The sequence below is a fragment of the Pinus tabuliformis genome, chromosome 3_2, assembly GCF_031772625.1.
Source record: "Pinus tabuliformis cultivar Carrire ecotype Pingquan chromosome 3_2, CPIR1, whole genome shotgun sequence".
NCBI classification, from domain to species: Eukaryota; Viridiplantae; Streptophyta; class Pinopsida; order Pinales; family Pinaceae; genus Pinus; species Pinus tabuliformis.
In genome coordinates, this window is record NC_142302.1 from 607412691 (window position 1) to 607556869 (window position 144179).

Sequence of the window (144179 nt, forward strand, 5' to 3'; positions counted from 1 at the left end):
ATGACATGTGGACGACACCCGTGTTTTCTCGCATTTGCGGCTTAGACCTCTCCTACCTTTGCACTCGGGCATGGCTCCTGGCCATATGGCACAACAGAGAGCCACTCCTTTAACCTCGAGAAATAAATTTGATCCCCATGATCAACGCTTGGGCATGGCGCTTGGTCATACAATGCTTAAGCCTGAGACTCTTTTTACTTCTCCAGCCCCTAACTTCTGGCCCTACGACACTTGTTCCATTGTGCATTTGAGGCCTTCTATGCCCTCAGCACTTTGGCAATTGTTAATGCACATAACAGGAGCCTTTGCCCAAGCATTCCACAAACAATCTATAATCATATCAGAGTATGTGCAAGCCCTTCTGGGTCATCCTTCCCAAGCTTGCCAAGGCCTCGGCCCAGGCTGTGAATACGTAGAAAGTTAAACACACACACACACACACATATATGTTTAAACGTTGTCCTTTTGGAGCTTTAACATTACGCATATCTCTCTTGATCTTTCAACAGAGCTCAATCCAGCCCATTCGGAATTTATATATATATAGATACATAACAAGTTATTCCTCCTAGGCTTCATGGGTAATCACCAGCCTGATATCCAGATCATTTCAATGCAACCTCCATTCAATCAACATAGATTTGTCTATCTCTTTTACACACATCCATTTGGACCAATTCAAAGACTCATAATGAATACAAGAATGTCCCACTCCTAAATATTGACTTAAGAAGTCATCAATTTTATTATCAATTAATATTAATAATACAAAGAACATGAACCGGCATTAACATATATCACTCTTTAGGGATCAACCAACTCTCATTGTTTGGATAGCATTTGGCTTGATTTATTCACAAAGGAATTTAACACTCCTCAACAATAACATAGGCATTTAACCATCAGAATACTCTATGCAAAATTTCTAGCCTTCTTGGGCTAATAGATGAGAAACAAAACTTACTAGCCATTCTTTTAATAGAGAATAATCATTGCAGAAATCCGCCCATCTATTTGATATACAAGCACACAAACCATAATTTTGAATCAAGCATTTACCAGATTCAGACAATCCTTACATACCATTTATTTAAACTAGGATTATTCTCAACTTAACACAACAATCTAAGCCATTCCATATTCATGTCTTTAAGCCAACAATTTTCATTCACACAGGATTATCTCCTTCCTCAACATACAAGTCATTATAAAACAGTGCATTAAACAAGCTTAGAACATGCAGGACATGAGAGTCACAAGCAGACACTTAACTTTGATAGATTGAACCAACCAACTAAGATTAGAACTTAAACTCTCCACCCAAGCTTAGACACATTGCAACCAAACCTTTCTTGCAATAGTCATCCCCGAGCCAAATTACAAAGCTTGAGGATGAGTGCTTAAGGGACTAAACCAATTTTTCCAGCTGAAAACAGGGCCTTCGAAGGACCATCCACCTCCACCCACCAACTATTTCTTGCAGTCAATATCTCATAGGGGAATCCAAAGGTCCACCTCCACCCTTCAACTACTTCAATAAGAAAATGTGGCTCTACCATTACAGGCCAAAGCAAGGAATCTAAAGGCTCATCTCCACCCAAAACCAAATGACAGAATCCAGAGGCTTATCACCTCCACCCTCAACAAATTCTTTCACACAATGGTTCCACCCAATCTTGGGAATCCCTAACCCATTGTATAAACCAGGAAACAAGCAGAGGGAGCTAAAGAAATATCCTTATAAGGAATCCAAGGAACAATTCTCCAACCAAGTTATCAAGGGAATCCAGAGAAAGCCATCTCCACCCTCCAGTCTTACAAGGAATCCAGAGAGTGTTGTCCTCACCTGAGGGACATTCTTACCACCTCCCAATGCTCAATCAAATATTTGCTCTGCTCCTTGCCTTATGGTGGCGACACAAAGTATGTACTCTTTTCATCTTGTATTATGCTTTCTTTCCTCCTTTGCAACATGACATACACTTTTGCAAACCTCTCCCTGGGGCTTTCTTTCCTTGTCTTTTTCCTCTAGCTTCATTCTCTATTGTCTTGTGTTCTCTATTGTTCTCTGTGAGTGTGGAATGATCCCCCTTCTGCTTTGTGTGTCTCTTTCTTAGGAGAATTCTCCCCCCTTCGTAAGTCCTCTATTACACTATTACCACTGTTTTGGTTTGCATGGGCAAACATCCCTGTTACCACCCCACCCTCCAACTCTGCCATGCGGTTCTTGTTTCTGAGCGAGGGTGGGGATGTTATTGTGTCAGCTCCCTGCCCCACTCTCCTATTGGTCGACTCCAATTGTCCCTATTCCCAACGCAGCCCGTCTTTCTCAAAAAAAAATCCTCTCTACCTCATGGAATTATCCAAGGCAAGAATGGCATATGTTGTCCTTCTTTTCAGTTCCATTTAATTTGTAAAACTAGTCCAATTAAGGCACACCTGCCAACCTTCAATGAGTATCATGAGATAAATCAAGCTCCTTCAAGTCCCAAGCATCCTCCTTCCTGAAACTCTAGAAACCATGTCCCAATTCTCAAGACTTTTTAATTTATAATCAAAATACATGAAATGTTTACAATGAATGTAAGAGGGGAATTTTCCCAAAGGGGTTGTCACAAACCCCTCCCCCTTGGAGGAACATCGTCCTTGGTGTTCTAATCCTGAACACAATGCAAAACATGCTTAGTCCCAGCATAATCATTGTGAACTTTATAATGCAACTCACTTACAATCACATTTTATGTATATACAATTTCCCTGCTCGGCAACTAAATAGACATGAAATTTTTTCTTTGAATCAACCACTTTTTATGGCTTCTTGTAGTCTACCTGGTACTTTTGTTGCACACTCCAATATCTTCAAGTTGTTGCTTGTTTTTCCTGCATGCAACTCCATTCACCCAAACTGGGCAATTCCCATGTTTTCCTATAACATGGCATACAATCCCTCATGAGATCCATCATTAAGAAATTGTAATGATTTAAATTATACTTGTTGTCTTGTCCATCAATCTATCAAGGGAGTCCAAAAGTGTCCCACCTCCGCCCTTTTCCAAAACAAGGGAATCCAGAGACTTTCACCTCCACCCCCAATCAACAATAAGAGAATCCAGAGGCTTATGCCTCCACCCTCAAATCAACAAGAAGGAAATCCATAGGCTAATACATCCACCCTCAAGGGAATCCAGAATCTTATGCCTCCACCCTCAAATCAGCAACATGTTAAATTATGCAACTATGGTCAAATTCCAATTTGGACAGCTTATTTGATGGAGATGATGATTGCATTGAATTCCTCTTTTCAAGAGGACCAAAATCGACCTAAAGATCACTCAAATCGAATAAGGGGAAGTGTACTTATGAAGGAAAGCCCACATATGCACATTTGGACAAGGTTGACCCTAAAGCAACTTGGACACCCATCGAAGCCTATAAATATAACTGACCTCAAGCTCATTTGAACATCACCAAGCATCTTCTTCTCTTCTTCATTCGATTGGCTCGCACAGGTCTGAGGCATAGACGACAACAGAGGTTCTCAAAGGTCTGGAATCACTGTGTTTGTGGCTCGCATCTGTTTTAGGGTTTTGGACTATAGTCGTTGGCTTACCACAAGGAAAATTCAACCACAGTCACAGGCATCACAGGCTCAAGGGAGCGACTGGAAACCTTCAGTTACATGCACAGCTCCTCATCCATGCAACCAGGAAGTTTGACTCAGGTTTGAACGAGGACTGAAGTTGACCGCAGACGGGAAAAGTTGTCTCTGATATATTTTGATGTTGGAAACATATTTCTGAATATCATTCGGTTGTTTTGTTGGATGATATTGTATTGGGCTCATTTTACTCTGTTGAACATTTTATGACAATCTAATAGAAGAAGATTTTTCGAAGGGTTTTCCACCAAGTGGAGTTTTTCCCTGGTCTTTGACCAAACCTAGTGTCTCTTGTTCATGTGTTGATTGTCTCATTTGTCATTGCATTTATTGTTTTATCTTCAATTATTTTTGATGAAATGAAAGACTAATTTTAATTGGAAAGATTGCTATTTGAAGTATTGAATTTGGCTAAAGTAATTGATACAACATAGAACAATCTGAAAATTAGCATGGTATCAGAGTTAAGGTGAAGGACAAGCCCAAAAGGAGACAAGCATTGGAGCAATCATCTTTGGAATGTTGAAAGAGTCGATCTAGCCAAGTCAAGATGACTTTCTTCTTCGACAAAAATGAGAAGTTGGGTGACTCATCCAATTTTGCTGCATGGAAAGTCAGGTTGGAGATCATAGCTGATAACAATGATGTTTTGGACTACATTCAAGGAAAGGTACCTGAGCCTCCAGAGAATGCTTCCACTGCTGCCAAGAACAAGCACAAGAAAGGTGAGTTAAAAGCAAAGAAAATTATAGTTGATGGTTTACAAGATAATTTACTTGCATATGTTGGAAACTTGAGAAGGTCTAAGGACATGTATGATAAGATAGTTGGCATGTATGAAGTCAACAATTTGAATGAAATCATCTCCTTGAAATATCAACTCAAAGACACAAAGATGAACAAAGGAGAATCTGTGCAAAACTACATAATGAGGATATCTCGTCTTAGAGATCAATTGCAAAGAGTTGGAGAATCTGTGCCTGACAGGGAATTGGTGATCGTGACTCTAAGAGGTCTCCCTCCTATTTGGGAAACCTTCATTACTACTATAAGCAAAAACAATGTCCTCCCATCATTCGATGAAATTGTTGGAAAACTCACTCAAGAAGAATCAAGGATGATATCAAGAGGAAGGATTCAAAAGCATGAAGAAGGAGAGCCTGCTGCATTCATCACTCGCAACAAAAAGAGGAAAGGGAAAGGAGGTCCATCAAATTCAAGAAAGCATCCTCCTTGAAATCCAAATAGAACAAAGGAATACATGCACATCGAATGCTACAATTGTCATAAGAAAGGCCACTATGGTTGAGATTTCCCTGAGAAGAACAATAGACCACGCTACAATACTAGGAGCAACAACAACAGGTTCAATGATCAAAGAAGAAGAGATGACCGAAGGAATGACCGCAAGGGAAGAGTTGAAAGAAGAAGAAGAAATGCTCCAAGTGATCATGAAGAAGATTTTCATCCACAAAAGAAGTCAAAATTCTCCAGGTATGAAAGTAATGTTGCAAATCAATCTGAATATATTATTATTTCTACCCTTACTAGTTCATCTCCTCTGGATTCATGGGATAGTTGGTTGGTTGATTGTGGGGCCACTCATCACTTCTTTGGTTATAAGGAAGTTCTTTGTAATTTGGTGGAGAGGGAGTCAAATTTGAAAATCATTCTTGGAGACAACTCCACTCATCCCGTTAAAGGTTTTGGGTCGGTCATATTTTATTTGAATTCAGGAGAATCTATTTTGCTCCATGATGTAATGTATGTGCCAAGGTCAAATAAGAATTTGGTGTCAATATTTGCATTGGAAGACAAAGGGATGAGGGTTTCCTTCATCAAAGGAAAGGTTCTTACTTGGCCTGTTGGATCACCTATGTGAGATGCATTCACATTGGGATCAAGATATGAAGGACTCTACAGGTTCACTTGAAGACCGCTTCTAGCATTGGCCCATGATACTAATCATTTGAGCAAGCTCTAGCACTGAAGATTGGCCCATCTACATTGTGATGCTCTTCTGAAATTAGAGAAATTGGTCGCAGGGATTCCCAAGGTTCAAGCCCAACATGATGGAGTACGTCCAAGATGTGCCAGTGGGAAGAATACGAGAGGACCATTCCCCTCCAGACAACAACAACAACAACAAAAAATTGACATCCTCCATCTCATTCATTCCGACTTGGGTGGTCCAATGCCTATACAGGGAACAACGTCAAGATATTCAGGTCTGACAATGGTGGAGAGTATACTTCAAATGAATTCATTGATTTTTGCAAAAAGGAAGGTATCAAGAAGGAAACAATTGTGTCCTATACTCCTGAATAAAATGGAGTCGCTGAAAGGAAGAATGGGTCTATTGTAGAAGTCAATCGTGCCATGCTCCATGATCAAAAGTTGTCAAAGTTCCTTTGGGGAGAAGCAACAAATGTTGTCGTATATGTTCAAATTAGGGTGCCTCATCAAGCATTAAACGTCTTTGTATCTTTGGTTGCCCCGTATACGACCCCCGAAGAAGTATTCACAGGTGTTAAGCCCGATGTTGGTCATCTTTGTATATTTGGTTGCCCCGTATACTTTCATGTGCCGAAGGACAAAAGAAACAAGTTGGAAGCTTCAAGAAGAAAAGGTACGTTTGTTGGATATTGTGAAATTATAAAGCATTTAGAATATATATTCCTAGTCAAAGGAAGGTTGAAATTAACAGGGATGTTACATTCGATGAAGATGTCGCCCTTGGAAAATCAAGGGGCCTCCCTCCGCCTCCTCCTGAGAAGGATGATGATATGGATATTTTGGATGGTCCTTTTGTGCCCGAATCTGAGACAGATATTGTTGATGATCTTATGGAGCCCATGAATCCCTTAGATCCTCCTCCATGTGATCCCCCCACCAAGAAGAGGCCACTTTGGCTTCAAGACACATTAGAGGACGACAAGAGACATGTTCTCGTTCGAAGATCATTTAGAGAAATGAAGAAGCCATGCAAGTATGAGGGATATGTTGCAGCCATGAGCACTATGATTCAAGTTGAACCTCCCACATTCAAAGAAGTCATAAAGGAACAAGTTTGGAAAGATGTTATGGCCAAAGAATATGAATCAACTATGAAGAGTGGCATATGGGATGTTGTGCCAAGACCAAAAGGGAAATTTTTGGTGACTTCTAAGTGGCTATTCAAGATCAAGCATGGAGTTGATGGTAGCATTGAGAAATACAAAGCAAGGCTCGTGACTCGAGGATTCTCCCAGAAAGAGGGAGAAGGTTATGATGATATATTTGCACTTGTGGCTCAATATACAACCATTCGTTCAATAGTTGCCCTTGCTGCAAGTCAAGGATGGACCCTTCATCAAATGGATGTCAAGATTGCATTCCTCCATGGCATGTTACAAGAAGAAGTGTATGTTTAGTAGCCACAGGGATTTGAAGTAGAGGATCAAAAGACACATGTTTACATGTTGAAGAAATCACTGTATGGTTTAAAGCAAGCCCTCGGAGCACAGTACACTCGCATAGGCAGTTACTTGATGAAGCTGAGATTCACAAGAAGTAATGTCGATCCCAACCTCTACTTCAAGGTAGTCCAAGGTATGTTGTTGATTTTGGTTTTATATGTTGACGATCTATTCTTAACAAGTAGTGAGCCCCTGATGATTGAGTGTAAGAGGGAGCTAGCCTTTGAATTCGAGATGAAGGACCTTGGACTCATGCACTACTTTTTAGGTCTTGAGGTGTGGCAAAGGCCCAGACAGATTTTCCTTTCACAAGGAAAATATGTTGTGAAGTTGTTGGAAAGATTTGGAATGGCAGGATGCAAGTCCCTACCCACACCTATGGAAATGAACTTCAAGAAGTTATGTGGAGAAGCTACAAGACCCAATTTGGCAAATCCATCCGAGTATAGACAGTTGATTGGGGCTCTGATGTTCCTAGTGAACACTTGTCCAAACATATGCTATGCAGTGAATACATTGAGTCAATTCATGACCAAGCCTCTCCATGCACATTGGATCGTTGCCAAACACATTTTGAGATTTTTGCAACAGACAATCACACTTGGTCTGAGATATTCTACCAGAGATGTTCGACTTCATGGATACACCGATGTTGACTAGGCAGGAAACGTTGTCGACATGAAGAGTATGTTTGGATGTTGTTTTAGCCTTGGATCTACCATGATATCATGGATGAGCAGGAAGCAGAAGTTCGTAGCATTGAGTACCGTCGAGGCAGAGTATATTGTCACTAGCATGGCTAGTTGTGAAGCAGTTTGGTTGAGGAAGCTCTTTAGAGAGCTATTTAAGCAAGTCCTAGATACCACAGTGATATATTGTGACAACAAGAGTGGGATCCGTCTTGCAAAGAATCCCCTATTTCATGACAAGTCCAAGCACATAGGGATTCAATAACACTACATTAGAGACATGGTGCAGAGAGGAGTTGTTTGAATCCATCACATATTGACAGATGAGCAGATTGCAGCAGATATTCTCACCAATTCTTTGTCGAAATGGAAGTTCTTGTTCTTGGGAGAGCAACTTGGACTAATGGATGTGACCCCTCCTGATAAGGGGCATCCATGATCGAGAACACTAGGCCAGCTCTGCCCCCCTGTTTGAGCTCCCAGGGTGTGGAATTGAGATAGAGGGCTCATGGGGTTGAGGGATCTCTAGACAATAGGGTAGCACCCCTATCTGTTACCCATAGGGTTGGAGTAGTAGCTCCCTATCTTGGTCTTTGTATAGTATACCGCAGTTGGCATCATACCCACAAGTTGGGCTTGTTGGGATTGTCCCTCCCCATCTCGCCCAAGCTCGGATTATGATGCAGGTGTTCTACCACATGACTCTTGAGGGTCATTGTTGGGAAGATCGGTAGGTGATAGGATGGGTTGAGTAGTAGCTCCTCTATATCAACTATTGCTCGATATGGGGTCCGAGATATTTAGCTCCCCCATGAGATTTCGGGTTGAGATGTACTCTGTGATGTAGTTTCGGATTGAGATATGCTCTCCGACGATGTTGAGGGGGGTAGCTTTAGCTCCCCATTGATTATTTTTCTTAAATTCTAGAATGTTTCATCAGATAGAGTTGAGTAGGGATGAGACATGATATGATGACAGGATATACATGAAAGGATGTTTGATGATCAGATATTGACAAGTGGAATTCTTCATAGTTGAGAGGGAGTGTTAAACTATGCATCTATGGTAAAATTCCACTTTGGACAACTTATTTGATGGAGATGATGATTCCACTGAATTCCTCTTTTCTAGAGGACCAAAATCAACCTAAAGATCACTCAAATCAGATAAGGGGAAGTGTACTTATGAAGAGAAGCCCACATATGCACATTTGCACAAAGTCGGCCCTAAAGCAAATTGGATACCCATGGAAGCCTATAAATACAAGTGACCTCAAGCTCATTTGGACATCACCAAGCAACTTCTTCTCTTCTTCATTTGATTAGCTCGCATAGGTCTGAGGCAAGGACGACAACAGAGGTTCGCAAAGGTCTGAAATTACAGGTTTTGAGGCTCGCATCTGTTGGGCTACAGTAATTGGCCTGCCATAGGGCAAATTCGACCTCAGTCGCAGGAATCACAAGCTCAAGGGAGCGACTGGAAACCTTCAATCACATGCACAACTCCTCATCCATGCAACCGAGAAGTTTGACACAAATTTGACCAAGCACTGAAGTTGACCGTAGATGGGAAAAGTTGTCACTAATATATTTTGATGCTAGAAACATATTTTTGAATATTGTTGGGTTGTTTTGCTGGATGATATTGTATTGGGCTCATTGTACTCTCTACTAAACATTTTATGACAATCTAATAGAAGAAGAAGGGTTTTCCCTCTAGTGGGGTTTTCCCCTGGTCTTTGGCCAAACCTGATGTCTCTTGTTGATGTGTTGATGTGTTGATTGTCTCCTTTGTCATTGTGTTTATTGTTCTATCTTCAATTATTGTTGATGAAAGGAAAGATTAATTGTAATTGGAAGATTACTAATTGAAGTATTGAATTGGGCTAAAGTAATTGATACAACATAGAACAATCTAAAAATTAGCACAAGAGAATCCAGAGGCTTATACCTACACCCTCAAATCAGCAACAAGGGAATCCATAGGCTTATACCTCCACCCTCAAGTCAATTATTTTACACAGCACATGGGCCTAGACAGTCCCATACCTGTCTGCCCCAACACATATACACATACACGGGGTACAATACAATGTACACATGGCACAATGCAACATAAAGACATGTACACAAGGCATAACACAACATGTTGCTAATCCCACTATTTCCATTCTACTGATATATTCTTCAGCGTTCCCTGTTCATGATGCAACATGGGCACAATATAAGAATCATATTCACATGATATTAAAATCATAGATCAACCAGGACCACTTCTGCCCAATTAATTCCTCACACAACCAAAAATCATACATGCCATCCACAGTTGCATTAAATAAATATAACCTGTCATTCTTCCATAAGAATGACTCCAATCAAAACCTGTCAGTCACAATGGTATATATATATATATATATATATATATATACACACATTGGCATGATCATGAACATATCATAGATTTACATATGTAAATTGGGTTCAGGCAAGAGAACCTCATTCATGCCATTTTCATGGTTTCCATTTCATTGTCCATTATTTCCCATGGACTCAACCAGCCTTCTTGGTTGTCATACAACTACCCACTTAGTCATGGACATATCATACATTTACATATGTCAAATAAAACCTAAGTTTTAGAGAACTCCTTGTAGTGTTGTTGTCATTCACACAAACAATTTTTTAGTATGTACAAATTTTCATCTCTGCTCATCATCATAATTAGGAGCAGTGTTCCCACATACACCAATGATGGTGTTTTCCCGACCATCATCGTCAAAGCCCAGTGCTTCTCATCATTTTTTTTGTGTGTTCATACTCTTCATCTCTGTGTTGGGGCTCCTCAGCTCTCTTACCAGAGCTCTGTGGCTCCTGTACCACACCCAACAAATTTATCTTAAGATACCAAGCGTGAAAGTTACAAGCCAAATTCGAAAAAAGAACGAAAGGTAGCAATACCAAAATGGAATTTGCAATAGCAACCATAAAAATTCCAAACAAAACAGCATGGCCATGCGCAAGTCAAAAATCAAGGCAATAAACAATCCATGAGGCCAATCAGATCATAAAACAACACGTAAGCATTAAAAATAGAGAAGTCCCAAAAGTTTGACTCGATTCCCATGAGTCTCAAGGTTCAATGCATCCATATATATATATATATATATTCACCCGAGACTTTTCCCAAGGTTCTCAACTTGAACCTTGAAGTCTAAATTCTCTTCAATTAACTCCCAGGGGAATCCCTTTCAATATAAGTATCCATGTATTATAGAGCTTGAGGGGATGCCCCTCCTCTTTTTCGGCATTTTGCATCACAGATTCATGTCCCTGAGGCTTGCAAGGGTTGTCCTCCTTCTTTTCCTTCTTGTGGGGACAGTCCCTTCTCAAGTGTTCCTCCCCGCAAGACCGACATGATATGGGCTTATTTCTCCTTTCAGACTTGTGGGGCCTCTTCGGGGCCTTGCTAGTAGGACTTTTTTCCACATCTCGAACACTAGGAATGTACTGCAGCAACGCTTGAAGGCAGGACAAGTTCTGCCTCAATATGGAATTCAACTCTACTTGATCCTTTTAGCTCCTGACAAAAGCCTTTGATTCTTTGCCCTGCATCTTTGAAGCTCATCCTTCACATCCATGAGCTCAGCTCTCAAGTCCTTTAGCTCAACCTCCAAATTCCTGAAGGTTCTTTTCTTTTGGAGGGATTTCCCTCTTTCTCGTTCTTGGTGGACTTGGTCCATATCCTACTGCACCATGCCACGATACATGCTTCCTTTCACTACCACTGAGTGTTGTTATGTGATGTGAAACATACTCCACTTATTAATTCATTAAGGAAATAATATAAATAAGTATACCAACTGCCATTTCGCCATGCTAAGCCCAACACAAACCCTGCAGTTGTTCACACATCCTTTAGCTCAACCTCTAAATTCCTGAAGGTTCTTTTCCTTTGGAGGGATTTCCCTCTTTCTCGTTCTTGGTGGACTTGGTCCATATCCTGTTGCGCCATGCCACGATACATGCTTCCTTTCACTACCACTGAGTCTTGTTATGTGATGTGAAACACACTCCACTTATTAATTCATTAAGGAAATAATATAAATAAGTATACCAACTGCCATTTCGCCATGCTAAGCCCAACACAAACCCTGCAGTTGTTCACACATCGCCAAAAGTCTTATTAGCCACATGTCTCAAGATCCAAAGCATTTATTAGGCATTTTTCAAAAATCAGAATTCCACATGCTCATGCGTATACCCATTAAATTACAGTTGTGCTTTCCAGATTTAAAAGATCAACCTTTTACTAGACTCTCAACATTAACTCAAAATCAACTGCCTAATTGAGACTATTAATATCAGTTTAAAAATCAACCTTTAAATTTTAAAATATTAGTCTTCTTGTCAATGCCAGTAATAGCCATTAAGTTCAACCTATTCACCAAGGGCAATGATCAATGGCATCTATAATCTCAAAAGGGCATTTAATAGCCTTTTAGCACATAAACATTTGTCATTTTATAAGTTATAATTTTTTCACATTTACGAAATGCATCATCTATATGCAAGCAATCTCGCAACCAATGTATATATAGTCATTCAATCGCAATGCTACACCCAACACCTACTTGCACAAGCAAGCAATCAGCATACCATCAACAATCGTAGTGCTACAACTAGCACAAGCAAGTAGTCAATACATAATCCATGATTATAGTGCTATAACCAACACCTACAACAAGCACTTAAACAACCTGACTCTCTAATAAAGTCACAAACATTATGCCTCTAATTCATCAAGGCTCTTTGTCATATAACATATTGACCATGGGATTCTCCCATCCCATTCCCATATATATATATATATTTTTAAACAATTGAAACAACTATGTTATGCAACACAAGCAACAAAGGGATTTTCCCAATCCCTCATATCATATGAGTATTCACATGTGCAACTATCCCAAGTGTAAAAGAATACACCACTTAAACAATCACGCACAAAAACATGTAGGTGGTTCTGCAAAAATCAAAGGAATAACAAGCATCCATGGTCGCAGCAATAAAATGTCCGGATCTTCGGGATGCTTAATAGAAAACACTTGCCATACCATTGCATTTTTCAATAAAATCAATCATACCAGAATACCTTTTCCACAAGCATACAACCACAATCAAATGCTATAATTTGCATGCAATCATATCCATATTCCACTATAGCACTCAGAGCTAAAGCTCCACCCTAGCTCCAAGGATCCAAGCTAGGTCCAATGCTTGGACTTACTACCTTGTTAATTCAATAACAGGGCACTAGATTATTCCAAAAGGTCTATAGTTGAAACCTTCGTCCACATTTCTTCAGCAATAAAGTCTATCCAGTCAAAGTGTTGACCTAGAAGCTCTGATACCACTCTGTAACATACCCCTACTATCCCTAGCCCCAACTAAGGGTAGAAGGAGGTAGTTACTAGACCGACCCAACCTCGAAGGTCTAGTTATGGAAATGGAGTCTAATTTTTCGACCTTTTTCGACTTCCTCAAAACCCAAAACGGATAACATCATTGCATTCGTCTCATCGAGACCTTTCGAATGATGTAAAAATTTGTCTCAACTCGACTCCCAGATCAAAAGATATGGCCAGTGAAAGTTTGGCCAATCAATAGTGCCATGTCATCTTGACCAGCCATGTGGCACCAGATACACCCTATATAGTTATCAGAGTCGTCCACCACACTTCCACTTGGTCGCATTACTTTAGTTGTCGACCCATTCATATTGGAGTCATATTCACATGGGCTACCCCATAACACATATATATCTAATATATAATCAAATGGAGGCAAGTACGGGCCCTTTATGGCCATGTCACGCAAGGGAAAAAAATCCCGGCACGATTCCTTGCGCTCCCCCCTTTGAAACTTCCAAGGACAACCCTTCCAAGGTTACGTCGATACCCCCTTGGACCTCCTCCACGCATAATTTTCTTATTAGTCACATCCTCTCGCATAGGCTGCACCACGCCACGTCATCCAAACCCACGTTATTTCTGCCTTGATTCGTATCTACTAAGATTACATGAGATCTTGCCATATCCTGTTGCCACCTCAACATGATTCAACCAATCGTGTCTGCCACATGCGTTCACCGTACATGAGGGCTTTTCCTTGCCACATCACCCCAGGAATTAATTCTTAGCGGGATTGCACCTATCTCCATTGTAAATTGTCGGGGAACAAAGTGCCAAGGTGACGTTACCAACGTTTTCTATCAAGGTGACGTCACCCTCCACGTGTTTCCAATCCAATCATGCCACGTGGCCCTATGACCACATCACCCGCCACACTGGTTGTGGGTCCCGCTTGGACCTTTATTGCACGGTAAGTTTGGATTTCCACTTTATAAGTGTTTTGGGGTTTTTGCTACAATGATGCACCAACGCATACCTCTTCCCACCTACCAAGTCACCCCAAGAATAAAATCTTTGGGGATAAAGTTCCCAGACACATGGACGACCGTGTTTTCTCGCACTTGCGGCTTGGACCTCTCCTACCTTCGCACTTGGGCATGGCTCTTGGCCATATGGCATGCCAGAGAGCCACTCATTTAACCCCCGACAACAAATTTGATCACCACAATCAACGCCTGGACATGGCGCTTGGTCACACCTCTACCCAACCTACAAATACGTAGAAAGTTTATATATATATATATTAAACATTGTCCTTCTGGAGCTTTAACATTGCGCATATCTCTCCTGAGCCTTCAACAGGACTCAATCCAACCATTCAGAATTTATATATATAGATACATAACAAGTTATTCCTGATAATCTTCATGGGTAATCACCAGCCTGATAGCCATATCATTTCAATGCAGCATCCATTCAATCAACAGAAATTTGTCTATCACATTTACACACAGCGATTTGGACCAATTGAAAGACTCGCAATGAATACAGGAATGTCCCACTCCTAAATATTGTCTTATCAGTCATCGGCGCTGTTATTAGTTAATATTAATAATACAGAGAACATGAACTGACATTAACATATATCAGTCTTTAGGGATCAACCACCTCACATCGTTTATGCAATGTTTGGCCTGATTTATTCACAAAGGAATTTAACATTTCTCAGCAGTAACATAGGCATTTAACCATCACATTACCCTATGCCAGATTTCTAGCCTTCATGAGCTTACAGATGAGAAACAAAACATAAACAGAGAATAATCATTGTAGACATTCACACATCTATTTGATATACAAGAACAAGGACCATAGTTCTAAATCAAGCACTTACCAAATTCACATAGTCCTTACATACAAATTATTTAAACTAGGATTATGCTCAGCTTAACATAGGAATCTAAGCCATTCCATATTCATGTCTTTAAGACAACAATTTTCAGGGGATTATCTCCTTCCTCAGCATAAAAGTCATGATAAAACAGTGCATTAAATAGGCTTAAAACATTCAAGACATGAGAATCACAAGCAGACACTTATCTTTGATAGATTGAACCAGACAATTGAGATTGGGACTTCAACTCGCCACCTAACCTTAGACACACTGCAGCCAAACCTTTCATGTAGTAGTCACCCCTAATCCAGAATCCAAAGCTTGAGGATGAGTGCTTAAGGGATTAAACCATTTTTTCCTGCTGAAAGCAAGGACTTCAGAGGACCATCCACCTCCACCCACCACTTCTTGCAGTCAATATCTCACAGGGGAATCCAGAGGTCCACCACCTCCACCCTTCAACTATTACAATAAGAAAATGTGACTCTACCATTACAGGCCAAAGCAGGGAATCCAGAGGCTCACCTCCACCCAAAACCAAATGAGGGAATTTGTGGGAATTCGAGAATCCCACCCGAATCACCTATTGCAGCAACTATCAAACTTCTCCTATCTATTAAATACTGAAACAAATTATTTACTATTTCCTATAGCAAATATCAAAGCTAACACACTGTAGCCTTCACTTAATTAATTAATTTGCCCAAAACAAGAACAGAACAAATAGAGAAAGATGCACAAGTGACAGTGTTTTTTGGACAAATGTCCTCGGAAAAACCCAATGCAGGAAAATCGGTGCAACAGCTCTAAAGGTTGTATATTATTAAGCAGTAGTTTCTGAATACAACTTTGGATGCCCTTTTGGCAATCCAGTTACAGAGAAAATAAACTGGCAGAAAAACTTAGTGAGATTACCTCACTCTACCTGGCAATTCTGGCTATTCCAGCAACTGAACCAACTGTCCCCGACTATCTCTGCGTTGGCCCTCTGTAGGCCCTGCGCCAACCTCAACAGGATTTGCGTCAGCCCAACTAGGAAACGTCTACCCTCTGGAGCAGTTTCCAGCCCTCCCAACTCAGAAATCTCAGCTCCCCAGCAGATTTCGGATTTCTGCACTAGAAGACTGTGTTGCTTCTGCGTGAGCCCTTCTAGCTCTACGTGGGCCCTTTTGGCCCAGCGTCAACCCCTCCTGGGTCTGCGTTGCCTCCTCCTAGTGTCTCTCTGCCTCTCTGTTGTTGATCTTGGGTCCTAGAGAAGATACTCCAACCCAACTATCCCTGCCCCTCACTGCAAAAGCTCACTATCGAAAATCTCCCAGTAGCTGCTCTGCTTCAGAAAATCCATTCTCTGAACTCTCTCTATGTGTGTTCCAAGTGCCCATCAAGTCGTCCCTTATAATCCTCTCGATGATCAATCAACGACCCAAATTAGATCCTAATCAATGGCTAGGATCACATTGACTTGATCTTCGCCTTCTTCCTTCAGTTACACCCACAGTTTATATTAATACCCTTTAATTTTTTTATTTTCTTAAGTTTATACTTAGGGTCCCACTAAAAGTAATTAATTATTTTAATAAAACTATTTATGGGTGGAATTTCCCAAAACGCTTTCTAGGTTCTTTTGAATACATGTGCCTAAGACTCCCTGCAAAATTTAAGACTTAGAGCACATCCAATGCTACCAGAAATCAACAAAATCCAAAGGCTTATCGCCTCCACCCTCCGCATTATTTCACACAGTGGTTCCGCCCAATCTTGGGAATTCAAAACCCATTGTATAAACTAGGGAATAAGCGAAGGGGGCTAAAGAACTCTCCTTATAAGGAAACCAAGGAACAGGTCTCCACCCAAGATGTTAAGGAAATCTAAAGAAAGCCATCTCCACCCTCCAATCTTACAGGGAATCCAGAGACTATTGCCCTCACATGACGGACATTCTTACCATCTCCCAATGCTTAATTGAATATTTGCTCTGATCCTTGCCTTCTGGTGGAGACACATAACTATGTACTATTTTCCTCCTGCGTTATCCTTTCTTTCCTCCTCTGTAGCGCGGAAATCGCTTCTACAAACCTCTCCCTTATGCTTTCTTTCCTTATGTCTTCCCTCGAGCTTCTTTCTCTATTGTCTTGCACTTTGTTGTTCTTCGTGAGTGTGGAATGATCCCCCTTCTCCTCAGTGTGTGTTGTTCTTGAGAGAATGCTCCCCCCTCCGTAAGTCCTCCAATACACTGCTACCACTATTTTGGGTTGCGTGGGCAAACAACCCTGCTTGTTTTCGAGTGGTGGTGGGGATGTTGTTGTGTCAGCTCCCAGCCCCACTCTCTTGTTGGTTGACTTTAACTGTCCCTATTGCCAGCAAAACCCATATTTCTTAAATTTTTGTCCTCTCTACCTTAGGTAATTATCCAAGGCAGGCATGGCATTTGTTGTCCTTCTTTCCAGCGCCATTTAATTTGTAAAACCAATTGAGCCATCTTGCTTATATTTCAACTTGAAAACCTGCTTGCAACCAATTTCTCTCCTCTAGGGAGACAACTCCATAAGTCTCTAAGTCTAATTCTTCTAACAATGATTCCAATCCTCAATCCATGATTCTTAAGTGTTGCTTTGACAATAACATGATCCAAAAATCACTTGACATTATAGAAAAATCATAGAAAACTCTAGTTGACTTCTTGTGTATTGGTGATTCAAGATTAACACACCCTACTAACCTGGGTTACACGGGTCTAGAATGTAACACCTTTACAATATAAGTATCCCCTTCTCAACAAGTTCTTCCACCTACATATCATATGAGGGTTGAATCTACATATCAATTTTGATGCTTCCAAAAGAACCAACACCAACACAATCACCCCTAAATTCAAACATTGGAACTAGTTTCTCGGCAACACTCTCCATGTTCACATCTCCCACTCCTTTAACCAACAATGCATTTTCATCAAATATAGCATTCATCCTAACAAGATTCTTGTTTACTAGATCACAGAGTTTGTAGATACACCAGCGTAGATCCATCTTAACTCCGGATCTATCAAGCACCGAGAGGGATTAAATCTCTCAAGGTGCAATCATTTCCTCAACTTTTGCACTAAAAAAAAGGTTTAAAGATTGAACTTGAAGAAAGGTTTGCACCTTGAGAAATTTGATTTGGAGTTAAGATGGATCTATGTTGGTTTACATAATAGATAATTATACAAAAATAAAGCATAAATTCTCAAACACAAGGACTATAAAAAATTAAATCAAAATCATTAAAATGGGATTTCATAATTTTTTTTTTGAAATTTTGACTATAAGACACTCGGACAAAAATAAAGCCTAATTTTTCAGACATAATGAACATTCACAAAAGCTTTAAAGGAAAAAATTATACACTTTCATAACATTCTCATGCATAAGGACAATAATAAATAGAGTTATTTTTGGTCTGAGAATTTCCTTTTATTTACACAAACCATTCGCAAAAGATTTAAAATATAATTTAAAAAGAAAATAAAAAATAAAGAGAAAATAACTCTTGTTTATTCAAATTAAGCAATTATAACTAAAAAAGTTATCAATTTTTATTTTTTAAATTTGCCTATAAGACACTTTGAAACAAAAATAAAGCCTAATTTGGCGTTTGCAAGAGAATTTTACCTTTACCAATAATAGCCACATGTGAGATTGACAACTCAAGATCCTAATCCTTGAATCACTTTGTGAATCTTTTATATCTATATATAGCTCTCACACAAAAGGATTCAAATTTGGCACAACAAATTGACACTTGGTTGCCTATAAAAACACTCTCATGCTGGAGGAAAACAAAAATAAAGCCTAATTTTTCAGACAAAAAGACTATAGATACATGAATCAAAATCATTGATACTGGATAAAAAGAAAATAAATCTTCTTTTTATTTTATTTTTAATTAAGAAATTATAATGGAAAGAGTTTTATCTTTCCCTGATTTTTTTTCAGAGCTTTGCCTATAAGACACTCTCATGCTAGCGAACAAAAATAATTATACAAAAGTAAGTCTAAGTTTCAAAAATAAATACTATAAATACATAAACAAAGTCATTGAAACAAGATTCCTTTCTTTCTTTTTTAAACTTTGCCTATAAGACACTCTGATACAAAAATAGAGGTATTTTTGGTCTTAGAATTTTATTTTATTTGCACAAACCATTCACAAAAGATTTAAAATATAATTAGAGAGAGAGAGAGAGAAAGAGAGAAGATAACTCTTGTTTTTATTTTTTTTAATTAAGAAATTATAATGAAATTTTTTTATCAAAATTTCCCCTATTTTTTTAAACTATGTATGGTTTTCTTCAGGGGGAGGCTTACCTTTACCAATAATAGCCACCTGTGAGATTGACATCTAAAGGTCCTAATCCCTGAATAGCTCTGTGAATTTTCTATGTTTATATATATAGCTCTCACACAAATATATCCAAATTTGAGACAACAAATTGACAATTGGATATTTTTAGGTGTGAGAAATTAATTAGAATTTTATGCCTTTAAATACGTTATATTACAAAAGAATACCATGGGGAAAAACCATGGGTTGTGAGAACTGAGAGTCAAAATGCTTACATAATGGTAAATTGGTTAATTTATTTTAATTAAATAATTTTATTTTTTATTCTATAGGCTACATTGAAGAAGAATACCATGGGAAAAAGTCATTGGTTGTGAAAACGATGACTCAAAATGTTTCATAAGGGTAAATTGACTATTTTATTTTAATTGAATAATTTTATTTTTTTATTATATTTTATTTTTATATTATTATTTCTTGTCTATTTCTTGCTCTATTATTTTATTTTTATGGAATTATAGAGTCAAAATATTTTATTAATAATTATAATCATTAGTTTTTTAATTTAATTTTGTTTATTAATGTTAAACACATGGACAGCACAAAAGATATGAAAGATAAAACATTCAGTACATTTTTTATTACCATGAGATATACATTTATAGTACAACATATGACTCTTGGGTTTCAGATCCCAATGTCTCTTGGACTCCTTTTGTCCATTCGACTTCCACACTAACCCACTTAGGATTAGGTGTCCAACATTCCCCCCCTTAATCCGAAGGGTTATGTATGAGTCCAAAAAAAGAGCTGTAATACAAAATGTGCAAAAATGCATGGCAGCACTAGGCTGAATGTGCTCTATGAAATGTTGGTATAAAGGGCGGTGGTTTAAGGATGACCACCAACACTGGAACGCTTAGTGCAGTTCCCGGAACTCTTCCAAAACTGGCAAGAAACTGGTGTCTTCTGCTAGAGGAAGTGTTCTCAATCTGTGATGGTTTAAGGATGACCAACAACTCTGGAATGCTTAATGCAATTCCTAGAACTCTTCCAAAACTGGCAAGAAGTTGGTGTCTTCTGCTAGAGGAAGTGTTCTCAATCTGTGATGGTTTAAGGATGACCAACAACTCTGGAATGCTTAATGCAATTCTTGGAACTCTTCCAAAACTGGCAAGAAGCTGGTGTCTTCTGCTAGAGGAAGTGTTCTCAATCTGTTCACGGGCATCTTTGTCTCTGGCTGCAACTCTGAAACTGGTGTGGCAGGTTGTGGCTCAGGCTTGCTTGATGTGACTTTGAAGCTTGTAGATGACCATCATTTCCCCCCCTGTCAGATACAAGGTGAGAAGATGGAGAAAACTCAACTGCAAGACTGTTCAATACTCTGGAACAAGTTCTGACATGTGTTTGGAATATCTTCTTGGCTGTTGATGCCCATTGCCAAGAAGCGATCCATCCAAGATGAATCTTTGTTCTTGCAGGACGTTTGTTTTTGAAGCACCTTTGTGAAGAATGGTTGGTTTTATGACAGTGCTCACATGGATGAAGATCAAAACAGTGATCTTTCAGATGGCCAACTCGGTCACAGTGTTGGCATTTCACGATCTGTTGTTTTTGTTGTTGTTGTTGTTGTGGAAGAGGGGCAGAATCTGGAACAGCTGAAGCTGAACTGTCATGAGGAGCAGGTGAACTGTCATAAATGAATCCAGCACTCTGAAACTGAATGGGCTTGGCATAGTCTGGAATATGAAAGGGCAAGTCCTTGTCATATCCAAGACCAGTTCTGTGCTTGTTGTGGACAAGCTGGTCCCAAGGTCTGATGATGGGCTTGGGAAGTGCAGACTGAGTTTCTGCATCTGCATATACAACTGCTGCTTTATAGGATTCTGGATCTGATTGAACTGTAATATTATTGTCTTGCTGTTTATGGGAGTCTGTTTCAATCTTCTGAACAGAAACAGGTTTAGAATGATGACTTCACTGCTGTAATTCTTCTTGCTGTAGCTTTGTTTCAAGCTGCAAAAACTCAATATTTTCCTGTGCATTATATAAGCATGTCTGAATTTCTGAGAGAGATCCTTTGCTGATTTGTAATGTGTCATCAACAGTAGATTGTATAAGAGTTTTCATGAATTCTAATACTTCACTGATTCTAGCCATCTGTATTAATGCAGAAAAATAATATCTACTCATAGTACACAGCAATATCCTTTATAAATGTCAGCAAATGATCAGTGTGCAGTATAAAATATTACAATCAAGCTCTCTGAAACCCTAGAATGTGAAATCATACTTCACTTCATCAATACATGTCTATAGATCAACAATGTCAGCAGTACCAACTCAATAGATGCTTTATCATAGGCATTTACAAAGAATAATGTGTCAATACTGTCATATCAAATCTCTAAATCTAATCTCGGTTTAATGCAAACAGTCAACAACACTCCTTGCATCAAACAATACAATTGGCATACTCCTCCAAGGATATTATAGATCCACGCATCCAAAAAACTCTGTGGGTCCTCAAAAACCAGTCTGTGTGCCGCACTGCATATTATTCATTTATAAGTAAAGTAGTCTCTCCAGAATCCTTGTGGAAGGCATGGGTAAATATCACTTTTCCTCCTCTACCAACGCTGACAATGATATGTAGTTTATACACACCCAAGTGCTTGGCAAATGTGCAAAAGTCGAGAAGCAAAAACTAATGGCAGGATCATATGATAGTTTCAAATATCATTGGACAGCGCGCATTTCAATATTTAAAAAACAACGCACATTCAGTGTTTAAAACGTTTCACATATCATTGTATAACCATGCTACCTCAAAAGCGTTGTTCAGGTTCTTTAGTTCTGCGCTCCTTTCAGAAATAAGTTACTCCAATATTATGGTAATGGCGGAAGTAAGAATGAGAACGATAATCTACTAAAACGCCTGGCAGATTTGTTCTATCTCATGCACTCCAAAAATATGCCTCAACTCTGTTCCCTACAGTTCGGAGAGCTGGTAATGAAAGGGAACGATATATCACCGTATATATATATATATATATATCACTTCAAAACAGCGCAAATGCAGTTAACCATAAATAAACCATTATTTACATCAAAGAATATTTTCTTCTACGGTTCCCAAAGAAAGACGCCATCATCATAATCCCAACTTCCAATACAGTGGGTCTATGGATCCATCTATCACAAATATTTGCGTTACAACAAAAGTTTTCACTGACCTTCCCTCCCACACTTTGCAGAATCTACACAACTGGCTCGCTCATTTACAATCCTCAAGAATTTACACAGAATCGTATCAAGTCCTCTACCTCACAAGTTACATTTTCTTACATAAAAACAATATGTCATACAGAAACACAGATGCCAACAGTATATACTCATTCTCCTGCCTGAAGATCTGGTTTATTGGTAGCTTGACAAAAGCTATTTCTTAATAAATTTGCGCAGAAATTTCATACTTCAATACCAATGTGAAGAAAAAGAACAACGGACCACAGTCAGGTTGTTGTGATGAGGGCGAGAATGTTTAAATGCCCAAAAATCAAATGCCAATGATAATTTTGTAATAAACTTCCAACTTCAATGAATCACCGATACCTTAGACTCAAACTGTTCGAGTGAACCATCACCGTGTAGAAAATCTACATCGCATTATGCCGCCTTCCAACTCCCAAACATGCATTCAGAATCATGGTTATATCCATACTATTCCAGTGAAGCCATAAAAGAAGAAAACCAGGAGACATAATCTTAATCATGGTTAGCTACCAAAAGATTTCATTCAATTCATGAGTTTGAAACAAGTTTCTGGGTATTGGGTCCAGAATCAATGGGCGTTGGTGGTGCAAGCCCTTAAACGAGCCAACGAGAGCCAACTTCAACAATTATATGGCAACCATGGGAAGAGGACTATTTCTATTCAAATCTCGAGGAATGATTGTAACAGCCTTTTGATTTTCAACACAGTTCTTTTTAGTTCTTTTCATTACTTTATTACTTACCACATGAATCTCTTGCTCCTACAAGAGGGAAGCAGGTGAAATTTACCGATCAATATGAGCAGAGGCTTCGGAAAGACATCCTTGTGGTCTTGGACGAATTCGAGAGAAAAGTGATGCCGGATTCTGCAAAACCAGCATTGAGAGCAACGAATTTAAGGTAAATTGTCCTTGTAGCCCTTTGATCCCTAATGACAATCCCCCGACCTTGGATCCTTATGTCAATTCCAAGGCTATAAACACTGCCAATGTCCTTGTGGAGAATGTATGCGATGGAATGCACTCAACCATCAAAATCAACACTAACTTCAATGCACCATAGCCTTTCAAGCCCGAAATGAAGCTCTTCTTGTATGATTTTGACCTTAGACTGATGTATGATATCTGCAAGGCAGCTTCTGCTGGACGAATGAATCTGGAACTAGATGCTTTCTGGAGTTCTAAAAGGCCATTCCCAGCATAGGTGCGTTCTGTATTCAAAGGGATTTCTCGGGCTTTCACTCCAACAGCTGTTGCAGCAGAAGTTAGGAATAAACTGAAGGAAAACACAGACTCTACAGCAGGCGCTAACGGATATGGCAACTACAGCCAATACAAACGAATCGACACACACCAACAGCACAATGCTTTGTCATGGGTATACACGATCAGAGATTATGTAAAGAATGGCTTCTGCGATAAAGCGCTGAGGCTGTATTATCAAATGCAACGCGCAGGCATACAGCGAGGCAAGTTGGTATTTATTTCTGTTATTAATGCATGTGGTAGCCTCTCAGGCAGGAAGATTCACAAAGATATTATCGCAGGGGTACCGCGCTTCTGTCAATGTATGTCAAATCTGGGAGTTTAGACACTGTTTCAAAGGCGTGAACTGTTATCTGACAGGACAGAGCAGTGCATGCATAGGGATAGCATACTAAAAATACCATATGGCAGAGAGGAGCGTTTCGAATCAGGTCAGCAGCGTGAGAGAGGGCAGCGTTTAATACCATTCACTGTCACCATGTCAGGCACCAGTATTCATGCGTAGAGAGGCAGTAAAAAACGCACCAGTAACAACGCTTCTATGCATTCATCAACGCTCAGGTGTATTGCACATTCAGCAGGGCAGAGGGCGCAGTGTCAGGGCAGAGAATGAAACGCATGACAGAGGCAACGCTCAGGTATGAGCAGCTCAGACACAAAATTATGGGCAGAGGTGCAGGACTGACATGCACATAACAGGCCACAGAAAAACAAGCGGCTCTGATACCATGTTAAACACACATGGACAGCACAAAAGATATGAAAGATAAAACATTCAGTACATTTTTTATTACCATGAGATATACATTTATAGTACAACATATGACTCTTGGGTTTCAGATCCCAAGGTCTCTTGGACTCCTTTTGTCCATTCGACTTCCACACTAACCCACTTAGGATTAGGTGTCCAACAATTAAATTTTAATTTTATTTTGTTTTTATGTAATTCGATTGAGTCAAAATGTTGAGGATTACAACATCTCTCGCATACTAGGCTGCAGAGTTTTTAAATTTCATTTTATTTTTATTTTTTTCATGTAATTTGACCGAGTCAAAATGCTTAATAGGACAAAACATTACACCATCTCTTCCATACTAGGTTGGAGAGCACCTCTCAGTGCAATGAACCGGCATCACATCTTACCATGACACCCTTCATATCTAAAACATGTGCATAAGCAATGCACTCAAACACCTTCAAATGCAAAATGCTCAACTTCCTCCCACTCCATGGCTCGTAGAGAGCAATTGATGATAGTGTTGTTATAGGAAATTTGTCTTGAACATATGTTGTTGTGAACTTGTGATTCCTCAACCAATAATATATTTGGTAAACCAACATTCTTCAACATATACCCAACACTCTCCATGATTGTCCTATTCCTCACCTCCACAACATATATGGTTGTAATGTATAGGGTGTGGAATGTTCAATCTGGATGCTATTCTATTTACAAAATACCTTGAATACTTTGTACACATATTCACCACCATTGTCACACCACATTCTCTTCAAAATGGAGCATCTATGTCCTTTCTCAGTGAGGTTCAAAACATCTTGAAAACATCTATTATTTCAAGAGATAAATAAAGCACTTTCATGAAAATTTGTCAATAAAAGACTAAAGCTAGAAATGTTTCAATGTGATATGTGACAACATTTGCATTGGTCCACAAATATCAATGTCAATAAGTTCCAAATGTTCTTGTGCTCTTTAGACACCTCCCTTTGTGAAGGGAAACCAATGTTGCTTCTCAAAAATGCAACCTTCACAACTACAAAATGGCACAAGAGGTTCAAATTTTCAACCAACATCCCCTTCATTAAGGTCTATAGTGTTCATGAACAAACATGTCATGTCAGTGAATCCAATTCACTACATCATCAACTATTACGATAACCTCCAAAGACACCTCCTACGTTGCTCTTACAATCACCTTCTCATTGCAGTGCTTGAGCTTGCCTCCAGCTACATTGAATTCCACAATCAATCCAACATCTATATTCAACTCACAACCAACAAGTTCTTAATCATTGTAGAAACATGCAAGCCATTGTAAATCTCTTTGTCATTGATATAGTGTCCCCACCAACAACTTCATGATCCTCTCTATCTCCAAAACCCACCTTCTCCCTATAAGAACCAATTGGTATTACACAAATTAAATCTAATTGTAACTCACATGTTGAGAAGCACTCGACTCCAAATAAAAATGAAGAAATGCTTAGTAGCTTTAACACTGCCATAAATAATTGATCCAAAGAAAAATTGGCCAAATCACTCTTTCCCTTCTTATCTACAATGAAATTAGGACAATCCTTTCTAATGTGCCTTTCTTCAATATAGTGAAAACATCTTACCTTCTTCTTCTTGCCTTCGGAACCTTCATTCAAGGAGTCTACTTTTTGTTGTGGCCCTTTTCCCTTCTTCTTTGCTTTCCACATTCACCAAGAACAAGGTTGGAATTGTTTACTTAAATTATTCCAACATCCTTCCTTCAAGATTAATTTATCCCTTGACCTTAAAACACACACAATCCCTTCATATGAAGCAAAGATGCTTTCAAGGAGGATAATCATAGCATTCTCATCAGAGATTAGGGAACCATCATCCAACAAGAAACAAAATATGGACAATCTCCTAAGCTCTCTGATTCCTTAGTTTTCATCCCAAGGAATTTCTTCCTAGAGTGAAGTCTCTTGCTCCCATCCTTTGTCTCATACATTTTAATCGGTGAATCACACGTGGCCTTTGTTGTATCTATGATTTCAACATTACGAACAATATTGTTAGAGACATAGGAGATAAAACAATCTTAGGTTTCCATATCATGATCTCCCATTCTCTATTCCACCTACACCCTGTATTAGGTTGACGTCTCTCCAATCCACCAATCTGCACAAGTCCTTCCCCACCATCAACATTTACATACTCAATTTCCAAAGATCAAACTCTTTTCCATTAAATTGTTTCACAAGGCTCAAAGAGTTTGCAACAATGTCAAGCACCATTTCTATTCAATTTATGACTTCAAGACTTCAAGAAAATTCATTACTAAGAGGGATTATCAACTAAAAATAAATTTGAGAGATGAAAACTCATGCTACAAACTTAATGCTCCAATCCATGTTACTAGGAATGAAAAAACAAATGATAAGTAGAAACAACGAACAAATGGAGCCCAAAACTAGCACAAAAGAAAAGCATGCTATCCCAATACACCTTAGTACTTGGGGACTTCAATAGTGACGTCCTAATACAAATGGAACTTGCAGGCATAGTAGTTGAATGATGTCATATCAACAATTGTTGCACAAAAATTCGACACTTGTAATAATTTGTCATAGTTTCCATGCAATATATATCTGATATGATTCTCAAATGCAAGATTTCTCTCCTAGGTATGTTGTCTATCATGTTAAGAATACAAATACTTTTTCAATCTCACTGTACCTCCGCAATGTATGAAACATTTTGTTGGGTTTTGATTCCACACCATGGTCTAGGTGTCCACTTGCATACCAACATCGTGAGTATTAACTTTAGTGCATATCGAGTCTCGACATATTCTAGGTCAAGGGCCCCTATCGCTAGCCACCATGGCTCTCAAAATCGTGAACTATAGTGAAGTGACAAGAACTTTCGTGTATGTTAGGGTGTTAAAAGGCATCAACATCAAAGCTTCAATTGTCATCTCAAAGCATCATGGAAATCAACTTCATGGCTATTAGAGTCATTTTTCCTCATGCCTCATAATACGTTTGTATTTGTAAGATGTATACTCTTGTATTGGGGTCTTATTGGATCTTTTTTAATACTTATTTTTCTATACTAAATTGTGCTCGTATCATAGTTTGCATTCAAATATTGCTACTATGCTTGAGAGTATTATAGGATGCCCTTTATAGCAATGTTGTCATAAAATCACATAAACATAATGTGTGCACGCGTGTGTGCATGCATGCATGTGTGTGTGAGAGAGAGATGGTTTTTTTTTTGTTTTTGTTTTTTTTTTTTCCTTAGAGCTAAAGAAAGGTGCACCCTCCCCTTGCTTTTTAAGATTCAATCTCTATATAATCCTCCCAATCACCAACTTTTGTCCTTTCTCACATACAACAGACTTGTTTGAGCACATTAAGGAGATTAAGGTTCAGGTTTTGTGAACAAGAAGGTTTCGAAGGCAAAGAAGTGTAGAAGAAAGGAATTTTCTACCATATTCCAAGTGCAAGTCCAAGTCCAACAAGCATTCTTTCAGGAAAAACTTGAAGAAGCATCAATATCTTTCATTTATTTTGTTGTGAAGGTTAGAACAAGGCTTCACATTCCCATAGATGATGTTCATGATTTCTCACAACATATAGATGCAATGGACCAACTTACCAAGTAGAGATTGATTTAGCATGAGTAGTGGCTTGAGCCTTATTTTGTGGGGCTTTTTATAATGACAACCTCAACTATTTACTATTTAAATAATAATGAATGTAAATATATGGTGTATCACATTGTATTAAATTTTAAATTAAACAATGCCCACGGGGGGCAGCTTACTTGGTGATCATCAGGTTATGAAGTATTATCTAAATTGTGAGAATCAAGGTTCAAAGGCCCCCATGGGTGTTTACCGACATAGAAACAATAAAAATAAAAAATAAAAATAAAAATGTGTCTATGCATATAAACATGTTGGCAGTTTTGTTATCACTGGAGTGTTTGGCATAGTAATTGAATGGTAAATTTCTATGCATTATAAAAGAAAATATTCCATGAAAGAACAAAACATATCTTAGTCAACCCTGTTGAAAATAGCATTGCGCACATTCAAATGGCATGGTTGTTGACAAGTTGAATTAGGGTCAGTAAGAGATGGGAATGCTGAGATAATGCAAAAGAACTCCGGATGGATTTTATATGGTTGGCTTCATTATTTCTGAATTTGGCGAATTGACAGAATGGAGAAAAGTTATGCAAATAGAAATAGAACCCAGTGTGAAGAACATATGGAAGTAGAATAAATAACATTACAGAAAGCAATCACATGCAAGTAGGTGTATGATTAAGTAAAAATTAATATAAATGGTTGACAAACACAAATTGAGATTGGTGGCAAAAAGGATTTGCACGAAAGTGTTCAAATTTCAGCACATGGACATACCGCAACTAATAACCCTAGCAAGCTGAAAACCTTAAAGAACTGGCAAAACTGCTTCTAATGCTAGATCTGAAAATACATCTGACACCTGAAAAGCACTGACAAACTAATAAGAATTTGCAGCACTCAGAAGATCATCTGTTCTTCTTTATTAACCAGGAGTGGAAAACAATGCACATACTGAAAATTTGAATATCAAACAGAAAGAAGTGCTGTCTTATCTTTATAACAGAACCAAAGGGGCTAAAAATAAATCTGAGCTACATGCACCAAGTCTAGTAGTATCAAACCCTAATTCAAGATGCCTAGGATAGAATGCCTCATGAATAGAACGCTTTCATTCATAAATTACATTGAATGAAAGAAAGCTATCAGACGCAAGTAGATGTAAAGGATTAAGTACAAATTAATATAAACGGTTGACACACACAAAGTGAGATTGGTTGCAAAAGGATTTGCACAAGAAGTCTCAAAACTTCAGTACATGATAAACATACCTGCAAATATTAACCCTAGACAGGTGAAAACTTTGAACTCTCAAAAGTGCTTCTAATGCTACATCTGAAAATACATCTGCTAACTTAAAAACACCAACAGTAAACTAATAAGAATTTACAGCTATCTGACAGAAAAATGCAGCACTCAGAAGATCATCTGTTCTTCTTTATTAACCAGGAGCGGAAAACCGTGCACATACTGAAAATTTGAAAATCAAAAAGAAAGAAGTGCTCTCTTATCTTTATAACAGAACCAAAGGGGCTAAAAATAAATCTGAGCTACATGCACCAAGTCTGGTAGTATCAAACCCTAATTTCAAGATGCCTAGGATAGAATGCCTCGTGAATAGAACACTTTCATTCATAAATTACATTGAATGAAAGAAAGCTATCAGACGCAAGTAGATGTAAAGGATTAAGTACAAATTAATATAAACAGTTGACACACACAGTGAGATTGGTTGCAAAAGGATTTGCACAAGAAGCCTCAAAACTTCAGTACATGGTAAACATACCTGCAAATATTAACCCTAGACAGGTGAAAACTTTTAACTCTCAAAAGTGCTTCTAATGCTAGTTCTGAAAATACACCTGCTAACTTAAAAACACCAACAGCAAACTAATAAGAATTTACAGCTATCTGACAAAAAAATGCAACACTCAGAAAATCATATGTTTTTCTTTATTAACTCAGAAGAGGAAAGCAGTGCACATACTAAAAATTTCAATATTAAACAGAGAGGGTTCTCTCATCTTTATAACACAACCAAAGGAGCTAATAATAATTATAGACTACATGCATCAAGTCTGATAGTGTCTAACTAAGATCCATAGAGATGACGAGATTGGATTTAGTCACCAATTATCTTATGGAGGTCACACAGATTCATGATCAACTTGCAGCAGTTGAGAAGAAAATCGCAGATGAAGAGTTAGTGAACATTGCACTAAATAGATTCCCAACTTCATGGGACCATTTGTCAAAGGTATCTGTGCTCATGAGAATCAATTTATCTAGCCATGTGTTTGTTTGATGTTGATGATGCTTTAGGAGTTCAAAAATTGAAAAAAAAATATATATGTGATTATTATTTTTGTATTATTTTAAGTTCCAGATAATTTCCGACCCCCGCTGATAAATTGCCAATAACAATAAATGTAATATTGATGAAAATTTAAACTGGTTCAGATTTGCAGATGAGTGCAGATCAACATCTTCTAGGTGATTATGACTAGATTTTCTGGAATTGAACTGTGTTTTAGATTTGAAATGTCCCAACAGTTTGAGTGTACACTCAACCAATCATCAGGGGAACCAAATAAAAGATGATGGGTGGAGTGTCCACTAAAAACGTTAGGACGTTTCACAACTAAAACACAGTTCAAATCCAGAAAATCTAATCATAATTATGGCTAATAGTGGAAATCTTCATAGTCAAATCTTGTATATATTTTACATGGGATCAAAGACGAGCTCATGGATTAGGAAAATGCAGTAAACAGTGACACTTTCCTCAACAGAAGCAGAGTACAAAGGAGAAATGTTGGAATTTTGTGAAGCAGTGTGACTGAGAGAAGAATATTGCAGATGTTGGTGTTTTGTAGGAAAACCTAACAGTGTTATACTGTGGCAATCAAGGTGCAATACAATTGACAATAAACATTGTATTTCATGCAAAAACAAAAAACATCAAAGAACATTTTCATTACAAGGCAATTACAGCAGGATGAACAAATCAAGTTAAAATTCTTTAAGACATCAATTTGCATATATTCTCAAGAAAGAAATTTACTAGGAAAAATTTTAAGTTTATGTATGTTCTATGCTTAGAGCAATTTATTTCAATTTTCATAGTTAGCTCAATATCTTTTCCAAATTAGCAATCACATCAAGCATTAAAGTAAACTGCAGATAGAACATAAACATAAATCACAGAAAACAAGCCAAAACAAAAGGACACAAGATGTGGCGCTAGCCAGGGAAAAACCCCAATGTGGGGAAAACCTTCATCAATTCTTCTTATATGTTCTTCAATAATTCAGCAAGGAGAGAGAGAGAGAGAGATAGTACATTTACAGCATAGATCATCTCTAAGAAGATGATACATGAGATCAGTTGAAGACAAACTGCTTCAACTGATTCTCCATTGTGCTGCATCTCATCATCATGCTGCACCCATTCACTGAACTGCTCTTGTCACGGAAATGCAACCAGTCAGGGTTGTACCCATCACAGTGCACTATGCTGCACCACTCACAGTTGTACCCATACATGCTGCTGTACATATTGCCTCCACTATGCTGCAATCATTACAGTTGTACCTATACATGCTGCTGTACATACTGCCTCCACTATGCAACAGTTGTACCTATACATGCTGCTGTACATACTGCTTCCACTGCAACAGTTGTACCTATACATGCTGCTGTACATACTGCTTCTGTCCCATAATATGTCCAGCATATCATACCCAAACATGGCCCCGCTGTCACCTACAGCAACAGCAGCTAGGTGACCTTTCAGGACAGCAACCAACTGTAGTATTGATCCTAAACTAGGATCCAACACCCCTGCAAAACACTGTTGAACTGATGTTTGCTTCTGCGTTTGTGACAGCCCTGGTTAGGGCACGTGCTGCAGCCCTAAACCCTTATGAAAGTCCACAAACCAACCCTCAAAGGTTTGCAACATTCCCAGTGAAGCCTCCTCTTTGTCCACGCTGCCTTCTGAGGGGCTAGTCCACCTTAACAGCCCTCTACGCAGCTCTTTCTGTGTGCTAAGGCCTGCGGCCTAGCACTGTCATGAGACAGTCCCTACGCATGCCCAAACACACCTTCTTCTTCAGCGTTTTGTCCCTCTAGCTCTTCGGCCTTCACAACCCAACAACTCGGCCCTTGAACAGCAACTCGGACTTGTCTTGATCAATGTTTTAAAAACCGGAACCAGTGACCAGACCGGTCCACCTAATGAACCGGGTTACCAACCGGAACCGGTTGAACCAGGACTGGTTAGGTCTAAATGAACCGGTTTTAGAAAAATACATTAAATAATTAATTTTTAATGAAAAAACTATTTTTAAGATTTAAAACCATAATTCCAAGCCAATAGAGACAAATTATGCAAAGATTGCTCATTTATATACCATGTAAAGGTGAATATATCAAAATGGCACCGAGTGCAATACATATCATCAACAAAATACATAAGCAATGAGGCTGTAAATGGCCTCTAGAGGGCAAAAACAAAGCCTACAAACTATGGGGCCAGTGGCCTACTACAAGACTCAAGTCTACATATATGATAATAGTGATCAACATTATCACTTGAAACTTCTCATGAGTCATCATGATCAAACTCAGTTGGTTGAGTCTCGACTCCCAAACTTTGCAGTCACAAACTTCTCTATTGGTTCAGTGACTTGAGTCTCAAACTTCTGAAAATATTCTGCCTAACATGGCCTATTATTTCATTTGGTGCTCCACATGGCTTTACATGGCCTCTGAAGCAGAAAACTTCCGGTTAAACAGAAATATATATAAAAAATACTTTTATTTATAAATGAATTACAGATGATGATGATTTACAATGGGTTGCCTGGCTTATATACCGCCATGGGCACCCTTTGGGAAAGGGCATGATCTTATGATCGTGCCCTTTCATCTAACTAAACCTAAAATTAAACAATAACCTAAAATAAACTAATTTTTTACATAACATTGCCTTCCTCTCGAAAGAATGCTTTGTCCTCAAAGCATAAGTAACGACGGATGTTGTTGAAGAATGATTCATTCTCCCAGAAAGCGTCTTCTTCGGGTAAGTCCTTCCACTTGATCAGATATTCTAAGATGATCAAGGTCGCACATTTTAAAAGGTCTTGGATTAATCTCTCAAGTTTCGTTTTTTGGTGAGGTGGATATCGGTATGGCTTGATGTTAACAGGGTCTGGTCTTGCCTTGACTTCTATTGTATGCTCAATTTCCCTATTAGGCGGCATCTTCATAGGTAGGTCTTGAAATACTTTTTCATGCTTCCGAATCAGATCTTGTATCTCTGGTGATTCTTCTCTGGTCATATTTGCAGATAACATTTCTAATTGATGACATTGTACTGCATAAGTAGGTGCTCTTTTTCGAATTCATCATCTGAGATGATGATACATCATGATTTTCTGGTGCTTGGAATCCATGTAGTTTGTACTTCTGACCTCCCCATTTGAATTTTATAAATTGTAATTGATGGTTGGCGGCATAAGTACCTAAAGTTTGTAGCCATTGGATGCCTAAGACTACATCTACTCCTCCTAATGGTACCGTGAAGAATGGAGACTCTAATTTAAAGTCTTGAATCTGCAAATTGACTTTATGGCATTTCCCTACCTTTTCAATCTTCTTACCATTAGCTATCATCACTTTCATGTTTGGTAAGGGAAATGAAAAGATATTGAGTTTCTTGGCCACAGTCGTATCTAGAAAATTGTGTGTGCTTCCAGAGTCTATGAGAACCACTACGTTGTTCTTCTTTATGTGTCCTTTTAACTTCAAGGTCTGAGGTTGTGATATACCTGTCATGGCTGACAATGACACTTGCGGAGTACTTCCGTCATCTAATTCTGGTGAGAATTCTAGGGCGTCTTCTGTTTCTTCTATGTCATAATCTTCACTGTTTGAATCATTGGTTGCTTCACAATTATATAGGTTCTTTAGTTCTTTTCCTTTAGCACATCTATGTTTGGGGTCCCACTTCTCACCATAGCGTTTACATTTACCCTCTTTTATCCTTTGCATTTCCACATTAGATTTTTCATCTTCACGACGATGTGGTGGAACATATCTTGTATTATTTGAGTCCACATACTGGGGTATCCTTCGTCTTGCATAAGCTTTTTCCGCTGTTGACCAAAATATTGGTTCGGATTTCTTTTCGGATGTTTTTGCTTTTCGTCTTGCTTCTTCTATAGATGTAATATCATGCATCTCAAGTTCTGCTTGTAAATGGGTTTTGAGTCCCGAGATGTATGACTAAATTAGACGAGATTCTGATAACCCAGGTACTCGTGTTACTAAGGTCTCCCATTCTTGAGTGTATTCATCGACACTTCCTTTTTGTCGTAGTTTGATGAGTTTTGAAAAGAACTCTTCTTCCTTTACACCTTGGAATCTTTTGAAGAATGCATCTTTAAATCTCCTCCAGCTAATGACGTGTGTTGTCTTTTTCCACCACATATACCAGTTATATGCTTCTCCCTCCATTTTCATGGATGCGTGTCTGAGCTTTTCGTCATCGTCAGTGATGTCATATATCTCAAAGTATTCTTCTGCTTTATTTATCCATGCGACATTGTTTTTTTCGTTCCCATCGAATTTAGGCATCTCAACCTTTACCCTCTTCTGGTATGTGGCTAATGGTTGAGCAAAAAGAGGGTGTTGATTAGTAAGGGTATCCCAAAGTTGCTTGTTTGTAAAGGCAGTGTTACTTGCTTCTTGGTGGTGTGTCGCTGATTTTTTTGGGGATTCAACTTTGTCATGAGAGTCTGTGGACTTAGTTGAATCTGACGAGATGTGTTCTTGATCCTCTTCACCTTCTTTTAATAGCTCTTCGGGTGTACAATTCGACTTTTTACACAGACTTTTCAGCATTGTTAAGACTTCTCTGAAGTTTACTCCTGTTTGGACATGTTGACTTTCCATTTTTATCTCTATTCGATTTGTCGTATCTTCAAGATTTTTGATTTTGTCCGCTTACTCCCCAAGCTTGCTCTCGACTTCATTTAATCTTTTACTGACCTCGTCGTGGTTGTTATTTGAGATCCCAGCCAAGTGTTGCTTGATCCTGTTAATACCCCCTCCTTCAATGGATTTTTGGCAATATTTGCAGATCATTTTGCCATCAATCATATCACAATGAGCCCATGCAGTATCTCTGGCTTTTGGAGGCATGATGACTACTACTTAGCTTAAACTCTATTGTTCCACTACTCCAGCAAAAACTCAACACTCTCCAAGCTCCCAAGCAAACTCACAAACACTCCAAATGAGATGTGTGAGACAAATGAGAGGGAGAAGGGCCTCTTAAAGGCTTGGAGAGGGTGTTTTTGGAGGGAAAGGACCCTTACTTTCCCTCCAAAAACCCTAAACCACCTTGGATAAGCTGTTGTGTGGGTCCTCCGCGAGCATGGCAGGTAACCGGCCAGTTAGGACCGCTTAGGGCCCATTTCTCGCCATCCAGCCTCCTAAACCAGATTTTTGCACCGGTTCCAACCAGTGAGCCTGTTATTCGGCTGATTAGACCGGTAACCGGTTAGCTAGGCCAGTTTTTAAAACTATGGTCTTGATAGCCCTCAAACAATCCTAGGGCAGTCCGCAAATCAACCAAGCAAACTGTCCTCTTTTGGATCCTCTCTTGTTGCGGCTAGGGCATCTTCATACCTCCCATAGGTAGGGCAACGTAGGGCTTCCTCCAGCTGCAGATTAAGGCTCCCTTTAGCTGCGGATTAGGGCCTCTTAGATCTGTGGCCACATCTCCTACAAGTCTGCGGCTAGGGCTCTCCTAAATGACCCTTCTTTGGGCTGCGTAGAAGGCATCTCCTCTTGACCTCCTCTTCCACCAAAAACCCAAAACAAGTGGAGAGTGAGATCACAAGAGATGATTATTAAATGACTTGAAGTCCTCCTTTATTTATACTAAAACGTTGAACACAAGTGGGGTTTATTTGGTTGTTGGCCGACCATGACGAATTGTCCCATAACACTAATAAATTCATATCTCCATGAATACTTATCGAAATTGGATGATCTTTAGATCAATCCTACACCTCTCGATGAAAGGGATCCAAGAAAAATATCAACTGCCATTATTAAGATGACCCACATGGAGTTTGGCCCTAGTTGCCAATTTTAACACTCCCTCTCAACTAGGGAGAACTCCATCCGCTAATCCATATGTTCGACTATACTATCTCTGCCATCAATGCCCTACATTGCTCTGCTTTGCTCTACTCCGCTCTCCTCTGCTCTGTTGAGCTCTACTCAATTCTGCTCTGTTGAACCATGAAGAAGAAGAATTGATTAAGAATGTCTCATACCATTCTCTACCGACCCAAAGTCAGTTTCATTAATCCCAAATCAATATCACAAGAGAGTGTCTCAAACCACTCATATTGATCCCAAATCAGTTTCATTGATCCCAGATCAATGGAGGTCATCCTAGCATAGGGAGTACGGTAGATACAACGATTCGTCCATCAACAGTACTACTATGGTCCCTAACCCCATTTCCCTGCTCATTGATCAAATGAGAGGTACTTCCCATGTGATCAAATGAGAGGTACTTCCCATGAGTCCCAGATTGCATGGGTAGGATGCCTCGACAGGAGAACTAATCATTCTGTCCACAGGAGAACGAATCATCCTATCCCACAGTCGCCAACGGAGAACTAATCATCCTATTCCTTAGTTGCCACGGGAGAACTAATCATCCCAGCCCACAGGAGAACTAATCATCCTGTTCCATAATCGCCATGAGGTATCACAGGGAAAGGTTGAATCTATCACCCTGTACATAGCGCACCACCAGGAGAGGGTGAGTCGCCCTGTGGTTGTATGTCGCTCAAGTAAGTACCCCAAGCCCCCCCAAGCTCCCAAAGCTCAATGCATGCAACATGCAGGACCCTTATACGAAGGTCTCTCAACGACTCCAAGTTGTTCGGGAAAATCAAAGATTTGACCTTTCCCCGGGGCTTTGATAAAGTGTCTACGACCTGTACATCAGTCTCAATGCGATGGAGCCTCCTCGCTCATTGACTTACCATATCCCAAATAAGGTAGTATCTGATGTCTATCTACTGGAGCAATCATCGGACATGGGATTCCTCAATAATCGAATCCCCTCCTAGTTGTCACAAAGAATCACAGTGGTATTCATCATGTGTACAAACAGCTCACTAAAGAGCTTCCACAACTAGGCAACTTCACACGAGATCATACTCATAGCTATGTATTCGGTCTCAGCGGTGCTTATAGCAACCGACTTTTGCTTCCCGCTCATCCATGATATCGAGGCAGAATCTAGAGAGGACCAACACTGGGAAAGTGCTCTAGCGATCCTCCACACTACCTGCCCAGTCAGCATTCGAATAATCATGCAGCTTCATATTTCCGGCAATGTATCTCAATCCATGAGAGACTGTGCCCTGAAGATATCTCAGAAGATTCTTGGCACCAATCTAGTGAGGCTCAACCAAATATGAGCTCATGCTAACTACAAAGCATATATAGGGACGGAAGTTCATCAAGAACGTCAATGCAGATGAGTTTATGAAACTCAAAGGCATTTCCCAAATCTGGTCCGCCATCACCACCATATAACTTCTGAAAGTTAAGATCCTCGAGGTAGTCACGGGCTTGCAGTTTACCATTCCATATCTAGAATCCAACTCCCTCTTACTTCTGCAAGTGAGAGGATCTGCACTTGTCAGAAATAGGTCGTTTCTCAGAAGGTGTTGGTATGAGAGGTCTATCATCCACAACCTTCAAACAATGGTTTGGATCGGCTTCACTTTTAGTGAATCTCAGCTTCATCAGACAGCGATCAATCCTCTCATATTAGGCTCGGGGTGTTTTACTTCAAGCCATAGAGGGCTTTCTTCCACTTGTATACATGAGATTCCCAATCATGAATCTCAAACCCCTCGCGTTGTTCCAAACCTGTGGACTTGCTACATGAGGGGAATGGTCCCCTTGTAAGTTTTTCCTTCGGTACATCTCAGACATGTACCTTCATGCTCTTCTTGAATTCAGGTATCTGATTCAACATCTGACTCACATTGGTTAGGGCCCTCATAGAGTAGATCTCAGGTGTTATAGATGAGATATGTCATGATCCCCAATGGACAATCCTACAACTTGACAGAAATTGCCAACCCCGAACCCATGAGTAAAAGCATCTTTGAAAATTTCATTTTCAAACACGTACCTTTCCATCGATAAATGCCACCCTGTAACCTTTGACTTCCATTGCCGAAATGGACACCAGGTTCTTCTTGTGATCAAGTACATAAAAGAGATTCTGTAAATGAATCGAGTTACCCTCATTCAATTGAGGGGTAACATTCCCTACACCCTTTCCGGGATAGGTGGCATTGGCTCCAAGTATAATCCCACGATTGTTTCCATCTCTACCAAATTAGAGAGAGCACCCTTCTATCTAATGAAGTGCCTTGAAGCACTATAATCGATAAGCCAGATTCCCAAAGAATCTGAAGGAGAGGACCAATGCAAGATAGCGCTTCTTTATCTTATTAGAAGCAACATTTGATTCTTCATACCTGGGGTTCCTTGCTTTCTCTGAAGAGTTGGTCATTTCCTTGATGACCTGCATTACCTGTCATTCCTCTGACCATTAAAGATGTCCCTGGAATGATTGTTATCATCATCAAGTGATGTGTCCCTACCATTCGGACACTCCTTCGTATAATGGTCGAACTAGTTATCTGCCTTCCACCCTGAGATCCGGTCTTCCCAATGAAGTGATCTTTAGATAGGCCATTTTCCGCTACGCCATTCCGATAATATTCTCTGCTTCGATTTCACCCTTGGTGAATTTGAAGAGGGATGAGGAACCCATTGATCCTTTTGTCCTTTCCTAACTGTCTTTGGTGATTGCTCTTTCACTCTTGCTTGGGCATTGTCTTCACCTCAGCTCTGATACCATGATAAGTTTAGGTATGTTCTATGCTTAGAGCAATTTATTTCAATTTTCATAGTTAGCTCAATATCTTTTCCAGATTAGCAATCACATCAGCATTAAAGTAAATTGCAGATAGAACATAAACATAAATCGCAGAAGACAAGCCAAGACAAGAGGACACAAGATGTGGCGCTAGCCAGGGACAAACCCCAATGTGGAGAAACCCTTGACCAATTTTTCTTATATGTTCTTCAATAGTTCAGCAGAGAGAGGGAGAGAGTACATTTACAACAAAAGTCAACACTTTGACTTATCTAGATAAGAGCATAGATCATCTCTAAGAAGATGATACATGAGATCAGTTGAAGGCAAGCTGCTTCAACTAATTCTCCATCGTGCTGCATCTCGTCATCATGTTGCACCCATTCACTAAGCTGCTCTTGTCACGGAAATGCAACCAGTCATGGTTGTACCCATCACAATGCACTATGCTGCACCACTCACAGTTGTACCCATACATGTTGTTGTACATACTGCCTCCACTACGCTGCAATCATTACAGTTGTACCTATACATGTTGTTGTACATATTGCCTCCACTATGCAACAGTTGTACCTATACATGTTGAAGTACATATTGGTTCCACTATGCAATAGTTGTACCTATACATGTTGTACATACTGCTTTTGTCCCATAATATGTCCAGCATATCATACCCAAACATGGCCCTGCTGTCACCTACAGCAACAGCAACTAGGTGACCTTTCAGGACAACAACCAACTGTAGTATTGATCCTAAACTAGGATCCAACACCCCTACAAAACACTGTTGAATTGATGTTTGCTTCTGCGTTTGTGACAGCCCTGGTTAGGGCACGTGCTACAGCCCTAAACCCTTACGACAGTCCACAAACCAACCCTCAAAGGTTTGCAACATTCTTAGTGAAGCCTCCTCTTTGTCCACGCTGCCTTCTGAGGGGCTAGTCCACCTTAATAGCCCTCTACGCAACTATTTCTGTGTGCTAAGGCCTGCGGCCTAGCACTGTCATGAGACAGTCCCTACGGATGCCCAAACACACCTTCTTTAGCGTTTTGTCCCTCTAGCTCTTCAGCCTTCACTACCCAGCAACTCGGCCCTTGAACAACGACTCGAACTTGTCTTGATAGTCCTCAAACAGTCCGCAAATCAACCCAACAAACTGTCCTCTTCTTGATCCTCTCTTGTTGCGGCTAGGGCATCTTCATACCTCCCTTAGGTAGGGCAGCGTAGGGCTTCCTCTAGCTGCGGATTAGGGCCTTCCTTTTGTTGCGGATTAGGGCTCCCTTTATCTACGGATTAGGGCTCTTCTAGCTGTGGATTGGGGCGTCTTAGATCTACGGCCAGATCTCCTACAAGTCTGCGGCCAGAGCTCTCCTAGATGACCCTGCCGCAGATCTCCTACAAGTCTGCGGCTAGGGCTCTCCTAGATGACCCTTCTTTGGGTTACGTAGAAGGCATCTCCTCTTGACCTCCTCTACCACCAAAAACCCAAAACAAGTGGAGAGTAAGATCACAAGAGATGATTATTAAATGACTTGAAGTCCTCCTTTATTTATACTAAAACGTTGAGCACAATTGGGGTTTATTTGGTTGTTGGCCGACCTTGATGAATTGTCCCATAACACTAATAAATTCATATCTCCATGAATACTTATTGGAATCGGATGATCTTTAGATCAATCCTACACCTCTTGATGAGAGGGATCCAAGAAAAAGATCAGCTGCCATTAATAAGATGACCCACGTGGAGTTTGGCCCTAGTTTCCAATTTTAACAAAAAAGTTTCACAAATTCCAAATAATTTTATAGGTCAAGGTAAGGAGTTTTACAATAAGGTGGGGGGATATTGAAAGTTTCAAAAACTTTCAAGTCTTTAATCTGGTAATGTGGTAGCATGATTGGGATGGAATTCCAAAGAGCTTAATGCTTGGTGAGACCTGCCAAAAGAAAGTTTCAAAGTAGAGGAACATTGAAGAAGCCACAAAGGCAATTCATGGATGCAAAAGTTATAAAGTCTTGCAAAGCAAAGATGCAATTGCAAAAGTTAGAGGACCACATACACAATAGATGGCAGACTTAAGTTCACTGGAAACGTCAAAGAAGATGATCACATTAACTGAGAATGTCAGGCAACATAGCAGGAGACCTCAATGACTACAATGAGGAGCCTGTATCATGGTCCCCTCACTCGTTCTTGTTCAGAATGTAGTGATGGAAGGTCTTCTAGCTTGTCCCTTAGCAAGTGAAGACCTCGACTTAGTCTTTCTCTAGCATAAGCATGAATTCATGAAATAGACTTCGGATACTTTGGGAAATTGGTTGATTGATAGTGGTGCCTCAAGGCACCTCCCTAGGTACAAGGAGGCTCTTTCAAATCTGATAGAAAAGGATATAAATTTGGAAATTATCCTTGGAGACAATGCCACATATCCCGTGAAGGGAGTTGGGAATGTTACTCTTCAATTGAATCAAGGTAACACCATTCATCTACAAGAAGTACTATATGTACCCGATCTAAAGAAGAACCTCGTATCTATCTCAATGATGGAGGACAAAGGATTCAAGGTGCCATTCATCGATGGGAAGGTACGTGTTTGGAATAGAAATTTCAAAGAAGCATTTACCCTTGGATTCGGGGTTGATAGCCTATATCAAGTTGGAGGAAGCCCATTGGGAGCTATGTCTTGCTACACATCACTTCAATCCAAATTATGGCACTAGAGATTTGCTCAACTACATTATAAGGCTTTACCCAATGTGAGGAAGATGGTGACAAGTACGCCCGAATTTAAAGTAGAACATGCAGGTGTTTGTCAGGGGTGTGCCAAAGGAAAGCATACAAGGAGATCATTCCCCTCAAGTGATAGCAAGACTACTGACATCTTACAATGGGTTCATTCTGATCTATCTAGTATGATGCCCGTGACATCTTTAGGAGGATATTTATATTATGCTATCTTTTTGGATGATTCCTATCGCAAAACTTGGATATATTTCTTGAAGAAGAAGGACAAGGTATTCTCATGATTTCGTTCTTTCAAGGCTTTGGCCGAACATCAAACAGGGAAGAAGATCAAAATGTTGAGGACCGATAATGGAACCGAATATGAGTCAAATGAGTTCAATGACTATTGTAGAAATGTTGGCATTATGAGGGAGACTACTACCGCATATACTCCCGAGCAAAATGGTGTTGCTGAAAGGAAGAACTGCTCCATTATAGAAGCCATCAGTGCCATGCTTCATGATCAAAGCCTTCTAAAGTTCTTATGGTCGGAAGCTGCAAACACTACCATGTATGTTCAAAATAGATTCCCTCATCAAGCATTGGACTCCAAAACTCTCGAAGAAGTTTTTACCGATAAGAAACCTGATGTTTCTCACTTTAGAATTTTTGGTAGTCCCATATATTTTCATGTGCCAAAAGAAAAGAGAAGCAAATTGGATGCTTCTGGGAAGAAAGAAACATTTGTGGGCTACAGTGAAACTTCTAAGGCATATAGAATCTATGTGTCTGGTCAAAGAGAAGTGGAGATAAGTCATGATGTCATCTTGGATGAGGATGCTGCCCTTGGAAGATTAGTAACCTTCCTCTTCTAAGGAAGGACAAAGAAACAGATTCAGGAAAGTGGGGAGAACCGCAGGATGAGCCAATGTCGAATGCTGAAGGACCAATGGATCCCATTGATCCATGCCCTCATGAGCCCTCATCCTCAAAAAGGAGACCCTCATGGCTTAGGGAAACTCTCAGAGATGCCAAGAGACGTGTTGCACCTAGGGGGACATTTCGTGAAAGTAAGAAGCTGAATAGGTACCAAGAGTACTTAACTGCAATGAGCACCATTGTTCAATTTGAGCCTTGCACATTCGAAAAAGTTGTGAAGCACCAAGTTTGGAAGGATGCAATTAACGAAGAGTATGAGTCGATTATGAAGAATATGTCTGGGATGTGGTCCCTAGACCCAAGGACAGATCTATTGTCACCTCTAAATGGCTCTACAAGATCAAGCATGGCACTGATGGAAGTGTTAAAAAGTTCAAGGCTACATTTGTTGCTCAAGGCTTCTCTCAAAAGGAAGGTGTGGACTACGATGAGATATTTGCACCTGTTGCCCGATATACCACCATTCGTTTGATTATAGCCCTTGTTGCCTCGCAAGGATGGAATCTACACCAGATGGATATCAAGACCGCCTTCTTACATGGTTCAATTAAGGAGGAAGTCTATGTAGAACAACCCTAGGGATTTGAAGTTCAAGATCATCAGACACATGTATGCAGGTTGAAGAAAGCCCTCTATGGGTTGAAGCAAGCTCCCCGAGCTTGGTATGAGAGGATCGACAGTTATCTGATGAAGTTGGGATTTACAAGAAGTGAAGTTGACCCAAACCTTTATTTTAAGGTTGAGAATGATAGACCTCTCATCTTAGTACTTTATGTAGACGATCCCTTTCTAACAGGTGCAGACCCTCTTATTCATCAATGTAAGAGGGAGTTTGGCTTCAGAATTCGACATGAAGGACCTAGGATTGATGCATTACTTCCTAGGGTTGGAGGTCTGGCAAATGTCAGGTGAGATTTTCCTTTCTCAAGGAAAATACATCCTGAATCTACTTGAAAGATTTGGGATGGTGGACTACACGTCCGTGACTACTCCGATGGGACTTAACTTCAGGAAGTTATGCGGAAGTGTTGTTGGGCCCGATTTGGGAAATCCTTCTCAGTATCATCAACTCGTGGGGGGCCTGATGTTCTTGGTGAACTCTCGTCTCGACATATGTTTTGCAATGAATACATTGAGTCAATTTATGGTCAAGCCTCATCACATACATTGGATTGTTGCCAAGAATCTCTTAAGATATCTCCGGGGCACAATCACTTATGGATTGAGATACACTGCCAGGAATGTGAGGCTCCATGGTTACTCTGATGCAGACTGGGTTCGCAGTGTGGTGGATCATAAAAGCACATATGGATGTTGCTTCTCTCTAGGTTCTGCTTCGATATCCTCGATGAGCAGGAAGCAGAAGTCGATTGCCTTGAGCACCACTAAGGCTGAATACATTGCTGCTAGTATGGCCTCCTGTGAAGCTATTTGGTTGAGGAAGCTATTTAGTGAGCTATTTGGACATGTGTTGGATACCAACGTGATCTTTGCGACAACCAGAGTGGGATTCGTCTTTCTGAGAATCCCATGTTTCATGACCGCTCCAAGCATATTGATATCAAGTACCACTTTATTTAGGATATGGTACAACGGGGAGCAATAAGGCTCCAACACATTGGGATTGATGATCAAGTCGTCGATATTCTTACAAAGCCCCTAGGGAAGGTCAAATTCTTAACCTTCCGTGAACGACTTATAGTCGTGGAAAGGCCCTCTTATGAGGGTCCCGTATGAGATGGATATTGAGCTTTGGGAGCTCCGAGGGGCTTCGGGTACTTCTTGGAGCGATGAGCGACCATAGGGTGAGTGGTTCACCTTCCCCTAATGGTGCGCGATGTACAATGTGAGTGGTTCACCTTTCCCTATGATACCCCATGTTGAGATATGCATAAGATGAGTGGTTCACCTTCTCCTATGGCATATGAGCAAGATGAGTGGTTCACCTTCTCCTTCCAACACATCCTACCCATGCAATCTGGGACTCATGGGAAGTACCTCTCATCTGGCCAATGAGTAGGGAAATGAGGATAGGGACCATAGTACTACCTATGGACACATCGTGTACTACCGTACTCCCTATGCTAGGATGTTTGATATTCATCTCGGATCAATGGAAATTGACTATGGGTTAGTTAAAAGTGGTATGATACACTCTTGATTATTGTAGACTGACTTCGGGCCAGTGGAGAATGGTATGATACATTCTCGATCATTTCTTCTTTCTTCATGGTTCAGCAGAGCAGAGCAGAGACAAGGATGGTACATATTGTGAGACAGTTTGACAGGTGAAGTTCTCCCTAGTTGAGAGGGAGTGTTAAATTTGGCAACTAGGGCTAGACTTCACCTTGGACAACTCATATGAGGCGGATGATATTTTTATTGGATTTCTCTTTCCGAAAGGTGTAGGATTGATTTAAAGATCATCTCATTCCGATATGTACAAATGGAATTATGAATTTATTTTGTTTATGGACAAAATGTCAAGGTTAGCCAGCGAACTAATGTAAGCTCTGAAGCCCAACAGTCACGTCTATTCATCCTCAACGTTTGCATATAAATACAAGGTGCCTCATGGTTTTGTCACCTCACTCACTCACATTCTTCTCTCTCCTTCGTTGATTGGGTATGGATTTCTGAGGCAGCCCTCCACACGTGCGAAGAAGGAAGGGTTTTTGTCCCTGAGTTGACCAAAGTTGCAAGAAGGTTGTTTTGACTAGCATTGACATGTTTTGACTGCATTTTTGTAAGGGAGATCTCTGTTTGGGTAGGCCGCATTTTTAGGGACAGAAATCGAGGTTGTTTGACCACTGTTGACTGCATTAGAGTTTGCTACAATGTTGACTTTTGTTGACTAGATTTGACTAGATATTTTCAGACTGTTTTTGGGCTTATTTGACTAGCTGTTAAAGGTCGTGTTGATCGAGTTTGACCAAACTGTTTTGGAGGTCAAAATTTTCCCTTTTGACTAGAGTTGACTTTCCAGTACTAATGTAAGCTCTGAAGCCCAACAGTCACGTCTATTCATCCTCAACGTTTGCATATAAATACAAGGTGCCTCATGGTTTTGTCACCTCACTCACTCACATTCTTCTCTCTCCTTCGTTGATTGGGTACGGATTTCTAAAGCAGCCCTCCACACGTGCGAAGAAGGGTGGGTTTTTGTCCCTGAGTTGACCAAAGTTGCAAGAAGGCTGTTTTGACTAGCATTGACCTATTTTGACTGCATTTTTGTAAGGGAGATCTCTGTTTGGGTAGGCCGCATTTTTAGGGACAGAAATCGAGGTTGTTTGACCAGTGTTGACTGCATTAGAGTTTGCTACAATGTTGACTTTTGTTGACTAGATTTGACTAGATATTTTCAGACTATTTTTGGGCTGATTTGACTAGCTGTTGGAGGTTGTGTTGACCGAGTTTGACCAAACTGTTTTGGAGGTCAAAATTTTCCCTTTTGACTAGAGTTGACTTTCTAGTTAGGGCTTTCTGTTACTGTTGTTTAACTTGTCAGATTTCACTTTGATTGGGCAAGTGAATATTGTATATTGTACTCTCTCTCTCTACTAAACTTTTGAAGAATAATAAGAAGAATTGATCCAAGGGTTTCCCCACATTGGGGTTTGTCTTTGGCTGGCAGCATATCTTGTGTCATCTTGTCTTAGCTTGCCTTCTACTTTTATTGTTTATGTTCTATCTGCAGTTTACTATCATGTTGATGTGATTGCTAATCTGGATATTGATATTGGGCTAATAAAAAAATTGAAGTAAAATTGCTCTTACGCATAGAACATACCATTATTATCTAAAATTAACACATACAGGGTGTATATACCATCTCTCAAGAAGACATTTATCAGGCAGGGCGTGAGATTTAAGGAGGACAAAGCTTTGAGGGAGTCCTTGGAGCGAGAGTAGTTTGGAGTACCTGAGGAGGAGTTACTCACTCCCAAGCATAAGCCTCAGCTAGTATCACAGATTGAGTCTTAGCCAGGTGGCAAGCAGGCCGCACAACAGGATGACCAGGAGCCATTGCAGGATGAGGAGGAGAGACTAGGACAAGGTTGATTTAGGAGGCCCGGGAGGGAGTTGAGAGTCCTAGCTCTATGTTCAAGCAAAGCAAGCAGCCACAAAGCCACACTGGATATATGACGCTGACGACTGAGTTGTTAGACACGTCTGGAAAGAGCCTTCTTGTTATGAGGAGGCAGCCTTTCAGTACGCTTAGCAGGATTGCCATGGTGGAGGATTATTCCTCCATCATGAAGAACGATGTTTGGAGAGGGTGCCATGACCAAAAGGAAAATCAATAATAGGCTCACGCTAGGTGTACAAGGTGAAGCATGGAGCAGATGGGAGTGTGGAGAAGTACAAGGCGAGGTTTATGACCAAGGTCTTCTTGCAGGTTGAAAGCATCGACTATGATGAGACATTCGCTCCAGTGGCACGTTATTCATCCATCAAGGCGATTCTAGCACTAGCAACACAGATGGGGAGAAAGATCGACCAGATGGACATGAAGACAACATTCCTCAATGGAGTGGTTAGAGGAGATATATATGTTGCAGCCAGAGGGGTTTGAGACTTTCAACAGAGACACTCATCTTTGTTTATTTAGGAGAGTTACACTCATATTGATAGCTACCTTCGAGGAGCGGATGCCAACCTGTACTACATTACGATTGGAGGGTTTTGCTCATTCTAGTGCTCTATGCTGACAATCTTACATTTACTAGAGCAGACAACTAGATTCAAAGATTGCAAGGTAGACCTTACAAGGGTGTTTGTGACGAAGGATATAGGGCTTATGCACTATTTTCTTAGGTTGGAGGTATGGTTGGGTGATGGGAAAATCTTCTTGGGGCGGGGGAAGTACACAACAGAGATCCTTAAAAGGTTTCATATCCAAGATTGTAGGCCCATGACCACGCCTCTAGTTAGAAACTAGAGGAAGGTGGATGCTAACAGAGCAGAGCAAGTAGATGCTACATTGTATAGGCAACTCATTGGGTCGTTGATGTACTTAGTCAACACACGACCTAACACATGTTTTGCAATGAAGCAGTTGAGCCAATTCCTGATGGATCCTACCAGAGTTCACTGGGTTGCTGTGAAGCGTGTTTTGAGATATCTCAAAGGCACGGCAGATTATGGATTATGGTACAGACAAGTTGATGGAGTGAGGCTTGAGAGTTTCACAGATGCATATTGGGCAAGGAGCTCCAGTGATCAGAAAAGTACTTCAAGTTTTGTCTTTAGCATTGGGTCAACAATTGTTTCCTGGTTTGGCAGGAAGCAAAGATCTGCACTCAGTTAAGCAGGGGTCGAGTACATGGTTGCTAATTTTGTAGCATGTGAAGCTATCTAGATGAGGAAGTTGTTTGTGGGACTTTTCAGGCAAAGGATGGAGCCCACTGTGATACATTGTGACAATCAAAGATGCATTAAGCTCTCTGAGAATCCAGTGTTTCATGATCGCTCCAAGCATATCAAGATCAGGTATCATCATCTCAGGGACTATGTGCAGAAAGAGATAGTGAAGCTACCATACATTCCAACATAGGAGCAAACAACAAATATCTTGACCAAAGAATTGGCAAGAAACAATTTTGTCTATTTCAAAGATAAGTTAGGAGTTGTATAGAATCTCTTCCTCAATAAGAGTTAGTGTTGAGAATATAGAGATGGAAGGTCTCCCAACTTGTCCCTTAGCTAGTGAAGACCTTGACTTAGTCTTTCTCTAGCATGAGTGTGAGTTCATGAGATAGACTTTAGTTACAATGAGTTGATTTTACTAGTTTACTGGAATGGTCATCAAGGTTGCATGTGTAGTGTTGGAGCTTCAGTTCATTGTAGTCTTCTTCAGTTAGACCACAGGATAAGGTGGTAGTTACAAGTTTAGTTAGACAAGTCTTCATTGTTGATTAGAAAGGGAACAAGTTAAGACTTGTTAATTTTAGGAAACAATGGTATGTTTTATGCTTTAGAGCAATTTTACTTCAATTTCTTTATTAGCCCAGTATCAATTTTCAAATTAGCAATCACATCAACATGATAGTAAAATGCAAATAGAACATAAACATAAACAGTAGAAGACAAGCCAAGATAAGAGGACACAAGATGTGGCACCAGCCAAGGACAAACCCCAATGTGGGGAAACCCTTGATCAATTCTTCTTATAGTCTTCAATATTTCAGCAAAGAGAAATAGTACAATTTACAAATCTGATAATTTATAACAGCAGCAAAAGAGCCCTAACTAGAAAAGTCAACATTGGTCAACAAGGCAGATTTGACCCTTAGCAAATCGGTCAACTTCAACCTCCAAACAGCAAGATAAAACAGTTAAATTCAACCCAATCAAGGTCTAGTCAAACAACCCACCTGCAGTCATCACTAGCTGCAGTCAACGTTGGTCAACAGTCAACGTTTAGCCTTGATTTCTATGCCCAAAATTGTGGCCCACCTAAACAGAGATAGCCATCACAAAAACGCAATCAAAGGAGGTCAACACATGCTGGTCAACGCTTGGTCAAACTATCCAGAAATTCGGTCTCTTGAAATTTTGGCTTCCTGAAATTTCGCTCTCGTGAAATTTCGACCTCCTGAAATTTAAGCCTCTTGAAATTTCGCTCTCCTGAAATTTCGAACGTGTGGAGAGAGAGAGAGAGGCCCAGAAATCCGTACCCAATCAATGAGGGGAGAGAGAGAGAAGTGTGAAGGAGGTCAACACATGCTGGTCAACGCTTGGTCAAACTATCCATAAATTCGGTCTCCTGAAATTTTGGCTTCCTAAAATTTCGCTCTCGTGAAATTTCGACCTCCTGAAATTTAAGCCTCCTGAAATTTCGAACGTGTGGAGAGAGAGAGGCCCAGAAATCCATACCCAATCAATGAGGGAAGAGAGAGAGAGAAGTGTGAAGATGAGTGTGTCCAAATGAGGCTAAGGCATCAATGATCATGTATTTATAGCAAACGTTGAGGATGAATAGACGTGATTGTTTGGCCTTTAAGCCTACATAAGTTTGTTGACCGACCTTGACAATTTGTCCATAATCAAAATAAATTCATAACTTCATTTGTACATGTCGGGATCGGATGATCTTTAGATCAATCCATCCTACACCTCTCAGAGAGAGGAATCCAAGAAAAATATCAATAGTCATAAATAAGATGACTCGTGTGGATTTTGGCCCTATTTTCCAATTTTAACACTCCCTCTCAACTAGGGAGAACTCCATGTAGGAATTTACAGGGTAAGTTCCTCAGACAGAACACCATAGGACACCGCTCACAAACAGATCGCAGATCAATACACCAGTACTTTTGACGTGGTTAAAACCCTCAAAGAGGGAAACAGTCCACGGCCTGAGCCAACGCGGCCACTTCAGGCAATTTATTAATAAAAGAATGAAAATTTACATAAGCTTCTCTCATGAACGGTTAACCTACAAATGACCAATCGGGTGTTAAGCCACGGATCAAGTGTCGGTAATACCGAGGAGAGAATGAACCGTCGGATTGTAAGTTACAAAATGTACATAGTAAAGAAACACACTTTACCTAACTCTATACTAGACCAAGTTGTACTTAACTATTTCCTATGTGTCGGAATATCCTAACATCCCCCCTTAAGAACAACTTGGGATAGGATTGAAGGATTTACAAATATGACACAATAGGAGAAGGAAGGAGGCACTAGAGCCTATACCCCCTTAGTGACAACTTCCTGAACTCCAACCATAAATCGAAGTTTAGTGAACTTCGCCTCTGTGAGAGCCTTTGTAAAGATGTCTGCAACTTGATCATCTGTTGAACAATATTGCACTTCAAGAACATGGTCATGAATGAGCTTTCTGATGAAGTGCATGTGCAGTTCAATGTGTTTGTTGCGTTGATGTTGGATTGGATCTTTGCATAGTTGAATGGCACTTTGATTATCACACCAAAGTGTAGTCGGATGCTGCTGCTGAAAGCCAAACTCTGACAAGATCTGACGAAGCCACAAGGCTTCCTTACTAGCTTCTACAGCACCACGATACTCTGCTTCTGCTGAAGAAAGAGAAATGGCACCCTGTTTCTTGCAAGCCCATGTAATAGGTCCTGAACCAAGAGTGAACACATAACCTGCAGTAGACTTTCGATGATCAGGGTCACCAGCCCAATCGGAATCAGTGAAACCAACCAATAGAGGAGATGCTTCGGAACTATAATGAATCCCAAACTGAACTGTACCTCGAACATAACGAAGTATTCTTTTAGCTGCTTTCCAATGACTTTCACGTGGGTTTTGCATAAACCGAGCAACAAGGCCAACAGCAAAGGAAAGGTTAGGACGAGTATGGGTTAGATACAAACGTTTTCCTACAAGTTGACGGTATAAGGTAGCATCAACTTCAAGAGAAGTACAAGTGACTGAAAGTTTGACTCCAGACTGAAAGGGAGAAGGGGCTGGCTTACAGTCTTCCATGTGAAAATGGCGTAGAATATCACAGGCATACTTGGATTGGGAAAGGGAAATACCTTCCTTGGATTGCAAGACTTGAAGACCAACAAAATAATGTAAGTGTCCTAAGTCTGTCATTTCAAACTTCCTTTTAAGGCTAGACTTCACATGGTTTATAAGGTTGGGATCACTACCAGTTAGGATAAGATCATCAACATAAAGAACAAGAATGATAAGAGACATGCCCACTTTCTTGGTGTAGACATTATTGTCAGAATGACACCTAGAAAAGCCATTTTCTAAAAGAAAGTTATCCATTTTGGCATACCAAGCTCGAGGAGCTTGCTTGAGACCATAAAGGGATTTCTTAAGCCGACATACAAGGCTGGAGTCTGTTTGTATAAAGCCAATAGGTTGTTCCATATAGATTTCTTCATGCAAGTCCCCATGCAAGAAGGCGGATTTAACATCCATCTGATGGACTTCCCATTTGAAAGAGGCAGCAAGGGAAAGAACAAGGCGGATAGAGTTCATTTTGGCAACAGGGGAGAAGGTTTCAGTATAGTCAATGCCTTCAACTTGTGAAAAACCCTTAGCAACAAGACGAGCTTTATGTTTATCAACTTTCCCATCTGGTCCATACTTGGTTTTGTAAACCCATTTGCATCTAACAAGTTTTCGTCCCTTTGGTAGAGGAACAAGATCCCATGTATCATTTGCCAATAATGAATGATATTCTTCATTCATAGCTGCTTCCCAATCTGGATGGCCTGAAGCTTCTGCAAAGGTGTTAGGATCATAATTCACTGAAGCTTGAGCCAGTAAAGAAGAGGCTCTCTCAAATTGAGAACGTGTACGTCGCTGATCTGTAGGATCACCAACAAGATCACCTGCTCCATCCCGAGTAGCACGGACCCATTTTGGAAGCTGAGGAGCTGAAGGAGGATCCTGAGAAGGTGGGGGAGGATTTTCATCCTCGCTTTCATCATCTGAAGAAGAAATATTTTCAAAAGTAGAAGAGATAGGGAGAGGTGGCACATCCGCCGAACTAGGCTCGCAGGCCGATATATTTTCAGCAAACTTTACATCTCTTCTAATGATAACATTTTTGGACTTAAGTCTATATCCTTTGACATCTTCAGAATATCCAACAAAAATACATTTTTCACTCTTAGGTTCTAAAGCTTTATGTTTCTCATCTGAAATATGGGCCCATGCCTCACTTCCAAAACACGAAAGTGACTTACATCTGGTTTGATTGAGCTCCATGCTTCTTCTGGAGTGATATTCTTTAAAACCTTAGTAGGAGTGCGATTTATTATGTAATTTGCACAGTTAATTGCTTCTGCCCAATAATTAAGACTAAGTCCTTTAGACTGAAGCATACAATTAGCCATTTCCTTTAAGGTGCGATTCTTCCTTTCAGCTACACCATTTTGTTGTGGAGTATATGGAATAGTATGTTGCATTTGAATTCCATTATCAGTGCAAAAGTTGATGAATGTGTTTTTAACATATTCTCCGCCATTATCAGATCTTAGCTTAAGAATTTGATGTCCAGATTGTTTTTCAACAAAGGCCTTAAAGGCCAAGAACATGTTAAATACTTCACTCTTGAATTTTAAGAAGTATACCAAAGTGCGTCTGGAGAAATCATCAATGAAAGTTAAGAAATACTTGTAGCCGGAGAATGAAGCAACTGGAAGTGGACCACATAAATCACTATGCACGAGCTGTAAAGGGGTTGAGGCGTGCCAAGAGGCACGTTTTTCAAAACTGTCCCGATGATGTTTTCCGAGTACACATCCGGAACAAACACCATCTTTGCAAGATACCATTGGAAGACCTGTCACCATATTTTCTTTACATAGATTTTGAAGAGAGCGATAGTTTAAGTGACCAAATCGCTCATGCCAAAGTTTGCTCATTTCATCATTATGAGCAGCAAATACTGAGGGAAGATTTGATGACCCAAAGTTGTGAAACTTATACAACCTTGTAGAATCATCAGCAATTCCAGTAGCTAAAATCTGTCTAGGATCTCTTAGGTCCTTAATTACAACATCGTGAGGTGAAAATTCAACGATTTTACCTTCACCTGAATGGGTTATCTGATATACAGATAGAAGGTTGCAGGATAAGGTTGGAACACATAATACATCATTAAACTAACCATTGTCTAGATGAACAGTTCCAGTCCCTACAACACTAAGAGATCTATCATCACCAACATATATATTTTTGGTGTTACAATCATTTAAAGAAGAAAACATGGCTTTGTTTTTGGGCATGTGATAAGAAGCTCCAGAATCAATGAGCCACTCATGAGAATGAGAAGAAGAAGATACATTTAGTGCATAGCCAAACAGAGATGCTTGACAACCACATGCAGAAAGTGCCATTCCTGAAGATGAAGTTGAAGTTGAAGATTGCTCCAAATGGATGTTATGCTTCTTCATTGCTGCTTCGAAGGCTTCCATCTTCTTAAAGCATTTGGATTCTAAGTGGCCATCTCGATTACAAAAGTTGCAATGTCTATCAATCTTCTTCCATTTGTTTTTATTTGTCTTATCATTTTGTTGAAATGATTTTTCATTTTGAGGCGGAAATTGCTTAGGACCCTTGTTTGGTTTAGGCCCATTCCTTTTAGGATACGACTTCTTAGGATTCTTTGAATTTGGTTGTTGCTGGGCAGCTAACGCTTTCTTAGATGAGTTTCCAAGATGAAGAAGACCAAGGTGTAAGAGTTTTTCTTGTTCTCTTATTAAAGAATCACAAAAGGAATCAAAGGAAGGGGACTTGTAGGCTTGTCCTTGAGAAATGAAGGCTTCTCTTGTAGAATGGAAGGTGAAAACAAACACAGAATAGGCTGGTCCCAACTTAGTAAGAATGGAATAGATAAGGCTAATATCTTCTTTCTTAACCTTAACACCTTCCAAGAGAAGTCTAAGGGTCTTGAACTTGGACAAAAAATCTTCAATGCAAGAAAAATTATTGGGGTCCAATGTAAGCAATTCATTTTCAAGTTGATGGGCTTTAAGTTCATTTTTAATTCCAAAGACTTTAGTAATATGTTTCATTGCTTCATCAGGAGTATCAAGTTTTTTAATATGGAATCTAAGATCTGGAGAAATAGACATCCCTATCAACCCACGTGCTTGGTCTTGCCTATTTTCCCATTTAGATGCCTTGTCTTCATCTTTCGGTTTGGTCTCTTGGCCTGTGGCTATTCTGTAAAGACCCTTACTTCTAAGTAAATCCACAATGTAGGACCACCATTGAAAGTAGTTGGTGCTATCAAGAATAACTTGGCATGGACTTTCCATTTAAAAAAAAAAACTAAAGCTATAGATGCTGAAACTAAGTGTTTCAATGGAAAGATCACGAAAAATTAGGCTGTTTCAAAAAAAACGGTTCTGAAAACGGCTTCCGGATGAAGAAGTTATGGCTTTTTGAAGAAAATTTGATGAAGTCGCCGACGAAATGCGGGAATGTGTGTAAATGAAAAAATCTGCCCCCACAAAATGGAGACTTGAACCCAAGACCTCTATTCTCATAAATTAGCTTTGCACCAAGTGAGCTATACAAAAAGTTTGAGAGAGAGGGGGGGGTTGATGCTTTGGGTTGAGTGCTTGCTTTGAGAAAGCTCTTTTTCCCTACAAAACAAAAAACACAAAACCCAACACGGACATACAAAAAAAAAACGAACCTTGCGGCTCAAAGTTAGCTTTAGCCGAAAACTAAATATTTTCAAAAACGAACCTTGCAGCTCAAAGTTAGCTTTAGCCGGAAACTAAATATTTTCCTCAATGTTTCTGATTTTCCGAGATCACACTAAGGCGCAGCGGAAAAGAGCATACGCATGAGAAAAATCCTTCCTTTCTGTTTCTAATTTGCCCAGATCGCACAGAGTCGCAGGGCAAAGAGCATACGCAGAAATGAAAGGTATAGATCCGGTAATAAAAAAAAGCTAAATAAACCGAAAACCAAAATAAACAGAGAGAAAATAACTATAAACTGCAAATAAACACTGTATACCTCTAGATCTTAAAAATGATACAGCTAGGGCTACCGAAAACCTTTTCGCGTGAAACAAAAGGGGTTCCTCACTGGAACAGATGCTCCCAACACAACAAAGCAGTCCTCTCGGCCCGAAAGCAGTCAGAAACACTGGATCTAGGAAACGGTAGTCAGATGCAGTTCTACCGGCTTCAGATTTGGATCACCAACGGATGCAGCCCTCAAATAGCTATGATACCATGTAGGAATTTACACGGTAAGTTCCTCAGACAGAACACCAAAGGACACCGCTCACAAACAGATCGCAGATCAATACACCAATACTTTTGACGTGGTTAAAACCCTCATAGAGGGAAACAATCCACAGCCTGAGCCAATGCAGCCACTTCAGGCAATTTATTAATAAAAGAATGAAAATTTACATAAGCTTCTCTCATGAACGGTTAACCTACAAATGACCCTCCATGCTCTTTAAATAGAGATCATGGACCAATCGGGTGTTAAGCCACGGATCAAGTGTCGGTAATACCAAGGAGAGAATGAACCGTCGGATCACTACATATCGTGACCGTCGGATTGTAAGTTACAAAATGTACATAGTAAAGAAACACACTTTACCTAACTCTATATTAGACCAAGTTGTACTTAACTATTTCCTATGTGTCGGAATATCCTAACACTCCATCTGCTAATCCATCTGCCAATCTATACTATCTCTGCCATCAATGCACTACTTTGTTGAACTATGAAGAAGAAGAAGTCATCGAGAATGTATCATACCATTCTCTACTAACCCGAAGTCAATCCCAGATAAAAGAATGTGTCTCATACCACTCTTATTGACCCGAAGTCTGTTCCAATCAAAAAAGAGAGTGTCTCATACCACTCTTACTGACCCGAAGTCAGTTCCCATTGATCCTAGATCAATATCGGTCATCATAGCATAGGAATTACGGTAGTACACGATGCGTCCATCGGTAGTACTATGGTCCCTATCCTCATTTCCCTACTCATTGGCCAAATAAGAGGTACTTCCCATGAGTCCCAGAGTCCCAGACTACATGGGTAGGATGTCTCAGCATGAGAAGGATGAACAACTCATCCTGCCTACATGTTGTCAATGGGGTATCACAGAGGAAGGTTGAACCACTCGCCCTATACACAACAAACCACTAAGCGAAGGCTGAACCACTCACCCTATGGTTGCTTATTGCTCCAAGAAGTACCCCAAGCCCCCCTGAAGCTCCCAGAGTTCAATGTCCATCTCATATAGGACCCTCATAAGAGGGTCTCTCCACAACTCCAAGTCGTTCTCAGAAGGCCAAGAACTTGACCTTCCACGGGGGATTTGTCAGAATATCGACGACCTGCTCATCAATCCCAATGTGATGGAGCCTCTTTCTCCTCGTTGTACCGTATCCCGGATAAAGTGATACCCGATATCTATATGCTTGGAGCGATCATGAAACACGAGATTCGCTAATAATCAGATCCCACTTTGGTTGTCGCAGAGGATCACGGTGGTATCCAACACATGTCCAAACAACTCACTAAAGAGCATCCTCAACCAGACAGCTTCATAGGAGGTCATACTAGCAGCTATGTATTCGACCTCGACAGTGCTCAAGGCAACCGATTTATGCTTCCTCCTCATCCAGGATATCGAAAAAGAACCCAAAGAAAAACAACATCCAAAAGTGCTCTTGCGATCCACCACAATGCCAGCCCAATCAGCGTCAGATTAACCATGTAGCCTCACATCTCCAACAGTGTATCTCAGTCCATGAGTGATTGTACCCTGAAGATATCTCAAAAGATTCTTGGTACCAATCCAATGTATATGATGAGGCTCAACCATATATTAGCTCAATGTGTTAACTGCAAAACATATGTCCGGACGAGAGTTCACCAAGAACATCAGTGCTCCTAGGAGTTGATGATACTCAGAAGAAATTCCCAAAAGTGCTCTTGCGATCCACCACAATGCCAGCCCAATCAGCATCAGATTAACCATGTAGCCTCACATCTCCAGCAGTGTATCTCAGTCCATGAGTGATTGTACCCTGAAGATATCTCAGAAGATTCTTGGCACCAATCCAATGTATATGATGAGGCTCAACCATATATTAGCTCAATGTGTTAACTGCAAAACATATGTCCGGACGAGAGTTCACCAAGAACATCAATGCTCCTAGGAGTTGATGATACTCAGAAGAAATTCCCAATTCAGGTCCAACATACCACATAACTTCTTAAAGCTAAGCTTGCAGTCCACCATCCCAAATCTTTCCAATATCTTCACAACATATTTTCCTTGAGAGGAAAATTTCACCTAGCTTTTGCTAAACCTCCAACTCTAGGAAATAATGCATCGGTCCTAGGTCCTTCATCTCAAATTCAGAAGCCAACTCCCTCTTACATTTGTGAATGAGAGGGTCTGCACTTCCATCCGCTCCATACTTGATTTTGTAGAGCCACTTAAAGGTGACAACCGATTTGTCTTGGAATCTAGGGACCACATCCCAGACATCATTCTTCATAATTGACTCGTATTCTTCATTCATAGCATCCTTCCATACTTGATGCTTCACAGCTTCTTCGAATGATAAGCTCATTTTGAATGATAGTGCTCATGACGGTTAACTATCCTTGATACCTGTTCGACTTCATGCTTTCACGGAAAGTCCCCCTTGGTGCAACATGTCTCTCAGCATCTTCAAGAGTCTCCCTAAGCCATGAAGGTCTCCTCTTGGAGAAGCAAGGCTCATGAGGAGGAAGATCTATAGTATCCATAGGTTCATCAACATCGGGCATCATTTCGTCCTCTTTTTCACCCTGATTTCCGATGTCAACTTCTTTGTCCTTCCTTAGGATAGGAAGGTTATTGATCTTCCTGAGGGCCATATCTTCGTTGAAGGTGACATCATGACTTATCTCAACTTCCTTTTGATCAGCCACATAAATTCTATATCCCTTGGAATTTTCACTATAGCCCACAAAGATTCCTTTCTTCCCAGATGCACCCAAATTGCTTCTGTTCTCTTTCGATACATGAAAATATACGGGACTTCCAAACATTCTAAAATGAGAGACATCAGGTTTCTTACCAATGAAGAGTCCAATGCTTGATGAGGGCATCGGTTTTGAACATACACGGCAGTATTTACAGCTTCAACCCATAGGAACTTCGGAAGGCCTTGATCATGAAGCATGGCGTGAACTGCTTCTACAATGGAGCGATTATTCCTTTCAGCCATACCATTATGCTCAAGAGAGTATGGCGTTGTAGTCTCCCTCTTAATGCCAGCTTCTCTACAATAACTTTGGAATTCATTGGATTCGTACTCAATCCCATTATCAATCCTCAATATCTTGATTTTCTTCTCAGATTGGTTTTCGAATCAAGGCTTTGAAGTGTCAGAACCAGGGGAACACTTCATCCTTCTTCTTCAAGAAGTAGATCTAGGTCTTTCGAGAACAATCATCCGTAAAGGTGAGATAATATAAGTATCTTCCCAAAGAGTTTACGGGCATCATACCAAATATGTCGGAGTGGATCAATTGCAATATATTTGTGGTCTTGCTATTACTTGAGGGGAATGGTCCGCTTGTAAGTTTTCCTTCGGCACATCCCCGACATACACCTTCATGCTCTACTTTCAACTCAGGCATACCTGTCACCATATGTCTCACATCGGGTAGGGCCTTATAATGAAGATGGGCAAACCTCCGGTGCCAAAGTTCATATTGTAGAGATGTGCCGCAAGACATGGCTCCCAACGGACTTCCTCCAACTTGATACTAAGTGTCAACCCTAAACCCAAGAGTAAAAGCATCTTTAAAATTTCTTTTCCAAACACGTATCTTTTCATCGATGAATGCCACCTTGAATCCTTTGTCCTCCATGGCTGAAATGGACACCAGGTTCTTCTTGAGATCAAGGACATATAGTACTTTTTGCAAATGAATAGTATTGCCTTGATTCAATTAAAGGGTAACATTCCCTACTCCCTTCACGGGATAGGTGGCATCGTCCTCACGGATGATCTCCAAGTTTGTCTCCTTTTCTATCAGATTAGAGAGGGCTTCCTTGTATCCGATGAAGTGCCTTGAGGCACCACTATCAATCAGCCAATTTCCTAAAGTGTCCGGAGGAGAGGCAGTGGAGAGGGCCAATATAAGATAGTATTCTTTTTGCTTATTGTTAACAACATTTGATTCTTCATACCTGGAGTTCCTTGATTTCTTGGAGGGTCGACCATTTCCTTGATGTTTGGCATTCATTTTTCCTTTGCCATTGGACCTGCCATTCCTTTGATCATTGTTGTTGAAGTTGCTCCTGGAATGATTGTGATCATCATCATACGATGTGTCCCTTCTATTTGGACACTCCCTTGCATAGTGGCCAAACTTATTGCAAACAAAGCACCTGCCCTTCCTTCCTCCCTTAGATCCAGGCTTACAATGGAAATTACCTTTAGACCCTGCATTATTTCTCCTTTTGGCATGAGCAGAGAATGTAGTGGGGTTGCTTCTATTAGAAAGTATTTCTTGCTCCACCATTCTTGTTTCTTCTTGAATGCATCTCGACATCAATTCTTCAAACCTTGGAATTCGATCATTGTTGAGTATAGTGGTTCTAAATACATACCACTCAGGTGGGAGCCATCCAAGGGTGGTGAGAGTAAGTTCCCTGTCACGAATGACTTCTCCAATCGAGAGTAGATCATTCTTGATCTCAGTAATCCTCAAGAAATAGGATTGAATATCCTCGTCCTTGCCCTTCTTTATATCCTTCAACTTATTCTTGAGAAATAGAATTTGATTAGCATTACTAACCTTGAACATGTCGACCAACCTGTCATAGATCTCCTTGGAGGTCTTCAATTCGGAGATGTAGGCCACCAAATGCTTTTCAATGGAATTCCTGATAATCTTCTTTGCTTTGACTTCAAACCTATTGTACTTAGTCTTCGCAGCAGTTGGTGCATTTGAAGGAGGTTAAGGGATTTTACCTGCACATAGTCCATCACATCTTTTTCTTCCAAGGTCAAATCAAAAGACATCTTCCATCCATGATAGTCAGATTTATCATGGCGCTTGTCTTCAGCTAGGAAGTAGGATGAGGAACCCATTGAGCCTTTTGTCCTTGTCCAACTGTCTTTGGTGATTGCTCTTTCACTCTTTCTTGGGCTTTGTCTTCACCTCAGCTTTAATACAATGTTAATTTTAGGCAACAATGGTATGTTCTATGCTTTAGAGCAATTTTACTTCAATTTCTTTATTAGCCCAGTATCAATATTCAGATTAGCAATCACATCAACATGATAGTAAAATGCAAATAGAACATAAACATAAACAATAAAAGACAAGCCAAGACAAGAGGACACAAGATGTGGCACCAGCCAGGGACAAAACCCAATGTGGGGAAACCCTTGATCAATTCTTCTTATAGTCTTCAATAGTTCAGCAGAGAGAGATAGTACTATTTACAAATCTAATCATTTATAATAGCAACAAAAGAGCCCTAACCAAAAAAGTCAACGCTGGTCAACAGGGCAGATTTGACCCTCAGCAAATCGGTTAACTTCGGCTTCCAAACAGCAAGATAAAACAGCCCTCAAAACAGTCAAATTCAGCCCAGTCAAAGTTTGGTCAAACAGCGCACCTGCGATCAGCCCTAGCTGCAATCAACATTGGTCAACAATCAACGTTTAGTCTTGATTCTTGTGCCCATAAATGCAGCCTGCCCAAACAAAGATAGCCCTCAGAAAAACGTAGTCAAAGGAGGTCAACGCATGCTGGTCAATGCTTGGTGAAACTGTCCAAAAATTCGTTCTCTTGAAATTTTGGCCCCCTGAAATTTCACTCTCTTGAAATTTTGACCTCCTGAAATTTTGCTCTCTTGAAATTTCAACCTGCTAAAATTTCAAATTTCGGACATGGGGAAAGACTAAGAGAAAGGCCCATAAATCCATACCCAATCAATGAGGAGAGAGGGAGAAAAGTGTGAAGATGAATTTGTCCAAATGAGGCTAAGGCATCATGTATTTATAGCAAACGTTGAGGATGAATAGACGTGACCGTTGGGCTTCTGAGCCTACATAAGTTTGCTGGCCAGCCTTGACAATTTGTCCATAATCAAAATAAATTCATAACTTCATTTGTACATGTCTGAATCAGATGATCTTTAGATCAATCATACACCTCTCGAAAAGAGGAATCCAAAAAAAATATCACCTGTCATAAATAAGATGACCCGTGTGGAGTTAGGCCCTAGTTGCCAATTTTAACAAGACTTCAGTGTTGATTGGAGAGAGAACAAGTTGAACTACCAGTTAACTCACAATCACAACTAAAGACTAGGCCTCCTTGCATGCTCGAATTTTATCTATAAAGAGAAGGATGAACGCACAATTGGGATTCATTTTTTGTGAAATTCTCTTTGATTGTGGACTGTGCATTCTTGAGGAGCAAGTGCGCACAAATTTAGGAGCCACCAGTGCACTAGGAAATAAGAGGCTTGTGTGCTAAGGAATAGGAGGCCACAAGTGCACAAAGATTGTGGAGCAGGGATCAGAGTTTCTCAAGGCAGGTCAAGACTATTTCTTAGTGACAGATTGCCGCAGCGTGAATTGTAATAGATCCAATTGCTCAAGAACAACCAATAAAGTACCACAACAAAGAAAGCAGGTTTTCCCTTTTGGGTTTCCTGGGTAACACAAGTGTGACGATTTGTGTGCATGTGTTTTATCTCTGGTGTTTTTTCGCTGCTTATAGATTGGTAAAAAACTCTGTATCTTGGTGAAAGTAAATTTTGTTTCAGATTTTAGTTGCCTTGTTTTCAGTAATTCATCTAAGTAGTGCGCAGAGTTTCAAGAAAATTTAACGGTTCTTGGCAGCCAGCTCCACTTCCACCAGGCCTTGACAAGTCCTATCCCCCCTTTGTTTAGAGCTGTGACTTATTTATACATGTGCCTTCTTTTATATCTTCTGCTGGCTAGATATTTATCTTTTAGCTAGACACTTAGTTTCTGCTTTCAGTATCGATATAGGAGTTGCTTCCACACTCCCACATTGTATTTATAGTTGATGTACTCTTTTGGTTCTGTTGACCTACTATTGCTGTCATATGTCGGACCATATTAAAATTAATATATCTGTTCATGGAATCTTCGGTTATTACCAAGCCAAGCAAAGTAAAAGAGGTTTCATCCTACTCAGAATATTATCTAAGCAGCCTGATATTTCAACATAATCCTTGACGTTAGATTGAATGCTATAAATTTATAATTTATGCATTTAGGGTATTACATAAAGACCTATACAGACTCCAGAGTATACGTGAACAGGAAGAGAGATTCCAAATAAGGTAAATCCAAGACAATTGCGAACTCAACAGTTTAACAATTAGCATGTTCTGAACAGTTTCATATATATTATACTTCTCTTTTAGAAAAGTGAAACATCAAATATAATGATCACTGTATTTGATATATTGTTTCTCCCAAGTTCCAACTTATCCTGAAAGGAAAAATGTTCCAAAACAGTCTATGCCAGATATAATTATTGTTTTGAGGCAGATAACTTCTAGTTTCATGGGCACAGTAAGATTAGTTCCAAAGCCAAAAATTGGTTATAAGTAAATCTTGTTGTGCCCTTACAGTAAGTACAAGAACTAGATATGACTTTGCAAGTACTCTTGACTTCAGAAAGTCACGCAATTTGTCCTTTAGTAATACAAAGGTCTTCAGAAGTTAAAACCGCAATTAACACAAAGATTATCAGCACCATTCCTTTAAACAACTTGGCAATGGGAACATCCTATAACTGGAAGACAAATAACCACAATTTAGTTCTGTTTCAAGGAAATATAAAGCCTTACTGTGTTTCATTGAAAGGAACTATGAAACTTTAGCATTATTCAAATTTCAGGTCTTAAGTATCACACTTAGGGCTATGGGGGCTAAAGTCTGGGTGAAACATGCAAATTACAAAATAAAAATAGAACAACCATTGAAGACTTCTATTATTAACTTCAGCAGGCAATTAACTAGACCATTATAAACAATTAAAAAGTTTGAACACGTTAAAAGCATCAAGTACAATTGAAAAGTTTGTACACATTAAAAGAACATCCAAAAAAATAAAGTTATTTAAACACACAAAGTCATCAGAAACAATTTAAAAATGTGGATACAATAAGATCATCAGAAACAATTTTACAACACTTACAAAAAAGGAAACTTTCTGTTCTATATGACGTTATCTAAGTGGAACTTTACCTAGACTAGAGTCCTGCATTAGACTTCTTGCCAGCAAGGATACGAGATATCTGCAGTCCCCTGCTGAAAGCTTTGTTAAACAATATACGAGTCTGCATGGACTGAAAACCAGGCAACCATGACAGTACAGCCATAGGAATCATAACAATGATGCCAAATGTGATTTCATATAACCGAGCCACTGCAATCACTGTCTGCCAGACTATATTGTAGTGCAGGAAAGGCTTCAGCACTTGAGCAATCAATATCAAACCCCAGCCAGTCGGTACGAATGCCAGTAGACTAGTCACCAAATCTACCAATTTTAATTCAGTGAGCTGCAGCAGAAGTAGAATTGCTAATATGGTGCAACTGATGACCAAGGCTTGAATTGCACGGTAGTATATATGTTGTTTTGCCGCATACTTATCATGAGCATATAATATGATCATATATATTGCAAGGACTACTACTACATATATCCAAGAGAGTAGGTATACAGCAATGCTTTTGCTTCCACCGGAAATGCCAAGCTGGTAAACAATACCGTACTGGAAAAAGAAAAAGCGAAGATCAAGTAGTATTTCTAAAACTATTCCCCATAGACCTGTGTTCCGCAAATGGTCATGTTCTTCACTCCACCAGACTTCCCAACATTGTTCTGACTTAGTTAAGATCCCACCCCTGTACCATATCCAGTTCATAAAATCATCAAAGTCATCAACAGTTTTCAACCAATCAAATCCTGATGGATTGAACAAAAACGGTGCCATGATCCATGATAGGACAAGAAACCAACTTGAGATGGTTAAAAGAATATAAACAAATGTATTGGTCGTGAGAGCACTGTACGATGCATAAATTATCAATAGTATCCCAAGTTCAATAGCCTTCACAAAATGACTGCGAGCATAAAGTCTGTAATTTTCAGCAAATCTCTTATGCTGCACAACAAAGCCACGCCCTGTAGCCCGATATTTTGCACCCCCGTGAAGTATTGTTCTACCAAAATAGTGTGTACGAGTACCCATTGAGAAAGTGTAAAAAACAGATGCTAACTGCAACTGCATGGTTAAAAATTCCCAGATTGCATTCAGGAATCCATGCTCCAGAGAATTTTCAATGATCATTGGGAGAGCTGTGAAGAGACCAAGCTGAACGATGAACTGCTGATTGAGGACTGTTGCAAGTGCCTTGTTGTCCGTGTTAACCGATTCATCTATAATGGCCTGCTCAACTCCACTAAGAGCCAAATACACCCTTCCCCACAGGAATGCATAAACTGTTAGGACCACCAGCATAGTATTAAAATAGAATCCAATTGTTGAGGTGTAGAAGGAGAGCATACGGAAAAAATCAAGGCGGTGTCCAAGGCGATACACATCCCTGCTGAGAACCTGCTCACCATTGCCACTAGCAACCTTGGCTTCAAACATTGATATTTGGTTTAAACCAACATCGCGTCCTTTGCCAACCTGGATATATTCATGATGTGTCACATTTCCCCCACGCAGTGTGCAATTAAAGCCAGCAAATATGTCCTCACTGATGTTTATTACCCGGGACGCTTTACTGATACCTCCACGGGTTATGAACCACAACCGATCAAATACATCAGGGTGACCATAGTGCATCCTTACCTTCAGTGGGTTTGCAAGCACACGTTGCCCAAGGGTTACAAAACTTGTCTCCTGAGCAGACATAAACCAAGCAAGGGAAGACACCGAACCTGTGAATACATGTTCACGGACTCCTAGAATTGTTGGCTTTCGGATACCATAATATTTTGTGAATTCTTGCAACAGATTGCGCATTTTTAGAGCCTCTTCAAAATAACTATCTTGGTTCATATCAATTGTCTGCACTGCTTCCCCCCTTGTGAAAATCAGAGCATGATTTTGATTTTCTGGTTTCCCTTCACCAAGTTTCAGCGGCCCAGGTAGCCTAACCCTGTATATTTCCACCTCCCTCTGCAGATCCTGGTCATACTTAACAAGAACAGAGAAATATTGCACATCATCCCTTCCTGCGCGAACCTCATCAACATAAGCAACCCGAAGTGCCTCGTTATTCTTCATCAAATACAATATATCTTCGGCACGGGGATCCTTCCTTGCCTTTTGAGAACCATAAATCTGACAAGCAACAACATAAGTAAATTTCATGAGTGCTGTGGCATGTTCATGATCTTTGAAAAGCATTCCTACTCCACTATTTTCACTGCTAATGCTCCGCCCTGATGGAAAACTCCTTGAATTCAATCCACTGGCGTCTTCCCTGCATCCTGAAGCTGTGGCCACAAGTTCTTTGAAGCCATCCCTGATATCCATCTCTGATGCTGAATCAAGAAAAGCCAACATTTTTAAAGCCTTGCTGTAGTACATCATACCCCTTACAGTGCGGGCCAGTGTCTGGCCTCTATATGAGGCCCACAACCGAAGTTCTCTCACATGATTGGTCCACAGTTCAGGTTCCTTTATTCCTTTCTGATGCATCCGCTCCAAGAAATTGCCCCATTCATCAGGAAATATCTTCTGGAGATAGAATATAATTGAAACACCATCTTCATTCGATGTACGCAGCTGTTCTTTATTGTAGATAACATCCTCATCATAGTAGGGAGTCAACACACTGAACGCCAACATCTTATCCACCTGTGGTGCATGAGGCATGTTCATAAAGAGAGAGTTGCTGAAAAATGCAATCCGTCGCCTTGCCTCCAGATTTCTTGGAACATTGTTCATGGAATCTCTAGAAGTTAGAATGGTGCGCAAGCGACGTAGCTGGCGATAAAAGGTCTCGTCTTCTACATCAGGCAATTCTACTGCATCCTCAAATAGCAGCTTACTACCACTCCTTTGAGAAACAAGTCCATCTTGCCTCAGTTGGTCTCTATTCCGCTTTTCTTTTGGAAAATCTCTAATAATGATTTCATAGAGGTTTTGCAAAGCATCAACTACCTTCTGCTGGTCCTTTGCAGAGGGTTTTGTCAGAAGAATGTCAACCATTGTGATCAATTTAGAATGAATTTGAGGCAACTCGCTCATTCTGTATTTTTCTGTAAACTTCTCCATAGAAAGTGATGCATCAATCTCTTCAAACACACTAACAATAATCGAGTGCTCTTCGGTATCTGTCTTCACAATTCTGTGAAGCAAATGCTTGACATTGTCATACGTTTCTATCACTGCACAACGACGGTACTCATTCTTGCAGATTTTTCTCCATAATTTCTTGTCAGTACCTCCTACCACCGTAGCCTGACCTAGGGCAAGCAATAGCTCATTGCAGAGCAACAGGCATGGCCATTGAATGATGCGTACATTCCAGGAGTTTCGAGGCATCTCCAACAATTCCACTTCCAAGTCATTGACAATATCCTCTTCCCGGAATATCCTCAGAATTTCATTCCAAATAAGGGCAAACTGATCTGCTTCAACCTGATTATTGGTCTCGATTTTCTTATATTGTGAGCCAAATCCATATCTGAGTTGCAAACGCCTGATTGCGTCCCTTATTTTAACTTTCAGAGACCCCTTGGTTTTGAACAGAGGTTCTTCAGGCTTCAAATTGAATTGAGTGGCACTAGCAAAGAACTGAAACCGCAACCTCAATTGTTGAATATTTCGAATCTCTCCTAGATGGTTAAACAATCCCACCAAGGCTCCAACTATGGCTGACAGTATTGAATACCATATTTGTGTGTCCATGAAGTAGATCAAGACCACCGGTGCCCACAGTACACCAATGGCAAATCGATTAGTGTGTTTGAAAAACTCGTGCCATTTGTAATGAATGGCACTTTCCGGGAGCTTCAATATTTGCTTCGTTGGCATCACCATAGGTTTGATCTGGAAATAGTAACTAAAAGAAAACTTTGCAGCCAGCAAAGTTAACCAAAATAGAGAATATGAGATGTTATCAAAAATTCCTTCTCGAAGCCCACGTCCAACAAACATTCTAGATTGAAACCACCATGTCAAAACATGGAAAATCCTCCAGTTGGTTTTCTCTATAAAATTTCTGACCCAGGGAATAATAAAAAGAAGCACAGCCAACAGCTCAGGAGAGAGGAATGCGAGTGCGGCCTCTAGATAGTTTAGCAATCTTCTGTTCGCATCCGCTGACCATCTGAAATCATGATTCCTTTGATCCCACATCCGACTATAGAGCACAGCAAAGAGAATGGTCCATACTATTGCCACAATGATCTTCAATAGCATTCTTATTCCTTGTAAAGGAGTCTCTCTTGACACTAAACTGTACTGCATGCCAGCATCAAGCGCAGATTGCAAAAGCCGAAGGCCTGCCCACGTTATGAAAACACTAAGCACTTTAGCCTGTATATCTCTCTTTTTCAACTCTACCAAAGGAAGTCCTTGGCCATCCCATGCCACAATAATTGCAGCTTGCAGAAAAAGTATATACATGATCCAAAGACGATCAAAACTGCGGAAAATATTGCAGAAGGAGCGTTGTTCTACAAATCCGGTCTTCCCTACCTTCTGTTTCTGTAGCATGCCCCTGATCCTCTGCAATCCACCCTCTGGCTTGGTCTCAGACTGTACAAAGAAATTGCTATCCAGTTTGAGGGGCCACCCCAACTGTGCGAAGCACCTGTTACTCCAAAAATACTCATTTATATCATCATAATTCCTCCATGCTGAATGGTGAGCCTTCCCACCAAGGCTCGCTTCTGCTTCAGCCTTAACAGTCTTATACAAGGGGGTTACGACCCTGTTCAAGAAAGCATTTTCCCCCATATAAGCAGGCAAAGCAGGCTGTCCTGTACTCTCATCCAGATAATCCTCCAAAATCCTGTTCAGCTCCATGGCCATGTGGTGAAAAATGTAGCTCAGACACTCTGGCATAAACTTCAAATTAGCAGCCTCCCCCCATATTAGAAGATACAACGAAATATATAGCAATTCCCTGCGCTCATCTATACTGGCTCTCCTGCGGTCTGAGATCCAAACATTGGATTTCCGTGCGAGATATGCACACCAATTGTCATAGTTTTTTAGGATTTTCTTTCTTAATTTCCTAACAACGCTGGGTTCGAGGCGGGCTATGTCATCCGGAGGCGGTTGCAGCCGCATCTGGCTATTAGCCAGCAGCAGGATAAGATGTTCTCGCTGGTTCCGGACATTATCCTTCTGAAAACCAAAGAAAACGCCTAGCCAATCGAGAAGATCCATATCAGAGTCCCATTGGACATAGGGAGGGATTCGGAGCCCGCCTACAGTTTTCAGTGCCGAAGCGGCCGCTCGAACCTCCGGAAACCGCAGCGCGGGATGATCCGCCAGCATGTTGTGCACAGGAAGGATATTGTAGACCTCATTTCCGCTGCTTTCAGGTGGAACCCTGGCCTGACTCGGATGCCTGCGAGTGACACTCATTTCCGTCAAAATGTCCGACAAGTTCTTACCACTTCTTCAACGGGGACTCTTCAGACTCCCTCCGTTAAACACCGATGGCTAAACGAGCCCCAGATTCGCACCTGCAACATGTTTCCTATGCTTTATGAAGTTTCACTTCCATTTTTGAGCTGTAAAAAGATGTATATGACACGGAAACACTCTAAAAATAGAGCTAGGATTGCCCCCCTTACCTTCAGCAAAATGCCTGAAAATATATTCCGCGGTCCTTTCCTCGATTTCGTCAAACTTCCTCTTAGGTAGCCAAAAATGCACTGGACCCGAAGCTGAAACTTTCTTCTTGTGTTTTCTTAAGTTTTCCGACCTAAATATACACTGGATTCCAACCTGTTTCCTGTGTCTACTTGACTTCGAGGGACCTGTTATTTACCTAAATGCCGTCGGAAAACACACAGCCGAATCTATTCAAATAATACCAGCACGATCGCTCGCCTCGATTAAAACGCCGGGTGTTTCTTTCGTGCAAGTTCCGCAAGACATCCAAGCCTCTAAAGAATCGGAATCGAACCAGAAACTCATTCCCTGTGCTTTCCTAGGTTTTTCGACCGTAATCTATACCTTTAATGCCACAGAAAAACTCAACAGGATCCAATGGAACCAAAGAAAAATAAAAGCATTACAGATGCCTGATAAATTCTTAACGGTTCCTTCGCCTTAAAGCCTTGATTTTATCATTAAATAATGCCGAAAATATCAACAAAATCGGCTCAAACTGAATTAGAGCAATCCCATACCTTGAACAATGTCGGAAAACATAGTTTCGCCTGAATCCATTTCCATCATCAATGAACACAGACAAATAAATGGATTATCGTCTATTTACAGACTGTCTTCCGAGACTAGCCAAAGCAGCTCTGACGCTTTCCAAGTACAGCCGGGATAGAAACCGCCACGGTCAAAACCACTGTGTGAAGCAAAATAGAATAGTTGCTGAAAAGCGAGGCATCTGCATCATCCGGTGAATGTTTCAACAAAGCTGCCCGCCGCGATATATTTTGCACTGTGCGCGTCCAGAGCGTGTCTTCTGCGTTTTCTCAACGGTGAGCGGGGTCAGACGTTGTGACCGAAATAGTTATTTTACTTTTTCTTTATTCAATATTAAATTATTAATCGAACGGGAAAAATAAGGAGACTTTTGCCAATTGGATTCCATGTGGTCACATGCTGAGGCTTATTATTATATTATGCGGCGTGAAGTTTGCTTCGTGGATTTTGAGGGGGTCTAGGAAATACCCATGTTAGGTAGGTACCACGAAATTTGCTTTTCAGAGTCGTGAATGTGGTCAGTAACGTACCGAGGGTATAATCTTAACCGTTAAGCAAATAGATTGACTAAATTAGAAATATATTTTAATTTTAATGACAATAAATATTATTACTTATTTAAAATTAATTTATTTTGAAAATTTGAAATGGTTATAGGGTAGGGTACTATATTCCCACATATTATGGATACAATATTCCCACACATAGTAGGATACTATTTTCTATCTTGTGTGATTTTTTAATTATTTTAACTTTTTTATTATTATTATTCGTAAATTTTAATGACAATAAATATTATTATTTATTTAAAATTAATTTATTTTGAAATTTGAAATGGTTATAGCGTAGGGTACTATATTCTCACATATTATGGATACTATATTCTCACATAGAGTAGGATACTATTCCTACTCTATTTTCTATTTTGTGTGATTTTTTAATTATTTTAATTTTTTTATTATTATTGTTGTAAATTTTATTAATAGTATTAAGTTTTATTGAATTGAGGCTTCTGTGATCCATAATAGTTGTAACCAGAACTTCGGCTAAAATCACATGAGGAAAGACCTTTGTCGACGCGTTTCGAACCAACCAGTGTGGTTCATCGTCAGGACAAGTTGGCCTGACGATGAACCACGCGTGGACAAAGGTCTTTCCTCATGTGATTTTCGCTGAAGTTCTGCTTACAAGTATTAAGTTTGTTGAGAAAAAATGTATGGTATATTTATTTATATTTATTTTAGTTTTAATTTTTTCAAATATTAATATAAATTTATTTTAATTTTAAATTTATTAAGTACAAATTAAATTTTTTAAGATGTAAATTTTATTTTATATATAAATTTATTTTAATTTTAAATTTATTAAGTATAAATTAATTTTTTAAGATGTAAATTTTATTTTATATATAAATTTGAGAAAAAAATCAACACTAAATAAATTGGAAATAAAGATAAATATATTTATATCAGTTAAAGCATAATTAAATTTTTTGATATTTTAATATGTATTAATTTTTTTATATTAAAAGATAAAATAATAATAATAGTAAAAATTATATGGTTAGAAATTTAATCTTCTAAATGTTTAGTAGATAAAGGTTTAAGATGAATTATTTTTGTTATTTATTAGATAATGGCATGTACATATATACTTAAATAAGGAGTTAGGGAGAAAGAAGAAGTATTATATTAAAGAGTTTAATCTTATTCATAATCATCAAGCAGGTTTTAGACCTAAACATTCTATAGTTGATCATTGTATAACTTTAAGGCACATCATTGAAAAAGTTTGGGAGAAAAAGGAAGAAGTCTTTCGTTGCTTTGCTGATTTCAAAAAAGTGTTTGACACGGTTCCTAGGGATAAGCTTTGGCACAAAATGGAGGAACTTGGGGTTCCTAAACATTTGAGAATCGTTGTGCATAGGTTGTATGAAGAGGTGAAAGTTAAAATTAGAACTTCAGCGGGCATTTCTGAAAGTTTTAGAAGCAATATCGGGGTCAAGCAAGGTTGCCAACTGTCCCCTACCCTTTTTGGTTTATATATTGACAAGCTTGAGGAGTGGTTAAATTCGCAAGTGGGTGATGGTATTTATTTGGGCAAGTTTGTTATAAGGCTTCTTTTGTATGCAAATGACCTTATTCTGATTGCTAAATCGGATCTTGGTTTGCAAGAGCACTTACTATCCCTTGAGCATTTGTGTAGAAGTGTGGGAATGCAAGTCAATAACAGCAAAATGAAAGTAGTGGTTTTCTCTAAAAAAATAAAACATAACCAACATAAGTTCTACTTTCAAGGCAACATTCTCAAAGAAGTTGCGGATTACAAATACCTTGGAATTGACTTCAACAAAAATCTAAGTTGGGATGATTGTAGGAAGAAAAGAACTTTGGGGGGTTGGAAAGCTTTTTATGCTTTTCATTATAGGTGTAGAGAGGCAGAGTTATGGGCCTGGAAAACCACTCAAACTCTTTTTGGGCTTCTAGTGATTCTCTATGGTTGTGAACTATGGGCCAGCAGTACATCTGACATGTAATGGAAACAAATTGAGAAAATTCAGAAGCGTTTGATTACAAACAAATTTAAGATTAAAAGTGCAGTTCCTTATGCTATCTTGTTAAGTGAAACAAGGGTTGCTCCTATTGAAGCAATTACTACGGTGCGAGTCATAAGGTTAAAAAAAAATTGAGCAAATGGAAGAGGGTAGATGGCCTAAGGTTTCCTTTAATGACATATTATGCAACAGAAAAAAGACTTGGATGCAACAAAATAACAAATGGTTTAGTAAATGGGGTATTTGCTTGAACATGTGTCCCATAAACAGCAAAGGGATAAAAGCTTTTGTTGTGGATAAGTTCCACAAGCGTAGTTGGGATAAGGAGCTAGGAAGAAAGAAAAAATACTATATTGAAGTGTTTAATCACACTCATAGTCATCAACCAAAAGCATACATAGAGGTCAATATCTCTTGGAGAGCCAAAATTCTTATTGCTCAGTTAAGGGCTAATTCTCATCAACTCCGTTGTGAAACAGGGCGCTGGAAAAGGCCAAAAGAAGTGTGGGAGGAAAGAGTATGCATTTTTTGTTCTTCTGGAAAAGTAGAAACAGAAAAGCATTTCATTTTAGAATGTTAGGCCTTTAAAGACAATAGGAAAAGTTATGCAAATATGATGGCAACTAGCTCTTGGGATAATCTATTTAGTGAGGGGTTTGTCGAGAAGCTAAGAGCATTTATTGTGAGGCTTCACAGAAAAAGGGTCGAATGCATCAAGCAGATGAAGAAGCAGTATGTCTCATAAGCTATATTTAGCCTTGTGGACGTTAAAATAATTTTCTTTCTTTCAACAAAAAGCGTACATTGGGGCCAATATTTCTTGTAGAGCCAAAATTCGTATTACTCAATTAAGGACTAATTCTCATCAAATGCAGATATTCTGGCAGCCAGCTCTTGGGATAATCTATTCAGCGAGGGGTTTGTCGAGAAGCTAGAAGTGTTTATTGTGAGACTTCACAGGAAAATGGCCAATATGTCCCATAGGTTATCTTTAGCCTCATGGACCTTAAAATAATTTCATTTCATTTCATATACATAAATAATTATTTATTTATTTTGTTTAATAGTTTATTTTTAATGTAATGTATTTAATGGAAATGAGTTGTTTGTTTTGTTTTTCAATTTGTTTGAGCCTATTCAAATGGGATTTAGTTAAATTCTAAGATATTTTTAAGATAAGAGAGATATCTCACAATTTATTCTAGACTCGGTATTTTAAGTTATAAAGTGTGTTATTATGAAACTAAGGGATTATACTTTTTGATTTTTTAAATCAAATATAAGTTAAAGTAATTTTAAATTTATACTTTTGAATTAAAACTAAAAATTAAAATGGTTGTTAATTTTCTTGATAGAAAATTTAAGTTTATATTTTTAAAATTAGAATTAAAATAAAAAATAAATATTAATTTTATCAATAATGATAATAACAACAAAGATTTATTTTTACAAGTTGATATTGGGAAAACATAATACTTAATTAATTTAGAACTAAAAAATAATAATTACTTATTTATGTTCATAAATTATTAATGAAAATTAGAAAAATGATTATGTTTTTGTTAGTTGACAATCTAAAAAAGGAAAAAAAAAAAAGTTTAAACTTTACTTGGAGTTGATTCTACACCTGAAAGTGCCACAACATAGGTGAACCTATATTGTGGCACTTTCAGGTGTAGAATCAACTCCAAGTAAAGTTTAAACTTTTTCTTTCCTTTTTTAAGATTGTCAACTAACAAAAACATAATCATTTTTCTCCTTTTTCATTAATAATTTATGAACATAAATAAGTAATTATTAATTTTTAGTTCTAAATTAATTATGTTTTCCCAATATCAACTTGTAAAAATAAATCTTTGTTGTTATTATCATTATTGATAAAATTAATATTTATTTTTTATTTTAATTCTAACTTTAAAAATATAAATTTAAATTTGCTATCAAGAAAATTAACAACCATTTTAATTTTTAGTTTTAATTCAAAAGTATAAATTTAAAATTACTTTAACTTGTATTTGATTTAAAAAATAATAATAATATAAATATTTTTCTTATCAATTTTAATTTAATGTTATCTTAATAATATGTACTTTATGTTGTCAAGGGGTGTAAAATACATTGTGATGGTGTGTAGTGTTAAGGCACTTTGTGATGTGAAGGTCACCAGTTCGAAACTCTGTGGGCAAAAATCCAGTCATGTTAAGGGTTGGTGTGGCCCAAGCCAAGTGTGATCCCTGGGTGACTTTGACGGCTTATCCTAGTCACAGTTTCTCAAGTCAAAGGTCGAGTGTGCGGTCATCTCAAGGCTCACACAACTTAGCATGCAATCATATCTTAATTGAAGATATTGTAATTGTTGGGACCTTGATCATTTTTATGTTTTGACTATTTTTGTTCTGGTTTGGAAGACATGTCGAGGAGGATGTAATTGAACAGTGATATGTATACTTTGATTTCAATGAAATAACAAGTATGTGATATTTTCTGCGACCGAGAAAAATGAAACATATACCTTAGATTGGATTGTAAAGTATTTTGAGAAAAAACAAATTTCTAGAGGTGTAAAACATTTTTAGACTATAAAACTCCAAAAAAACACCTCCAACAATTTAGATTTATTTTAATCCTAAATTCTTCAAATACCAAAAGAAATCAAATATCTAGAAATGTAAAGTCTTATTAAAGTCCAAAACTTAAGTAAAAGTTTGCACCTCAAGAAATTTGATCCACTAAATATTTAACATATTTAAAATAAAATAAAACAAGGGCCATGTTGTGGCATGTCACTGCTTGTTTGTATAGATGAATTTTGTGCATAAAACAACCATAAAATGCTTCTTCCTAATGAGTCTCATTTTATGTTATTGCACCTTAATAATGTGAAATGTATCATAATACATGTGGTATCATGATAAACTGTGTAAAAGATTTATAATCCATTTGATGTTTCAGGTGAACACTTCGGCTATCATTAAAAACCAAAAGCATAATAAAATTAAACGAATGTTGAATAGCCTTAAACAATGCCCAAATAACATGTTGTCCAAAAAATGTGAATATTAAGATAACAATATGTTGGTGCTTCCTACCAATCTCCCCTGTCTCATAAAATACTTTTGAATAGTATCTAAAAAGTTATATACAAAAAATTCTTGTCATCAGTCAAATGAATAGTTTTTTAGGTTTTTCTTTTCTTTCTTTTTTTTTCTTTTTAATTACATTGAGGTTAGTCATAATGTTAATATTAGATAGAAAATTTATTTCCCACATAATTAACATTATTTGTCCAAAATTATGAAAAAATAAATCAAAAATAATGAATAACTATAATCATAAATTCAAAATTATGTTTATGAAAAAGGATATTTTTAACTAATCTAAATTATTTTTTTCTATAAATTTGGTTTTCTTAGCGTAACTCTTTCTTTAAAAAATAGTAAGATACTAAAATAAAAAAGGAAATATAAATTAACTTACTATTTACCATTCACTGGAAATTATAATTTAAAAATAATAAGAAAGTGAAGTACTTCATGAAGATTGTGAAGAGATTAATTATCTCTCATTTTAGAATGCATATTATTTATCCACCTAATTATCTATAGGTAATTAGTAATATGAAGATTGCAATGCATATTATTTATCCACGTGTAAAAAAATCATGAAAAACATGAGTGAAAGTGAAGGCCTGTATTATCTATAGGTAATTGGTAATATGAAGATTGGAATGCATATTATTTATCCACGTGTAAAAAAAACATGAAAAACATGAGTAAAAGTGAAGGCTTTTTAGGGAGTGGCAACAAGTTGTGTATTATCCATAGGTGAGTGATGGCATGAAGACATTCATGCACAATATTCTCCCATATGTTAAGAAATGTGCTAGGTGTGAAATATTTTCATCTCGGTCCTAGGAGGAAATATTCCCTCTCGAGCATTATTTTTCCCCTCAAGGGTTACACTCCGTGATCAAAATCAAAGGTTGCATAAGTAGAGTATGAAATAGTTTGGTTGTTCCACATTTTTAGAGGTATTGTAGCCCCTTTTTCATGAGAAGAATCATTAGAAGACATATTTTGTTAAAGGTGGGCTAATTCCTCATTGGGCTGTTAGACAATATCCTTGGCAAATGCCTTTACCTTCAAATTTTGTAGTTTAAAGTTGTATGGAAATATTGTTTTCCTCAGTGTTTACCCAAATTTTAAGGAAAGTGATTAATGACAAAGTATTGATTATAATATATGTATGGGATGTAAAATGTATGGCAAAATATATAAGTAAAAAATAGAGATATACAACAACACATACACCATGAAATGAAATATATAGGGATATATACTATAAGTTTATAATTTATATGTCATCAAATTTATAATTTATATGTCATATATATACAACATTAAATTTTTCTAAAAAGTAAAAGTAATTATTAATAGTGGGTTTTTTAAATAATTGATTTCTTATTACAAGTGAGATATCATTTCATGTGAAGCCATTTGGGTATCAACAAACTATTTAACGTTAAATTTTTGGTGTCTACAAACTATTTGATATTAAATTTTTAGGTATCTATAAGTCATTCGACACTAAATTTTTTGATTATATTATTGTATGGTAATTATTATGGGTTTTTGTAGACCATTTGACATTAAATTTTTAAGTTCAATAGATCATTTGATAATGAATATTTTTTAATACACGCAGACCATTTGACATTACATAGCTTAATTCCACTATTGTATGGAAATAACGTTAGATTATTTACTTGTTCTATTATATGGATACCCTTTTCGGCATTTGTAGAACATTTGCCATTAAATTCTTTTATTTGTCTACAAATTCCACATTGGGTTAACCATGAACAAGATGAGAATGAAAATAGGTGAAGTAATAGGTCGTCCATAAAATACAGATATATGAATATAGTGGGTGTTTCATAATAATATCTCTTGTGTTACATAATGATTTTGAAGAAAAGAAAGAATATGAGCAATGGGGTACCATCCCAAGTATTTCAGAACATTTTAAATTTTAAGCTTCAGAATGTGAATACAATTCATGCATTCAAGGCCAAAAGGTTATGAAAAGATGAAAAAATGTCCAAAAAAAGAACAAAAATGCTTATTATTGTACATTTTAGGCGTAGCAATGACAAGATTTGAAACTCGGACCTCGCTAATCTCGTAACAATCACTTATTTTACTACATGGAAATTAATTCAAATGTTAATCAAGAAAGAATATAAAATGTCGCTAAAACCATTTGGCATAAATTATTATTTCTATTGTTGTATGGATACCCTTTTGGGTACCTGCATAATATTTGGCATTAAATTCCTTTATTTGCCTACAAAATCCACATTAAGTTACCATGAACAAGATATGAATGAAAAAAGGTAAAGTAATAGATCATCCATGAAATGGAAATATATGAATGTAAGAATTAAGTTGTTGATTCATACCAATCTTACAGGAAAGCCCCAAGCCAAGCATACCCTGCAGAGAAAAAAAGTAAATTTCAATGGGTTTTTTGATACCTAGAATATATGCGGGAAATGTATAGGAAAGGGATTATTTTTGTTAACTCTAAGACTAAAGTAAGTCTCACTTGCAGTAGACAAAGGAAAGAAACCTTAGTTAGAAAACCATGCTTATTTTCCCTTCAAAACCCTAAAAGTTCGTAATGAATATAACTCTGAGAAAATTATCTGACGAAAATCATCTTGTTGTCAAGTCTTTGAGCACATGTTGGAAGAGATTATATAAGAACCTTGGAAAGGAAGGGTGTAAATAATTAGTCTTGCCACATAACTAAAAATCAAGTATGGATTAAAATGAGAAAAAGAATGATCATTTTACTTGTAATTTAGGGTAACCCGAGGCTGGATGGTTGACGCCAACCGTGGGAAAACATGTCGAAACAGGGTGTAACCTGTGGCAGTTAAAGAGTGAATAGGTGAATCGAAATAGGAAATAATATTATTATTGTAAAATAAAACTAGAGATGGTTCATAGTAAGTAATTTAAAAGGGAACTACATAGGGTAAACATGTATATTAATAAGCTACATGTAAGAGGTTGACAACCTTCATTGTTGAGACCCGTTCCATGAAATGTCGTCGGGCACCTCCATATCCAATTCTACACAAGTTAGCATAAAAAGAGAAGGGAAGTTAAAAGTAATACAATACTTAATTTGTAGAACCCTTAGAAAAGCCAATTGAAAGCATGAAAAAAAGGACGAGTAAAACCCTGATGCAATTACTTGGGTGAAAGCCCTTAAGTGGTCGATAATGACACTAGACCTCCAAGTTGAAGGTTAACTTACCCTTTTTGGACAAATTTAACTTCAAATGTTGAGAAAAGTCATAACTCATTATGAATAAAACACTAAAATAATAGGTGGAAGATCGAAGCTCTTGTAGAGTTTCTAGGTCTACACAATAAATTTTGAGTGGAGTTAATTACCCATTTAAATCAAAGCCTTGAGAATAAATTCAAGAAAAATAATAGAGCATTCACGAATCTGTGAAAACAAAGTAGGGGGATCATTACTTGATAAACCCTCCATGACTGGGTTAGCCTGATAGGTATATAAGCTAATGACATTTTTTGTCCAATGTTAGAAACAACGAGGAAATTTGGATGGGTACTCTGATAGGTCCCCTAGGGCCACGAAATCCAAAACATGTCACGATGGGAGGCCCTTCAAGCAAAGGTTGTTGGTTGTTGCGAATAGATTTCCATTTTCTACTACAAGGAAGGGAGAGGACTCCTTGTCATTGGATTCAAGTGTCGAAGGCCTACTCAGTTCCCTTCCTGGTAAAATTTTTCCTTCAAAACTCACAACCATTTAGGCTATGAGATCTTTTACTGGTTTTCTACTTTTCCCAAAAGGCTCTTCTTCTGAAGATTTTGGAACCATTGCCTTTTGTTCCACCCTTATGTGTCCCAAATTCTTATGGTGGTATCCCGTGTTTGCCCCATTTCATGACGTAATCTTCAGAAGTAATTGTCATAACCAAGATCTGTGTCAAAGTCGGTGCTTCATGTTTTGGAGCCCTAATGCGGCAATGCAACAAACATCAACCACATTGGGAAAACCAAAACCAAAACCAAACTCTTTTCCTAAAAAAATTTGTATGAGTGTTAATTTTTTTTTAACAACTAATTAATTTACCAAAATAGATCATATATATCACACACTGACATAAAAACCTAACCAAATAATACTAGCAATTGCACCAGATGTTGCAAAGGAAACGTCGTAAGGCAATAACATATAACATTAATTAATGATTGTTTGACAACTCTTGAAAGACAGGAAAATATCAACAAAAGGCAAGGACCATGCTACAATGAAATATTTTTACTGCTTCTTTGAGCCTTACAAATCATGAGACCTATATTCAAGTTAAAGACCTTGTCTGATTATGCCAATATGAATGCCTTGTAAATATAGTAATAGATCGTGATTTTCTACCTTCGAAATCAAAGGTTGTTTTGGTACAATTCCTCCATATTTCTTCTTGAAATGGGTGATTGTGCTCTAGATTTCCTTGTTGTGAGTTGGGATAAAAAATAAAACAAATAATTTTATCAATTACTTAAATAATAACAAATTTTAACATATTTCATAATAAAAATTTCCATGGAAACATGTTTTTTATGGCATTACAATTAAAATATACATGATGTGAGGGCATCCTTAAATCTCCAATAATAAAAAAATTGCTAATTGTTTTAACCATCACTTAACTTTTGCTCATTTCTTGTCCATGCATGAGTTTGTTCACCCATCTGATCATTTTGTTGTATTCCATACACTATGATTGGGCATTACATTTGTTGCTGTTAAAATTGGCAACTAGGTCCAAACTCCATGTGGGTCATCTTATTCATGGCTGATAATATTTTTATTAGATTCCTCTCATCGAGAGGTGTAGGTTGATCTAAAGATCATCTGATTTTCCGATAAGTATTTATGGAGATATGAATTTATTTTGATTATGGAATAATTATCAAGTCGACCTACAACTCATGTAGGCCTAGAAGCCCAACAATCACATCTATTCAAACATCAACAGTTGTGTATAAATACAGGAGGACTTTTCCTCATTTGCACTCACTCATCTCATCACATCTCTCTCTCTCTCTCTCTCCTGTGCAGAAAAGAGGCTCTTCTCTACTGCGCAGAAAAGAGACTCTCTCTCACACATGTGGAAGGAAGTTGTTGAACCTGAAGCTGCAACTGCAGATCCAAACTTTGACCAGCGTTGACCATCAAACCTCCTCTTCTGAACTACATTGTAGGTCCATTTGGACCTCCTTTGAAGGCCACATTTTTTGGTGGTGGAATCAAGCCAATCCGATGGTCGGTTTGCGAGATATCGACTGCCCTAGTTTTGATGATGAAGTCGCTAATGCTGATGTTGCTGATCTAGGGTTTGCTACTGCTGATATAAATCAGATTTATTGTACTATTTCTCTCTGCTGAATTATTGAAGATAAAATAATATTTGATCAAAGGGTTTCCTGACACATTGTGGGGTTTGTCCCTAGCTAGCCGCCACATCTTGTGTCTCTTGTCTTGGCTTGTTTTCTATTGATCGTTTAATGTTCTATCTGCACTTTACTTTTTCACATGTGATTGCTAATCTATGAATAATAATAAGAAAGAAAGTAAATTGCTCTAAGCATATAACATACCATAACTTAACACGGTATCAGAGCTGAGGTGAAGACAAAGCCCGAGCAAGAGCAAGAGCAATCACCGAAGAGAAGATTGGAAAGGCTATCCTGAAAGAACTATGGGTCCTCAACACTCTTCCCTGCCGAAGACAAGCTCCGTGAGAAAGCTAACTATCACATATGGAAGATGTCTATTGATCTAACCTTGGAAGATCAAGGAGTGTTGGACCATGTGAGAGGCAATTTTGTTGAGCCTCCATCAAATACATCCACTGCTGCTAGGAACAAATGGAAATCTGGAGAAGTCAAAGCAAAGAAGATAATTCAGGGACTAAACCAAAAAGAAAGGTTGGACGTAAGGGTGGAAGAAAAGGACGATGTTACATTTTCAATAAAGCAGGTCATTATACAAGGGAGTGCCTTGATTGAAAGGACTCACACCGGGATGATGATCAAAATCCCTCTCATGGCAATCAAAGGAATGGAAAATTCAATAGCAAAGGTAAAAGGAATGCTAGAAATCAAGGAATAAGACAACCATTCAAGAAGGCTAGAAATTCCAGGTATGAATCCAACATTGTTGAAAATAAGCAGGATGAATATTATCTACCAGTTGCTCTGTCTACCTCTGCTCCTTCAGACTCAATGGGAATTTGGCTCATTGATAGTGGTGCCTCAAGGCACTTCACTGGTTACAAAGAAGTTCTCCATAATCTGATAGAGAAAGAAACTAATCTGGAAATTATCCTTTGAGATAATATGAAATATCCCGTGAAAGGTGTAGGCAATGTCTCTCTCAAATTGAATCAAGGTAATACGATCCACTTACAGGATGTATTATATGTACCTGACCTCAAAAAGAACCTAGTGTCCATCTAAGCAATGGAAGAAAAAGGCTACAAGGTAACCTTCAGCGATGGCAAGGTACGTATATGGAAAAATAATGCTAAAGATGCCTTTACTCTTGGGTTTCGTGTTGATTCATTATATCAGGTCGATGGAAGTTCGCTAGCTGTCATGTCTTATGACACATCTCTTCAGTCCAAACTTTGGCGTCGGAGGTTTACCCACCTTCATTATAAAGCTCTACCCGATGTAAGACAAATGATGACAGGGATGCCCGAATTCCGAGTAGAGAAAGAAGGTGTATGTCTGGGATGTGCTCAAGAAAAGCTCAAAAGGGGACCATTCCCCTCAAGCCAAAGCAAGATCTCCAATATATTACAATTGGTTCACTCAGGCATATCTGAGGCTAACATTAAGAGGGAGACTACTACACCATATCCTCCTAAGCAGAATGGTGTGGTGGAAAGGAAGAACCATACAATTGTGGAAGTTGTCCGTGCCATGCTCCATGATCAAAGACTTCTGAAGTTTCTATGGGCAGATGATGTAACAATCCCTGATATGGAGGAACCCATGGATCCTATTTTTCCACCTGAGCCTTCCTCTTTTAGGAAGAGGCCCTCTTGGCTTAGGGGGCTACTTGATGATGCTGAAGGACATGCTGCACCCCGAGGAACCTTCTGTGAAAGTAAGAAAACTAACATGTATTAGGGATACCTGACCATCATGAGCATGATCATACAAAATGAGCCTTCATCATTCTCAGCTGCCGTCAAGCATAAAGTATGGAAGGATGCTATGACCAAAGAATATGAGTCTATTATGAAGAATGATGTCTGGGAAGTAGTTCCCAGACCCCAGGACAGGACAATTGTCACTTCTAAATGGCTTTACAAGATAAAGCATGTAGAAGATGGAAGTACGGAAAAGTATAAGGCTCGTTTTGTTGCTCATGGCTTCTCCCCAAAGGAAGGTATAGAATATGACGAGATATTTGCACTTGTTGCCAGATATACCACCATCCACTTCATCATAGCCCTTGCCGCTTCACTAGGATGGAACCTACATAAGATGGATGTCAAGACTGCATTCTTGCGTGGTTCGATCAAGCAACCCAAAGGATTTGAGAGTTATGATTGAAAACCTCATGTATGCAGGTTGAAGAAAGCTCTCTATGGGCTGAAGCAAGCACCTCGAGCATGGTATGAGAGGATCGATAGCTACTCGATGAAGCTGGGATTCACTAGGAGTGAAGTCGATCCTAACATTTAATTTAAGGTTGAAGATGACAAACCTCTCATACTGGTGTTGTATGTGGATGACCTCTTCCTAAAAGGCATAGACCCTCTCATTCACAATTGTGAGAGGGAGTTGGCTTCTAAATTTGAAGCGAAGGACCTAAGACTAATATACTATTTCCTAGGACGTGAAGTGTGGCAGAAGCTAGGGGAAATTTCCCTATCTCAAGGAAAATATGTGGTAAAGATTCTGGAAAGATTTGGTATGGTAGACTGCAAGCCTGTAACTACCCCGATGGAGCTTGACTTCAAAAAGTTAAGCGGTAGTGCCTGTTTTACGAAATGCCACCGAGCATCGGCAACTCGTCGGAGCATTCATGTTCTTAGTGAACTCTCGCCCAGATATATGCTTTGCAGTCAACACGTTGAGTCAACATATGGTTGAACCTCACCACATACATTGGATTGGTGCCAAGAATCTGTTGAGATATCTTCGTGGTACAATCACTTATGGGTTAAGATACACTGCCGGAGATGTGAGACTATTTGGATACACTGATGCTAATTGAGCAGGCAATGTGGAGGACCATAAGAGCACTTCCAGGTGATGTTTCTCCTTGGATCTACTTCGATATCCTGGATGAGCAGGAAGTAGAAGTTGGTGGCTTTGAGCACCGTCGAAGCAGAGTATATTTCTACTAGCATGGCCTCCTGTGAGGCAGTCTGGTTTTGAAAGCTCTTCAATGAGATGTTTGGATTTACATTGGATACCATCATGATCCTATGTGACAACCAGAGTGGGATTCGTCTGTCAGATAATCCCGTATTTCATGATCGCTCCAAGCATATCAATATCAAGTACCACTATATTCAAGATATGGTGCAGCGGGGAGCTATAAGGCTCCAACATATCAGTACAGATGAACAGGTCGCCGAAATTCTAACAAAGCCCCTAAGGAAAGTCAAATTCCTGACTTTCCGAGAACAACTTGGTGTTGTTCAAAGACCCTCTGATGAGGGTCCTGTATGATGTATTGAGCTCTAGGAGCTTCGGGGGGTGCGGGGTAATTCTTGGAGAGACATATGACCACAGGGTGATTCACCATCCCCTGGTGGTGTACATGTACACCCTGTGGCGACTATGTAGCAGGATGATTGGTTCTCTTGTGAGGTCTGGATGATGTGTTCTCCATGATGACTATGTAGCAGGATGATTGGTTCTCCTGTGAGGTCTGGATGATGTGTTCTCCATGACGACTATGTAGCAGGATGATTGGTTCTCATATGAGGTCTGGATGATGTGTTCTCCATGATGATTGTGTAGCAGGATGATTATTTCTCTTGTGAGGACGAGATTTATTAAGTTCTCATGTCAAGGAATCCTACCCATGCAATCAGGGACTCATGGGAAGTACCTCTCATTTGATCAATGAGCAGGGAAATGAAGTTAGGGACCATAGTAGTACCGATGGACACATCGTTGTATCTACTGTACTCCCTACGTTAGGATGACCTTCATTGATCTGGGATCAATGATACTGGTCTGGGACCATTGGTAGGAGTTGTACCCACTATGACGCTAACTTCGGGTCGGTTGCGACTGGTCTGGGACCAGTGGTACATACTTTGAGACTGACCTTGGGTTAGTGCAGGACTGGTCTGGGACCAGTGGTACACTCTCTGAGACTGCGATATTGGTCTGGGACCAGTGGTAGGAGTGGTACCTACTATGACGTTGACTTCGGGTCGGTTGAGACTGGTCTGGGACCAGTGGTACGCACTCTGAGATTGACTTTGAGTCAGTGGAGGATGATACTGGTCTGGGACCAGTGGTATAAGTTGTACTCACTATGACGCTGACTTCAGGTTGGTTGAGACTGATCTGGGACCAGTGGTACATACTCTGAGACTGACTTTGAGTCAGTATGATACATCCTCGATCATTTCTTCTTCTTCATAATTCAGACAAAAGCAGAGCAGGGCTGAGCAGAGTAGAGTTGAGTTGAGAAAAGCAGAGCTGAGCAGAGCAGAGTTGAGCTGAGCTGAGCAGAGCTTAGTAGAGCAGAGCTTAACGAAGTTGAGATGAGCATAGTAGAGTTGAGCAGAGCAGTGCAGGGCACTGATGGCAAAGATAGTACAGACAGATTGCAGATGAAGTTCTCCCTAGTTGAGAGGGAGTATTAAAATTGGAAACTAGGTCCAAACTCCATGTGGGTCATCTTATTCATGGCTGATAATATTTTTATTAGATTCCTCTCGTCGAGAGGTGTAGGATTGATCTAAAGATCATTCAATTCCGATAAGTATTTATGGAGATATGAATTTATTTTGATTATGGAATAATTATCAAGCCGACCTACAACTCATGTAGGCTTAGAAGCCCAACAGTCGCATCTATTCAAACATCGACAGTTGTGTATAAATACAGGAGGAATTTTCCTCATTTGCACTCACTCATCTCATCACATCTCTCTCTCTCATGCGCAGAAAAGAGGCTCTTCTCTACTACGCAGAAAAGAGACTCTCTCACACACGTGGAAGGAAGTTAGCTGCAACTGCAGATCCAAACTTTGACCAGCATTGACCATCAAACCTCCTCCTCTGAACTGCACTGTAGGTCCATCTGGACCTCCTCTAAAGGCCACATTTTTTGGTGGTGGAATCAAGCCGATCCGACAGTCGGTTTGCGAGATATCGACTGCCCTAGTTTTGATGATGAAGCTGCTAATGCTGATGCTGCTGATCTAGGGTTTGCTACTGCTGATATAAATCAGATTTATTGTACTATTTCTCTCTGCTAAATTATTGAAGATAAAAGAATATTTGATCAAAGGATTTCCCCACACATTGTGGGGTTTGTCCCTAGCTAGCCACCACATCTTGTGTCTCTTGTCTTGGCTTGTTTTCTGTTGATCGTTTAATGTTCTATCTGAACTTTACTTATGCACATGTGATTGCTAATCTATGAATAATAATAAGAAAGAAAAGTAAATTTCTCTAAGCATAGAACATACCATAACTTAACAGTTGCAGGTTGCAGGTGCTTCATTGGGCCCCTGATATGTAGATGCAAGATTCAATACCTTAAGAGTTGTTGCAGCTCGTGTGCGATCTTTAAATATAAATAATGAATTATTGTCATTCATCCACAATAACTCACACTCACCTCCAAACCTGAATATCAGTGAATTCACATTTGCATCACATGGTAAATCAAATAGGTAAATGACAAGCCTCAGATGCATATCTACAGATGATTTGAAAGGTAGAGGACGCACCCGCTCTGATGCAAGAATTGAACCCTTGGAATTTATGCTACGACGTAAAGGGGATTTTGAGTTTTGTGTAGCTTGTACAATTGAAACACATGTTAGATCCCTTCCTGCAAAATATACAGAGAGGTTACATCTTTCTGCAAGAAGATTCAATGTATCCCTTTTCTACTTGGGCATTGCACAAAAAATATACAAATGAACGCATTTTGTTTTATATGAAACCAAGAATCTAAACCTTTCCTCAACATCTGAGACCCATAATGGATCCAATAGGAACTCTGCTTGAATGTGACTGCAATGGTTGAAGAGAAGCAGGCAATTTGTGTAGAAAGGCTTCAAAAACTGGATTAGTTTTCATATTGTTTCCTCCAGCATCACAATGCACTTGTGTTTTTAATCTACCACAAGAACATGTGATTTGTACTAGAGATTTGCATCTTGTATCAGGGCATGAAGTATATGGGTGACATGGAGTTGTGCAAGTGTGTTTGAAATGTCTCCTTGGAGCTCCACAAATTTTCCAACATGACACTCTAACAAATTATGATGAGATTGAGTCATAGGGAGGTAAATGGAAAGTCTTAGTACAAGCATGGATTCCACATTGCCTTATTTTATCACAAGGCTTGTTGCGCAAAATAAACTGAGAACCACATGGGAAATCCTTCACAAATGTTTACACAAGTATTTTTACACAAATGTTTTCCACAAGGAAGATCCTTTTCACATATCTCCTAGTAGGTTGGTACACGATCCATGCAACTCTTCCCCTTGTTATTTTTCAGCTGGGTTTTACCATAGGGACAAGACTTAATCTTCTCAGGTAATATTTCACATTCTCCACACTCTCCAAGATGGCATCTCTAGCTACACTTAAAATTTTGACATGAATGCATCTTCATACACACTTTCTCACAATGAAACACAACATTCCTCCAATCTAATTAACTCGGGATCTCCACATCTCCACAAATTATCTTCTCCTATTTTTTCCCACGAAAGCATGAGGCATCATCTATCAAAATATTGCAAGGATCATAAGGACCTTCATGGAAAATATTTTCACATTAATTGCAATGACATTCAAGGGGCATCTCACACTTCTTTCCACATGATAATTCAGTAGAATTATGATCATTGGATCTCCTTGTCATCATTGTTTTACCACATGGGTAGGGTTGAGGGAGGGTCATTGTTGTGCAAGTTGGGTGTGGACCTGAATGGCATTGAAGAGTACATTTATGTCGGTAAGGAACCTATGGTTTCTTGTTCCCTTTTCAAGTGCAAGGGCACTTGACCATTAATTAGCATGTCGATACAAAGTTGACAAGTAACAGTATTAGAATTCCACTTCTTGCCATTAAACCAAACGATTCACAAAAAACTCTAAAGTTGCTAGCCTAACTACACCATATATAACCTTTATATACATGAATGAGTTGCTCCGAATGTTGTACATGGTTGGACTGGGTTCAGACTTGAATATAGAGTGGAAATGGCATGGAAAGGGTGCAAAGTTTTTAATAGGTGCAATGTAGATCAATTTTTCTTTGTACAACAGGTATTTAGGTACATGTGTACCTCATTACATATTTCCAGATGCAATTTAGAAGGTTATCGCCCCCATTTTTCTACAAACCACACCTACAATTCACACAATAAAAACAAATAGCATTAAGTTACTTGAACAAAATACCTAATACATGAAAACAAAAAAAGAACTCTACATGTACATTTTTTTACCTTGCCTACTTCAAGCAAATAATTTTCAATTTCCTGCTTCACATTGTTCAATCCACTCTTAAAAAGTGAATATACATGGAACCTCTGTTTTGCAAAACTCTAAAAGTAAAAAATTTGAACCCTTAACACTTTCAGGACCACAATTGGTCATCCAAGACCAATGAGGTAGCCTCTCTTTCAAATCCCAACAGTGTTAATCAAAAGAGTCTTAATATTATAGGAAATGGAGAGACTCTAGCTCTTGACTCCTTAAAGAGCAATGGTTTTCTAAAATGTTTGTCAACCTTTAACACCACTTCCAATCTCCAAGAAAAGGATATATACATGGGTTTCTAGCTAGCCCAATAGGCTTACATTGGCATTACCCAATTATTCTTTCCTTCTTAACAACCCTTATAAAATAAAATAATTCAAACATTTAAAAAGAAAATATAAATGAAGTACCTGAAGTCATAATCAGAATATGTGTGGTTTATAGTAAGAATGAGATGAATCAATTTCCTTTGACTGAGGCAAAAAAATTGGTTACGTCAGTTGTTAGAACTTCGATCTTATAAACCAAGGTCTGTAACCAACATGAAATTTAACTTAGAAAAATTATCATAAAATACCTTGTTGTACTACATAAAGGCCCCATTAGAGAGGATGAACACTCGTCAAGAGATTGTGCAAGGTACTTTAGGACCTAACAGACCAAAATTTACATTTCTTGGTAAAACATTGTAGCCAAAGACTTTTCAGAGTGTTATGAAAGTCAAATTACTCCAAAAAAGTAGCCTAACATCTCTAATATTAATAAGATCTATGTCTATAACCTATCATATTGCTTGCTAAAGCTACCCTTGCTTTGATAAGTTTGTAACCTAGGATAATTGATAACATTGGATATCATAATGAACACAAATAGGTTCATGATAACATGAACTTATAAAATTCAGTCAAACTATAGTGCATAATAACAAATTGATACCAAATCATAACAAGAATAACAAACAACTTACTTGTTGCTCCAAGCTATGAGAGAGCTTCCTATCTACCCCAACAAGCTTTCCTATAAAACAATTACGCTAGTACAATTCTCTTGCACCACGAGAATGGAAAATAAAATTCCATGAGATATATATTAAATTTTAAGAGAATGCTTTTATGCTTGAAATGTTCCAAGGAGTCACAATTTGTTAGATGTTTTGGTTATGATTATTATGTATAAAGGAAGTTTACATGCATTAAAAAAATGAACTAACTTGCAATTTCATCCATTAATATGTGTCAATCATAAGTTCGCCATAGTTATAACCAGGGGTTAGCTCAACCAATTCTTGTTGTCGTCAATGTCAATTAAACCAGTGGTTATTGTCACTAGCATTTGGTTACTTCACTATTGGGCAGAGAATGCCCCTTTCTCTCTACTAGGGGCACACCATCTTACTCAAGGTTCATTAGGGATGCCATCCACCAATGCGATAAAAGGTTTTCCTTGGAGCCAAATAATTTTATTAAACACACCTCAAAACATAACAAAAAAAAAAAAATAGAGTTGTGATTGATTTTTTGTAAATCTTCAATACCTCTAAAATGATTCTAAGGGATTATAATTGATCATATTCTATAAAATGATTCATTTGGGGCAACACGCAATGCAAGTCTTGAGATAAAGGTCCCTTGTTGCTTTCTTCACATTCATGACAACGAAGTTAATATCATGTTTTTTTGGAACATTAGGGTGTAAAATCTTATATTTATATGGAAATATGTTTTTTTTTTCTCCGTAAAAACTAGCTAAGCTTTATAATATATGTACAAGAAAATTTTACACACAGTAGGACACGCCTTCCAGGGCCTGCAGTAGCACCCTGGGAATCTTGACTATAGATCTAAAAGCTCCCTCGCAGGGGCAGCTTCGCCAAAACCATCCAGAACTTTCCATAACAACAAAAGCTCCCACACAGGGGCAGCATCGGACCGAATTCTCAAAACAATAGCAAAATCTTTCAGACTCCATGACCAGACACATGATTGCCCACGCAGGGGCTTACTGCTAAGATAGACTGACCCATATACCAGACAGATGTAAGCATGACAGAGTCACGAATGTCAGCTGTCAGCTTAGACCACCCAGAATTGAGACTTGACCAAAGACTCGACAGAATTAAACAAGGCAGAGATACAAGTATCAATTGCCAGTAAACATTACCAAATAACAAAAGCACAATACCCGCATCTGCATTAGTCCTGGAGACGAGCTGAAGGTGGAAGGAGGGCCGCGAGATGTGCATCCGCCTCTTCACAGAGGCTCTTGTCTTCGACCACGTACGCCCAACCGTCACCTTCTGCACGTCCTTCCCACATTTTCCTCCATTTCTCCTCGTCAACGCCTGGAGGGGCTGGCCCCAATGGAGGTAAGAGGTCTTGCGAGCTTTTTTCCCCCATGCTTCCAGCTTCAGACGCTGGAGGCACCATAGCAGTGACCTTTTCCCCCATGCTTCCAGCTTCAGACGCTGGAGGCACCATAGCAGTGACCATAGCAGTATCAATTTCCTTTCCAGAGCCATCCAGTGGCTTCTCCAGCGTGCCCTGAGGGTTTTCATCCCCATTGCCTTCCGGAATTTTGGTAAATAGGACTGAAATGTGGGCATTAACCCCTGCGTTGTCCTCAGAGCTTTGCAGGGTGAATACCACAGAGCCGAAGGAAGGAAGCTCCGGCTTCCCTTCGCTGGAACTCCCGACCTCCACAAATTGTCTAATGGGGAGCGGGGTCGCCCGGGCTCGCCTATGACAGTAACAACAGCAGCAGTGGTGATGCTCATCTGCTGCAGGGGTTCGTGAGGAGGACCCTCTCGATGGACCCCTTCTGCTGGGCTGTCGCTCTCGTAATTTAACCATGGTGAATCTGAAGCCTCCTCTGTATGCTTGAAGGTGAGCTTGAAATCGGTAGCAGTGCCAATTCCTTCCCAATTCGCTCTCTGGTGCACAGCCCTCAGCTTGAATTCCTCCCCTTGGTACCAGACTATTCCATTTCCGGAATTGTCGCTGCAAATTTGCCAATTGCCCTCTCCTTCCAGACCAGCGGCAAGGATGGCAATAGAGACAGGATTCCAGGCCGCGGGGTGATGAAAACTTCCTCGGCCTAAACTCTCTGTGCTTCCGCACCCACCAGCTCTCATCAGACCAGAATTCCTTGCCCGACCCATCAAGCTCGTCATATGCTGCTTCATTCCCTCGTTGTAGGCGCTCAATAACTGCGCCCTGCTCCTCCATCTACCTCTCCTCTCCGCCATTAATTGCATTAACTGTGGAAGGGGCTTACTTACCATATGACGGCCTTCTCCGGGGAGCCGTGGAGTTAACACGGGGCAGCCCATGCTGGGCATGTGGCTCGCCCGTCCTCATCAATCCGACACCCGCATCCGGGGTATATGGAAATATGTTAAGTTTGATTCAAGTTTACATATTCTTAAATTTGGGCATAGAAATACATAAAAAAAAACACAAAATTTATATATCAATATTGACATTTACTCGATACACAAAATGAAATTTTGAAGTAAATATCCGGAAACCATACTTAAAATGTCGTAATCACGAAACCTAACCCCTAATTCAATTCATTTATGAATTAACATAAAAAAACAGGAATAATAAAGATACACTACTTTAGCTTTTTCAATGCATTTTAGATCACGAAAACCTAGGAATCCCTATTCATTTATTTCAAAAATACCCAAATACATTCGTGGAATCCAAAATGTTTCTAGACATGGGAAGATCAATTACCAAAACAAACAATCGTGAAATTATATCCTTTAAAAATATATAAAAAAATAAAATTATAAAGACTTAAATATAATTTAAAAATATAAGTTTAAAGCGAAAGAAATAATATTCTTTACTATTTCCTATATATTCATTTTTAGGTTTCTCAAATTTTCCTTATTCTTAGTTTTTTTTAAGGAAGATGAGATGTTTAATAATATGAGAATGTTAAATGAAATTTAAAATGTAGATGTTATTATGTTGAATGTTTATTTGTTGTTTTTTATTCTTATTTAAAATGAAAAATTTGATTAATCAATATGAAACATAGTAAATAAATATGGGATTTTGTAGATATCTTTTCATTTCTTAAAATTAATGAGATCTTTAGTTGATTCAAGAAGTGTTCAAATAATGTTAAATATGGAAACATAGTAACTAAATATGAGATTTTGTAGATATTTTTTCATTTCTTAAAATTAATGAGATCTTTAGTTGATTCAAGAAGTGTTTAAATAATGTTAAGAATAAGGAATTTAGAATACTAAGCAATATGTGGTTCCTTGAGTATAAGGAAGGTCAACTTTTTAGGATGCTTATTGGTTTTTATTATTTTTATTCTTTATAAGATGTTGCACCCTATGAAAACCTTATCAATCTACTTATATTTGTAGTCAATATCTTTAAAAACATTTCCAATTTGTTTGTTTTGTTTCACAATATGATTATTATTAAATATTTTTTAAACACTTAATATAAGCATATTAACGATGATAAGTTTAAGTGATTGTTCTTTTTTATATTTGTATAGAATTGACAAATGACATGTAAAAATAATATTATTGATATTACATGATGTGTAATTCAATTCACTATAACATATTAAAAAAAAATTACTATCAGTTATAAATAACATAATTCTATATCAATTTTATATAGAGAAAAAATAAAATAATTTAAATATTTCCTTTTCAAATAATATATATATATATAGATATATATATATATATTTTAAGGTACGATAGAGATTTTTAATTCTTTCAATGTTTAATACATGATTGCCATCAATCTACTTGTATATGTAGTCAATATCTTTACAAACATTTCAAATGTGTTTTTTTATTTCACAATATGATAATTATTAAATATTTTTTAAACACATAATATAAGCATATTAACAATGATAAGTTTTAGTGATTGTGTGCTTCTATATTTTGTATAGAATTGACAAACTACATATAAACATAATCTTATTAATATTACATGATGTGTAATTCAATTGACATGTAACATATGAAAAAAATTACTATTAGTTATAAATAACATAATTATGAGAAAAGTTTTTTGGCGTAAATCACATGATAGTACATTTATCAACGCGTTTCGAACCAATTAGTGTGGTTCATCGTCATGACAAGTTGAAGAACTAGATCATGGCTGCATATTAAATAGGGAGAGTAGATCATCCAACGGCTAGGTTTGAGTAAAAAAGGCTATATTAGGTCAGACTTGATAAACGACTAAGAATGACTAGATTTGACTATTCAATTTGTTTAATTATATAAAATTGTTATGCTAAAATAATAATTCTATATCAATTTTATGCAGAGACAATCAAATGATTTAAATATTTCTTTTTCAAATATTACATATATAGATGTTTCTTTCTTTCTCATTAATTTAAGGTATGATAGATTTTTAATTCTTTCAATATTTAATACATAATTGCCATGTATTATTTTAAAAAATATTCAATAACAAAATAATTCAATGTATAATGTGTACACATGTGTGTGACTATATATATATATATATATATATATATGTAAGAGATGTGTAATATTTTAAAAAATATTAATATAGCAATTAATATATAAAAAATATGAAATAATTTTTGAGTGCTGTTTAAAATTAGTAGAAATTTATTTTAATTTTAGATTTACCAAGAGTAGAGAAGAATCAAATCTCTCAAGATGCAAACCTTTACTTAAGTTTTAGATAAAAAATATTTCATTTTAAAAAATTTAATTCCTGTAAACAATTAATAAATCTAAAATTATAATAAACCTATAAAACTCATAATAATAATATAAATAACCAAAATTATGAAAAAAACACTTTCAAATACTAAAACATATATAGGTTATAAATGCCATCAAATTATAAAGAAAACCCGTCAAAATCTAAAATACAATATCAATATACTCCTCAAAACAAATACAAAGCCAAAGCATTTTGTAGAGGGTTTTGAGGGGGATGAATTTAATTGAGATGTGACAGGTTTATATTTTTTTGATTTTTTTTTAATAAATTCTTCGTTTCCAACGTGTCAAAATCTAAAATACAATAACAAAATACTCCTAAAACAATATAAAGCGAAAGCATTTTGCAGAGGTTTTCAAGGCGATGAATTTAAATCGTAAAAGAATATGGCAAAAACCCATAGAATATGGCAAAAAAAACCCATAGAATATGTTTAAAGCGTAAAAGGTGGGTAAATAATGTGAGAATGTGTGATGTGACTTGGAGTTTAAATTTGCAAAACGATATTGGTGCAACAATTTTGTTGGAACATAAATATTAATAATAATATTATTTTATAATTTTAATATTTATATTTTAATCAATTTAACTACTTATATTATACAGCTTAAACTTAAAGCGAAATTAAAAATTAATAAATAATAATCCCTTTTTAATATCATATTATCATACTATCAAATAACCTAATCCCATTTCTCTATGAAATCCTAAACATTTAGATATGTGTAGTTTTATGAAAAGAGTAAATTAACATTTCATTTTCATTATATAATGTGTTATAACTACATCAAAGTTTGTTAAAAGGTCTTCATTATTAACATATTCATAATACAGATCCTAATGTTTGTTAAAAAGTTTTCATTACTAACACATTCATAATACAAATTTTAATATCATGTAGATTCACTAATTATAAATATAATTTATTAATATAGTTACAAATATCATGATTATTATTATTTATATTTTCATATTATATATATATATATATAATTTGTATATTCAAAATCTGGAATTACGCTGTCAGAACCGTTTTTACAAAACTTCAACAAAATTAGCAACAGTCTGAGATCTATTTCCAGGTCCCAATACATCTAGATTTCTAGTTTCTTCTTTCTACAAACCTTTGCAACTATTACAAAACACTGAAAAATCCATAGATTCTAAGGAAAACACCTAAAATAAACAAAAAATGACATAACATGTAACAAGCAATATGCTAATTGGACTTCCCAACTTCCTCGCATTCATCCTTTTTCTTGCCCGCTCGGCCTGACTTCTGCATCTTCCACTCTTGCCTGTGTTTGCATTTGAGCAACGAACTTGTCTAGCTGCCCTATGATAATCTCCTGCACCTCTCTGAAGATGCTATCTCTTAAAACATCCAAGTTAGCAGACAGAAGGTTTGTCTCCAACTTCACAACCCGTCTTTCCAGCATGGCTTCCATAGCTTCGAACTTAGAATTCATATGCTCAACATTTGCTGCCCTATCTTTCTCAAGGAGATCGACGCGATGGGTGAGGAGATCCATCCTACCCATAATCAGCTTAAACAAAAACTGAGTAACCCTTTTCCATCAAGCTAGGCCTTCCACCAGAGTTTTCTCATCTTGAAATTGTCGAGGCTCCATCACTGCTCCTTCCCTTCTTACATTGTTCTCACCCCAACGCTCTCCTTTCACTACCATAATTGAATCCAAAGGGGACTGCATCAATTTATAAACCACACTTTCCTCATCCTCCCTTGCCTCTGCTCATGCCATTATCTCATGTAAATCCTCGATCTAAAGACCCATTAAATATTCCTGCAATTCAATGGCTCTTCCAAACCATCGCTGCAACCAATTTGTCGGTGATTGAAATGTTAGCCATCGTTTCACCATTAAAGCAACTTTTTGATTTACAGACTTAATTCCTTGCTGAAGTGATGGATTGTTGCTCTCGTTATGATATTAGTCGATGTCTATGCGAACCAACAAAGAGAATGTCCTTGAATTCCTCGGGGTCGCCATGCATTAAAAACATTCCTGCTTTATTCCATTTGTCCTTCTGTTCTGCCACGATTTCACACATTTTCCAAACCTCAACCTAAATGAGAGGGGAATTAACTTCTTTGTCTGTCATATTTTATATAAATGGATTGTAACCCGTTGGCCTCCCATTTGTCTTGCACTCACCCTCACCCAAATGAACCCCACAATTTTCCAGGCCGCTGACGACAAAATTAGGGTGACGAAAGATATGAAACATTTCATATTGTTCAAAATTTACTATTTGATGTTCAATTCTCAACATGAGTGCAGATTTTTTATCCTTTTGTTTTGCAAACATGGGAGAAAACATCCTTATTTCTATTAAGGAGTCACCTATCACTTTGATTTTTTTGATCCTCAGAGCTAGAGCGAGATCTAATCATTTCCACAATGTTAGCAATTTTTCTCTGTTGTTTGTTGCAACCCCTAAGCCCCATGAGTATTTTATTTCAACTTGTTCTTCAAGGCAAAGTAATACCCCTCCCGCTCCTGCCACCCAATTTTTTTTTTTGATAGGGAACTAGCAACTTCCTTAGATATATGCAACAACCCACAAGCCACATATATCAGGAACTCATATTTCATCCTAGGACCGAGATGTCTAGAGACCACTGGTATTGGAGCCAGGATCCTAGACTCCAACGCGATGCTTATCCCTCTAACCTTATTATGATGAGCCACATCTCTAGAGACTTGAACTTAAGTGGATGAGATGACAAACCACCATTCCCACCACTCAAACTAAACACCCATTAATAAAATATTTTAAAAAAGAATTATTATTGAATTTTTGTTTTTTAAAATAACTACTCATTGAAATGAAATACATCATGTAAATTAACTAATATTATAAAAATTAATTTAATTATAGCATTCAATTAATTAATTATAATTACAATGTTTATAAATAATAGACTATATTTGAAATATAATATGCATGAGCATTTAAAAATTTAAAAATTGAGTGAATGTAGATATTGATTTTTTTTCCTCATTGGTTATATATATATATATATATATATATAATTAATTTTTCACCAATGAATATATTTCTTTCTATTTTATATATTTCACTTTTAACAAATAAAAAATCTAGTCTTTATTGATCGGTGGATTATCCATATGAAATGTTGCATTTATATGCTTGTGTTCAAGCAAGTTAAATCCTTAAAACAATTTTAGTCTTTCTGAAAATTTAGAAATCTTTTAATCTTTTTAAAATAATTGAGAGTTTGTTGAAGTATAATACTTGTTTTCTTTACTACTATTAATAATAATAAAATATAATGTAATTTTAAGGTTATATTTAAGCTCGACATCAAATCGTTGTATAAGATCTTATTATTTGTGGGACAAGGGACTCGCTTTATGTGACAATTTCACTGCTAAAGTCTATGAAGGTGTACATACTCTACCCCTCTAGATTTAAACCTGTGATTTCCTAATAAAAAACACATATTCTTAACCATTAAACCCACACAATGCATATCTTTCTTTTGCATACAAAAACTTTCAATCAAAATTTGAAATGTATTACATTTTTTAAGGGCTTTGTAAGTCACACAAATTGCCCAAACTTCCCTTCTCTTTTGCACTGTGTTTACAACACTACAACATCATGTGAAATTATAATAAGCTTATATTAAAAACATTGTTATAGTCGTGAGTAAATGAGCATGTCCAAAAGAGTCATTTTGCAAATTAATGTATTGGTAGACATTTCACTCATTTATTTATTAAAGTCAATTGTGCCCTTTTTCAAATCATCAATACTTTTTATTAATCCTGTAATACTTTGTCTAAACCTTAACACATCATCCTTGCTAAAAGGGAATGATTTACACTTCACAAATTTATCAAGAAGATTGTATAATCTATGGGCAACTTTGTCTCCCATGCTTACTTCCATTGATAATGCAAAGGAGCGATGCTTCAAATAATTTTTCACCATCCAAGGTTTGAGATTTCTTACTGTATTAATCTTAAATCTAGGAAGCTACATATTTAAAAATAATGTGACGATTCCACAAATTATAAGAGGTTACTTGATAATTACTTTTTTAGTTTAGGCATAATTTACCTTTGTAATATTGCATTTTGCCAGAGAAAGAAAAAAATAAAAAATAAAATAAAAATAAAAATTGTGTTTCATCAATTTAAAATTTCAAACCCAAATTTAAGAATTTGTAATTTTTCACTATAACACCTACTTATATTTTTTAATATAAGTATATTTGATTAATTTTTAATATACCGTTATTTAAGATCTAATGTGACACATCCCCTAAGAACCCTTAACCAATTATGAAATACCTCCCAACACAATAATGTGATTCACAATTATTTATTAATTTTATCAAAAATCCCTTGAAATATACACCTTTATAACAACACCATCACTAAACCATGTGAAGGTTTGTATGAACTGTATGCATTAATAGATAGTTTTTGGGTTAGCCTGGTTATGAAGTCTTACTATAACTTCGTGTTGGAAATGATAAATACAGATTTTTTATATTTTGTAAAATATATAGATATATATATCTATTTTACAATCAAAATGTAAGTTTATGACTTAAAAAATAATGATAGTAAAATTAATAAAGTTAAACAAATAAATTGAAATACGGGGTAACGGGTATTTATGCCTCCTTTTATTTAGTAAAAAATGTCTTTTAATTTAGTAGGAAACTATGTGAGAAGCCAAAGTTTCATCTCTACATTCACGACTTTGGCTATGCAAAACAGTTTTGATCAATTTAAAAACTAGCAATTGTCCCAAAAGGTACAAAGAGAGGCCGATAGGATTAGTAAAAGGAAGAGAGTTCTATAGATAGTCAGGCATATATAAAGTTGAGTAGTGACGAAGGCAATAACCACATTGACCATCCTGTACCAGTACATTTGATATTAAAAGAACAAAACCAAAACCAAACCATTCATATCAATATAGTAAGTGTAGAACGCGTTCATACTTACTAAGATTATTGGCAACACGCTTTTTTTTTAAGTAAAAAGTAAATTACAACGTTGACACTACAACTAAAACATTAACGTTATTAAAATTTTGAAACCGATTTTAAATTCATGTATTATATTTTTCAAAGTATTTTGGGAAATCTTGTGAAATAAGGAATGCAATTGGTAGTATAACCAACTTGTCTGTAATAATTATTAACATCACACCATACAAGTATCTGTAGACAGCAGTAACGCTTAGTCATGAAATTGCGAACAGAGATAACCAGAGAACCGCCAAATACTACTCCAGGAATTGTAGATTCAAATTACTGTAAAAGCAATTAGGTCTTGTATTTGGGCTTACGAATCCAGATAATATAGATTCGAATTAACTAAGATCAATTATGTAATCTGCATATATCCTTTCAAAAGAGAAATAGCGCGAACCAATTTCGACACTGGAAGTGTTGGAGTTGTACCGTCATGAAAAGACTACTCCACATCAAACAGCTGAACATAACCATTGAATGTTGAGTATAAGTAGCGATAATCAGAGAATGCAGAAGATGACAGCTGTGAGAAATCATTTATTTTCTGTACAAAGTTTCTATGTCTCTAACTTCCACTACATTCGATTCTCCCAAACACAAATTCCAAACATGGCCTTACAGATACACAAAAATTTGGCCATATGCTTCTTGAATATCACCACTATAAACAAATAATAATGTATTAAAAGTTAACAATTGTCTATGAAGGGATAAGGTACACAGAAAATGACTTCAACTTCATAACATGTAGCAATTGAACCTTACAAGACCGTTGGTCTGCAATATAACCTTTATTAGCTCTTCAAGTGTACTAATTTCTGACATCTATTCTCTTCATCACTGCAGGTTACTGAGAGTGGAAGGCAGGAGTGCCATCTAGTTGCCACTGTTGGTAAATTTTCTGTCATCTGGAACTTCCGGCAAGTAAAAAACAGCGACATGTGTGTTACAAGGGCCAGAATGGGCTAAAAAGCTACTATTGCTACAAGATTGTTCCAAAAGATGAATCCAGTGTGGATAGCAAATTTATGCATGACAAATTTGCTATTACAAATTCTCCAGGAGCTCCACTTGTGGTTGCAACACCAAAGAAAGTGAGCTCTTTCAGCATAGCATCTTAACAATAACATCCATTTCACACTAATCATGGCGTTGAGCAATTAACTCAAGTGATGAACTATAAATAGTTGTACTGGCTTGTGCATATAACATTCCACACCTTATTGGGTGGGGTAAAACTAAATTCTTTATAGATTTATAATCTGTTGTATAGCTGAGAGATTGGGCATTTGGTGCGTTTGAAGCAATGCTTGCTGTAATCTGTGTAAAGTGATGAACAGGAGCTATTCTGCTTGTAAGTCTGTGTAAAGTTATGAATTGAGATTATTGGACATGGTAAATTGATATTGGAATTGGATTTATGTCCATATCTGCAAATTTCTAAGCAATTGAGAGTTTTAGAAAACAGAGTAATAGCAGTGTGCACAAGTGTCTGGAGCATCTTCGAAAGCTGAACATCCAAATGATATAAAACTGAAGTTTGTGAATGTGATGGAAGGGTAAAATGCTAACATGTTTTTGTTGTTTAATGTAGAAGGAATCTTGCCATTTGGGCTCTAGAGCCCAACCTGCTCTCTCGTATTGCAAAACACAGATCATTTAAGCAACAAAAAGCACAGAGCAGTGGACCATGTACTGGATTGCAGAAAATGACAGTTGTGAGAAATCATGTAGTTTGTGTACAAAGTTTTTGTTCTGGGGTATACTGCATTCAATGGAAAAACAATTCATCTTTAGAGAACAGAAAATGCAGAGTGTTGTGGATGCCTTAAATTTAGTAGACCTTGGCCATACTATCTTATGAAGTTCGGCTGTGCTGGCTATCAGATTATTTTAGGATTGTGATTTTGGGCATCAAGGTTTAGTTTATTTCTTATGACTGCTTATGACTGCTTTCAGATTAACACTTACGAATGCGGTCTCCATTGAGCTATTAAAATAATACAGTTAAGCTTCAAAATCTTTTGTGCCTGCAAAATTAGTCAAATGACCAAGATATTTGTTTAACACAAAATCTTGATGATATGGCACAAGATATCCTTGAAATGAAACAATATATATTTGGTAGACACGTAGAATCCACTGAGATGGAAGAAAGAACACAGGAGTTAAAAAGGTCATTCCATGAGCTTAATGAAAACTCTGGTCTAATTTTAAAAGAAATACACAGACTACAAAGAATCTTAAAAGGAGAAAGATCCTTATCCTTGTCTCCTCATACAATAAAGGAAATGGATTCTCAATTTCCTAAATTTACCAAATCTACTTATGGAAGAGAAAAACATAGATATTTGCAGCTCAAAATGCTCTATAAAGCAACTTAAATAATTGCAAGAAAGTAATTGTTGCTACTGATCTAGCAAAAGAAAATGCCTCTTTAGTGAAATCTCAATTTGAAAATTTGAAAGACAATGTAGATAATTTGAATACGTTTTTCATTAAAACATTGAATATTGATTTCCTTGAGTCTTCTATTATTAATCATCCTCCTAGATCTATAAAGGATGATGTAGTAGTAAAACCTTTCTAATATGCATGGAAAAATGGTGCCAAACAAAGTTTGGATCTAATATAAAAAATCCTTATGGTCCTAGTAACTCAGAAGATTTCAATAGTATTTCCCATGACAACATAGATCCCACATCAATCACAAATAGGATCACATGGTATGACATGGTGCAAATACTAACATGTGGGTTTACTAACAATCTTGAACTTTTGTGGGAGAGAATCCATCTAAATAAAAGTTCAGAATAATGACTTCCGAGAAATCAGTGGAAGAATTAATCAAAGTAGTATTTGCTAAATTTTATGGCAGTGCATTATTAGATGAGCAACTTCCTGCTATCCTATTCATGAAACAAAAGTTTTGTGATATCTTCCAACTTCTTGAACTCTTTTGTACAATGTAGGACTTATCAAATCTTAGACCCTAACGATATTACATATGTCAGGACATATTTAGCACCAATGCGTAGTAAAACTCTAGAACTCATTCGAGAAACATATCCAATTGAGATAAAAAAAATTCAGATGGCAACCAATGGCACCATTTCATTTACCTTTCAAAAAGATGAACAGGACCTAAACTTATCCACATTATAAGCCAGCAGCTGTAATCTACAGTAAAGAATGTCAACTGAACAAACCTGTCCTCCAAAATGAAAATGATAGCACTTCTAAAATCCAAGGAGTAAAGGCCCAAGAGCCATATCTAGACAATATCAAACTAAAATAACTGAACTCACAATACTTGGCACTCTAACATGCATCACCAAGCATGTAAAGAGCCCAGAATAAAAGAAATAGTTCATTATAAAGAAAACACCTCTACTGTCAAGAACTATCCTCATCTACTATTTTAATTGCAAATATGAATCTGAAATGCATGAGAGATAAAATTCCCATAAATTCTAGGGATTTGTGGTGCTGGACGTGTGTTATTTCTGAAGGAAAACCATAGTTTCTGTTTCAAAGCTGCATTGGCAGAAGGTACCAACTACTGGGCAGAGTTAAGTGCATTTTCAATACTGAAAAATTTAACAAGCAAGAAAGGTACTGCTGAAATCCAGATACTGGGAGAGACAGAGCTAGTCACCAACTGGGTAAATGATAAAAAAAAATATGCAGATTTTGACCCTATCAACACTAATAGAAAGAATTAAAGAGCTGAATGAAAATTTCCCTAATAGGTTGTTGTAAACATCGACCTATCTAAAGTGAGAAACGTGTTTCTTTATAAAAAAAGTTGTTGGTTGAATCATAAAACCGAAAACAAAGAGCAGTGGACCACGTACTTGAATACTCTTTGTTCATACAACAGAGAACAGTTCTATTAAATACCTGTGAACATCGTAAAGTGGGCGGCCGAAAAACTTGACTGAACTGGAAAAATAGAGGTGAAAATATAGGTGAGAGGCTGACTGACTTGACTGGACTGGGGCATACAAGCCCAGAAAAATAGTAGGGCTGTCGTCTTAAATAATTTCGGCGCGCTCTTCTTTCATCTATACTCCCCATCAATCGTGGAAAACTCGCTGTGTCGACTTCATATGAAAACCTGCGCATGGTGTATATATATATATATATATATATATATCAAGGGTGTGAAACACACTCAAATCCAATCAGGAAAAATGGATCACAATGCTTTTCCTTTTCTTCTTATATTATTGCTTCTGTGCATGCTTGCCTCTCTGCCTGCGGCGATGTCTAAGCCATATAATTCCCATACCCATGCCCATCAATATGTGTATGACACCATGCCCCCTGGATTAACTTCACTTCAACGTCATTCCGATTCTGAACGCATGGCTGAGGAGCCTGATTTCAATTTATCATCAATAGACGTCCACGAGAAAAGGGACCTCCATGCTCTCTTGTCGTTCCGGAAGGTCATCACGTCGGATCCAATGGAGAAGCTCTCCAACTGGACGGCCGACAATTCTGAGAATATATGCTCCTGGTCTGGCATTCGCTGCAGAAAATACAGCAGAAGGGTAGTCGCCATAGACCTCTATTGCTTCAATTTGGAAGGTACCCTTTCTCGGTCTCTTGGCAATCTGTCTTTACTACGCACTCTCAATCTTTCTGGTAATAGTCTGACTGGAAGAATTCCGCCCGAATTTGGTGAGCTTAAAGAGCTACAAGCACTTCAACTGCGGGTGAATCTTATCAAGGGTTCTATTCCGAAGGAGTTGGGTATGTTGCATAATCTGCAGATCTTGGATCTTTCTTCTAATCGTTTGACTGGAAAAATTCCCCTGGAGCTTGGCGAACTTGAAGCGCTGCGAGTCTTGAACGTCGTGCATAAGGTGGAAGATAACTGCAGGAAGTTAACACGACCCGCCATTCCCTCGCAGAACCACTCCCTCGCAGAACTGTCCCGCCAGAATCCGATGCCACGTGTCAGTACGAGGAACAAAGGAGCCATTCAGAATCCGATGCCACGTGTCAGCACGAGAGCCAAAGGAACGACGAAAGTCTGTTCCAAAGGAAGGCCTATCGGCCTAATGAACCAAATTAATAGATTTGAACGTGAAAGTGGAATTTGGATTATCCATTAAAAAACACTTCACCATAAATGAAACGATTTGAGTTTACGTTATATAACTTTGAAATTGACCTAAGTAAATAAAATATTAATATTTTATTTATTTATTTATTTGTTTGTTTGTTTGTTTGAGTTTGGTAGGATTATATTTTCGTCATGTCCAATATATCACTTTGATTGGGGTGGGGAAATGAACTGGTGACTTCACATCAAAGAGTGCCTTAACAAAGCACTTGACCACCGTCTAACCACATGAACTTATCTCTCCATTCTTAAAAAATGTCTTTTTTTTTTTTTGTATAATTTTATATAGTCTATCATTTAAAAAATAAAAAACAATTCATCAATGACAAAGAGACCATGAATGATTCTATAACTTAGACTTTGAAATGCGTTTCTCTATGGTTTATGAATAACCAAAAGAAGATCCATTTAACAATGATATCAACATAAACAATTATCATTTTCCACACGCATTTTAATATAAATATTGTGATAATTGACACAATTAATTTAAGCAAAAGATTTATCTTAAATTCGGATCTATCAAAGGTCGAGAGGGATCTAAGCCGATACTCTTACATTCCATAATGGGTTTCTTCAAGCTTTTAAATAGGCTTCATAATAACAAATACCATGAGTTGTAAATTATCATTTTTATTTTGTTTTGTTTTGTTTTTATTAGGTGGAGTCAAAATGTTTAAATAACATAACATAATAGGACATTAAATCTCTTCCATATTAGGATGGAGAGCACCTCCCAACACAACAACAATTCCAAAAATAATATGTAACCTAGGTGAGCCCAAAAAAATTGTTCTATATAAATTCATTAATATATATAAAAAAAAATTGTTAATGTTTGTATTTTCTCTTAAATCCTTATTCTCGTAAAACAATATAATATGTATGCAATAAACCCTAAAATCCTTATAAAAAAATATTTTAAAATTTCAATCCTTTACAGTAGAAAGATTTAAATATATTTATAACATTGTAATTAATTTAATTTCACAACTCTAATCCTAATAACTAAAAACACCATAGAGTTTTAAATGTTTTTGGACCATTCAAAAACCTTAAATTGCAATATAAACCATAGATTTATTACTTTTAGCAATTAATCATTTGCTAAAATTTCAGGAAATTCATTTAGAATTGGAGAAGTAGAGGTATTATTTATTATGTTTTTCACTTAATATTTTGTATTTTTTTTAAGGTGGCAAAACCTATTATAACTCACTTGTCAATCAATAATGAGGATAATTATCATTTGTTGCTATCTAAAAATTTGAGATAATTTGTCACCATTATTCAATGAGAATTACGCCACCTAAAATAACAAGTGGTCCAAGAGGGGGCAAAATTTCTCTCTTGCCAAATGCCTCTAGGTCTTGGGTGATTAACCAATTTCCTTACATCCAAGAAAGACGAGCTCTTAGGCTATCAAAAACAATTTTAAGATTCACTCCAAGAGCAAAAGACAATTTTATCCTAGATATATATATTGAATGAACTTCTTTTAAACAGTGAGAAATCCTATCATGACCCAATTGCCAAACCAACAATGGAGACAATCATCACTAGTTGTTATCTATGTGCATGTTGACTCATCATCATTAGGAAATCCACGCCACTTGGAATAACCCTTTAGTGGTTTGTAAGGGGATAGGCTTTCATTGACACCAAATGCTTTTGTGTCTTTGGCTATTAACTTATTTCCTTACATGTAAGAAAGAAAAACTCTTAACCAAGTAAAAGTCATTTTAAATCACACTTTATAACTAATTATAAATTCACATCTTAAGGAAAAAAATTCTAATATTTCATATATATTTATAATATGACTTAAATAATATAAAGCATTACCATACTAAATATAAATCATATAAAAATAATATTGAATGCAAGATAGATTCTATGGGTTTGTATGCCCTAAAATTGTTTGTGTTTAGCTAAGAGTCAGTCTTTCTCGGACATAAGAAAACATGTTAACGACCGAGAAGCATTTGATAGGAGAGAAAGCTTGCCCCTCTATGGACCACCAACAGATAATTACAAGTACTGTAGTTTTCCTTGAATAGCAATAATGAGTCAACCTACATTTGTAAATAATAATTAATAATAACTATCCTACTATTAATTTGACAACTAAATTATAATAAATTTTCATATTATTTAAAAAAATAAATTCTAAAACATATAAACAAGTAATTATCTTAAAAATTTAATTCTATGTGATTAAGTCTAATAATCAAACACTACGTAGTGCTTCACAAGCGGACTTGGACGGTTAAGTGTCATGAGACGTGCGTGTTAGTACCATGAATGGAAAAGGAAAAACATAGAGGACCATAAATCATGCCATATTTGTGAGACATAATGTGTATGCTTAATAGATTTAGTGTATCATATGCAATTATGTCCCATGTTAAATTATTATTGAGCAAATCCAAATTCCTAAATACAAGTAACTCTTATAATGATCTAAATCAATTGTATATAGAGTTTGTTTTATAAGAAAAAGTGTATTTTGTTTTAAGAGCAAAATTTCATATATGTAATTAATATATAATTATTTTTTTTACCCTTAATATTATTAATAGTGTAAATCTAATATGGATGATAAAAATGTTTATGTAACATAAGCAATTTGGTTAGTTGATTTAATAGATAGTTTGAACGATAAAAATGTCTATGAAACATAAGTAATTTGGTTAACCATTATGGTATGACAATGTGTTGGGATGATTTTTATAATTGATAAAATTTCAAAAAAATATGTATTTTGATAAATTTTTTTCTCTAATAATATATTATTTTATTATTATTGTTATTATCTTTTCTCCTGATTATGTTTTGTGTATTAGATATGTGTTTATTAGTACATGAAATTATTTATTGGTTGAAAGCATTGAGTTTATGGTGTCTAGACCTTTACATCTTCTTTACATATTTCAATTATATCTTGACTATAAAGGAAGTATTGGGTCCAATCCCTCCAAATCATTTCATACTTTCATGAAGTACTTGTGTTAAATGTTATTAAGAAAAGTAAGGATAAAGGGTCAAACAAGAAATCACTCATGCTCATGTTCCAATAAATCCAATAATAGAGGACATTGTCATTTATTGATGCATATATTAATAAGATTTTATTTATGGTAAGGGAAAGCACAAGCTACCATGAAGTTTGAATGAATAGAGAAATATAGGCCCTTTTCCAAGCCTTAAAATTAACTCAATTATGCATTCAAACATATCAATGGGTGTGCAACAAAGTCAATTATTGACTTTGTTTCACACTTGTCAATATGGCAAAAGGCATCAATGTGACCAAATACATAATTGAGTTAGTTTGAAGTATTTTAGGAAGAAAATTGTATTGAATGATCAACCCTCGTAGCAATAAGGATTGCATAAAAACTCTAGTAGTCTAAACACAATGATCTGACATTTTTCTAGTCACTGAAAATAACCTACAAGGAAACCAACATTTTTGCCTAAGATCTAGTAGGAATTATTTTAGATTGATTGAATCACATATTAGATGTTAACATTACACAATTCAATTAGAGTGGGGTTATTTGAGAGTCGTCAATCGATTTCAACATTGAAAACAACAGTTTCATCAATTCAAACTTGTAGTTTCAATAAAGGTTGTCTCGTCATATTTAAATAATGGAAAATTAGGAATGGTCAATATCATAAGATGTTAATCACTCTTCTAAAATAAACCTTGGGGTGAAAAATTTAAGGGCACACTACCAGTTCCAACTTACTCTAGAGATTCTTTTCCTACTAACTCAAGTGCATGGAATGCAATCTCATTTCCCCCCATTAAATTAGCCTTTCACAAAATAGTTTCAAGCCAAATAAGAAGTATCCCTCTTAACACCTAATCAACTTACTAACGTCACCATTATCAACTATGCTTACACGACTCAAAGCCATCTCTCCATCATTGCCTCTAATTATTCGTTCATCTTGAAAACAAGAACCCTAATTTATTTTTTTATTTGATCATCATTGTTGTCAAGTAAAGCATGCATGAAGAGGATAGGGGGATTATATTTTATTCATTCCCATAAAGGAAAAATTTATAGTGGAGATGGGGTCAATCATTAATTAAGAAAAATATAATTGACAAGGAACAATTAGAAGCATGGCATACAACTAGTATAAGTTTTTGACGATTTGTCTTAGATTGTAGGCATTACACTACTTTTAATTGGAATTGAATCTCTCTCTTAAAGGTTAGGTTTCACATGAAGTGAAGAAAAAAATGAATTACCCCAATTGAATTCTTAGATATTAGAACTTGAAGGACCATTATCGCTATGAATGGTGACACATTACATGTGACAAGAGATTGAAATTTGTGGAAGAGCTTGACTTGAGAAATGGAGGTTTTGGCAAGTAATTTGTAAGGCCCATTTAGAGCAAGGGATGAAGACAACAATGAATGGGGCTTTCTATATTTGTCAGATGGATGAGGAAGGCTTTTAAAGTTGTTTCTCCTTAAAGAACACTTATAATATAGTCAATTGTTATATTTGGTTTACTTATTACATGCTTTCAATACATATGCATAACTCATTTTTGGGAGCTTACCTATATCTAAGCACACTTGAACTTGCTCATTCATAAATTTATTCATAGCTTTTGGGATATATATATTGATAATCCATAAGATCGAATGACCATATAGGACAATAAATATTACATTTTATATGATGTTTTAAAAAAATACCAAAGAAAAATAGCTATATATGGTGGATAAACGGTAGGACCCAAATGATGAACTTGGTACACTCGACTAAATATGGTCTCCTTCACTTCACAATGTGAGTCGATTGCCTTGTTGACCTTATTTTCAACCATTGCTTCCTATATGCATCAATTTCTCAACCAACCTTGTTATACCTATGCCGATACCCTCTTAAAATATTGATTCCTATTTCTTGATATGTAAATTTGTCATATACCTAACTTGTTCCTCTTTCATGTTTCACATGCCAATTTATGTGAATTGGATTTTAGTGTGCTATTCCTTCCTTTCGCACCATGGGATGTTAAATATCAAGTAATTTTTCACATTTATCTCCTCTTGTTTGTTGAAATTATCTATGTAGTATTTTTGTGTTTTTTTTTGTGTATTCTCCATTTACCCTTTTGTAACATTCATGTACATGAATTTTCTAAAGTCATTGTATCTATTTGACATTTTCCTTCTTCTATGTCACACTTTTCAAATGCTTTATGCATTATTAATTCTATATTTTCTTCCTGCGTCTCAACACCTCTTGGTTAATTTTAGCAAGAATTATGTCATTATTTATAGTTTCTATTATCTCTATGTACATAACTAATTTTCTCATTGCTTCCAATTCTATCACATGTAATCATATTTTAGTTAAAGTATCTATTAAAAATTGTCACCTTTTACCGGTAAATAATAGATTATTAAAGGTCACACCCAGGAGTTAAATTTGACGCCCGTATACCCGTATTTAGCTTTTTTACCCGTAAAATACGTTTTAGTTTCAAATCTCCACGTCATGTGTAACTTGCCATTAATTTTTAAAAACGTCAATATGACGGGCATGTTTAAAAATTAAAAGTTTTAATTTTTTTTATTATAATATATATATAACCTTACGTTATATATTTTTTATACCGTATAATCTTCGGCCGGCGGCAACTTGCAAGTTTAGCATTTAGGGACAAAGGACAGTGACTAGATAAATTTCGAATGGCTATCAGATCTGCGGATTTTCGCATTCAATTGCCTTCGGGTTTAGCACTTGAGCATTTAGAGAGAAAGGACAGTTACAGATAAATTTCTAATTGCTAATGATTTGCTATCTTTCTCGTTCAATTGCCTTGCAGCCTTGGTGTTCGCCAGACTTCCGCATTCAATTTAACCCCTTTGTTTTGGTTTCTGTCTATGTTTATGGTCTTCTTTGTGCATTTCTGCTGTGTATGTTGTTGTTCTTTGTGTATAGTCTTCCTTGTGTGTTTCTGTTGTGTATGATGTTGTTCTTGTTATGTTTATGTGTGGTCTATATGTAAATTAACCACCGAGTGCAGAGGAGAAGGACATATTTATTTGGGTGAATCAAATTGGGCGACACAAATTCCTCTTCTCCATGGATTGATGAGGTGAGAGATGAAATCTGTGCTGTAGTTTTTTGATATATGGACAGCAATCGGAATCTATTTTTCTTTGGTTTTGGTTTTAACAATTCATTGGTTATTTTTAAATGTTTCTGCACTAATTCTTCTTTGTTTGTTTGTTTTTAGTTTTTTCCTTCCAGCTTTGAGGGCAGAGCGTTGGGTGCACGAGTGAATACTTTTACAAAATCATATGTGCAAGGTAACTACCTCGGGCTTGTTATTTGTGATTTTCTGTGGATTTGATTTCTTTATAAACAACGATTGCAATGTCTATTTGATCTCTTTATGAATAACAATTGCGCTCTGTTTCTGGTTAATTAATTATTTTCAAAATTTCTAGGCTAGGATGCTCTGTTCATTAATTTCTACCTCGCTTTCAACGAATTTGGGAGTATATAGCGTCTGCAGACCGTGTGCAAAGGGCCGAATGATCACTGCTACAATGGAGCAATATTTTTTTAAGGTACCTTCTGGAATTTATCAGAGAGAATTTTTGAAATTGAAAAATGCAATAGCTCTTTTAAATATTTGTTAAGTAAACATAGATACTGTGATAAAGATTAGGTAAAATGATTTGAATTCTTTTTGAAATCATAAATAAATTTCGTGGAAACTTCATAATAATAACAGTTGCTAATCATGTGGGAATGATGAAGATACCTTACATCATATCATCTGATTTCTTCAGTAAAAACGCCCTCGCCCCCCACGAGGGGCGCGTTCCATTCTTTATTCATATATTTCAGTTGGCATCCACCAGGCTTTTTTATTGAAGTAAAAATAATAATAATTCTATGAAATTATCCCAAAACACTTCAGAAAAACTCTAGCGTTTCACGAACCACAATTATTGTAATGTGAAAAGTTTATTCCATTGAGAACCAACTGCCCCTTAATCAACAATACACATCATTATATTTATTTATTTTTATAAATAAATGCACATCATTATATTGATTTATTTTTATAAATGTGACCAAACGTTTTATTAATATTCAAGATAAAACCAACTTATAATTGATATTCTTTGAAACTGTTTGTGGACCTGGTCTATCCTATCAGAACTTACTGACATTGCACGAACAAAAAAGACTACCAATTTGGCCTAAAAAAAGACAAACGATTATGTTAGTGATTAATGGGATTAACATGGTAGTGACTCAAATGGAAAACATGGTATGTGTGAGTGAATTATTTTTGTCAACTTTGTTGCAACAATATTAACATTCATTATTTTCATGTGAAAGTAATTATGAATATATATTTTTTCACTTCATAATATTATTTTTTGTTGTTTCTATATATATTTCCCATCTTTTTTATCACTATTTCCATTTTAAACAAAAAAACTCAGAACATTTGAACAATCTGGAAAATTTGCAAAAAAATTTGATCAGCAGGTCTCCAAACAAAGTGTAGCAATGAGACTTGAGCGGAATGGTATAACAAAGAATGGAAAATTTGAACAATTATGAGTACAATTTGAAATTAGATGAAATTTGTACAAATAAATTTTAAAAGTCATATGATGGACAGTTTAAAAATAAAAACGTCATAAAAAAATTCCTTGACAGATAAGATCTCACACAGCAAAATAACAACTTAACACTTTAAAATGTACGTGAAAAGATATTTTCATTGATTAAAGCATTGCCTTTGATATAAAGATGAGATTCATAACTTTTCAAAATATCAATCAAAATGATATGCCATGCCACATCATACAATTTAAATATGCAAATTACGGATGGACACGTAAGACAAGATAAGAAGAGGTTTATGTTATCTTCAATATTAAAGCAAACATGGGTCCTGATTTTAGTAAAAGTTCATTGTTAAATTATATATTATAATAATTACGATTTAATATCTCAATCGTGAATTTAGATTTGAATTGTATGAAGATTTCAATATCAATTTCATTCAAAATATTAAATAAATTGAATTGACATATCTCCAAGTTAGTACTTTTTCTTTTTCTTTTTTAATGAGTTAAAACAAAGGAGAGATTTTCTTTTCTTTTTTAATGAGTTAAAACAAAGGAGAGATTTTCCAGAAAGAGTGTTTAATATGTAAGTTCATCTCATTTTGTATTTGATGTAAAGTTGTTGTTTTGTTTTTAGTTAATAATTAAAAAATTGTGTTTTTATGGTTTTGGTTGTAAAATTATGTTTTTAATTGATAATTTAAAAATTTTAAATTTAAATAATCATGGTATATCTTGGTTTATTATTAGGGAAATTAAATTAATGGTAGTGCAACAAGTTTTTAATTTATAGAGTTTAAGGTTCAAAATTTAAACTAAAACATATGTAATGTTTTTTTCTAAAAAGATGACAACATCCAACCAACTAGTATATTCACATTGTCAAGCTAAATATAAAGAAAAAGACTATTAAATAGGGAGAAAAACATGGAAATTAATCGAAGTTAGATGGTTCCACTTAGTGGGTTCCTTTCTTTGTTGTCTAGAGCTTGCTAGATCCATTGGAATACCCAAACGGGCGTGAATCCTTTCCATTGTGTACTCCAAGTTCTTCATATGAAGTTGTAACTCATCCAATATGAGCAAGATCTCCTCTTTGACATTCTTTTGATCCAACAACACTCCCCCTAGTAATGACTTCATTTGTCTATATAAGTCTATAGTATGCAAATATTGATTTTTCCTACCTCTAGTGTTACCAATGTTCATTATCTATGCAACTACCTCAATGGTAATATACATGTGAGGGAGACATCTCTCTCCCATAATTTCATGTTATTATTATTAGTACCAACTAAAAAAAATGAAATTTATTTTAAAGTCAACATGTATTTTTTTTAAATTTGTTAATAGAAGTATCCTAGTAGTCTAATGTTATCCAATATTGTTAGGGATCAAATCTCTAGAAGTGTAAAACTTTTTTCTTATGGTATAAAACTTGAGGAAATGTTTACACCTTAAGAAATTTAGATTGATCTCAATCCTAGATTTTTCAAGTATCAATAGGGATCACATCTCTATAGGTGTAAGACTTTTTTAGAGTATAAAATTGGAGGAAAAGTTTGCACCTCAAGAAATTTAATGCCATGGGCACTTAATACATATGGGGTTAAAAATAGATATAAGTTGGTTAATAATATAAAATTTAATATCCTATTTTTAATTTTGATATTTATGTTGACAGGTGTGTCTATTTCAGAATACAATTTCCTTAATTTTAATTTAATTATCAATAATTATTCGATGAATGGTAGAGATTTAACCTCCACCACCTTTTTGTTTTTCAATTTAATTTATGTTCTCAAGCTTCAGATTTTCATTCGTTTATTATTTATGACATTGAATTCTTATTGCTTATTGTTGCTTTATTATATTTTTCTTATTACCTATTTTTCTAAATGTATATATGTTTAACTCCTATTTTAATTCTGGTTATAATTAATAGTAATACTAATTTAAAATAAAATTATAATTTAGTTGAATTTTATTAATTTTTTAGATCTTAGCAATGTGAGATATATCATGAGGTAAGTGTCTTAAAACCCACTAGTTGTTGATGTTTATCTAGGTTTACCAACCATTTAATTTATATGGTTGTGTTAGTTATAATTTTATCCACTTTAGTATTTTAGGGTTGTATAAATTAGAATCCAAATTCAATAAAATAACCCTCTTCATAAACTATATTATCATAATATCAAATAACTTAAATCCATTTATTTTTTAAATGTTAAATATTTGTTCGTATTGAAGTACAATTTTATAATGAGTTTGATTATTTTTTTTGTAAGGTGAAAATTGTATTATTTTGGAAACAAGAGTATACAAAGGACACTGAAAACACTTAGGTTAGTCTCTCACTGGGGGACCTGAATAGATCCAAAAATTAACTCTACTCAAGGAGGAGAGAGTCATTTGAGTACAGGGTGAGCCAAAAGTAAACATAGTAAAACAAATACACTGACCAAAACATATTTGTGGAGTAGAGTCTACAATATAGGGAACGGAACACAAATATTATCAATATTAGGAAAAGTGATCTAGATCAAAGCCTACTTGGACGGGCTCCTTAGAGCCCTCAGATGTCTTCCTAGCTGAAGGGGGATACCAAGATGCTATTTGATTCTTTCCATTCTCTAATCCAAGTCCCTCAAATGCCAATGTCGGTGCTTCGAGGAGTGAAGAACATTAATTTGGTGCTCATGTCTATTTAGGAGGGTGCAACCTAGAAGGAATTTCATTTACCAATAAAGATCCATTGTTTGCATGTATTTGTTGAAATGACCTCTTGTGTGGCCATGTCCAAAATCCACATGGCCCTTCAGGTGAGGTCCTTCATGTTAGAGAAGGGTTGTCCCTACATAGAAGATTCTCCTTTTGCACATGTGAGTTCCTTTTGGATATGACCTGTCATGAGTTCACAATAGTGCAAAGAAAAATCCTCCAGCCGACAATGCATACAGGTGTTATCCCTATGGGCTTGCTCTTGGTAGTACACAATGCCATTTCGAACTCATGCTATCTGATGAGGCATGGTGGATAAGACATATGAACAAAATAATATAAGAAATAACAATGAAGGGCAAAGAAAGAAAAAAGGACAAGGGTGAAGTTTTTAACTCTGTACAAAAATTACCTACAAACGAATTCTCAGAAAAGACAAAAAATATACAAAGGCGATAACTAAAAATATACACAAAGAAAAGGAAAGGTGCCACTCAGGGGAAGGATGATAATAATATAACCATTGAGATGAGATGGCCACCCAAAAAGAGATAGGGAAATTCACAACTATATGAAAATAAAACTAGGACTAGAAGAGGAGAAATCTAGAAAGCGGTGGAGAGAGGAGGCACACCAATCATGAAGGGGGACCCAAACAATCCGTCGTGGTAGGAGGCCAAGATTGACAACCAAAAATAGTTAAGATCAAAGGATAAGGGATAAGAGGGGAAGGCCCAAGGATGGAGGATCACGAGAGATCGAAAGAAAACCATGAAGAATTGGCCTTGTAACCAACGACCTACACATATGCTTGAACCACGACAGATAACAAATTACAAAGAATAACAATTCATTACTGGATTCAAGACAACATTATTGTGTAGGAATTGAAACAACATCACCGAAATGATGGGATTATCACCTTGCTATAGGAGTTCTAGCTATGAGCTCCACAACCCGGTCTGGCTGGACACCCTGCCCTAGAACTATTATCATTGAATAACACATGTTGATTGCTATGGTTAAAACCTTTATGCTCATCACCTTTACATGTGTGAAGCACCTATAATTACCCCCAACGGATGATGAATAGTCTGCTACCATTACCCACCTCTACTTGGAATGACAAGCCTTGATGACCTGTCTCCTGCCGTAGTTCGTGCGTGTTAAGACATTCTTGGGGGTGTGTTGCGATGGCTCCTAATATATTGGGTAGGTGGTACGATGATAGCCACGACGATTTACACAAATTACTCTTAAAACATTCCACATTCGTTATGTTTACAACACTTCAATATCATGTACATTTATGATAAGCTTAAATTGGAAATAATTATACTCTTTTGTTACAATGGTGATTAATTGAGCATGTCCAAAAGTGTCATTTTATAAGTTAATGTACTTTTAGACATTTCAATCATTTATTTATCAAAGAATATTGAGCCATTTTTGAAATTATCATTACTTCTCTTTAATCTTGCAAAAATTTTCCTAACCCCAATGCATCATCCTTGCTAAAAGGGAATGGTTTACTCTTCACAATTTATCAACAAGGCTCTACAATCTCTAGGTAGCTTTGTTTACCATGCCCAATTCTAGTAATAATGCAAAAGTGCGACACTTCAAATACTTTTTCTCCATCGAAGTGTTTAGATTTCTCACCATATTAATCTTAAATCTAGAAGCTACATTCAAGTTAATTAATTAGAAATTCATGTCACGATTCCACAAATTATGATATGCTACTTGACAATTACTTTTCTAATTTGGACATAATTTACTCTGTTGGTTACACTTCACAACAAAGAGATTTTTTTTCGTCAATTTACAATTTTAAACCATGCCCAACAATTTGTTGGATTGAAATTTGATCAATTAATATAACAAAATACACCTATATTTTTATATTATCTGATATCTTTTTTTTCAGAAGAAAAAGCGGTATAGTATTTCTATTATATTTAAAAAGGATCAGTATATACATATGAGCGAGATTATATCCCCAGCATAGTATCCTAATTAGAAAGTATTTTCATTTTTACATCATTTTTGTTCATAAGACAAATATGAGGTCTGTATAGTGTTCTTATCATCATGAAAAATTATTCATCAGTTCAAAAATATGGTGATACCTGGTCAAATAAAAACATTTTATCCAAAAAATGGGAGCATGAAGCATACCAGATTTTGTCCACTTTAGATACCCGGCATAGAGAAAGGCAGGATGACCTATGTTGTAGATTCTACAGAGATACTCAGATGCCACTTACCATAAGGAGACTGCATACCCTTTTTTGAGAGTTCATCTGCTACATCATTTTGTCCCTGTTTAATATGTGTGATAGGGAATAATGTATTATTTGATATCTATTATAACAACATCTCTTACATTCTAGACGGTCGAACATTTTTCGAAAATTTATTTACTGATTTGATGAAAAATCCATTAAAATGCATACCTTTATAACGATACCATCGCTCAACCATAATATGTATAAGCAATGTAAGTTAATGGATTGCTTTTGTTTTTAATGTTAGCCTCGCTATGAAGTTTCTCTTCAAAATTGTGTTGGAAATGATAAATAAAGTCTCTTTTTTTCATATATTAAAGCATAAAATTATGCCCTTTTTTGAGAAAAAAAAAAATTAAAATTTTTAATAAATTAAAATTTGAAAAAGGACTTAAATATATAATTCAAAGTATGGGAGATAAGGTTATTCATACTACTTTTTTTTTTTTAATACCAATCTTCTTATTACAATAGGAGTGGGCACGATCCAATTGGATTCGTCCTTCTGAGATACTATGAGGTTTGCTTTCCACTTCCAGCTCCTTTTGGGATCAACAATTGAGCTTATTTTTGCAATTTGCCCAAGTTTAAATATACAAACAAACAGCTTCAGAATTAAACAAAAAAACATATATTCTGAAATGATTTAAGGAATTGAGACCCATGTTTCTTCCTCGTCTCTTTTCATTGCCTTGGCCGATAGATGTGCAGCTTTATTGGCTTCAAGATCTGCCTCTTTGTTATTGTCTCTCAGCACGTGAAGGTATTTCAGATTTTGGAACAGCTTCACCATGCTTCTGATTCTTTGGATCAGCCTTGCTAGTCTTAAATCCCTTGGTGTAGAATTAGTCACCATGAGTTTTATGATCAATTCGGAGTCCCCAAAAATATTAGCCTCCTTGATTTCCAGCTTCAAGAGCAACTTGAGTCCTTGGTAGAGGGCATATGCCTCAGCTTGGATGCTGGAATTGATTCCTAGACCCCAGGAAAACTGGAGGATCAATGTACCATCAATGTTTTTAATAACTCCTCCTGCTCCAGTGTTGCCCGGATTACCTTTTGCTGCCCCGTCGAAGAAGAGGGAGTGCACCTTTTGCTTGAGGATCCAGTTTTGAAATTCCTTGATATTTTTCCCCTTATTTGCCATTCCTCAGGAGGAGCCATGCTTCTGATATTTTGGTGGAATTATAGGTTCAAGGAGGTCCCCCAGTCTCTGTCTGGCTGGCTAAGGTTTGAGTCGTCTTTTTGTTCTCCCAAACATTCTTTTAATTGAATCTTTACCTTGGCTACCATCGTCTTGGCATTATGCTGAATGCTTCTGAAGATTCTGCTGTTGCGCTCTAGCCATAGCTGCCAGCAACAAATTTTAAGCAGTGATGCCCAGGCCGCTTTGATCACTTTATTTTTAGGTGAGGGTCCGGGATAACAGATTTTCCAAGTGGCGCACAGATCTATTATGGCGGCAGGGAGCTCGAATCTGGGGTTCCAATAGTCCATCAGTTCTCTCCAGACCTGTATGGAGAACTTGCATTTGAGGACCAGATGCGTGGCACATTCCTCAGATTCTTTGCACAAGGAGCATCTGGACGGACCGTAGAAGCCACGCCTCTGGAGTTTGTCCCCAGTTAAAATTTTTCTATGGCATAGAAGCCAACCAAAAATATCAATTTTTGGCAACGAAGAGATACCCCAGATAGCCTTCCACGGGGCCGGGTCCGGAGGCACGTTTAGGATTGCAGCAAGGTGCGCATATCCCTGGGCAACAGAATAGCCGACCGACTGATCGCCACAGCCTCGCCTATCTTTCCTGCTGATGTGCGTGGGTGCTATCCCGTTCAGAAGTTCACGGAGGTGGATGGACTCTTGATGGAGGTCTGAAGGCTGATCTAGTAGACTCCAGCTTGCCCATTTCATTCCATTCCATGAGGATATGTCCCACAGTTTGATTTTTCCAATTGCCGTCAACCATTCTTTCAACGCTTTCACCTTTGGGCAGTCTCCTATGGGCTCACGATCCATAATATGATCATTCCATATGCTTATTTTTTTCCCATTTCCGGGAATCCAGTAGGCTTTGGATTGAATCAACGGGATAGCTTTGGAGCAGAGGCTGACGAAAGGCGTGGCTCCTTGAGGCGAAGGTCCATCTAAACATCTCAACCTCGTGCCTTTGAAGTATTTTCTCCAGAGTGCTTTCTGTGCCCAGCTTGGTTTAGGCGCAATTAATCTCCAGAGGAGCTTGGCTCCCATTGCTATGTTCTGCAGAGGGAGCTTCTTAAAATTGAGCCCACCCTCCATCTTAGGTTTGAGGACAGTCTCCCATTTAACCAGCGGGAATCTTCTCTCATTGTGTTTACCCCCTTTCCAAAAGAAATTTCTGATATATTGCTCCATTTTCTGGAGTATACCAATGGGCGCAAGAAGCACTGAGAACTGGTATAACGGGAGGCTGCTAAGGACGGCTTTAATGAGAACTGTTTTGCCTGCCATATTTAGCCAATTAATTCCCCATGCCTGGAGTTTGCTTTTAAATTTTTCTACCTGTGGAAACCAATCCCTGCTGTAGGCGCGCTTGAGGAAAATAGGTAGACCCAGATACTTGAACGATGTCCATTCTGAGGAGGCTGTAAATCCTAGGCATCTGGTGATGATATTGAGCAGAGAGGGCGGAGTGTTCCAACAGTAAGTATGACACTTACCCTTGTTGAGGCTACTTCCAGACTCCATACAATACTCATCAAGCGTCTCTTTAAATCTTCTGGCTGAATGGATCGAAGCTGCCCCAAGAAGCAGAGTATCATCTGCAAATAGGGAGTGGTTTATGTTTTGGACCCCCCTCGCTATGGATATCCCTGAGATCTCCTGCTCTTGCATTTTTTTGTTTAGGTGGAAACTGAGAACTGAAGCTTGAATAACAAACAACAGAGGAGACATGGGACAACCTTGTCTTAGTCCTCTTGTAGCTTTAAAGAAACCTGAAGATCTACCGTTGACTAAAGGAGCGATCCATGGTTCCGAGATACAAGCCTGGATCCAATTGATAAATCTCACCCCAAAACCAAATTTTTTCAAAATATTCAAAAGAAAGCTATGATTAACTCGGTCAAAGGCATTTGCTAGATCCAGTTTGATAGCCATACCTTGTTCTTTGCACTGCTGACTTGACAGAATTGCCTCTTGGACTAGTATGAAGTTGTCCACCAAATTCCTTCCATGGATGAAGCCTCCTTGGTTCTCTGGAATGATTTTAGGAAGAATATGCTTCAACCTGTTAGCAATAATTTTTGTGATCAACTTGTAGCCAATGTTACACAAGGATATGGGGCGAAACCTATTGAAGGAGTTGGCTCCCTTTTCCTTGGGAATGAGAGCAAGGAAAGAGGAGTTAGTACTTCCTCCTAATTTCTGGCAAGCTTGTGATTTTTGAACCATTTTATATAAATCTTTCCCCACTATGTGCCAGCAGGATTGGAGAAAAGAGGCGGAAAAACCATTAGGGCCTGGGGATTTATCTGGGTCCATAGTATAGAGGGAACTTTTGACTTCTTCCATTGTGACTTTGTTTTCTAGATGATGATTCATCTCGACAGATATTGAAGTGGGAACCCCGTCCAGCAAACAAAAATTCAGGTGTGTGTTTGTCTCTTCACTATATAGGCGTTTGAAATGTTGATGGGCTGCATGTTTAATACTTGCAAAGTCTTTGTGTATGGTAGTTGCTTCTTTAATTTCAGTTATGGAATTGAAACCTTTCCTGGCTTCAGCTTGTTTGTGAAAAAAAGAGGTATTTCTGTTGCCTGCCTTTAGCCAAAGACAACGCAATTTTATCCTCCACGTTTCCTCTTCGGCCATGCATGTTTTATGGTAATGCTGTTGGAGATGAACCTCTTTGTCTAAGATTTCTCTAGACATATATGCCTCTTTCGTGATCAGTTGATGGGCGTCAAGTTGACTTTTGATATTTTTCCTTTCAGCTGTTGGATTGGCAAGAGATTTGGCCCAGCACTTTAGGACTGCTTTCAATCTCCTGAGTTTTTCTTCCCAAATATAAAATGGAGATCCGCTGACTGGTTGGGACCAGCTTTCTTTGACAATCTGCAAGAAGCTGGGTTCCTTGATCCACAAAGGACTAAACTTGAAGGGAATGGGGCCAAGGTCGGTGTGAGCTCGAAGGATTAGCTTGATTGGCTTATGTTCAGAGGCGCTATAGGGAAGAATGTGCATGCTAGTGTCTAGACCAAGCAAAAGAAAGGAGCTATGCACAAAGAATCTATCCAGCCTTGCTGCAATATGGGTAGGACCTATTCTTTTATTGGACCAAGTAAACTTACCTGAGACAGGCTTGATATCTAGCAGATCCCAGTCTTGGAGGAGATCCTCTACCCATTCCCTTGACGGGTCTCGCACAGTGCGGCATCCTCTCTTTTCAGAAGAGTGCAGCGTGATGTTCAGGTCACTTGCTATGATGACATTTTCTAGATTCCCAGATCTGCTTGCTGCCTTAAGGAGTCCCAGCAGATCTTTTTTTCTCCAGCATTGACCGGTACATAAACGTTGAAAAGACAAAATATTTCTTTTGTATTTAGATGCTGCATCTTTAACATCGCCCAGTGGATATTTGATGCCTCTGACACCAGCAAAAACCTGCTTTCATTCCAAAGAGTACCCAACCCTCCAGAGGCTCCTCGGGCTGAGACAACTGTTGCATTACTCTTTTTCCAAATTTTTTTGCTTACTTGAAGAAAATCTGACTCCTCCATCTTAGTCTCCTGGAGAAGGAGTATATCAGGGGCCTTTATTCTTATTAGATTTCGTATAGCCTCTTCTTTGATTTTTCTGCCCATACCCCTACAGTTCCAGGAGATTATCTTCATTATTTACCTTTGCTCGGCTGGGCTCCCTTGGAGCCTTGATGTTGATTTCTTACCATCTTCGGCTTTTTTGCTAACAGCTTCTCCAAAGTTGGTTGACTGCCCTGTAGTTTATCTTTGTACGTTTCGTGCTCTCTTTTCTCCCGATCTGTTTTGCGCCCTCTTGTAGATCTCCTTACAGAGGATTGGGATTCTCCTATTTCTCCTTCCTCCTCCGAATCTTCTGATTCTTGATCCTCCTCCTCAACTACATCAGGGGTTCCTTTTGAGCTTTCTACAGCTCCCGTGTCTTTAAAGTTGGGGGGTTGGGGACCTTTGTCTGGGGACTCTGGCTTTTGAACTACCACTTCGTGGGAGTCCTCTGGTTGGGAGCTAAGAGGATCAAACCTGTTCTCTGGGGTGAGCTTGGGCTGGGTCTGCTAGATCTGCTGGACTGGATCCTGCTGAGGGCCTTTGCCGCTAGTTCCTCTCAGCTTCTGGATCTTGGAAGACATTTTGGTTCGTTTAACTTGGTTCCAGCTGGCCTCCTTCCCTTGAGCTACTTCGTTGACCGTTGGGCAGTTTCTGGCGAAGTGCCCATAAACCTAGCATTTCCGGCATTTGAAGGGCAACTGTTCATAGTCTAGCTTCTGCACATGCGTCCAACTTCCCACTTTGATTTTGGTGGCCTCTGGGAGCCCCTCCTCCAGATCCACCTCAACGCAGATCCTTGCACAGTCATATTGATCCTTGCTGTTCGCTCGGTCTATGAATTTCCCCAGGGCATTTCCGATGTGCATCAAAGAATCCTAGTTCCAGTAATGAATTGGGAGGTTAGGAAGCCTAACCCATACCGGGACAGCTTTGGGTACGTCTATTGCTGGATCGAAGTCAGGAGTCCATTTGTTCAGATACAGACCCTGGGGGCCCATAAAGTAAGGACCATTTCGGAAAATCAGATCTTTGTCGTCTTTGGAGGTGAATTCAAAGAGGAAGAATCCTTGCCCCAAAAAGTATGAGGTCACACTTTCTTTGATCAGCGACGACCAATTTCTTTTGACCCAACTCTCTGTGGTTTTGGGGGATGGCCATAGACCAGTGAACTGGCCTATGAGAGCTTGCTCGGACAAGGACAAAGCAACCTGTATCGGGGTTTCCGGAGGAAGTGAGATCTCAGGGATATCATCGAGTTTCTTGACGAATTTCGCCACTTCTACATTTTTCTTCTTGGGTAGCCCATCCAGAAGTCGGCTGAATGCCTTGGCTGAGGAGATCGTCGACGCAGGAGGAGAAGGAGGGGCCGGGGGGTGCCCAGCACCTCCATTGACACTAGATCTGGCTTGACAGGTGCTCTTGGACAAGTCAGTCCCCCATGGCCAGAGGGGCCTAGCTTGGGCAGATCCACAACTGATCGGGCTCACACGCAGTCTGCGCAGGGAACAGGGGCCGAGCTGGGGCGTGGAGCAGCGCTCAGAGCTGATCGCAGTCGATTCCTTTCTAAATAACATTAGAAAAAATATGAGTATATTATTCATACTACTTTTTAATTTAGCAAAAAAATTCTTTTTATTTCATACGAACTATGTTAGAAGTTAGAGATTCAGTTTGCATCAAGAATTTTGGTTATGGAGCTTTTTTCTTAATTGTTTTGGTTACTTTACACATAACTTAGAGTGTCATATTTTCAAAACTTAGAGTGTCATATTTTCATGGAAAAGGTGGAACTTTGATTTTCCAAAAAACACACTCTCGCTTGAAATGAGATGATTTGAGTGCCCATTATATAGCTCCATAAATCAGCGTAAAGTTATATTTGTTTTAAACGTTTTAAGCAACAAAATGTTGACACCTAGTGTTTTATTCTTCTCCATCTTTGAGAAATCTATATTTTATTTTATTTTTAATCTTTCACCTTTTTTTTTGTTTTTTTGTTTTCCTTGTAAGTTAAAGCCTCTCATTAATTAGAGAGAGTTACAATAGAAACTAGCCTAATGTTTGCCTTGGCATGCGACTGAGGAAACAAAATCATAGGTAAAACAATAGAACTTTTGTCCAAAAACATAGTAATATACTAATATTTTTAGGAAGACAACATATTTCCTGAAAGCTATAATAAGACCAATGCATATTAGCTTAAGAGTTTATAGTGATAGCTAGCCATAAACATATATCGAGACCACAAAAACTAACCTCTAGAACCATAGCAACAACAACCATAAAAAAAATCTACTAAATATTAAGAGGTGGAAAACTCAATGGGTTCAAGATTCATAGGGTTGTCAAGAAGGTTTAGCCCCTTGCCATGAAAAATGATGATCTCAATCCTTTCCAAGTAATTATCCATTTCTTGTAATTGAAGTTAGAGCTCGTCCATCATTAACATGATCTCATATTTTGCATCATTCCTCTCAAGGAGAACTTTAATGAGAAGCAATTTCAATTTTTAGTCTAGGAAAATAATGGAAAATTGTCTCATCAGTTTTCAATAATAAAAAATTAGGAAAGGTCAATATCATAGAATGTTTATTACTCTTCTAAAATAAACCTCGGGGTGAAAACTTTAAGGGCACATTACCATTTCCAACTTACTCTGGAGATTCTTTTGCTACTAACTCAAGTGCATGGAATGCAATCTCATTTCCCCCATTAAACTAGCCTTTCACAAAATATTTTCAAGCCAAAAAAGAAGTATCCCTCTTAACACTTAATCAATTTACTAACATCACCATTATCAACTATGCTTACACAACTAAAAGCCTTGTTTCCATCATTGCCTCTAATTGTTCATTCATCTAAAAAACAAGAGCACTAATTTATTTTTTTATTTTATCATCATTGTTGCCAAGTAAAGCATGCATGAAGTGGATAGGGGGATTATATTTTATTCATGCCCATAAAGAAAAAATTGTAGTGGAGATGGGGTCAATCATTGATTAAAAAAAATATAATTGACAAGGAATAATTGGAAGCTTTAATGGGGTAACAAAAGGAAAGACTTATACAACTAGTATAAGTTTTGAGGATTTGTCTTGGATTGTAGGCATTACACTACTTCTATTAGTTGGAACTGAATCTTTCTCTTAAAGGCTAGGTTTCACATAAAGTGAAGAAAAAAATGAATTACCCCAATTGAATTCTTAGATATTAGAACTTAAAGGACCATTATCGCTATGAATGGTGACACATTACATGTGACGAGAGATTGAAATTTGTGGAAGAGGTTGACTTGAGAAGTGGAGGTTCTGGCAAGTAAGTTATGTAAGGCCCATTTAGAGCAAGGGATGAGGACAACAATGAGAGGGATTTTCTAGTATTTATCAGATAGATGAGGAAATATTTTAAAGATGTTTCTCCTTAAAGAACCCTTAATCAATTGTTATATTTGGTTTACTTATTACATACTTTCAATACATATGTATAACTCATTTTTGGGAGCTTACCTATATCTAAGCACACTTGAACTTGCTCATTCATAGTTTTTGGGATACATTATATATATATATATATATATGATAATCCACAAGAAAGAATGACCATATAGGAATATAAATATTACATTTTATATGATGTTTTAAAAAATACCAAAGAAAAATAGCTATATATGTTGGATAAATGGCAGGACTCAAATGATGAACTTGATACACTTGACTAAATGTGGTCTCCTTCACTTCACAATGTGAGTCAATTGCCTTGTTGACTTTATTTTCAACCATGCTTTGTGTATGCATCAATTTCTCAACTAACCTTGTTATATCTACCACGGTGCCCTCTACAAATATTGATTCTTATTTCTTGATATGTAAATTTGTCATATACCTAACTTGTTCCGTAGGTTGTTCCTCTTTCATGTTTCACGTGCCAAGTTATGTAAATTGGATTTTAGTGTGCTACTACCTTCCTTTCACACCATGGGATGTTAAATATCAAGTAATTTTTCACATTTATCTCCTCTTGTTTGTTGAATTTGTCTATGTAGTATTTTTGTTTTTTTTTGTGTAGTCTCCATTTACCCTTTTGTAACATGCTACCCTACTTCACATTCATAAATGAATATTAGGATTATGAAGATTTAAAATCTTTTTTAATAAATAAATAAAAATACAAAGTTTAAATATATTTTCTTAAATTAAAGTCATTATTTCAACGTTGCATTCTAATCAAAAGTGTTAACTAATGTTAAAGAAATCAATTTATCATGTTAGAAATTTAAATAGATGATTAGTCTTGAGGCTGTGGTCCAAGGACTATGTGTGGAGGTTTGATCTCTACAAGTCCCGCGGCCTAATCCTGAACATGATTATATACACCTGAGAGTAGTCTAATCCCAAACATCCAATGACTATGTGTGGAGATTTGGTCTCTACAAGTCCTGCAGTCTAATCCTGAACATGACTATATACACTTGAGAGGTGTCTAATTCCAAACATAATTATGTACGCGTGAGAACTGCTCCAAAATTTCTTCAATTAAAAAAAATTACCAAATACATTTTTCTAAAAAAAATAAATATTAAAATTAAAATTCACAGTTTATTAGATATCAATTAAAAACAATTACGTTCGTTTACTAAACAGTTAATAAATTCAATTACGTTCATTTATTAAACACGTAATAAATTTCCAGGAAATTTACATTTATCTCCTGATACTAAACACGTAATAAATTTCCAGAAAATTTACATTTATCTCCTGATATTAAGCTGTACATAAACAACTTATTAATACAAAAGTTAAAAATTTGTACTTCCGACATGGAACTACAAACAATTACACACTGCAAAATAACAACTTAACACTTTAAAATATGCGTGAAAAGATATTAGATTCAAGCGTCTTTTCATTGATTAAAGCATTGCATTTGATATAAGTGCGTCTTTTCATTGATTAAAGCATTGCATTTGATATAAGTGGCGTCGTGACTAAAAGAAAAGTTCATTGTTAAATTATATATTATATTAATTACGATTTAATATCTCAATTGTGGTTGAAAAAATAATTTTGGCGTAAATCACATGTAGACAGACATTTATTGACGCAGGTCAAATTATTATTTATTAATTTAATATGCCGTAGTCTTTAACGCGACTTTTTGAAAGTCTTTCTGGCGATTTTTTCCGGTGAAAATCCGGCAGTGATTTATTGAAATCGAAGTTTGATAACTAGTTTCGGCACAATGAAAGCGTCCCAGGGGTTTTTCAGGGTGCTGAATCCGAATATGCAGTTAAAAAACCATTTTAACTGCAACAAATCATGATTTCATCTCAATTTCTTCCGCCGGATTCCGTCACCGGAATCTCAAAAAGTCGCATTATAGACAACTCCATTTAATATTATTATTATTTTTCTTATTATTATTTATGGAAATAAGTTAAATTAGGTAAAAATACATAAATAAATAAAATAATTTTAATGATTGATTTAAAAAAGGAATTTATTTATTTATTTTAATTAATTATTAATATATATATATATATATTTTAATTAAAGTTATAATATTAGGTTATTAAGATAAAAGTTAGGATTAATAAATAAAATAATTTCAATGGTTAGTTTAAAAAGATAATTTATTTAAATTATTTAATAATTATTATTATTATTTTTTTTTTTTTGTAGGCTAAGGTGTTGCTCTCTTTTTTCTATTACTTCAAATCAAAATACACATCAAAATAAGGTTGCCTTCCACTCGCCCTCTTGGGGAAACCGAGTATTTAAGCCACCTGAAGTTCTTAATAGCCGACCAAAAATAAAAGATCCATAGTCTGGTTATCCAAGCTAAATACACTAAACAGTCTTTCAGGTTTCTAATCCTACTTACTTGCATATAACAATTTTCTACATCTAATACTTGAAACACACTGAAATTATCTATACTATGCAGTTTCATCAAAATTAATACATATCTAAAATTACTCAGCTTCTGCCTCTGGACGCTGGGTAGTCTCCTTGTTTTCATTCTGACTTCCTTCCTTTATCAGTTGCTGGATCTCATCCAACTTCTTTTCCTGCATCTCTTCTTTTATTATTATTATTATTATATATATATTTTAATTAAAATCATAATATTAGGTTGTTAAGTGACGACTATTTTCATTCAATAATAATTTTAATGGTTAGTTTATTTTTATTATTATTATTTATGGAAATAAGTTAAATTAAGTAAAAATATATAAAATATTTAAATCATTTTCCATAAATAATAATAATAAAAATAAACAAGCCCCAAGAGTTAGCTCAATCCGTCAAAACAGTGCCTCGCCAATCGGGAGGTCACAGGGTCAAATCCCGAAAGCTCTTGGGGTCAGGTCAGTATAGGCCGAGGGGTGTGCTCCCCTTCGGGGTCGAGCGCCCAGTTATTTCGTGGATGTAGCGGCTGCCCATTGACCATGGGTATCCGTGAACCACATGTGAAAAAAAAATAATAATAAAAATAAACTAACCATTAAAAAATTATTATTGAAGAATAATAATAATAATAATTATTATTTAATAATAATAATAATAATTATTAAATAATTTAAATAAATAAATAAATTATCGTTTTAAACTAACCATTGAAATTATTTTATTTATTAATCCTAACTTTTATCTTAATAACCTAATATTATAACTTTAATTAAAAAATATATATATTAATAATAATTAATTTAAATAAATAAATAAATTCCTTTTAAACCAACCATTAAAATTATTTTATTTATTTATGTATTTTTACCTAATTTAACTTATTTCCATAAATAATAATAAGAAAAATAATAATAAAATAATAATAATATTAAATTAAGGTCAAAATTAGCTGTTAGTCAATTTAGCCGTTGGAGACTCTGCTCAGACTATTTAACATGGTAAGCTGGATCTGTTTCTTCAACTTGTCCTGACGATGAACCACACTAGATTTACGCTGAAGTTATTCTTTCAACTATTATGGATCACAGAAGCCTCAATTCAACTATCTCAATTGTGGGTTTAGATTTGAATTGTATGAAGATTTCGATATCAATTTCATTCAAAATATTAAATAAGTTGAATCGACATATTAAATAAATTGAATCAACATATCTGTAAGTAATTTCCTCAAGAGACATAAGAGACTAATCACTAGAGTGAGAATTCAAGAGATATAAGAGAGTAATCCACTAGAGTGAGAATTCATAATCAAAATGAAGACAAATAATACCATGTTTTTTTTAACGAGGAACAATATGATGTCACTTTCACTTTTTTTTTCATGGTATTTGAGGTATATAATATTTTACTCAAAGGATAAAAATACTATGACTGTGATCTGGTTTCTATGTAGTTTTCAATAGCTCTGATATTATGTAGAAATTGCAAGAAATTTGTTACTACTAATGAAATCAAATTGAAATCAAAAGACACAAAGTTCTTTTACTATTATGCAGAATGGAAAATACACAATAGAAACACATGCAATAACATGCAACCATCAAAACACAAGGAACACAATGATTTTACAGGGGAACCCAATTGGAAAAACCCCTCTATTGTTTTGCATTAATTCATATTTGAAAGAGAAACAATTACAATGTCTTGTTTCAACTCCGAAGCACACCCTGCATTGTAAAATTGTTCTAATGCTTCAATGTCTTGTTTCAACTCCGAAGCACACCCTGCATTGTAAAATTGTTCTAATGCTTCCTGAGCTGCTTTGGCCAATATTTAGCAATTCAAGCCTCAACCAACCTCCTATTTCCTTGACTAATCGTGGAGGAATTAAGCTCCTAAAAAATAGGCAAATTCCTTATTTCCTTGCGCAAATGCAAGAGGAATTGATCACCTGCTCAATGCAAAGCACTATACACTCAACAATATACAATTACAAATACAAATATGCATTTTCCATCAACTCAACTAGGCATCACCTGCTCAATGCAAAGCACTATACACTCAACAATATACAATTACAAATACAAATATGCATTTTCCATCAACTCAACTAGGCAATTCGAATTCCATGCATGACTGAGTATATTTTTAGCTAATTGACTAGTTAATTGAGAGATCAGTGAGTTAACAACAATCATAACTACTCAACTAACCTTCAACTGACTCAACTATTGACTAGAGTTCAGTTAACTGAGTTCAACTAACAATAACTCAGGTAGATTGCTAAATTTTAGCAATCAACCCATGCAGAACTCTACTTCTAGCTTACAAACTCGAATTTACTAACTTAACTAGGAGACAAAGCCAAGTCACTCCAGCGAATTAGTCCAAATGATCCCGCTGTTGTGGAAAATCAAATTTCTCCATTTGACTAAGGCACAAGTCAAATGAAGTATTTTCTTGCTACAATTTAACATTTAGTCTTATGAATATACTTTTACTTCTTGAACTCAAAATAGATATTAAGTAAAACAATTATCATTACTTTTAAAACAACAATGTTCAATATACAATTTCAACTTTCAAATTGTTAAACTATGATGTACATTTAAAAATATATCCATTGCTTTGTAATAATTATATTCAAATTAGACATATTTACAATGAATCAGTTTATGAGGCAATCTACTATTACCCAAAATGATAAAGAGTAAATTTATGAGTAGTACCCCTGCGTGCCATATGTATTAGTTCTCTTCAATTATATAATTTATAATTGAACAGAGGCAAAAAACTTAACCAACAATTTTGGCGCTAGCTAATAATCAACAAAAACCCAATCCAAAAACAAACTTAACCAACAATTTTGACGCTAGCTAATAATTAGAAAAAACCAATCCAAAGACAAGGAACACATGACTCCATGTTTAACTTTTATTTAATATTACTTGGAAATGAGGACATGGTTTCTCTTAAAATATTCTTTTGTATACATTTATTTTATAGATGAACCTTTCAACACATTCGCTTTGATTTACTTGAGTCTTTCCTTGCTTCTTTCCTTTATTAGATTTTCCAAAATTATCTCCTTTTCACGTCAGACAGAAAGCATTTGTTCTGATTTCACGTCAGGTATGTAATATTTATCTCGATAAGAGGTGATAATATTTTGGAATTAGCAAAATTCCAAAATAAGGGGTGATAATGACATAGAGAATATGTATGATAAGGAAATGTTTTGTGTAAATTCACTCATACAAAAGGACAATTTTAGTATTTGTATATTCACCTATACTCTTGGTTTTTTAAACAACATGATATGCATGCAAAAAAACCTCTAAAATCGTTACATGGAAAATACTCTTCGATTTACAAATCATGGTTGTGGAAAGATTTAATGTTTTTTTTTTTCACATTATAATTAATCTAATTCCATAACTATAATTTCAAAAAACAAAAGCACATAGGTTGTGGAAAGATTTAATGTTTTTTTTTTTCACATTATAATTAATCTACTTCCATAACTATAATTTCAAAAAACAAAAACACATTTTTAAGTGCTTTAAAAGGTTTTGAATCTTCAGAAAACCTTAAAATTACAATATGATCCATAGATTTATTGATTTTAACAATTAAAATTCTCGAGAACTCGCTAGAATTTTACAAGTTTGTATGTTAGTTATGATGCTCACATAACTTTTTGTCTTTTTCTTCGAAGGTGGTAAAATTTATCATAACTCAGTTGACAATCAATAATGAGGACAACCATCATTGGTTGCTATTTATGAACATGGGCTAACTCATCACCATTATTCAAAAAAAAATTGTGCCACATAAAATAACCAGTTAATTGTCCACAAGGGGCAAATTTTCTTCCTTGCCAAATGCCTTTGTGTCTTGGGTCATCAACCTATTTCCTTACATCCAAGGAAGACAAGCTCTTAGACTATCAAAAACTATTTTAGGACTCACTCCAGACTCAAAAGACAACTTTAGCTTAGATAGTATCTGCTGATTTAACCTCTTTTAAAGAGTGGGAAAACCTATCATAACCAAATTGCCAAACCAAAAATGGAAACTACCATTGTTGGTTGCTATCTACGAATACATGCTGACTCATCATTGTTAGGAAATCCAAACCACCTAGAATAAATCCTCGGTGGTTTGTAAGGGGTAGGCTTTAACTATTGCCAAATGTTTTTGCGTCTTAGGCCATCAACTTATTTCCTTACATCTAAGAAAGACAAACTCTTAATAAAACATAAGCAATTTCAAATAAGATTTTATAACTAATTATATATTAATCACTTATCTTAAAAAACTCATAACTTTTAATATACAACCATGACAATAATTTAAATAATATATAGTTTTAACATAGTAAATAAACAAGAGCCACGTGATGGCATGCCATTGCTTATTTGTATAGATGATTTTTGTGCCTATAGTTTTTAATTTGTTTTGTTAAAATGATATGGTAAAACCACTGATCATATCACCATTATAATTGATAATTGAAAGAGCTCAAAAAGTAAAAATAACTAAGCAACATCATTAATAATAACAACTCCAATGAAAATGATCAATCTTATATAATTGAATATTTTTGTGCAAACTTTAATTAAGTACAATTTATTTGATAGATACCTTGATTGTTTTTTTAAAGCATTATAACGTCAAAAGGAACAAAAAAAAATAAAAATAATTCAACGGATTTAATTGGTAGTTGATTGGATATAACACTATATTTCTAATGTTGAGCAATAAGCTTCTCCTTACTAACTATAAGGAATTAGTACCAACCAACAAAAATATGGCGGTGCATTACAGGGGCCTTTTGAAGACTATTACCACTCCATATCATAATAAAAAAGAAACAATACATTGAATATATTTCAAACCTCTTAAATTTTAAACCTAACATGGAATTATTATTCAAAATTCCTTTAAGACAAGCCACAAAGGGTAGGGAAGGTTTAGTAGTCCATCACACCAAAATCCATACTTTTTATTATGCCCTTGTCACCACAAAGAACTACAAGGTTACCAACCACAAATAAATCACATGCACGTATTAGGCATAAAATTGATGGAGGAAAAGGTGGAAAATGTAAGCAATTGAAGTGGAGAATTTTCTTCTCATATTCCTAGTATCTGGCATGGTAATTATTTGTGAAATTTAACTTCTCAATAGTTGACAAAGCTAGTTTCCCACTGCCTGTTCGACCCTTTTCAAATTTATCGCTTTTAGAACCATTTATAGTAATCACTGTCAAACTAGATACCTCTTTAAAACACAAAAACACACCAGACGAACTGAATGTCAAAACAATACACTTAACACCCTCATCTAACAATACATTGATAGTTGGTTTGAATTTTTCATAATTTGCTTCAACATTCATTTTCTTGCCATCATTCTCCAGGGTTTGAAGAGATTGAGATATTGACTCTGCCATGGCAATAAGTTCAGAGTTGTTAGGTGAAACAAAGTGACCTTTAAAACAAATCAAGTAATGAGATAGCACATACTAAATACTTCCTCGAAGATGCAAATATGCATCAGAGACAAAAGGAAAATAAAGGTTTTCCAACAACCTCAAAGAAACAAAATTTGTAATACACAAAATGACTCATTACTTACATATTTGACAATACTTCTGACTCTAGCTGATTTGGTGATTAACACAGACTCAAACCAAACATGGGTATTTGATTCCATGGCCACTGCAAATCAAGATATATTTGATGCATAAGATCATGATTTCCCATATAGATGTAAGTACAACATCATCAAAGTTTGTAAACTTACAATTGAAAGCTACTTGGAGGGCCAAAAGATGTAAATTTGCATCAATCATCAACAAAGATGCAGAGCCAAAATAGCTCCTAAATTGGTTTATCCATTCTACTGTCAAGGATTCTTCCTATCATCTCAAACAGTCATGAAGAACATGAATTATGAAATTTAACAATACTCCCTTCTCAACATTCTCCCAAATTGCTGAAGAGAGAATGTGAGCATCAATAGCAATCTTTTCAATATGAGAGATCGGTGCCCTTATTACTTTATTGCAAAAGAAATAATGATGAAACATCGAAGGTACACAGAGCAAGTGGCATAAGGAAAATAAATTTTCATCATTATCCAATTAAAGAGAAGGCATACATTTGTAGGTCTTCATTTTCACCACCCCCAAAATCCATGTCTCCTCCTTTTCATTCAGAAGCCTAGTCACCACTATTCGTCACCCGTAACATATTTTTTTCCTATTTGTTCTTCCAACTTTATACTCTCTCCTTCCAAGCAACATTTCCAAATCCATAGGAGTTGAAGTCTCTTGAATTATCCACGATTCTAACTTGGGCTGCAAATGCATTGAAACATCCACAATATGCACATTTCATTGATGGCCATAAAACCAAAATCTGCTGTAGAGATATTAAAGACTATGATAAATAGAACAAAACTAGTGCAAAATTCATATTTAACACAAGCAACCCAATCTAAGAAGAAAATAAATGGAATTATGGCAAGCAAACTGACTCAAATACCTAAATGACTAGCATCAATGTAAGGTAGAGGATGAACACACTTGCTGCCACCACCACTAGAAGGTGGAGCACCAACAAAATTCTCAAGATATAATGTAGGAAATTCCCCAGAAATATGCAATCAACTAGTGCAAGTGCGAGCAACATCTCAATGGATGTGTTAAAACTCAAGAATCCACTCCAACATGATATGTGAAGCTTTTGAAAAAAAAATAAAAAAAAAATCATACATTATCACATAAGGAAATACAAAAAACACATTGATTGACCATTGGTGAGACGAGGAATTTGTGATTTAGAAACCTCCTTCCTTGTGGAGGTGGGGGACACCTTGGGAAGCAAGAATAGAAGATATTGGAAAGTGCAATATTATAAGTGATTGGATACTTTCACATAACTATTTGGTCCTTGATGATGGATTGAGTAACCATCTAAAACATTGGATAGATCAAAATCATTATGCAGTTTAATTCCAGAAATCTCCATCACAAAGTGCAATGTTAATATTGAGTAGCCTGATATAAGTGTATTAGCTAGCTCTTATATAGGTTATCTAATTAATTTTTTGCAATGAAGAAATAAGGTCATAAATAATAGCTTGGGTGTGTTTTTATAGACTAAGAAATGTGAAACAGGAAAAAATATGATAAAATAGGATCTGAATTGACAGCAATGAAGGATGCCCTTAAAAATAAAATCCAATGTGGAAAAGGACTTTCAAAATGGACGCCTGATGAATTTTAACGGAAATGAAGCCAACAATGGCTACGTCTTGGACTTCTTGGATCAATTGCAGGACACCCGAATCTTACCAAGTCTCCCATATGTATGGACACACTAAGCTTGCCAGGTGTCCTATATTCATGTATACTTGAAGTTTGCTAGGGCTCCTATATCCATAGGCTCTTGACGTTGGCCCCCAAATTAACACTAAGATCTATATAACCATGACCTTACCTTACCCTTGTCGTAGAAGCAAATGCAAGGATTTGAACCTGTGTCGTCCTTGTGACAAGTGCAGAGGGACTACCTCCTAAGTTCTGATAGTCATTAAAAAATTTCAATTACTACTTTGTCGTAATAACACTGTTGAACATGAAAAACTGGTGGGGAAGTTCTCCACCTCAAACTGGTACCCAAATGTACCAATTCCAACAAAATAAAAATCATGTTAAAAACAAAATCAAACAATGGAACAAATAAGTCTTCAGTAACATCTTCAAGGAAAAAAGGAGTTGGAGCAGTGCGTGGAGGAACTCCAACAAATAATTTTCCATCAGGGTATCATTGATCAAATGAAGAAGGAGGAAAAAGACTTACAGAAGAGGTGGGAGGAAAAAGGCAAGTAGGAAAAAAAGTTGTGGCAACAAAAATCTAGAGTGCGTTGGCTCAAGTCTAGGGAAAGAAATTCTAACTTCTTTCATCACTTCACGATCCAACATAGACAAACCAACAAAATTCTAATCTTGAGAACTACGGATGGGAGAATGGCCAACACACAAGAAGAGATCTCCAAGGAAATAAATAAATTCTATAGTAAACTTTGAGAGGATCCCCATATAGACAGATCCTAGGCCGTCATGGAAATTGCTAGCAACATCCCCACCATCCTGAATCAATATCATAACATGATGCTCCTCAGAGAGGTCTCCATGTAAGAGGTGGAGGAAGCTATGATGGCTATGCCCTTAAGCAAAGCTCCTAGGCTTGATAGTTTCATCATTAACTTCTTTAAAAGTTGTTGATCCCTCATAAAATAAGAGGTCCATGCATTGGTGGAGGACTCACATATTAACAAAACCATGTTGGGAGATTTTATGCCACTTTCCTCACTCTTATCCCCAAGGAAGAAGGTGCAGACTCTCCAGATCAATTTAGACCTATAGCCCTATGTAATGTTATCTACAAGATCATTTCAAAGGTTTTGGAAAATAGGCTCAAGGCATTGTTACCCCTTCTGATTTCGGCCAACCAAGCAAGGTACGTGGAAGGCAGACAAATTCTCGGCAACATCATACTCTCACATGAAACCATTCACTTGCTCCAAACCCTTAAGAAGCCAGGAATGCTGATGCAATTGGGCATGCTGAAGGCCTTCAACAAAATTAGTTGGGTCTGTATGCATGAGGTCCTTAAAGCCTTCGAATTCCACTAGGATTGTATTGAATGGATCATGGCCCCAGTCTCATGCGATTTTTTCTCTACACTGCTTAATGGGTCCCCCACTCAACCCTTTGCTCCCTCAAGAGGTATCTGGCAGGGGCTCCCATATCCACCTTCCTTTTTGTTCTCATGGTAGAAGGCTTTAACATATCTCTTCAAGATGCCAGTGCCAATAACAACTTCATTGGTCTTCATATTCACGTCTCATCCCCAGCTTCCATTCACCAATAATTCATTGATGACACCCTTCTTATGGGTATTCCAACTGTTGACAAAGTTGAAGTCTTCAAACACATTCTTAACCTCTTCTCTGAAGCGTCTGGAACCTCGATTAACCAACAAAAGTCCAAAGTCTTCTTCTTTAACACTCCTCTGGCCATACAAAGAAATATCACAAGGATCTTGGGATTCCAGATCTATTCCCTACTCTCAAAATACCTAGGGGTTCCCCTAACTAACAAATCACTAAGGAAATCAACATGGTAGGAGCTCCGTAATAGGATGCGCAAGAAACTATTTAGCTGGACTTTCAGATCTCTTAACCTCGTTGGTGACTCATCCCAGCCAAATATGTTCTTCAAGCCATGCCTCTTTACCTATTCTCAGCTCTTACCACCCAAAAATATGTCACAAACACCATCCATAGCATCCAAAGGATCTTCCTCTAGAGAGGGTCGAAAACAAAGAAGAAACAGGCCTTAGTGTGGTGGGACCAGCTTAGCAAACCAAAGAAAGCAAGCGGGCTTGGCCTCAGAGATCCCGACCTCTTAGGAAAATCCCTAGGGGTAAAAACTTGGTGGAGATGGTTGGATAACCCCAACATGCCTTGGGGCCAACTTTGGGAAGCAAAATATGCTCTTAATCACACCCACAAAGATCTCATTAGGGTCTTAGTTCAGGTCCAGGGATCGACCATATGGAACCGGGTGTGGAGAAACAAAGAAGTTATTTAGAGGCATAAATTTTGGGATATTTTCAATGGGGAAAATTCCCTCCTTTGGGAGGACACCCGACAACAACTTCTAATCCTCGACAATGATCACCATGCCACCCTACAAAGAATCATACAAGAAAAAGAGAAATCTCATGTAGCCCATTATTGGAAGCCTGTCATCCCTGGAGGTTGATGGAGAGAATGGCTTGACAAGCAGGATTGACTTCCCTTACTTGAAAATTTGGATTGGAATTCTTTTGATCAGCTCCTTAGGGAGCATCAAATTCAAGTGGAACACGGGGTAGAGAGGTTAAGATGGGGTGAAAACCCTACAGGACTCTTTAAACTCAAGGAGGCTTACAGATATATTGCGAATCATGATTAGATGCAACAATGTCAAAGATGGAGCACTCTCTAGGGAAGACAACAATGGCCTAAAATCACCCTCTTCCTTTGGCTTTTTATGCACAAAAAAATACTCTTGTGGGACAATCTTTGGCGAAGAAGCTTCACAGGTTCTTCCAGATGCTCTCTGTATGAAACGCAGGAAGAGACTATCAACCACCTATTGGGACACTAATTTATCATGATTATTCACTTATTAACATCCATTTCATCAATTTCTACTGTTCCATTTATCACAATTCATCATATAATTCCATTTCATAATTATTTATGCTCTTGTGGATAAGTAATACTTGTTCTCCTTTATTTTTAATAAATTTATGATTATTATGCTTGATTTTGCCAATTATGGTTTTGTTATAACATCACTCACCATTTTAGCCTCCAAGATCTCTTTCAGATTGCAAATTTGATCTTCAACTCATAATCAAATATTCCAACTCAGAAATTCGTTGGAGAAAAAGTGACAATTTTGCATTGGATGTTTCGAGCAAACAAAGAATAATCTTGAAAATTCGAGACATGGGTTTTGGGCAGAATGAACCAAATTAGTTTTTTTGATGAGCAGTTTTGCAAAATTTAGTCGAGATTGGGAGAAAAGCAAGGTTCTTCGAAGCACATTTTCATAGATTTTCTGTTGTGGCCATTTTCCAAATTGCTCCAATTGCAATACTAGATTCAACTTGTTCTAATCGAATCATGATGGAAATATCTCTCAGATCTCATATTGCTTATTTAGATTTTGTAATCAATCTAAATTGTAAGGAAAAACAATTTGTAATCATTTCGTTGTAAATTTCCCTTTGTTGTTTGTGTATTTAAAAGACACAAATAAGAGACAAAAGGAAGATAACACATATGGAGTAGATCGGATATTGAAGGGTCTTCCTTTCATGTGTAACAACAAAACTTTAGTTTGTAATTCCTTTTTATGAATTAATAAGAATATCAACATATCGTAACTTGGTGTAGTCTGTAATTCTCAACCACGATCTTGATCGGAGAGTTGGATCCACTTTTTCGATCAGGTGTTGTTGGATATAGTTCGTGTGGATAGGTATGTTTTTCAATTGTATCGTTGATGATTTATGATTGTTGTTCCTTTATTTACTACTTTATTATCTTGATGTTATTTCAGATTGATGTTACTTTAGATTGTTGTTATTTAGAGTTGGTGTTATTTACTTTGCTATTACTCGATTCGTAGCACTCGTTAGAGCCTTGTATTTAGTAATTGCTCAATATTGGGTAGGGAACTTGTGGCCTACATAGACCTTGCACGATAACCTTTGAATAACTAGATGAACCCCAAATTGAAAAATAAATGTAAGAGGGACTGGATTTATAAACCTATATTAAGACCCCAAAATTTTGGCGCGGTTTCCTGGGAGGCTATCAAAGGCGCAAAAGTACAACCAGTATTTACCATAGGATCCACTCTCTTGTCCTAGTAAGGTGAGGTTTTACACCAAACCTTTTCCAGGACCCGATCATTAGATTGCTTTGATTGCTTTTTTTGCTTTTTTTAGGAACCACTCTCTCATCCTGGTCAGGTGAGGCTTTGCACCAAACATTTTCCAGGACCCGAGCATTAGATTTCTTTTATTGTTTTACTATGCTTTTTGTAGGAACCATTCTCTCATCCTGGTCAGGTGAGGTTTTGTACCAACTTTTTCCAGGTCCTGAGCATTATATCACTTTATTGCTTTAATTTTATGCTTTTTAACTATAAAATCCACTCTCTCGTCTTGGTCAGGGAAGATTTGTACCAACTTTTTTCCAGGACTCAAGCATTAGATTGTCTTGATCATTTTAATTCTCTACCTTTTTTACTGTAAAAACCCACTCTCTTGTCTTGGTCAGGCAAGGTTTGTACCAACCCTTTTCCATGACCCAGCATTAGATTTGTTTTGGTTGTTTTGATTTAATTCTCTGTCTCTTAGATTGCATGAATATGGAATTAAAACCAAGTGGCAGAGGAAGACCCCCAAAACTCATAGGTAGAGGTCAAGGAAGGAAGGATCAACACAATCAGGGACACATTCAAGATCAATAAGAACTTCACACTATGAAAACTATGGGAAATCAAGAAAGTCAAGACTATATTGAAGTTTGTTTTCACTCTGTCATTTGCTTGCAACATCACTCCATACTTCAACAATTCTTGGCACCATCCTTAACGGGGAAGTTGGTCTCTCATACCCTAGTATTTATTAACATGCATTTTTCAAATTCGGGTATGTACATACTTGAGGCCTTATTTTGAAAATATTTCCATTGGAGGTACTCTTATACGTAGAGATATTTCATGTTTTTCAAATAGAATGGGTTACTCTAGAAAATAAAATAAATAAATTTCTTTATATGTAAAAAGAGTTGTGTTTGCTGCAATATGTTGTGTAAATCAGTATCGGTGATATAAATTTGAATTTATTTGTGTATGTAGATATATTATATTGAAAATCATATTTCTACAAACACTCATCATCATTTTGGAAAAAAATATTGTTTATTGTATTTTATGGTTTGCACGTTTGATAAAATTTCTAAAAAATAGTCGGGACAGTCATGTTTTTAGGGACCAAATGGGAATATTCTCAAAACATATTTCTATCCTAAGTATCCCTTTATGTCTACTTTCTAACCCAATTTGAATCACTCAATTTAGATTGAAACGAAAAAATTATGACCAAAACATTGACAGGGTGTCTAGTAGGCAGCTCAGGGACAAAATTAGGATAGTCATTTTTGGAGGCCTAAATGATTAGATTTTTCAAACCTGTTCCTCTAGTATATTCCACTATAAATTTAGTTTACAAAGAAATTTGAATCACTCGATTTCGATAATATATGAGAATGTTATGGTCAAAACATTGATTGCCTATCACAATTCAACATTCATAAAACCCCATTTTTTCCGGCTGTTCATTGACATATTTCACACATAAATTCTTCATGCATTCAAAAATTGTTTCTATTGGAGATATTTAAATGAATCTATTTTAATCTCCAATTTGAATCAGTTCAATCCGTTATCAAACGAAAAAGTTATGCTTAAAATATCAACTGTTGGTCTAAGTTGGGAAATCGAAAATGACAATATTTTGCAGGTTTTTCTAAGTACATTTGACATATCATATCATGGAATTTTTAAAACCTGTTTCTATTGGTGATATCTCTTTGAATTATCTTTCATTTAGCTTTGGAATCATTGAAATCAGACGAAAGCCAAAGGATTTATGATTAAAACATTGTTCATAAGTATGTCGACCACTACTCTCCCGCAAACGACAAATACATTTTACTTTGTTACTTATTTATATGGATTTGTTTTATAGAGTAACCACTTGTTATTATTTTTCATATTTTGGATTAAGATAGCCTGTACACCTCTCTTCTTCCATGATTTCATGCTTTATTCCATGTAGATGCTCATTTTTTGCAGGTCTGAGGAGAATAAAGAAGATCAATTTATGAACGAGTGGTTCTTGAAGACAATGATAATGAAATAAGAGAATTTAATCCAAGAATCTATTAAGAAATATGATATCATATGATTTTAAGTCTTTCTAGGTGCCATGATCTAAAAAATTGGATCATAAGAGCTTGTTGCAAAATTGTTCCCGCTATTGTTCACCAACACAGAGAAAACAACATGAAGACTTTTCATCACTTAATGGATTTATAACAGGAGAAATGGGGAATTGATTTCCATTTGATGATCCAATTCATTTCCACCAAAGCATTTTTCCATTCATTCACCATTGACATATTGTTGTTCTTGGAAACAGATTGATGTTCCCTTAGGTAACAACATTGTTGCAACCAAAATCACAGCCGCTGTAACTTAAGTTATTTATTTATTTATTATTTTTCCATAAAGTGTTGTTTGCTTTATGATTTCTCTTATGTTTTTATGTTTTAGTGTTTACTTCAAAGCCACATCTTTTATTCTCAAAATAAAAGAAGGAAGTTCTTAAGTTTCATGATATTACTCCACATCTATAATTTTGTTCCCCAATCTTATCACTATATGGTTTCCTCAGATCTAATATAAAAAACTCTTATGGTAAGTCTTCTCAAGAATCATTCACTCTTAATTCCTCATTATTTTGTAAAGTGACCGTGACTATTGGATGACTAATCCTCCTCCATGTCACTTTGCTAGGATCGCCCGTTGAGTCAATTTTTGGGAAGGATTGCCACAGTCATACTTGATACTTCATGTCTACAAGCTTAAAATGGTATGGGTAGTTTCGAGGTTGTAACATGCAACAATGGTACTAATGGATAGATAAATCTCGAATCATAATTTTTATTTTTTTTTACAAGAAAAAAAGCAACAACTTTCTATTAATTAAAACAAAGAGTTACATTGTAGTATATGCAATGAAGCATTCTAGAGGTGTCTCGAAGGACTCATGTGCTTGAAGCACACAGAGTAGCAGTGCTACCTGGAGAAATAAAAAGAAAAAAGAAAAAAGAAAATAAAATTGATATTACTCTTTTCTCCCTTTCTTTTTTTCCACTTTTCACCGACCTCCAACGTTGGGAGTAGTTACAATGGAAAGCTTAATTTCACTTATATGGATGGGAGAGTCTTTGTCAGATTCAGATCCTTCTAATCCATGAGTTTGCTTGATGCCAATTATTTCCATTCCTGTTGGTTGAGTTTCTTGGTGCTGCAGTGGGTTGCTGGGGTATTTCTCCTCGTTAGGTGTGTTGTTCTGTGTCTTTTGCTCCTCCATTTTTGCTTTGTATTCTGCTGTTTCTACTTGTTCCGCTTCTTCCTCCAGGAGGGTTGTGTATTGCCACACTTTTGGCTATTTCTGTTGCTTCTTGTTCCATTTGGGTGTTTGTTTGGCTTTCAGACATGCACTATGGAGGTGTCCTATTTATGAACACCCATGACATTGGAAGGATGTATTTTCATAGTCTAGTTGTTGTGTCCACTGTGCATTATTAAAGTTCAATGTTATGCTTGCTGGTAGTCCTTCACTAAGATCTACCTCAACACATATCCTGGAAAAAGTAAATATTCCTCTGGTAAGTCTGTCCTCGTTGATTTTAAGGAATTTTCCCAATGTATTTCCTATGGCGATTAATACATTGTGGTGCGAGAAATGTAGCGCGAGGTTGTGAAACCTGATCCAAACTGGCATCTTTGATACCACCATTGTGTTGGCGTCGAAATCTAGAAACCACGGGTTCATAAATAGTCCTGCATTGCCCAGAACCATGGTCCCTTGTTAAGTATAATTTCCCTTTCCTGTACTGTTTTGAATTGGACTATAAAGAATCCTTTAGGGCATAAGTATATTTCACAGTCTGATGACCAAGCATCATATATTCATTGATGCAACATATCAAATTTAGGCCAGAACCCATTGAGTCTGCATATAACTAATTTGGAATAGAGATCTGTGTACAGGTTGTTTACCTCAGGCATTGCGATGGTAAGTGCAGGATTCTCAGATTTTTGTTCTACGATGTAAGGTCCTGGTAGCTCGGGCAAAGTTGCTGTATTGGCTTGTGATTTATCCTTGCCTTTGACTGCATCCTTAAAATATCCAGTGCTTTTTGAGCTAGTTCTAGCGCATCCGCCCCTCAGACGCAAGTTGATCATGATGGTAGAGTCTGTGGTAATGCCATAGTCCTGGAGTGTGTGTTGGTCCTATAGACTGTAGCATGAGTAGATCAGGTTTTGCTAGTATGTTGGTATACCGAGGTGGTTCTGGGATTTTAACCTTAACTCCTGAATCATCCTCCCCTTCCAGATCCTCCAGCAAATAGTCTTGCCCTCCAGTGTTTTGATGAAGATTTGTACCAAATCCTCCTCAATTGTGGGTGGATTTGTTTGAGAAGGGGCTCGATCTGTTGCCCATGTGCCGTGAGATGACAGATCTGAGTATAATGATGCTCTGTTTGATTCTTCTATGGCTAGGTCCTGAGCTCGGTGTGGTGGTAGATCTGTATTAGGCATGCCCATCCAAGTGCCCCATACTTTCCTTTGCACTTATGTGTTCGTCATAGAGGGATTCCTTCCCTCTATTGTCACAGGTTCTACTAGCCAGTGGTAAATAGTGGAGCTTAGTCTATGGGTAGCCAGATCTGGTCCACTTCTGAGCCGATTTTCTTTCTGGCTAGCCTCTTCATCTTGCCCATGGTCAGATCCATTAGGAGCACCACGTTTCAGGTGAGGGGAGGTCCTCTATGACCGCAGTGGAGGTCGTTCTTTCACAAGGGTTGTGTGCTCTATTATTGGATTATACATCGCTGCTAAAACACCCTTGTGGCCAGGACCCATGACCTGAGAGGTATTCTCAGCCAGCTCTCCACCCTCCTTGGTTTGATTTGTGGGTTCTGCAATATCCTTCAGGTGTTTCCAGTGAGAAGCTCAGAGGAGCACGCCAGTCCGATCCGCATCAACCCACCCAATCTGGACTAAGCCATGGCCAGGGATGCTTTGCGTTGTGGGGACAAGGACGTCCAGTGTGTCAGCGGCCTGGTTGG

At 37.1% G+C, this 144179-nt stretch overlaps 1 protein-coding gene, 1 long non-coding RNA gene and 1 other non-coding gene across 5 annotated transcripts; all 3 read right to left on the reverse strand.

The window, feature by feature from the left end:
- Positions 1-31799: 31799 nt before the first annotated feature.
- On the reverse strand, positions 31800-70177 carry LOC149182080 (callose synthase 12-like). 3 transcript variants are annotated; one of them, XM_089416737.1, is made up of 2 exons: positions 63755-70177; positions 31800-32585 (listed from the first exon to the last, which is right to left on the reverse strand). In XM_089416737.1, the coding sequence occupies exon 1, from the start codon at positions 69130-69132 to the stop codon at positions 63760-63762; it is 5373 nt and encodes a 1790-aa protein (XP_089272863.1). In that variant the 5' UTR covers positions 69133-70177; the 3' UTR covers positions 31800-32585; positions 63755-63759. The 3 variants fall into 3 exon arrangements, with proteins under 3 accessions (XP_089272863.1, XP_089272862.1, XP_089272860.1); XM_089416736.1 differs by lacking the exon at positions 31800-32585 and adding an exon at positions 63029-63299; XM_089416734.1 differs by lacking the exon at positions 31800-32585 and having other exon boundaries at positions 63573-69233; positions 69345-70176.
- Positions 66051-66131, reverse strand: LOC149182081 (small nucleolar RNA J33). The gene has a single exon (XR_016257859.1). It is a non-coding gene; the product is annotated as a small nucleolar RNA J33 (small nucleolar RNA).
- A 31898-nt stretch (positions 70178-102075) lies between the features above and the next one.
- On the reverse strand, positions 102076-103250 carry LOC149182082 (uncharacterized). The gene is made up of 3 exons (XR_016257582.1): positions 103111-103250; positions 102245-102331; positions 102076-102114 (listed from the first exon to the last, which is right to left on the reverse strand). It is a non-coding gene; the product is annotated as an uncharacterized LOC149182082 (long non-coding RNA).
- Positions 103251-144179: the final 40929 nt, after the last annotated feature.

Coding starts and splice junctions, on each gene's coding strand:
- LOC149182080 (XM_089416737.1), bottom strand. CDS start 69,132: ATGAGTGTCACTCGCAGGCATCCGAGTCAGGCCAGGGTTCCACCTGAA.